General features: G+C 41.1%; 1 long non-coding RNA gene across 1 annotated transcript, besides 6 other annotated features; it reads right to left on the bottom strand.

Moving 5' to 3' along the window:
* Positions 8317-8366: an enhancer, noted in NCBI's record as "active region_13535". NCBI's record gives its function as "activates an Ori minimal core promoter by ATAC-STARR-seq in GM12878 lymphoblastoid cells {active_cell/tissue: GM12878}" and the evidence as "EXISTENCE:reporter gene assay evidence [ECO:0000049][PMID:35858748]".
* Positions 41134-41635: an enhancer, noted in NCBI's record as "H3K4me1 hESC enhancer chr18:75300889-75301390 (GRCh37/hg19 assembly coordinates)". NCBI's record gives its function as "activates a minimal SCP1, AML or CMV promoter by ChIP-STARR-seq in naive H9 embryonic stem cells {active_cell/tissue: H9 hESC(naive)}" and the evidence as "EXISTENCE:reporter gene assay evidence [ECO:0000049][PMID:30033119]".
* LOC107985172 (uncharacterized) lies at positions 41495-118312 on the bottom strand. The gene is made up of 3 exons (XR_001753512.2): positions 117926-118312; positions 107646-107736; positions 41495-41927 (listed from the first exon to the last, which is right to left on the bottom strand). It is a non-coding gene; the product is annotated as an uncharacterized LOC107985172 (long non-coding RNA).
* Positions 85431-85626: a silencer, noted in NCBI's record as "fragment chr18:75256898-75257093 (GRCh37/hg19 assembly coordinates)". NCBI's record gives its function as "represses an EF-1alpha promoter that drives an FKBP-Casp9 reporter gene in an ReSE screen in phorbol 12-myristate 13-acetate-treated (for megakaryocytic differentiation) K562 erythroleukemia cells {active_cell/tissue: K562(+PMA)}" and the evidence as "EXISTENCE:reporter gene assay evidence [ECO:0000049][PMID:32094911]".
* Positions 99065-99588: an enhancer, noted in NCBI's record as "H3K27ac-H3K4me1 hESC enhancer chr18:75242936-75243459 (GRCh37/hg19 assembly coordinates)". NCBI's record gives its function as "activates a minimal SCP1, AML or CMV promoter by ChIP-STARR-seq in naive H9 embryonic stem cells {active_cell/tissue: H9 hESC(naive)}" and the evidence as "EXISTENCE:reporter gene assay evidence [ECO:0000049][PMID:30033119]".
* Positions 99589-100113: an enhancer, noted in NCBI's record as "H3K27ac-H3K4me1 hESC enhancer chr18:75242411-75242935 (GRCh37/hg19 assembly coordinates)". NCBI's record gives its function as "activates a minimal SCP1, AML or CMV promoter by ChIP-STARR-seq in naive H9 embryonic stem cells {active_cell/tissue: H9 hESC(naive)}" and the evidence as "EXISTENCE:reporter gene assay evidence [ECO:0000049][PMID:30033119]".
* Positions 103354-104115: an enhancer, noted in NCBI's record as "H3K27ac-H3K4me1 hESC enhancer chr18:75238409-75239170 (GRCh37/hg19 assembly coordinates)". NCBI's record gives its function as "activates a minimal SCP1, AML or CMV promoter by ChIP-STARR-seq in naive H9 embryonic stem cells {active_cell/tissue: H9 hESC(naive)}" and the evidence as "EXISTENCE:reporter gene assay evidence [ECO:0000049][PMID:30033119]".
* Positions 118313-144179: the final 25867 nt, after the last annotated feature.

Raw genomic sequence — 144179 nt, 5'->3', positions numbered from 1 at the left:
GTTTTGAAATGTGAGGACATAAGGTTTGGGAGGGCCCAGGGGTGGAATGATATGGTTTGGCTGTGTCCCCATCCAAATCTCATCTTGAATTTTAGCCCCCATAATTCCCATGACATGTGGGAATGCTTGGAGACATTCAGGGCCTCTCCCAAAGGCAAAGTCCAACCCCAGAAGGTGACTCCAGAAACCCAGCTCTGTGTTGGGTGCGTTTTCACCCCCAGATGCTTATGTCTGACTGTATCACTGAGAATGGGCGGCCGGGGTGCGGGGTATCTGCAGAAATGGCTCTCAACACCACCCCTGGCAAAGACAGTAGGGCAGGAGAGAGAACCTCTTCCACCTGGATTGGTGCCTTCTAGGTTGACACCTGCAGAAGCATGGGGTTGAGTATTTCCTTGGTGTAGCCTGGCTCCTCCTCTTCTCATTTTTAAAGAAAGCCACATAAATAGGAGCATCACACGAACCTCTTATCTTAAGAAAGATAGAAGTTGAGAAGGTGAGAAAAAAAGGGAGAGAAAGAAGGGAAGGGATTGAGGGTGGGAGGAAAGGAGGGAAGGAGGGGGAGAGGAAGAAAGGCACTTTCAATTTAAAAGAGATTTTGATTTGTGAAAGGCCTTCATGCTCATAAATAATGGAATGCCCAAACCTTGCATATTTCAAGTTTGATTCCATGCCTTTCTATGCATTTTATTATGCTTGCATTTTTTTGTTTTAGTTTGGGGAGCAGTCCATTCTGAGGATCTCAAGTTGTTTTAATGCACAAAGGAGAAAGGACGAGTTGGAGATGGGGATGCTCTTTGGCATGGAAGGAAGCAGCAGCTGAACTGCAAGGGAGAGAATAGCCCAGTGGAGTTGGGGAGGAAGCTCCAGGGCATCTGTGTGCCTTGGTCAATCTCAGAGTTTGTTTTAAAAAGAAGACTTTTTTTTTTAATAGGAAACAAATATTTGAGTTTTCGTGAATAATTTGAATTGAGCTTCCAAACAATCCAAAAGATGGCAGGAGGCAGGAGGACACCTGGATCACAGTGCTGTGGTCCACACAGGCTCAGCCTGGAGCTGGGGGTCCATGGGGCTTGTGTTATGCCATCTCCATATCCTCTTCTCCACCAGCCACATCACCTCTTCGTTTACCAATATTCGGTTCCCCCGGGATTCCAGAGGGACCTGTACTGTTACTACAGCAATCCCTGGGCACCAGGACAAGAAAGAAGGAGGGACGATGAGGACGGCCGAGGTATACCCTCACCTTCCTCCAGCTGCATTGTGTGACAGCCCCTCTAGACCACCACGACATCTTGCCAGAGGTGCTTGCAAAATTGGCTCACAGTTTTTTTAAGCTCTCACTGGCTCACTATGTATCTTCATAGATCAGGGAAAGCAACTCAGTCAATAAGGTGAGGCCACCACATCTAGGGCCATGGTGCTGGAGGCGAAGCCTTGGCTGCAAGTCAGCTTCATCCTGTACCGGTGACATAACTTCTCTGAGCTTCATTTTACTTCTCTTATTAAGTGGGGATAACAAAAGTATCTCAGGGAACACAGTATGCCTTACATGGTATAGTTAGAATAAATAGAACATTATGAACAAATAGAAATGACCACATTATCATGATACTCTGGGTTACATAAATGCATATGATTTGTACAAAGCCACTGGGACCAGTTATACAACAACTGACTGGTTCTAATTTACCAAAGGCCAGATGCTGGAACAAGCACTTTGCATGTGGACGGCTTTGGCTCCCATTTGTTTCTCAATATTAACAACTCTGAGATGTTTTTATTACCCCACTGCTCTTTGTCACTTTATAATCAAGAGATACTGGTATGCATGGACTAAATATAAAATATGCTACACGCAGAGGAAAACTACCACCTCTTATTTGAAGGCTCGGAGATTTCTGAGCTTCCTGCTTAGGGCAGAGACACACTGAACATTAAGGATGGATGGGAATAGCAATGTTTCTACAGCTTTGTAACTGCATCTGTGTTTCCAAACATTTCATAGTTTAAGAGATGCAATATCAAAACTTGCTTTAGCCATGGATATTAAGAGGTCTTTTTTAAAACAATCAGAGATTAGAATACACTTTGAAAATAAAGGTGACATGGTTTGGGCTATATTCCCATCCAAATCTCATCTTGAATTGTAGTTCCCATAATCCCCATGTGTGTACAAGGGACTCAGTGGGAGGTAACTGAATCGTGGGGGCAGTTACCCCAAGCTGTTCTCATGATAGTGGGTGAGTTCTCGTGAGATCTGAGGGTTTTATAGGGGGCTTTTCCCCCTTTTGCTCTGCACTTCTCTCTTGCCTGCTGCCATGTAAGGCATGCCTTTGCTCCTCCTGCACCTTCCGCCATGATTGTGAGGCCTCCCCAGCCATGTGGAGCTGTGAGTCCATTAAACCTCTTTCCTTTATAAATTACCCAATCTCGGGTATGTCTCTATTAGCAGCATGAGAATGGACTAACACAGTAGCTTAAATAGTTGATAATTAAATCTGATTCAGATGGCCACACATAGATTCCTATCATTAAATATTTTCTATTTTAAGATTATGGCATGTGCATTCTTTTATCAGCATTGGAGCCCATCTAATCAAGAAGTAAAGGTCCTATTTAAATGGCTTTTAGACAAGTCACCTGGTAAAGAGGATTTAAGAGCAAATGGGGAAGAGAAACCAGAATTTAACTGTTTTCTACTTGATTCCCACCGAAATGACCAAATATTTCATAATGAAAAAGATGCAATAGCCCCGAGATCTACGATGGAGTCTTCCCACTCCAGAAATTTCCAGGCATTTCTCCTGGTCCTAAGGCAGACAGAACCCAGGCGCAAACAGTCCAGCCTGGTCCACACGACAGGAATAGCCCTCCTGAAGGTGGACGTGAAAGCTTGGACAAAGCTGTTTGTGTCCAAGGAGAGGAAAGGCTAAAGGTAAGTCGACCACAGGCCAGCGAGGGGCACACCTGGATCCCACCAGCCCCTGTGGGGGGTGCTTCAGGATTCTGACCACAGGATTCTGACCGCAGGAGCACCCATCCCGAGGCACTCACCACTTTCCACCATGACCGCCACAAACCTGGCACAGCAGCACTCGGCTTCAGCGAAGGTGCTCTGAAGTCCAAGTCTGCTCCGCGCATCCGGGCTGCTCTCTGTCCCAGCCTGCGCTGCAGCGGCATCACCCCCACGCTGCGGGGCAATCCCAACTTTCCCGGCGATTTTCAGAGAGCTGGAAAGATGTGAATGGGGACACACATGTTATGGGATGTAACGGACCTCAACTCACAGGACAGGAAAACTACAAGTGTCCCCGAGCACACAGAAGAATTGCAGGGGAGATGAGAAGATACGGCAGCCAGCAGGAGAATCTGGACTGAGAAGTCAGAACAATATTTTTTCTGTGATGTGATCACTGTAGTCAGAACAATATTTTTTCTGTGAATGTGATCACTGTAAGAACACGAGGTACATTTTGGAAATTTCAAATCTGTGCTTTCAGCAACATTCAATTGGAGACAACATTGATGAAACAAAGTCAAGGGCTCATGGAAAGGGAGTTGGTGATGTATAAAGGGGTTATTAAAATCTACCCAAGAGTGAAAAACATGACTATCAAATGACAAATTTCAAAAGACACATTAAACATAAAATTAAAGCCAAATATTGAATGGAATAGAACCTACAAAAAAGAAACAATAGTCATGGAAAACATAGAGTAAAATCCACCTAAATGAAGAAAATGTTGAGATTGTAAATTCAAAGAAGTCACAGAGAACCAGAAATAAATTAATGAACAAAGAAACTCACAGTGGCATATCTTGATGAAATTCTTGAACTTAATATTATAATGATAGAAAAACAATATCAAAATATCACATTGTACCCCATAAATGCCATAAATTATTTGTCACCTAATATTAATTTATAAATAAATAACTAAAATAATAAGTATTTTGTGTTTTTCTTCATAAATAGGTTTGTAATTCGTCTGAAATTAGCTTTTATGAATTCCATAAAGTAGAATCCAGCTTTAACCCATAGAGGCTGCCAATTACTTCTGTAATTTCATTGAGTGCTTATCTTTCCTCAAATGCTGAATCTATTATATTAAAGGTTTTTTAATATAGAAAAAATAAGGTAAACTACAAAGTAAAAAGTTACATCAAAACAACCAGGCTGATCTGAGATTTCACATTTGCAGTGCTACATTTATTTTAGTATTTTTTGTCAGTGTTTTCAAAGTGGTATATTTATAAGGATAATTTTTAGAACCAAGAATTCTATGTCCTGAAATTTCTGATGCATTTATGAGTGGGGAAATAATAAGAAAAAACAAAAAAATTCAATTTGAAAGCATTAAAAGTATGGCAAACATGCAGGATTTGTGTTGATTAATAAAGGAAATGATTAATAATATTGTAAAATGTATAATGCTTATGTACCAAAGAAAAGAGTATGGCATTATCTAAAAAGTCATCCAAGTAAATAAAAACTTGAGAAAAATCACAATTGCATATATAGGTTTGTTGATGTTTCTTTTTATTCTACTGAAAGTGGGAAACTGGCATGTAGTGAGACAGAGAAATGGAACATTGTAAAACACACATTAACAGATTCCTGCTAGACAATTATCTATACTTTTCTGTATACTTAAAATATTTCTTAATAAAAATTAAATAACTACATAGAAAGATAAATTACAGACTGGGATAAGATAGTTATAAACTCCATTCTAATAAAGATCTTAAGTCCAAATTATGCAAAGAATTGTTATAATCCAAAAATATGACCAACAACACAACATAAATGGACAAAATATTTGAACAGACATTTTAACAGAGAAGATCTAGGAATAGCCAACAAAGACAGAAAAAGGGGCCCAACAGCACCAGTGAACAAAGGGAGGTCATCTAAAGTCACAAGGCAGGCATGTGAGTGTGAGAACGGGAGGCGGCTGGAGAGCCCAGCCCCTTTTCCTGGCAATGTGGAAAGGAAAAGGAAAAGATGAGCAGTTCTTTATCAAGTTAAACATGTGTTTAGAGTATGATCCAGCCATCTCAAGGCTCAGCATTCATCTAAGAAAAATGAAAACATGTGTCCACATAATTATTATATAGCAGCTTCGCTTATATGGTCAAAAACCCAGTGCAACCAGAACAGGTGACTGGATAAACAACCTGTGATAACCCATGCCATGGACCTGATCTGCAGCAATACGGATGGTTCTCAAGGTCATAGAGCTAAGTGAAGGAAGACAAAGACCAAATAGAATTATTCTTCCCATAGAGTATTCTAGGTAAGACAACAACATCGGACAGCAAGCAGACCAGTGAGTGTCAGGCTTGTGGGTGGGCAGTGGTGGGGTCTGAGGGGACTTGGGGGTAACGGACATGGTCAGGATCTTGGTTGCAAGACTGCATGCCCGCCACACGCATGTGCAAAGTCCTTCAGCTTTTATCAACTTAAAAAGGGTGAATTCTGTCTCTAAATTCTATCTCAATAAATTTGACAAAAATATTATACATATTTTATAAACCATATATCATAGATTGATATATTGAATATTTCACTTCATACCTTTTTAAATTATTATTTTCCGGAAAAATAACACATTTTTTTATTTGGGGCACACCAGTGCACTACAGAACATAGTTTCCAACATACTACATGACATATATTCCCATCAATGTCAAGAAAAACATGCAAATTTCATAAATGGCAAATATTTAGTAATATTACTCTGGAAATTCAAACAAATATAGACAGATTATGGAAACATAAGTCAGAGCTTACAGTCGCTGGAAAGAGACAATTATTATTCACAGCCACCATGATTCTCCACTTAAAAATCTAAGAGGATCGAATAAGAAATTATTACAACAATGAAGAGTTCAGAAGTACACCCGTTTGCATAATGGAAACTAAACATGCAATCACAATTGTAAATAGAGAGGACTGAAAAATAAGAAGTAGGGCCCAGCTACCTCATGTCTTAGATTTATCTGAATTTAAGAAAGGAGGTGTTCAGGTTTCAGAACTTGGGAATACCTGCCAGACCCCACAGGAGCACAGCTGAGAGGTCCTGAAGGGCCAGCTCCCATGGAGGAAACCAGGGCTTTGACGGGAGCACAATGGTGAGGCTTCAGTGTGTACTTGGCGAGTGGGGCCTGGGAAGGAGAGTGGGGAAGAAAAGAGAGAGGGAAGGAACCAATGAGTGACCTAATTATAATCAGGCTCCTCCTGGTTATCTTTTTTTTTTTTTTTTTTTTTTTTTTTTTTTTTTTTTAAGATGGCATTTTGTTCTTGTCGCCCAGGCTGGAATGCAGTGGCACGATCTCGGCTCACTGCAACCTCCGCCTCCCTGATTCAAGCGATTCTCCTGCCTCGGCCTCCGAGTAGCTGGGATTACAGCTGCTTGCCACCACATCCAACTAATTTTTGTATTTTTAGTAGAGAGGGGATTTCGCCATGTTGGCCAGGCTGGTCTCGCACTCCTGACCTCAAGTGATCCGCCTGCCTTGGCCTACCAAAGTGCTGGGATTACACGCATGAGCCACCGAGCCTGGCCTCATCTTTTTAACCCTCACGATAAACAAGTGGGCCAATATGAGCAGCTCCCCCAGCCCCGGTTTTCTCGGTGGGTGCAGCCCCTCTCGTGGAAGGGGGAAGGGGGAAGGGGTAGGGGGTGCAGCACCTGCGAAGGTGAATGGTTCTGTACGATTTTGTGGAAAATGCAAAACACAGAGTGCAGAGCTCGGTTTCCTCGTGGCATGATTCTTCCTGTCCCTTCCTTCCTGGAGTGACTGCATCCACCAAGGACCCTTCTCACCTGCACACCCACCTCCGCAAGAGGAATATTCTCTTCCTCAACCGATGTTCAAGTTTGAAAACATGATTCTAAGAGGCAAAGTGCTGAGTTTCCTCTAGTGAAATAGCACTTAGGCTAGTTAATCCACCCACCCGCTGTAACATTCGGTTTCCTCACCTGTAAAACAGTCAACAACATACATAAAGGTCCCCATAAATGGCCATGCTAACTCTTGATGTTTTATTAGGAAAGCTGGTTCTCAGCACAAGATGGTTTTATTTTGAATTAACTTCAGCTCCTTGGCGTTGGCAGTCATACTGATGTCCTACCTTGAACTAGATTAAGAATGAAGCTGGATTTACAGCTATTTATTGGCTAATACTTTGGGTTACATGACTAAGCTTTGCAGAGAAATATCATCTTCCCAACCCAATGATTAGAAAACATCTGAAAATCTCAAATGCACATATGGATGTATCCGTGCCGGTGTTAAAGAAATTGCAGTGATAAAATGAGAAAACACGGTTTCCTTGATCTGAAGTATTGATTTTTAATTATTTTCGGCCCAGAGCTGAAGGTGGCAGAAGAGTAGCCCAGGAGCCGAGGGCTCGGTGCTGGCGCGGACGCCTTCCCAGCCTGCGGGGTGTGCACAGGGCGCTTACCCACTCAGAGTAGAACCTGGGAGAAAACACGACTGGATGTTATTTTCGCCGCAGCTGCTGAATTGGAGCAGGTTGAATCCGGACGTCCCTATGGCCATCTAGTTTGTGGGACCCAGGCGCCTCAGACCCTAACTGGACCCAACAGAAAGCTCCTGCTGGCCAGGGAGGAATGAGACTGAGTATCCAAGTGTGAGCAGAGCCGTGGACTCGGCCCTACATATCCAGAGGACCCTTTACTGTTTAGAGGGCACAACCAACATAAACTCCGCTTTCCTAGAACTTAAAAACTCCTGACTTTTTGCCCTCAGCACAGTACCCAGTGAATTTCTTCACCCACCCGTGTGGGCTCGCAAGGCAAACTACCAGATGCACCTTTGGCCTTTTCTGCAGTCTTCCTCTAACCCCTAATGGCTCCTGGCTGCTGGGCTTGGCTTGGGAAGGGATTGGGGGAAGTGGAGAGGGGCTTCCCCTGGGACAGTCCAGGGCCACGTGCCCAGGATGGCCTCACAGCCTTGTCGGGAGCTGAGACCCCGCCCAGCCCCACTCTTCCCCATCTCAGGGAGGAGAAAAGCTTTCTCCTCCCCTCTTCTAGGTGTACTCTTTCTTCTCCCGGAGGCTGAGCATGATCAGCCACCCACTGCTGAGCTCTGGCAGCTGCTCAGCCTGGGAGTTGCCCTCTCTGTGAGGCAGGAGAATAGGGTCTGGAGGCGGCGAACCTGAGGCTGATTTACGATTCACACTGACTTCCTAGAACTAAATCAAAACGAAAACCCCAACTTTCCATCCCCAAGTGGAAAGGACCAGAGGCTACTCCCTTTACAATGCCCCCCTCCCCTTTTCTGTGTGGCAGATGTAAAAATGAAAGTACCTCTGATTGGTCCCCTCCTGCAATCAATCAGGCTGGTCCCAGGCCAAGTCTTCATTTGCATAGGAGTATAACTTTGTAACTTCACTTCAGCCTCTGATTGGTCCCCTCCCACAACCAATCAGACTGATTGTAGGCCACTACTTCATTTACATAGGGTGTAAACCAAGTAACCAATGGGCAACCTCTAGAGGGTTTTCAAACCCCAGAAAATTCTGTAACTTGGCTTTTAATCTGCTTGCTTGGGTCAACTTCCACACTGTGGAGTGTACTTTCATTTTCAGTAAATCTCTGCTTTGTTGCTTTATTCTTTTCTTTCTTTCTTTGTGCGTTTTGTCCAACTCTTGTCCAAGACTCCAAGAACCTGAACACCCCCCACCGGTAACACCTGTACCCTTGGAGCCAGCCTTCAAACCAAACCAGAGAGACATCCCAGCATGTTCCACCCCACCGCATCTCCTGATGGGAAAAGCGGCGCTAAATTGGGCTGGGAAAGCCCAATTTAACCCAGCGCTTTCCAATACTGGCTGCAAATTGGAATCATCTGAGGAACTTTAAAATAAATACTGATGCCTGGCTCTTGCCCCCACAGATTCTGATGCAATTGGTGTGCTGTGTGACCTTGGGAATTTCAAGGATCTGCAGGTGGCTCGAATGAGCAGCCAAAGTTGAGAGCGCTGATTGAACTTGATGTTCACTGTTGACTTTTCAGTCTTTACCCTGCTTAGACGAGCTTCAGCTGCTCCTGTTTTATCTAGCGTTTGTATTAGAAATGAAAGGCTGAATAGTAGCCTATGCTTTTTGGCCACTGATAGGTATATAGTAACTATAATATTTTCCCCTTTAATTTTCCAATGCAATGATCTATAGCATTGTTTTATCTAATAACAAATTATTCTTGCATTCCAGTCAAATTTGCTATAGGGGTGTCGAAGGTGGATTAGAATTTGGTGCCTCTCCTTTCTGTTTCAGTAAAACCTCTCCCTTAGGATGTTCTCTCTCAGTCAGGGCCTCATAGTGAAATCAGACAACTTGAATTTGGATTTCAGCTTGATGGGATGAGAATAGCTCTTACTTCAAAAGCCCATGGAAGAGACAAAATGATATAATGTGTGTGAAGGACTCAGGTCAGTGCCTAGCACGTGACAAAACCACAGTAAATGGTCGCATCAAGGCAGAAAGAAGATATTTGATATTATGTCTTGTTCCTCTGGCCCACAGAGGGCCGGCTCCTTCTCTCCTGCTCCACCCAATGCTCCACCCATCCCTCACTGCAGCTTGCAGGTGGAAGTAGATTCACTCCCTGAGCTCCAGCACAAACCTCCAGCTGGCCCTGTGGGAAATGTCAGGCAGGTCGATGAGAATAGCCAGGACCCAGGTACCCTCCACGGTGAGTGCAGTGCAGAATTCTGCTCACTGCAAGCAGAGATTTGCTGCAAATGGAGATGAAAGTTGAAAATGCTCCGGGGTAGATAAGATGTGGGAGAAACTTCAATTCCTTAGGTGAATTGCAAGAAGTAATGATTTTCTGCTTACTGACGGCCTCGTTCTTAATCTGCAGTGGGAAACTAGATTGTGCAATTTCTGATAATTTGAAGCATTTTTGTTTTCTGCATTTTTACTGCAGTTGCTAAAAATTTATTTTCCTCTGACAGTTTCTGAAGATTGCACAAACAATTGGGGAGAGGAAATTTTCAGCATTTCTGTTAACTCTACCATTTTAACTCAAAGTAATCTGTATAGAAGCTTAGAAAAATATAAAAAAGAAACCAATTTGATCCTATCGCCTTTACCATAGCTTGTTTGCTTCATTTGCACTGGATTTTCATTAGCACTGAGGGTTGAACCCACAGGTGACAAGTGCATTTTATGAAGTAGAGGTAGGTGTGTAGGGTAATATCTCCCTAGAATTCCAGTGATGTGCACCCTAGATGGAAATGATTAAACCTGCATTTTTTTTTGAGACAGTCTCGATCTCAGCTCACTGCAACCTCTGCCTCCCAGGTTCGAGTGATTCTCGTGCCTCAGCCTCTCAAGTAGCTGGAATTACAGACATGCACCACCACGCCTGGCTAATTTTTGTATTTTTAGTAGAGATGGGGTTATGTCATGTTGGCCAGGCTGGTCTCAAACTCCTAACCTCAAGTGATCCACCCGCCTTGGCCTCCCAAAGTGCTGGGATCACAGGTGTGAGCCCCTTTGTCCAGCCTAAACCTGCATTTTCTGTGCTAATTATGATGGGACTTTCATGTAGTCAATAGGTCGTATGCTCATTTTTTGTTAATTAAGTGCCGCATCCACATATAACCAGTCAGAAATTCAAGGACTCAAAGGCCTAATTTCTATTTGTCCAGAAAACCAGAAATTTCACATGAATCTTTTAATACATTTTTCTAAATATTTCAAAATATTCTTGGCCCACATTGAAGTTCACTGAAAAACACAATGCATTAGTGTCCATGAAGGCCAGATGTTATTTGGTGAAACAGTTTTCCAAGTAATTATTTTTCTGGCAAAAGTGAGTTGACTGACCTTATGGTAACTGAAAGAGCTTTCCCATGAAGCTCAAACACAATGACTGTTTACTGTAGGTCAGAGCTTGTTCTTTGTCAGAATTAAATTAGTTACCAATTGTTTGGGTGCTTGAAAATGGAAATTTCAGACTCATAGCAGGAAGCTTTATTTGGAGGCACTTTGGATATCCTACCAGTGTTTATTTTCTTCTGCATGCCAAGAAATGAGTTTCTCAGTGTACAGCAGATGCACCTGACAGCAATAACTTAAGAAATGGGGGTTGCCACATGGAGGTTGCTGGGAGGAGAGTGCTAAGTGAAAGTGCTGTATAAATTACATGCTTTTTACAAAGGATCATAGTTTTCCTGTCCATTCCACTACCACTGGCTCGCCCTGTATGAAAGTCCCCTCAAATAAACCCTGTGTCTCGTTTGCTGGCTCCAAGTCTCTTCTGTGGCCTCTCAAACATGGCGCCATCGCTATTAAAGTCAATAGGAAACTAGCATGACACTTGGTTTCACCACAGAAAAAACAGTTCCATCCTATTCGGAGCCTGGCTGATGGCCCTTTGCCTGATAAAGTTTCTGTTTCCACATGTTCTGGGTATGTCTGAATTGTGGCTCCCAGTTAACCTTGTCACATCATCATGAATGCAGAAAGTGCTAAGTGGCCCATGCCTATGGAGAGGGATGCAAGAACTTACTGCTCACCTCCCCAGTGGCGGAAAGTCACTCCCCTTTTGGATCTGACTTCAGGTTTCTCCCTTGAGCATCATCCTTTGGATTCACTAATCATGAAACTGCTTAGCCCTCCTGCTCCACGTCTCTGGGAAGTTAGAAGTATTCATCACAAGAGTTTTTCTCACTTTTCTGCATGCAAAATGTCAGTTATTTCATATGAAATTTAAGACCTACTTTTCCTAAAAAGTGTTTAAGTAAATAGACTAGTACCTCAAAGTGAATTTTTAGCAATTTTAATAGTTGGAATTTTTTAATATGCTTATTTTTAGAAAATAACCAATTGATTCTTTAAAAATGGGTGACTGATCTAGTGTCCTAGAAACAAAAGCTAAGATTGACAAAGGCAAGATCGTTTTGTGAAAGATCGAGGAAGCCTGCTTTTTGCTTTAATGATTGTAGGGATATTATAGTGCAGTCCTTAGAAAGAAACCAAGATGTCAATGGAGTGTAAATGGTATGCCCAAGAATTTAGAGGCTATCTGCCTGCCTTTAGTTTCTTTGTACTTTCACGTCTTTCAAAAATATGTCCCACTATGGTCAAACCTGAGATGTTGTATTAGTCTGTTCTCATACTGCTAATAAAGACATACCCAAGACTGCGTAATGTATAAAGAAAGGAGGTTTAATTGACTCACAGTTCCGCATGGCTGGGGAGGCCTCACAATCATGGTGGGAGGCAAAGGAGGAGCAAAGTCATGCCTTACATGGCGGCAGGCAAGAGGGCATGTGCAGGGGAACTGCCCTTTATAAAACCATCAGATCTCTTGAGACATATTCACTATCACAAGAACACCAATGGAAAGACCTGCCCTCGTGATTCAATTACCTCCCACCAGGTCCCTCCCATGACACACGGGGATTATAGGAGCTACAGATCAAGATAAGATTTGAGTGGGGACACAGCCAAACCACATCAGAAGTGCTCCTCCCTGTGTCTTCTGTTTCAATCCTGGGAAAATTCCCCAGGAGCCCAGTGTAGTTTCATTCTGTGGAATCCAAGTCAACAAATATTTAAAATGCCTGTGAGACAGACAGAGGGTAATGCAATCAGCCTGAAACCCAAGGGCTGCCCAGAAAAACAGCAGACATACAGAGTAAAGCTCCTCACCGCCTCTGCACTGCTGAATAATGTAAAAGCCTGGTCACCGAGCCGCTGGGTCCAGCTCAGCCTCCTGCTAACACTGGGTGAAACAGAGAGAGTGGGTTAGGATTTCTGCTTTCCTCAAGCTTGACTCCTTTCCATTATCCCAAATTGCTGCTTTTCCATATTTAACAGTCATTTTCTCAACATGAGTTCCAACAGATCTCACGTGCTTCAAATACTGTGACTGCAGAACATCAAATCAAGGCTCTACTTGTCAATATCCTCTTCAAGAAAAGATTAGTATGTATCATTCTAATTATTGGAAAGGTTTGCCTCTGAAAATTCAGATGTGGCTATTCTCAAATATTTCCAGCTCCATTGATTGACCTCACATCACTCACATCTAGCAGGACTCCAGTACTGGACTAAAGCATCAGAATGTTCTTTGCTAAAATGCCTGGTGGGACAAAATGTTCCCGCAAAGCGTGGGGTCTTAGATCACCTGTGGTCCTCAGGTTCAGCTGACCCCCTGTCCTGGTATCCTGCAATTCTCTGGTCAGCTCACCTTCTTCCCCTCCCCACAGTAGAGGGTATTTCAGGGGAACCTGTGACCCTTCTGTCTCCTCTCTGGCCTTTGTCCTTGCTGATCCTGTCTCCCCTTAATTTAAAATCCATAGAAGAAACTTGCAGTTCCACCAAAGGTGAGTAGCCCCATTCTTCCCAGGGCCCCCATTTACATGGAGAATTCCTGCACACAGCCACACTGAGGGACACTCTGAAAAGTGGGAAGAAGGCAGGAGGCCAGGGGCCTTGGTACTCAAGGCCAGACGTGCCCTTGATTTCTAGCTTCCCCATGGCCTCCTGCACACCCCAGGCAGGGCACTGCAGAGCCCACAAGCCAGGGCCACCAGCAGAGCCAGACACAAAGCTCCACACAGCCTGCCCCTGACCAAAGTACCACGAAAACAGCTTCCAGCTGCAGGAAAATTTGTTGGCAAGTCCCATCCTACTCCAGTAAAACACCAAAGAAACAAGTGCTCCCCACATCCGTGATTTCAGCGGCGGGGGGACTCATCGCCGTGAGTGTAAGTTTGTGGGTGGCTACTCTGATTCCTTGCAGTAGGATTGGCAGGATGGGGCAGAGAGTTGAACTTCCAGCCTCTGCTGAGAGCTTGAATTAGCCTTGCTGGGGAACAGACACCAGGAAAACTACAAACACGGCTTCTCTCCAGCCCCACAAAGCTGGTTATCAAACAGGAGCACACCAGGCCTACCCTCATGTCAGTCCACATCAGTCCTCTGGATTTGGCCACTTTCTGAAGCTCTTGACTGTGGGGCTTCTCCAGCCTGTGCCACTGCCCCAGGGCTGTCTCTGCACCCACAGCTGATAGCCAGCACAGACTGCTGAGGAGCTCCTCTTACACCATTCTTGCTCTCGTTTCATGCATTAGCCATGCTGCAGTATCAAGAATGACATTTCTAAGATCTAAATCTATCTCTCTGCTGAAATCCCTTCCTTGGCTGCTCATTGCCCTCATGTTAAGAGCCAACCATCATGAAGAGCTGGCCTTTGAGCCCTGTCACCAGGTTTTACCTGTCTCTCCTGACCGTAGCTCCCCACTGGCACCTGTCATCCCCCTGCACCCCGGTGCTGTGCCTGATGCAGCCCCTCTAGGCTCCTGGCACCTGGCTTGGGCTTTACTCCTCCAGGGAGGCTGCACCCTGCCCAAGCTCAGCCTAACACCCTGCCCTAGCCTAACACTTTGTAATAGGAGCTTGCCTCATGACATTTTAGCTTCTCTAGCTTGGTCAGTGTCTTCCATTATCTAAGATTTCAAGAGGAAGTGACAGTCCTATCCACAGCCCCATTGATCTGCGAAGAAATGAATAATTAAAAAGAATAAGGAAGCATATTGCAGCCCCTCTAATTCTATTAATAGGGTCTATTATCAGGACCCCTAGCATCCATCACATTCGCTCTTGTTAACATCTTTATAATATTACACATTTTCCCTTATACAATTCACATTTTTGATTTCCTAAACTTCTTTTTTCTTTGCCTCTTCTCTTGCTTCCCCCAGCTTCTCCACTTACATTTTTCATAGGTTCCCCTTATGTCCTTGAAATTGCTCAATTACTCAGTCTATTCTAACACTCCAAAGATATGATTTTTTTCTTCTCAGCCCTAATGAAGAGGTTAATTTCATGAGGTCTTGGTTGCTTTCTGGTAAGTGGGTAAGATTACGGATGAGGACAAATATCTTTTAAGAGTGTTTGTATAGAACACAAAAAGAATTGATTATTCCCCCGCTAACTGGTAGTTAGCTGCAGAAGATGTTTTATATAATTTGGATGCCCTTTTTTTATAACCCTCTTGATTTGAATTTCTTCTGCCAAGAATTTTTTTTTGTCAGTGAAAACCTATGAAGTTTATTAAAAGCAATCATCAGTGGAATGACTCTATTAATTTTGCTCAAAGGTGGTAAAATGTCTCCCTAAGACATTTTTTGAAAACATTTTTATAATTTGCATACAGTGCCATATGTATAAAAGTTTTCCTAAGAACATCATTTTTAGCTGGAAATCAATCTAAATGTTTCATATTAGAAGAATGGTTAAATTAATTCCATTTATTATTATTGCAGCCTCTAAGAATAATTGTTTTGAAGATAATGTATTAACATTGGAACTTGCTAGTGGTGTCGTTCAGAAGGTGAGCTGCAATCCATGTTACCACTACAATTATATAAAAAAAGCAGAGGTGTGGACAACACTGGATATCATACCACATATTATTGTACTAACCCTATTACTTCACTGTGTGAAGCCCTTTCTCACTATTGTTGGACTTCCAGCTCTATGCTAGATCCTCTTCTGCAGATGTTTCTTGAATTTCCCAAGTAATGTCTCCTGAATGCTAAAGCACCAATCTTTAAAAGACGTATGTTAGCTGTGTCTTCTGGCCTATCTCTTTTTGCTGATATGGGTTACCAAGAAACTAGATTATGGCTAAACGTTATCAGTTATCAAACCATTAAGATTACAATGGAGTGTCACCAATGAAGAGAAAGGGGCTTCCCCTGGCTCCCATATCCCGAGCCAGAGGGGCTATTTCCAACCACTGCTGGTATAAAAAACCCATGATGCCAATGTGGCAAAGGATGCTGACCACAGTCCCAGATTACCTGCAGCTACGCTAACAAAGCTGAGCTCTAGTACTGGAAATACCGATGAGTCCTCCACCTTTTTATAACATGACCTCCCTGAAAGTTCTGCTGAAGCTTATTTACCTCGTGTATGAATAATGTTTATATATACATATAACAAAACCCACAGGCTTACAAAAGAAGCCAACCATAGTGAAATCCAGGTAGGTAAATACAAAGAACAAATATTTTATAGTGGTACCCATGCATCTTTATTAACACATTATAGGAGATCTTTCTTTGAGTGTCATATCTACCATAACTTTAAAGTAACAATGAACGCAAATATTTTGAAGTATCTATAACTGTTGTAATGTGATAGAGATGCACCTGTGTTTTCAATTAGGAATAAAACCATAAAGATAAATAGATAGATAGAGAGATACAGATAGATAGATAGATATAGATGATAGATAGATATAGATGATAGATAGATATAGATGAATGGATTGATGGATGGATGGATTGAGATAGATATAGAAAGATGATAGATAGATTAGAGAGATAGAAGGATAGATAGCTAGATATAGATGATAGATAGATATAGATGATAGATATAGATGAATGGATGGATGGATGGATGGATTGAGATAGATATAGAAAGATGATAGATAGATTAGAGAGATAGATGGATAGATAGCTACATGATGGGAATAGATAGATAATTGATTGATTGATAGACATATAGGTAAATAGATAGATGTAAATGGATGGATAGATAGGTAAATGATAGATTAGAAAGATAGATGGATAGACAAATACATGATGAGAATAGACAGATAATTGATAGATATAAATGGATGGATGGATATAGATAGAAAATATAGATAGATGAATGATAGAGATGATAGATTAGATTAGATTAGATGATAGATTAGAGATAGATGATAAATACATGATAGATGGTAAACTAGATTAGAGATAGATATATAGATAGATGATAATTAGATAGAGATGGATAGATACATGATAGGTGATAGATAGATAGATAGATAAATAGATACTGCATATAATACTGAGATTTGTTTCCCATGTCACAATAGAATGAAATGCAAATTTAAGGCTGCAATTAGTAAAAATATGAATATAATTTTTCCCATCTAAGTTTGCAGACCTCCGAAATTCTACTCACAGACTTCAGGTGCAAGTGCTCTGTAGCTGCCGGGGTGGGCTTCCCTGCAGCCTTTGGGTTTCTCTTTTCTGTTGGTCATAGAGCAAGGTTGCCTTGTGCTCCCAATCCTGAAGGAGACCTTGAGTGAAAGCCTTTCAACTTGCAGTCCTGGCTCTACCTAGCACCTGGACGTCAAAGCCCTTACCCTGATGGCATGACAGTGGTGTTCCTGGACCAAGTTCTTAACAGGCTGGTTTGCTGGGGGACACGTCGTCCCCAGACACTGTGGAGCCACTTTCCCAACAGATCGTGGCTCATCCATCATTCTGATCCTCCATACATGCCCAGACATCTTGTTCCCAGCAGTAGATAGCAAGTTCAAGTTGGGAGCCTGGAATAAAGTTTAAAATAAAGTTTAAATCGCAAAGGAAAAATGATGAGAAAAGACAGGAAGCCAGCCTCAGGAAATTAAATCCCTAGTGATCTAGCACAGGAGGTGGGGAACACAACTTGCTGTGTGTAGAAAAGATGTTTTAATCTTGAATATGTATCACTGTAACTCCACGGCACACAGCTCCGTGGGAGTCTAGGTGGTGGGGTACTTTATTCTAAGAAATTATCTGCAACTCACAGCAAGCTACAGATCCACAAAAGTACAGATTTTAATAGTTTGACTGGAGTATGCACCTACATGTAAAAACAAATTATTATTTGATTTTACAATAAGGGTACAATAAGAAAGAGTACAAGTTCAAAAATAATCTCCACTTTATTTCTAAAATAATTCTTCAAAAGAAGACCACTTTAAGACCGAATCTGTTACTTAAGGTTAAATGCATCAGCTGACAAACAGTGGTAAATTGCAATACGTAGAATAGTCAGTCAAGTAGAAATTTTAAAGAATAAAATCAATATGTGTCATTACAAGTGGTATTTTAGTTATAAGAAATGACCTATTTTTCTATACATAATTCATTTCATAAAAAATGTAATTCAAGAACATCACCTCCTTGTTTTCTAATCAATCACACGGCTCGGTACCCTGGATTAATATTTCAAGCTGTCACACATGTTTTCCCAACAGTCACGCTCAATTTGTTTTACACTATTATATGAAATGCAGCATTACAATGAGTTATCCTCGTCAAATACTTTGTTTATAAAATTCAGTAATTAAGAGGGTTCGATAGCATACTCTGAAATAGTTTATCATTGTGAAACAGCTTGACATTGACTGATTGATGTACTTTTATGCCTATAATCATGGCATACCTACAAATGATGCCAAAGATTTGTTTTCTTGAGAAACAGACTACAGGATACCGATGATTTCACTATTGAAATAGAACAATGTGCATGAGCATATTTAAAGTTGGTCAAAACTGAATGTCTGATGGCTATCTAGACACACATACAGTCTAGCTGCACACAGAATTTCATGGAAAATTTGCAATTAGTAGAGGCCATTGTGAAAAGGACAGGAAGGAGAAGGGTGAACTTACTTAGACTCTGTGTCTGTCTTTTTTGTATTTTTCAAAATGTTACTTAATTCTCAGTAAAATTCATATGTATACAAGTATTTTGATTAGCATGGGCCAATATCCAATGGCCAAGTGAGTTAACGTCAAGTGGCTAAAAAGAGAACTGAAAGAACACAAATAAAATTAAATTTGGAAAAAGAAATGACTGGTGCATCCTATGCTATTTCCCCATACTTTGCAGGTAAGAAATGATACCTAGAGTGCTGGTTATTAAAATCCTAACATTCCTCATCATAATTAAATTACCTTTGCTAAAACATAATTGAAGAAAGATGGTAAAGGATCTCTCCTTGATTGATTTCATGCTAGTTTCTTACTAATAGAATGTCCTAAAGTATTTAAAAATGCATTAAACAGGATTTGGTATTCTATTACTACACATGTCAAAACAATCACTTCCCTTAGAAAGAGAGCCACAGAATAGATGAGTAGACAGAAATCTTAGCAGCCACCTCAGGCAACGTGAAATAGAAAGAGTTAGTGGAATTCCCTCAGAATATTACATCAAATGTATCTCTGTGCAGTTCTGAATAGAAGACTACGTATTAACCTACTAACTACAGGTTAATACCATTATTGTAGGTTTTAACAAAAATTGTTTCCCTTTGTGTAAAATGTGTTATCTTTCCAATAATAACTCTTATTTTGTAAAATAAAAAAAGACAAATGTACAGTCACAATAGTCACATCATTTAGTGACTATTCAACTCAGGGATTTATTGTTACACATTACAGTAAATAATGAAAATGCCTTGATATCACATAGTGAAGAAAAAGATTTCACCCTGCAAAGCCTTTATGAATACTTATATTAAGAGAACAAACAATCCACGTCATTGCCTTAGTTTTATTACTAAGCCAAAAAATGTATGGGTAAGTGAAACTAATAATTTAGAGATAACTCTTTCTCTCATTCAGGAGAAAAATGTCTCACATCTTGCTTGAAAATTTTCTCAGAGATAAAGTGGCATACTATATTTTGCTTTCTTGCAGGCCTGAGGGGAATACCTCCAATCCAATGGTGCTTGTTGGGTGCAGTTCACTCATTCTGAAGTCGGTTCCTCTGCAGGATACAGTTCAGTAGACGGAGTTGAAGGTAAAGACCTAGGTGTGCAGGTTTCCAAAGGAGGCACTGTAGACCCTCCAAAGAGCCTCTGTCTGGACTGACAAAACTTAAACTGTGCAAATACATTCAAGACTTAACTGTCTTGATACGAGGCCCAGGCGGGTGGATCACCTGAGGTCAGGAGTTCAAGACCAGCCTGACCAACATGGAGACACCTCATCTCTACTAAAAATACAAAATTAGCCGGGCATAGTGGCACATCCCTGTAATCCCAGCTGCTCGAGAGGCAGGAGAATTGCTTGAATCCAGGAAGCAGAGGTTGCAGTGAGCCAAGGTTCACCATTGCACTCTAGCCTGGATGACAAGAGCAAAACTCGGTCTCAAAAAAATAAAAAAAATAATAATAATAATAAATAAAAGAACAAATAACCAAGAGGAGCTTCTGGAATTCACATATACAGGAAATTTTTTTTCACATTTCTAGGTGTCAAATACAGCTAACGAAAGAAGAAATCAGCTTCCCACATTTCTTTTACATTTCAGTTCATTCTAACTATCCCATATTTTATAGATAAAATCTTAAACAGACCTAAAATAAGTGTAGCATACCTCATTCATTATAAGAAACAAAAGATAACAACCCAGTTAAAAACTGAGCAAAGGACATAAATAGATATTTCTCCAAAGAACACATAGAAATGGCCAATGGGAATATGAAAAGATGTTTAATTTCACTAATCATCAGGGAGATGCAAATAAAAAAACCACAATGAGATTTCCCCTCACACATGTCAAGATGATCATTATAAAAAAAAAAAAGAGATGACAAGTGTTGCTGAGGCTGTGGAGAACCTTGCACACTGGAACCTTGCACACTTTCAGTGGTGTTCAGGGATCTCTGGGGTGTCGATTTTCCTGGCTGGAAACCCCGGAGGTCGTGGTGCCTTTGCCTGAGTTCTTGTCCTGCGTCCAGGAAGAATGAGGTATGCAGACAAGTGAAGGGTGAAGAAGAGGTGTTCTGTTTAGTGTTAGAACAGCTCAGAGGAGTGGGTAGCTCCCCTCTGTAGGCAGGTCGTCCGGTGGAATGTTCGGCTCTCTGGAGTGGCTCTGCAGAGGATAGCTCCTCTCTGCTGGCAGGTCATTTGGACACCTCTGCAGGTCTCTGAAGCTCTCAGCAGAAAGAGTAACTTCTCTCTGCCAGCAGGTTGTCTCTGCAGCTCTCAGTGGAGAAGGCATTCCTCTCTGCAGCTGGCCGTCCCATCATCTCCAGCTGTCAGCAGAGAGAGTACTCCTCTCTGCAGCTGGTCATCCAGTCCTCTCTCTGCCCTCCTCATCTTCTGGTCATCCTCTGCCCTGGGCTCTGAGCCCGGGGATTTTGTGGACCTCAGAGGGGAGGAAGGGCCTGCCAGTTGGTCCATGGGCAGCCATGGGCAGACCTGGAAGAGGCACCACGAATCCCCACTCCAGTCTGCAGGACTGGCAGCCCGGCCCTCCCTGGCCTGAAGGTGGGACCTTACTGGGGACCCGCCCCCTTCTGCCCAGAAATTAATCTGACTGCTACTGTCATTCTTGGCCCCAGGGCTCGGCCCCCACCCCACTCTGAGATTGGAGCCGGCACCGGGATCAGAGAGAGGCCAGGCAGCGGGAGCAGACACCTCTGAGCCTGCATGGATGCTGTAAAGGGGGTAGGGCCTTCCCAGCCCCCGAGGGTGCAGGCTGCAGAGACGGTCAGGTCCTGAGCCTGGGCGGGCTGCCACAGTAGAGCTCCCCCCTGCCCTGCCAACTCAGAAGGGCGGGGTTCCTTCTTGTCCCTGGTGCCTGCTTGCTCCATGGAGTAGGAGGCCTAGGTCTGCAGCCACATGTTGGGTGATTGCAGCTGCACTCACCCAGGAGGGCAGATCCTACCTGCTCCTGGCCCGCTGGAAGAGCACAAGGAGGCTTGGATCCACAGCCGCAGTCTGCGTAGTAGCCCCGCCCAGGAGGCTGGGTCTTCTGGAGTCTGTAATCCCAGCCATGCCTCCCTGCTGCAGCCGGCATGATGACGGCAGCCACTGCCAGCAGGAATGGGAAAATGATGTCGCCGCTATAGGAAACAGTATGAGGGTCTCTCAAAAAGTAAAAGTGGAACTACCCTATGATCCGACAATCCCACTTATGGGAATAAACCCAAAATAATTGAAATCAGGGTCTCAAAGAGACGTCTGCACTGCCATGTGTATTGCAGCATCGTGCACAACAGCCAAGATAAGGAAGCTGTCCAAATGTTTGCTGACAGATAGATGGATAAAGAAAACGTGGTATATCCATACCATGGGATATTATTCCGTCTTGAAAAATAAGAAATCCTGCATTTTCAACAAGGCTAGGCCTGAAATACATGATGCTGAAGTAAATGACAGTCACAGAAGGACAAACACTGCCTGATTCTTCTATAGGAGGCTTCTGGAATAGTCAGGGGAGGGGACAATAGGTTGGTGTTCAGCGGGGCTGGGGAAGAGGGGTGTGGGGAGTTAGTGTCCGATGGGCATAAAGTTACAGTTAAGCGAGATGAGTCGGTTCCAAAGACCTGCCGTACAGCATAGTGCCCAGAGCTAATACTTACAATTTGTGTTAACAGGGTGGATCTCACATTAAACAAGCAAAAAAACAATGAGACACAAGAAAACTCTTGGAGGCATAAGTATGTTTATTGCGTGATTGTGGTGACAGTGCAGAAGTGTATACATAGGTCCAGACTGGCCAAATTGTATACATTAATGATGTGCGGTTGTTATGTACTAACTATATCTCACTAAAGCTGAGATTTAAAAAAAAAAACAGACTAAAGATATATTATGTTTTTACTTCAAATCCCAGGATTGAGACTTACATGTTTGATATCACACAGTGAAGAAAAAGATTTAGCCCTGCAAAGCCTTTATCAACACAACTACTAAGAGAGCAAATGATCCAGGTCATTTCCTTAGTTTTATTACTAAGCCAAAAAATATGTAATTAAGTGAAACTAATAATTTAGAGGTAACTCTTTCTCTAATTCAGGAGAAAAATGCCTCACACTTTGCTTAAAAGATTTCTCAGAAATAAAAATTGGCATATGGCATTTTGCTTTGGCTGATGGTGGTTGGTGTCCTCGACGTTAGGGCTTCCTGTTTTCCATTGTGTCGCTTAAAATGAACACATCAGCCCTTAATTGTAGTTTCTGTTTTATTGTACAATTTAAATGTGGGAGGGGGGCCAATATTGGAACTTCACTTGTGCCAAGGGTGTGCTGTGCTCTGTATGGCACCAGGAAAGCTACAAGGGGAGGGGCCGACCTATGAAACCACCAGCATGAAGCACCTTAAGTGTATTGATATCCAATCCCCTGAAATTCATTTTGAATTTCATTTTTAATTTCCCTGCCAGGAAGCGGAGGCACAAGTGAGTGAGGCAACCTGTCCAAGGATACACCCCTGGGAAACAGACCAGAGATCCACGGCCGTGTCCTCACTCTCTAGGCACACCAAAGGCGGAAGCAAAGCTGGACCCTCGTTAAGGTCGTGCGCCTGTCTGGAGGCACGGCCAGCTTCTAGGAGAGCTTCCCTGAATGGATCCGACGCAGCTACACGCGCGCTGCTGTGAGCTCAGTGACTGAGGACCCTGCCCTCAATCACGCGGGGCAGCCTGGAGGAAAAGCCCAACCCTTGGGCTGCTCCGCCGCCTGGGCTCCATTCCCCACGCAGTCCCCTCCACCTAACTTTTCCTCCCCCAGGACCCGCGCCCCACACTGCCTAAACCCAGCGCAGGCTTCCAGTCCCAACCCAGCGCCCTCTCCGCGAGCTCAATACCACGTGCTACTTCTCTGGTGGCTTTGGTTACATCACTCTTGTTTTGTTTGTTGTTTGTTTTCCTTTTAACCACGATTCTGTTTGTTTCTCTGCTGGCTCTCCCCTGCCACCCAGATGGGAAGGATGAGAGGTTTTCAGGTTTCTGTCCTAGGCTTTCTTCCATGCTCCTTTGCACATCTTCCCTGGACAATTAGACCCTTTGCCATGTGTTCATCTACCTCAGGCCCTCAGCTTCCCATCACACCTCAGTTCCCAATGCTCTTTAGTGCAGCTGACCCCCACGCCCATGGACTCCACTCCCTCTCCACGTGGACCAGCCACTGACATTTCTAAAGCTGGGTTCAGAGATTTCCCACCCATGCCTCCTCCAGCTTTAGTATTCCCAGCTTTTTATAAACCATCACGTGTCCCCAGTAGCTCAAGCTAGACCCTGAGCAATGACCTTGACCATCTGTCCTTCTCCAGGTCTCCTGGATGCTGCCCCACCCCACTAGATGGGGCTCTGGGCTCCATCCCCCCTAAGATGTGCTTCCCCTCTCACCTGCCTGGATTAGGGGTTTCCTTCATCCACATCGGTTCTCCTTCAGTCTGTTCATCAGTCAGAACGACTTTTCATAAAAAGTAAGTGAATCTGATCCTTTAACTCACAAGCATCCAGCCCTCAGCAGCTTCCTCTTTCAAGCAGAGTAAAGCTCAAAATGCTGAATGGAAGGTGGCCCCTAGGCCCTCAGACTCCTGTGCTCACCTCCTCAACAGCAGTTATTCCACCTGACACAGGTTCTGTCCCTGCAAGGCTGTCAAAAGCCTCGATTCCTCCCCCTGGAAGCCTTCGTCTCCCCTTGTGGAGTTGTGACTCTGAAACCCCATCCAATGCTGTTCTCGGAGCAGGCCTCACAAGCATCCCAGCCTCCTTCCTCCCAAGGATTATCTGTAGCGTCCCCCACGCACCCTGTGGTTCCCAGTGAGGTGGTTTCCACACCTACAACTATTTAGCTATTTGTAATCACCTGGCTGGTGCTTGCCTGCGTTGAAAGGTTGCAGACCAGGTGCACCTTCTCAGCTCACAGCCCCATGCCTGGCACACGGCGGGCACACTCACCACGTGTTTGCTGAACGGCTGATTCAAATCCAGCACATTCTCAGTAGCATAGACTTAAGTTAAAGCAATTTGAACGTCAAATGAAATGTAACAAGAATGTTCTTAGATGATGACAGAGCAGAAGCACCATCATCTTGAACAAACATCACCATTTTAAATTCCAGCTCCCTTTCTAACCTCATGCATTTCAAGGAAATTACTTCTCTTCTAACAACAAGCAGCCAGAAAAAGCAGACAGCAAAACACACATAAAACAGCTCGGGCACAGAAGAAGGGGAGAAGTCTCCTTGGTAATCACCAAACTTCATATTTACACAGTGGGCCCCAGTGAAACAGTGGGCCATAATAAGCACATTCCTTTCCTTTTAGGTGAATGAAGATAGGGAAGTTAAGGCCGACTGGGGAGTATCCCTGAAGCTGCAGGAAGATGTGTGGGAACAAACACAAAAACTCTTTCTCCCTGATAAGCAAGACAAAGAGATACAGACTAAAAGTTGGCCTATGTGGTCTGGGAATGGGGTGAGAGCTGATAAATACTCTGCTCTATATAAATAGCACACCTGGTCCTAACTGAACCATCAGGCCCTAGGAGGATAAGGCACCCCCTCCTCATGAGCCCCTGATCCCTTAAATACCCCTAGTCTGTAAGAGAAAAAGCTCCTGACCTAACTCAGCCAGAAGCCCCCGTCAGGTTTATTCTCTAAAATAAACCTGTCTTTGACTGTTGAGCCACCTTTCATGCTCCTTTCTTCCTTCCTCAACTCTTACAGATGAGAAAGGTAATTAATCAGAAACAATTGTGTCTTTCAAGGATCAGTGAGGCAGAACTAAAGCCAATATTAAAAGCCAAGAAGCACATTTCTGACACTTAAAACATAGCAAAAGATAATTAATGCACAGAAAAAATGAAAAGAGACAAGAGAGGCCAAAGCACGTGAAATACAAATGAGTGCCACAGGGAAAAAATTAAAACCAAATTGCAAATGTTCTGCTTACACACTGAAATGAGGCTTCTATTAGGGACACTGAAAAAGAGCTTTTGAAAAAGTGTATTCTGGGATGGCTGCTCATTGTATGACCTTTTTAAGAAATAAATCCAAAAACACCAAGTTCCCCAGCAACCCATTAAATTACAGAGGCAAAATAGGTACAATTGTTTCAGAGAACAAGACAAGTTTATCCAATATAAGATTGCTATGAATATGTGTGTTTGTGGATGTCACAGATATGCCTATATAATAGATAATACTGAGAAGTTTGTCTCTTGTATGATCAATTTAATCATTTTAAACTGCATGTATTTCTGTTCCTGGTTTAATTTAGTGTGCAAATATCTAGGTATATAATATAAAGATTTAATATTTTGATATTAAAATAATTTTTAAATTTCATAGCATCATTCCTCTGAATAACTCAAATAACTTAAAAACGTGCACCTGATTTAACAAAATATTTGTGAAATGAGTAACTGAAATCTGAAAATTAATATCTAGCTAAATCAACTTTGAGGTCTGACAGAATTACCTGATTAATGTCTGATGATCAAGTAACTTTATTCTGTCTTCATTCATTCTTCAATACATGTACACAAAATCATGCTATGCATCTATAACAGAGCATTTCTAAAATCTCATTTTGTTTTCCATAGGGAGGCTGATATGGTTAGGCTGTGTCCCCACCCAAATCTGATCTTAAATTGTAACTCCCATAATTCCCAGGTGTTGTGGGAGGGACCCAGTGGGAGATAATTGAATCATGGGGGCAGTTCCCCCATACTGTTCTCATGGTAGTGAATAAGTCTCAGGAGAGCTGATGGTTTTATAAGAGGAAACCCCTTTTGCTTGGCTGTCATTCTCTCTTGCCTGCCACCATTTAAGACGTCCCTTGCTCTTCTGCCATGATTGTCAGGCCTCCCCAGCCAAGTGGGACTCTGAGTTCATTAAACCTCTTTTTCTTTATAAATCACCCAGTCTCAGATATGCCTTTATCAGCAGCCTGAGAGTGGACTAATACAGAGGCAGAGAAAATATTCAAGATATGGGTTGGTCAGGGCCAGTTGTAGGAGAGAGGACACCCAGGGGCATTTTGTTTGGAAAATAGTCTTAGACAAATTTGAAGTTCAAGGTAAAAAAAAAAAAAATTAGCAGAGGCACGTTCCATTCTTTTTGGATAATGTGAGGATTTGTAGATGCCAGGTGAGCAGCTTCAGTCACATGGTCACATGGTGGCTCTGGGCTACCCAGAGGGCTGCTTTTGAGGGTGTGCGATTCTCTACTCCAAGCTGCTTGGCTTCTCCCTGGGCACTTTCCCCAAGCTCCACTGGCACGTTTTCCACCAGTGAGACGCGGAGACAGCAGTGTGTGGGGGTCATGCGGCCCAGGTGGCAGGGCCCTCTCCACTTGGGACCCGCTCATGCTGCTCAAAAGACCATAGTTCCCACTGTGGCTTCCACTCCTGGGACTGAGGAATGAAAAACATGTGTCTCTGTGACACAGCGGTACTATCAAGCTCCTGTATCAGAAACGCATTAGACACAGAACCTAAGATTGTGATATTATACATTTTTAAAATACAGAGATTGTTGATGCATCATTAGAATGAATTTTGATCTTGTACTCACAGCCATTTATAAGTACTGTTGTATATCCTGAAATGTATGAAGGCAAGCTGTATAGGGCATATATATATGTAAAAGTCCTACAGCCTTCAGGTTTTATTTATTTAAAAAAGGCTCATATTAGACAGCGCAGCTATCATGTTCAACCTTGGACTTGCATGCTGTAGGTTTTTTTAGGAGCTGACCCCCTCCCCTTGCTTGCAGAGTTTGCCTTTGATCCTCTTGAATCCCTTCACTAGGGCAAGCTTGCTCTTGCTGTGGTTTGGATATTTGTCCCCACCATATCTCATGTTGAACTGTAATCCCCAGAGCCGGAGGTAGGGCCTGGTGGGAGGCATTTAGATCATGGGGGTGGATCCCTCATGGCTTGGCACTGTCTTCATGATAGTGAGTTCTCTTGAGATCTGGTCATTTAAATGTGTGTGTCACCCCCTCACCGTCCCTGGAGTTCCTGAGGCCTCCCCGGCCATACGGAACCGTGAGTCAATTAAACTTCCTTTCTTTATAAATCTCCCAGTCTTGTGCAGTTCATATGGCAGTGTGAGAATGGACTGATACAACCTGCTCCTGCCATGTGACTTGTCTGCTTCCACTTCACCTTCCACCATGATTGGATGCTTCCTGCAGCCTCCTAGAAGCCAAGCAGATGCCAGCACCAAGCTTCCTTTACAGCCTGGAGAATCATGAGCCAATGAAATCTCTTTTCTTTATAAATTACCCAGTCTCAGATGTTTCTTTATAGTGATGCAAGAACGGCCTAATACAAAGCTTCTTCCTCACAACAGGCCTTGGTTTTTCAGAACATTTTGTAGATGATGAAGATGATGTCTTAAGCTATGCTCCAGTGATTTTATTGAGGAAAGAATACTTCTCACTGGAAGTTTTTTGTTTGTTTGTTTGTTTTTCCTAGATGTGTTCTAATGTCTGAGTAAAGACACTGAATTGTCATAAACATAAAAATGGGTTCCTTAAAGAGTATCAGTATGTGTTTCAGTATGAATGTGATGTGTGTGACTGCAGGCTACATCAACTAAGACACCTACAAAACAACAACACTGAGCAAGGCTTTAGCAAAACACCCTCACTAGACCTCCATTTTCATCAAAGAAGGATGAATGGTTTGATTAAATTTTTGCCTTCTGCATAATTTTAAAGTGTTTTAATAATCTTGATTGCTAAATTAATCAAATGAAGTAGAGGTAATAAGATCTTTATTCTAGCATAGATATAGGATGTAGAATTTTAGAAGAGCTTGGAAACTTTACTTTTCTGGCATCAAGATAGAGTTTAAAAGTTTCTTGGCGTATGTATCTTATGCAATGAGAGCCCTCAGACCAAATTATTCTGTTCTAATAAAAAAAAAAGTCATTTTAACCCCCAGATATTTTGAGTCTCCATAATGAAGGTGTTCTATTTGTAATTGTTAATCAACTTAATTCTGCCCAGAAATTATGAGACTGCTTTGCAATTTTCTGCTACTCATGCATCTCCACTGTCTTGTGATCGTGAAGGAAAGGGCTCACCTTCTGCCTTTGTGTCCCCAGCACACCATGCTCCACAGACGCTGCTTTAATGAATTATCCACTGAATGATCACAACATCTTTTATTTTGACAGATTCTTAACCCCATTGCCAGAAACTTTGTTGCACAGAAGGAAGATAAATGAGGCCTTGAAGAATCCTTTTCCAGGAAAGCAAGTGGCTTGGGCCAAGCACTATGTAAATCAACCTTCACCTTAAGGACTTTTGAAGAATGATTCTGAATTCTTAAGCAATCCAGCATGGTTTGCAGAAAACAAATACAAACCCAGAATCTCACCAGAATTTAATTTTCTATGCTGTATTTTCATTTAAGAAATCTTAACAGTAAACTGTGAGGCAATGATATGCCCACGGATTGTTAGGTATGCATTATAAAATGAGCATCCACTTATGATGTGGATACATTTTCAACCAACAAAATTGATTCAATTACTAAAGTTTGCATCCCCTTTAAAGAGCTTTTAATGACAATTTCATCTAAGTCTGTACACTTGATTATTTATTGGGCAGACAGGAATTAAATCTTGTGAAAAATCTACCTGCCAGACTATGGGAATAAGCTTACAGGATGTAACATGTTCCATGCCCCAAAGAAGCCATGGTGGATGCAGAAGGAGATCACTGCAGTAGGGATGCTGTAGGTGCAGTAGAAAAGGTGGTGGATGGAGCACAGGGGAAAGCTCCCACCCAGCCCGGCAGGTGAGGGCCTAGGGGGTGGTCAGGGAAGGATTCTTAGAAGGGACAACTACGTTGAATACTAAAGAATGGGTCTGAGTGGAGGGTGAGGAATACAGGTGTTCTGAGGAGGGTCCACAGGGTGAGATGTACATGGGAAGCTCTGGGCGCCATGACCCTGTCAAGTGTATGACAGGTTAGGCAGCCAGGGAAGGAGGCATGAGGCAGTGGCCCCAGTGTGGAGCCTGGATGAGCCCTGTTAGAGAGCACAGCCCACACCCTGTGGCAGCACAGAGAGGGGAAGGACTCCACAGCAGGTCACCCTGCCTCTGTGAGTCAGAGCATCTGTGGATGTTAGCTTGTTCCACAGTGTGCCTTAGTGTGGCTGTGGGAAGTCTGAGCTTCACTGGCTTACTTCCTCCATACAAATGACTTGTTTAACCAGAAGTCCTTAGACTGTCTCTACTACATTTAAAATTCAGTCGATTGACTAGGATAGCTCAGTGGTAATTGATCCAAATCATTTTTTCCACTTAAAGCAGTCTCTGTACTTTAAACCTACTGATCCAATCTTCCATTTTTGAGGAATGTCGTTCAGCTAATTTTGAACGTTTCTGTGAAAACTTACTTTGTTCTTTTTCAAGAATATTTGCTTCAATGGGTGATATGGTTTAGCTATGTCCCCACCCAAATCTCATCTTGAATTGTAGTTCCCATAATCCCCACGTGTCATTGGAGATACCCAGTGGAAGGTAATTGAATCATAGGGGCAGTTTCCCCCATGCTATTCTCATGATAGTGAGTGAGTTCTCAGGAGATCTGATGGTTTTATAAGTGTCTGGCATTTTCCTTGCTGGCACTCATTCTCTCTTCTGCTGCCCTGTGAAGAGATGACTTCCGCCGTGATTGTAAGTTTCCTGAGGCCTCCCCGGCCATACGGAACTGTGAGTCAATTAAACTTCCTTTCTTTACAAATCTCCCAGTCTTGTGCAGTTCTTTATAGCAGTGTGAGAATGGACTGATACAACCTGCTTCATTCTCACATCTAACATCCTTTCTCTAATTAGTTTAAACACATTGTTCTTTTCCATTTAATTTTTCTCAATTTTCTCAAAACCTCTCTCATGTCCTGATTGCATTTTCAGCAGTGTCTAAGACCAAGTCTTCTGCTTCCAACAGGATTTTCATTTTGTTGGGCTTTTCTCTCCTGTGTCTTTCTTGAGTTTTGCAGCTCATTTTGCACCTCGTTCTTTCCCCTTACAGTGATTTTCACAATGCCAGCGGGAGGCAGTCACCAAGGCTGCCCCTCTCTATTCTGGGCCTAGTGCAGAACACAGAGACAGTGGCATTCTGAGTGTTTCCAGCCCAGGCATTAGGGAGGCCTGGCAGCTCTGCTTCCCTCCTGGAAAACACATTCCCATCTATGTTACTGTCTAAGCTCGAATTCCCTGAAATGAAGTGTCGTAAGAGCAGAGGTTAAAAGATTCAGCTCTTCTTGTAGTGTTTTAAACTGTTTTCAAAAGGAAGAAAAAATGCATTTACCTATGATAAGTTTTTGCCTCTTGAGTTCATTTCAAATTATAAAATATCAGAGTCAAAGATGGTAAGAAAATTTGCATGTATTTACACCAACAATTGCAAGTCCCAGAAAGAATTTTATACCAGATTAGGTCTTCACCACAGATCATTTTAAACTATTTTCTTTCCCCTAACACCTGAGGAATTTGGACTTTTACCAGCGATTTTGACTCACTCTTGCAGAAATGCTTAGAGGCAGAGTAGGGGCAGTGTCGGTAGGGAGTGGGACACGGTCACCTCTGAGAGTGTGTAGGGTCTCTGGGATGCTGGCACCCCTCCTCCCTTATCTACCTGACAAGCCACATTAATTTCACTCAATTCAGACTCAGAAATCCAAACAAAGTCCTAGGCCAGGTTCTTTCAGTCACCATCCTCTCTGTGTTGATTATGTGTGAAATAAGTCACTCTATGGAATTTCCACTGTGTCAGAGGTCACAGGAGAAGAACCATCACCCCCTCAGGTCAAGAATAGGTTAACTGTTCCAGGATCCTGATGACTTCCATTTAATTCTTATTTAATCAGAGATTTGCAAAACAGAAACAGGAAGTATTCTAAATTAATTTACGAAGAGCTCTGGTTCTCAGCAGCAGCAGAAGGACACTATAACCTATGTGAATTCAAAATAGCTGAGGCAGGTCTCAGTCAATTCAGGAAGTTAAGGATGCTCCTGTGACATAGCCTTGGGAGGTCCTGAGGACAGATGCCCATGGCTCTGGGGGTACAGCTTGCTTTCTACATTTTAGGGAGACATGAGACTTACTAATGAACAATAATAAGATGGTGTTGGCACCATGTCATCATTTGCCCTTTTCTCCTCCTTGGCATTTTTTTAAAAAGGCACTTCCAGCTGAAAAGAAGTTGCAGGAGAAACATCAAGAGTGAAAGAGGGGAATGATGGCAGCCAGGAGGCGAGCAGGGCCACACAGGCAGCCCCTCCTTCAGCCCAGGAGACACCTGTGCCAGACCCCATGCTTTGAAGGGCCCTTACCCTCTGATGGTGCAATGCTGGGAGGTAGATGGTTAGGGGAAGTGGGGAAAGATCCCTGAGACCATAACCATGCAAAAAAAAAAAAAAAAAAAAAAAGGCTTTTTCCCACATCAATTGACTTAAAATCAAGCCCAGCCTCGGAATCATCCCTAACGATTTGATTGCATTAAGCATGTGTGAAATTGCACTGTGGAGTGCTACAGGAATTCTAATCTTAATAGAAAGAGTGAATAATACAAGTGCTGAGTAATAGTCAAAATTGCTCTTGGGGATATTTTATGTCATGCGTGGCTTGACATGGGCACTCTGAAATAAATGTTTTTGAATAAATGTTTATTGGCAAATTTTCTGTCTCTTCCATTAGAATGTGAGCTCCGTGAAGTCAAGGATTAAGCTTCATTCTCTGATTCACTTCCACATGTGAACATGCAGTGATCCCGCTGTGGGGCGCGGGGGCTGCAGTCTGCGTTTTCACAATCCCTGGGTAGCCGCCATGCATGATGATGTTCGGGGTCACCAAGCCCTTGCATCTTCCTCGCATTCTTGCCAGCCCTGAAACCCCCCTGTCCATTTCTGTGTGTGCTCTGGTCTTGGGCTACTAGAAATGTGAGCCCTTGGAGAGCTTCAGCTCACCTAAGATTTTTATTTTAGAATCGCAGATACATGGGCACTGCCTGACGTAAGGTTGGTGATCAGTTAACACCGGTTACGGCACCCACAGCAAGTGTCTTCCCATCAACTCGGTTTCAACACAAGAAATGAGTGATTCATGCTGTGAAACTGACTCATGCGTCTTACTATTTCTCCTTAAAAAAATTAGGGGATTAAAATAGAATACTAAGAGGGAAAAAGTTAGATGGTTGAAAGAACAATATCAATGATGATATAAGTCAAACAGAAGGATAAATAATGGGTGAGTGAGAAATGATACAAGATATAAATAGAAACAGGAAAGGCACAGGCACATTTAGCAGTAGGAAAACATAGCTATAAAGTTTCAAACATTAAGTGGTCTTTTGGACTCTGACATGTTCACTGTGGCCGATCTGTGGAGGGCTTAACTGATCATATGGGAAACATATTACTGAAGATTATAATCTATGAACTGCCTGGAAGTCTTTTTTTCTCTTTTCTTCTTTTTTCCTTTCCTCCCTTTTGTTGTTCTTTCTCAATTCATATGTCAAAGATTATTCTTGTTGTGAAGTTCATATTTAAAAAATATCTTAGCTCTTTGTTTAGAACACAAATGCCTACTACTTTATGAGCTACATGGGAGAGACTCATGCTGCATATGATAATTGCATTATCCATGTTCAAGATTACTGTAAATGGAAGGTTCATATTCTAAATTGCCCATTAAAATCTCTGCTGAACCTTCAAAGAAGTTAAAAAAAAAAAGGAAAAGTATTTTGTGTTTCCTTTATTACTAGGAAATCAGGTTTTCAGTTTTTTATGGGGCAGAAATTTTCAACATGAAATGTAACTTGAACTCCGTGAGATCCATCAAAGACTATTTTGTTTGTGATTAGTACACATTACTCCAACACAACATCGTGGGAAACCGTGGGTCTCGGTAAACCTCATCCACAGATTTGTAATAGAGTGGTCCATGCCAGTGAATAACCTGCACCGTATTAAGAAGATGTGCAAAGGCATATTTGCTTCCCAAAAATACAGATGGTTCCATACAGTGCAGATCAGGTTCTGATTAAGTCAGGCCCCATAGGGGGAACGCTTGGCCCCTAAATTCTCTATAACAAATGCACTTCTTGTTGTATTTTTAAGACTTCAAACCTGAGGCACAATTTATTTAATTTGATAAGAATGGTAGGGATTCAGAATATTATAATCAAGTGTCCTCCAAGCAGTATGGCCAAAATCAGGAATCCATTTATTCTGGTTGCCATAGTCTAACTAAACTATTGTTTTTGAGGTACTGAATTTTTTTGAAGAACTATGCATTTGTGTTGTGTGTGTGTGTGTGTGTGTGTGTTTAGTATATATAAATATAAAAGAGACAGATGGCATTCTAATCAAAATTAATACTCTGTAGTCCTCATCATCGAAATGTAATACAAATTAAACTCTTTCTTTAGAATTGCTTTTTAGCAATCAAATATTAAATATCAAGCCAAAACGGAAACACCTCTCCCATTCTCTCTTCCTTCTTACAGGACACTGCTTTCTTAAAGTGGTTGGGTATTTTTTCTCTGCATCTTTATTGGAAAATAAAATTGTATTACACATGTCAGTATGTAACAGTATGTTTTAAAGTTGTATGTAAAGAACATACACACACACACACACACATTCTAAAACCCATAGCAATGTAGTAACCTACATTTATATAAGAGATAACACCGCATTACTCTAAAAGACCATTTTTATGGGTTTTGCGTCTCAGACTTCTGCACATCCTTTAGTGGGACACCCCTCCCTCTGTTTCAGACTATCTTTTCCAGATGCCTGTGTCATGAGCAGCCTTGGAAGAAAGGAATAGCATCTTCCTGATGTGCAAAGGTTGGGTTTGTCTGCAGCTCTGGAAGACAGAGATAGTATCTACCTTAGCAGCTAAGGCAAGCATGCTGACTGCCCAATATAGCAGAGCCTCCCTCTGGAGCAAGGGTCGGCAGATCACTGCCCTTTACGAAAGATTCAGGTCCCTAAAGCTTAGGTTCCCCTTCCCGTAACTGAGCCCACTGCATATGCAGCTGTCACCGAGGTCTGCTCATACTGCTCTGTGGCAGTGTTTTGCTCAAGGCACTGGCACAAAGGTGATGGCATTCTGGCTGCCACTGTTGGAGCTCGTGATAAACCACCTGTGTCTCTAAGCCAGGAGTCTTGTGTCTCCTCCAGCATCCCTGAAACTGTGGCAGGCTAACAGGTTGGTGTCCAAGCAGGGAAACTCTGAGACCTGTCACAGTTCTGCATATAAGGCACGTCTTTACACATCTGCTTATTCGTATGGGAGAGCTTTTCCGGAACACACACCTAGGAGTGAAACGCTGTGTGTACATGGCTTAAACTGTGTTTATATTGCCAAATTGGCAAGAAAGTTTACATATCGACTTAATTACTGATTGGTACTGATTAGAGGTTATTTTTCCAACATCCTCCCTATCCTTGTTATTTATAAAGTTTAAATTGTTATTTCTCTGTAAGCGTATTCTTTATAGATATAGATATATCCATTAGAAGACACTGAATAATATTCAAATATTAACCCATTCCTTGGCCTTCTGCTGATGAATTTCTTACTTTTATTTTAAAGGTTTGAGATATGAGCCTCCTTCCCTTGAAGAAGACAAAGTGAGGCGTGTTCCGCGTTTTTCAGGGAAGCACCAAGCATGCCCCTTAGTGACGGTTTTCTGGTGTGGGAGGCTGTCCTCACTATCTGCTATCAGAACTAGGCATTCTTTTTCAGGAAATAATTTTATCCACTTTTCAAGTCAGCCAAGCTACCCCTATACTGAAAATCCTTTGATAGTTACTTCAGTCGCTCTATGTGTTTACAGACATAATGGAACATTTATAAAGAACAAGATACAATTCTTGTATTTTTAGCAATTTGATGAAACTATCTTTAGTTATTTTGTTTGTTTGTTTGTTTGTTTATTTTAGAGATGGAGTCTTGCTCTGTCACCCAGGCTGGAGTGCAGTAGTATAATCACAGCTCACTGCAGCCTTGAACACCTAGGCTTAAGAGATCCTCTCACCTCAGCCTCCTGAGTAGTTAGGACTACAGGTACACATCTCCATGCTTGGCTAATTTTTAAAAAACTATTTTGTTGAGATGGGGTCTGCTATGTTGCCCAGGCTGGTCTTGAACTCCTAGCCTCAAGTCATCCTCCTGCACTGACCCCTCCAAGTGCTGGAATTATAAGCATGAGCCACGATGCCTGGCCAGTTATTATTTTAAATATATAATTTTTTACAATACTTTGGATAAGATTCACAATTTTTATAAATAGGGCAATTTTATGAAAACCAGAGGAATTTTTAAATGAACTTTAAACTTTTTAAATCCCGAGGCTGAGAAAAACAAGTTAAAACCCTGTCTTTAATGATCTGTAATAACTATCATCAGCTTATAAAGAATTATATGATACTTATTTCACTAAACAAGAAGACTATAAAAATTTGACCTGGGTTCTGTCCCCGTAGTGAACTCCTGTCCAGGGACAGTGGCCACGGCATTGCACCTGCTGGGCGTGCAGCCAGTGTGCCCTCAGGAAGTGAGTGCGTCTGCTGACCAGGATGCCCACGCAGCTGGGTGGAGGTGCTCACATTCCTGCTGCAGCTTTGCTGAATTGGATCGAGGGGAATATGACAGCTTCTCGGCCACCCCGGAAGCAAGGAGAAATCAATGATAAAATGCACATTAAACAGAAAAATAGTAATGTTTATGGCACACCATGTATGAAGAGCCTTTATGTTTCCCTGCTGCCCTGTTCTAAAGAACTAGACACATTTCTGCCTGTAATCCCAGCACTTGGGGAGGCCGAGGCCGGCGGATCACGAGGTCAGGAGATCGAGACCATCCTGGCTAACACGGTGAAACCCCGTCTCTACTAAAAAACACAAAAAAATTAGCCGGGCGTGGTGATGGGCGCCTGTGGTCCCAGCTACTCCGGAGGCTGAGGCAGGAAAATGGCATGAACCCGGGAGGCGGAGCTTGCAGTGAGCCGAGATCGCACCACTGCACTCCAGCCTGGGCGACAGAGCGAGACTACGTCTCAAAAAAAAAAAAAAAAAGAAAAAGAAAAAAAGAACTAGACACACTTCCCACTCAGCCAGTGTGCTTATCACATTCCTAAAATAAAGACATGCTTCTTTTAAAATAGAAATATTGTTATAGAGAATAGAGGTTAGGTGATAACGCATGCCCACACTTAGTAAGGCCTTGCTGGACCTCTTGGGAAACCTTCACACCACGTAGAGTGTACTTCTTCTAAAAGAAACATTTATCATGGATACAATACCAAAATAAATGAGAGTTTTTATAAAATAGACCAAACAGGATGATTGGCTACAAGTATCTCACAGTGATCTTGCTGTCCCAACATTAATCTTTGGTTGTAGAATAAGAGACACTTTCTTTTCTGTTGTGGGTTTATTTTTCCTCCTAACCTTGATCTCTCCAAGACAATTTCCTTTACCACTGTGTTTACCTATAGTTCTTACCTATATTTAATTTAAAGTATACAACATTTGGAGTCCTTTATATAATGTTTGAACCTGTGACATCAACAGAGAAATTTTCAAAGTCTATTTTTACTGGGTTCATTCAATCAGAGAAAATGGAAAGTTGGAGGCTGTCATTACTGCAAGGTTTAAAGTCATGTTTATCATCTCAGTTGGCTGAAAAGTATTTAATGCTGGAAATGTAATTGAGTTTGCTGCAAAAGGCCATGAAGTTACTGTGAATTAAGGATTCTCTAGGAGGGCATCAAAGCCAAAAATTTTAAAAGCACATTTCTAATACTGAAATCTCAAACACGCCATGAAGAACATTCATTTTATAAACTGAGAATATATTGTCTTTCATAGAATTTTCCAGGCATGAACATCAACTGCTGCTTCTTTTTTTAAGAAAAGGGTCATCTGGAAAATTTTATGCAATTAACAAAAATGCCTTACTTTATTATTATGTTCCTAAAGAATCAATGATCAGTTATGCTGCTTTTAAGAAACCAATGCATGGAGATACACTTGACAGGATATAAAATTAAATAAAGTTGTTGCATCTTTACCAGACCAGCTTCAGTCTCCTTTTTGTGTATTTTTTAGTATATTTCAAAAACAATTATTAAATAATTTTTCAAAGCCCAAAGTAAAATGAGAAAAACTATTCAATTTATAAGTTTGGAAGAACTTCTACACAGTAACTTTAAATATTTCTAGAGCTTTTCTGGTCAACTGCTTTGATTGTAATAACCTGAAACGAGACAGTTTTCCAGGCAAGGAAGCTATTGGGACAAATCAGTCTTCAAGGTTTAAAACAGGATTGGCCATTCTGCAGTACAAAAATCACCTCTCCACAATCCCCCATCAGATTGCTCCCCCGGGTTCAATTCTGCTTTAACCCAATAAAGAACCTATTTTTCCTACCAAATCTCACTTGAATGTGTGAATCTTGAATGTGGTTCTCGGATGTTCTCTTTACTTTTCTCTTCTTTTCTTTCTTTGCAGAATTCTATTGTTTGTATGGTTACATTGGAGTGAAATTGATAGTTGTTTCATGTAAGTGAAGAAGAGAATGTGAATAAACCTAAAATTGTCATTTGGTTAGATGATATTTCTATTGTTTGCAAATGCATTTCAAATGTAAAGCTGTTAAGTTTCTAACAAACATCTCATTCACATATTTTTAAATGGCAATAAACTATATAATTTTAAGAAATATTATGTAAAATGTATAGCTTGCACATTTGGGCACACTCTAGAAATGTTCATATCTTCCATTTGAAAATAAATATGCCCTTCACACATTGCACTGAGTGTGGAATTCAGCTGAAGTCTCTCCCACTTCAAATTTCAGTGGCAGAAAGACGTGATCCATTTCCTCACTCAGCCTAAGGGCCATGACCAACACCACTATAGCCAAAAACAGGCTAACAAGAGAAAAGCAGAACACATTTATGTAATCATAATTTTATGTGACACAGAAGCTTTCGGATCAAAGACCCAAAGATATGGAGGAAGTGGTCTGATTTTATGCTTAGGTTCAATGAAGCAGAGCCAGCTGTGTAGAAGTGGGCTGGGACAAAAGCGGTATAATCTAATAAATCATAGACTACCAGCATCTAGGAGTAATAGGCTGTAGGGGGAAACCCATCAAAACCGCCACTGCAAAATTATAACCGAGGCGGGGAAAGAGATCTGACCTAACCAACTCCATCTTGCTTCTGACCTGCAAGCTGTCCTTGTTCATTTCTGGGTGTAGGCTGAACTAACTTTGGGAGGAACTTAGCTTTTAGTTTAAAACAAAGACAGTAACAGCCTTTTTCCAAAATAAACCCCCTTCTTGCCTGGGAACTAGACTGCCTTTGTAAGACTAACAAATTAACCAAAAGATTAGAAATTATGGCTTAGGGGTCATGCAATTGGAGGCTTCAAGATTCTGACCCTCCCCAAATTGCTTTTGGGGCTTTTGGATCAGCGCTTGAGGCTTTTTGCAGACCCTGCACTCGATGGAAAAGCTGGCATCACCCAGATCCATAAACTGCCTCATCTGATCTTGCGGCCTCTACCCAGGAACTGACTCAGTGCAAGACAGCTTTGATTCCCTATCATTTCATCTCTGACCCAGCCAATCAGCATTCCTGACTCACTGGCTGCCCCCTATCCATGAAATTATCCTTAAAACCTCTGATCCCCGAATACTCAGGGAGGCTGATTTAAATAATAGTGGAACTCCTATCTCCTGCACAGCCAGCTCTGCATGAATTACTCTTGATTGCAATTCCCCTGTCTCGATAAATCAGCTCTGTCTAGGCAGCAGGCCAGGTGAACCCACACAGCAGCTACACCCGCAAGGCCTGTCTGCTCAGAGTCTTCTAGGCCCCTCTGTGCAGTTTCCTTCATCCCAAGCAAGGTGAACCCTTGGGGCAGCTACACCCACAAGGCCTGTCTGCTCAGTCTTCTAGGCCCGTCTGTGTAGTTTTCTTCATCCCAAGCATGGGGCAGGACCCTCTCTGGAATGAGCGTCTTAGAACCTACAGTCAAGCAAATTAGGTCAGATAGTTTATTTAAGGCCAACTCTTACCCAGAAAGGCAGGGAGACATTAGAGTAATTATTGTAGGTTTTATGACTGGCTTTGAGAAAAGAGGTTCTGTTTTCTATGACCCACTTTGGAAAAGATGGATTCTAGTTTCTATGGTGGCCTTGGGGGAGAATGAGGATCCGAGACAGGAGGGCAGGAGAATGTCAGAGGGAGACTTTGCTTCTGAGGTTTCCACTTTAGGGCATCATTTTCTCCCCAATACAGCTATAAAAACAGGTTCAATCTACACTCAGGAAAACTCTGTTGAACGAACAATCACCTTCTCCTCCCAAATATCTATTTTTGAAGGCTGGGCAAGTACAAGTTAGCATTATGAGACAGGATATCAACCATGTCCTCCTGGTAAATTCTTTCTCCGAGCTCTCTGTTATGCAAAGGCATTCACAGTAAAGAAATAAAACCTTAAGCATCTGCAGGCTCTGATAAGCTGGATCGCAACTTTCCTGAGGTCTCCTTATTTCCGTCATGCTGCCTGTGTTCCCTCATCTTTTCCTGTATATTTTCCCATAATTTGTAACTGCCCAGTGGGTTCACCTCGCATGCTTTCTAGACAGAGCTGATTTCTCAAGACACAGGGATTGCAATGAGGAGTAATTCACGCAGAGCTGGCTGCATGGGAGACTAGAGTTTTATTTTTATTTTTATTTTTTTGAGATGAAGTCTCACTCTGTCGCCTAGGCTGGAGTGCAGTGGTGCGATCTCGGCTCACTGCAAGCTCCGTCTCCCAGGTTCACACCATTCTCCTGCCTCAGCCTCCCGAGTAGCTGGGACTACAGGCTCCCGCCACCACACCCAGCGGCTAATTTTTTGTATTTTTAGTAGAGACGGGGTTTCATCATGTTGGCCAGGCTGGTCTCAAACTCCTGACCTCGGGTGATCTGCCTGCCTCGGCCTCCCAAAGTGCTGGGATTACAGGCGTGAGCCAACATGCCCGGCCGTTGAGGGATATTTTTAAGGGCAAGGTCTTGAAGTCCACTGGCCTTAACTCACTGACACTGAGCCCTGATATAACTACAGGGAGACTGGAGAGTGTGGGCTTCTTGCGTCCCCAGGGACAGACAGTACCCACCACCCCAGGTGTATCCGGGTAGGTGGGCGTCTTTTTAAGTTGAACATATCCGGATACGTCTATTTTTTTTCCCTTTTGCTGCATAACAAATGACTGCAAATTTAGTGTTTACAACAACACACTGATCAGTTCCCAGCTTCCCTGGGTCAGGAGGCTGAGTGTGAGCTGCTAGGTCCTCCTGGGTCTCACCGGGCTGAAGTCAAGGGGCTGGCTCGAGTGTCCCTCCCATCTGAGGCTCAGGGTCCTCTTCCAGGCTCATTGGCATCAGCAGAGCCATTGCCTGTGGCCGTAGGGCTGAGTTTCCATGTCCTCGACAGCTGTAGGCTGCCTACCGCCCTCAGCTCCTGGAGGACAACCTCGAGTCCCTGCCCTGTGGCCTCCACAGCAGGTCCCTGTAAGGCCGGTGGTCTCTTCAAGCCCAGCAAAGAATTCTTACTGCAGCCCGCAGTGTAACCATGGGAGCCATGCACCGTCACGGTCACAGCCCCCACCTGCACTCAGGGCGGGCACCACACAGGGCGTTTAATTCAGGGCTGGGGCGCCTTGGGGGCCCTCTCAGAATTCCACCTACCATGCTTACCTTCACAAATATCAGCTGCACCTCGAGGGCCAACAAGAGGTCTACAGAAAAGCCATGAGCCAAACAAAACTCCTTGGAACTTCTCTGCTCCTGACAAAGTCCTTAAGCGGATTCGATAAAAACCCCATTGGCCACTAAAGACTCTTTGTGCTTTTGATATCTTTCTGTGGAGTCATCCATTCATTCAATGGAATGCTTGCCATGTGCCGATGCTGTTATAGATACTGAGATGACAGCAGGGAACACGGCTGGTCAAGTCTCTTGGGCAAATTCTCCATTCACACCCCACTCAACGCGCAAACTTCCCATTCGCCTATGCTGACACACGGTGCACGGGACTGTGTGTGAACAATCGAATGAACTAGACCTGCGTGTTCTCTTACAATATCCAGGAATCCTTCCAGTTAAATGACATTTTATCTTAATAATTCAGGTGATAGGAATATTACATGTTTAAACTCCTTTTGTTTGTGTTATTGCAATACGTGATCCCAGCCACACCCATTGAACTGGGCATCTTCACGGTGCGGATGATCTTCAAAGGAACAGGTCCTGTTTGGGAACTGAAATCCAAAGACACAATCATATTTTAAATAACACATTGGTGAAAAGACATATACCATGGGAAAAACATCTCAAGCTTAATCGCCTATATTTAATTTACAACAGAAATAGGACTGCTCTCACATAGTTTCTAAAGCTTATCAAGTCCCTCAGAGAAGTATTAAATTACAGAGAGACAATTAAGCCTCCCTGCCTTTGAAGTTCCATTTAGGTATTAACAGGGAATTAGAAATCTTATGAAGAGAGATTTGCAATCACTATGAGTGCTGCAATCTACAGCTACCAAGCTGTAGACCAATATCACACAGGGTTCAATTCTATGGAGTACTTCACTGAGAGTAAGTGCTACCTTTGACATTATTTTGCATCTTATTGAAATTCCAGATATAATATCAATCTACTGAGGCTCTTATACAAGAAGAGAAATTGAAGTTTGCAAGCATAATCTTTTCAGTGGAGCCCTGTAATGGATCTGTGGATCCGTTTTAAGCCAGAGCTTATTCTGTGCATAAACCATAAGATAATTGACCCATTAAATGTAACCATGTAAATATCCCCATTTCATTCCCACTACAAAGTAAAAAATGCTTATGTTGCTTCTGCCTCCCATGTTAATATTTATCAGCTTTCAGATTGGTGTGTCTTCTTTCTGGTTTCTTTCTTTGCTTGTTTAAATTCCGATTTTCATTCATTTATCTACTTAGGCGTATATAAGTTCTGAGTATATTTTATTTTGTGTTAGACTATGAATTTATAGAGGAAATTAATCATGTTTTACTAATGTTTATATCTAGTAGAATAACATATAAAGTGCCCCGCACATAGACCATTAATAAATACTTGCGAGTAAGTGAATACATTCATGGATGAGTACGTCAGTCTTGTAACATAAGTATCAAATATTCCTTAGCAGGAAAAGCCAACAGCACTCTCTCAACCATAAATTAACCCAGTCAAAGGAAGTAAATGTAATGTTTGGTCAGCAATGTGACTTGATACTTAAGGAGAGCATCTCTTAGGAGAAACAGCGGGTCCTGTGTCTAGATTCAGCTCTAATGGCAACAGATTGATGGCCCCCATCCATGCATATTTATCAATTTTTAAGGTTTTTTTCTTTTTGTAGACAGCAAATTGTTTTCTTAGATCTATAGTCTTGCATTTATATTCCTGGTTCTTGGGTGGAACTGTATTTGTGGTCATATAATGGATCCCATTAAGAGGAGGTTTCAGATTCCATTACCTTTCTTTAGCTCCGTTGAATTACCTATCTATCATTTTTTATTATTTATTGTATATTGTTTATGTTTGAATGTTAAATACTAATCTGCAAGAAGGAGAATTGAAAAGAAATTTCTCATTAAATTGAAAGCAGGCATTTAATTTCATCGTGCCCTAGTTTTATAAATATAGTTGCAAGATCCTTGTGAAGAACACAAGAAAATAAACAAATGTCACTATTCAATTGAACTCAAAGAAAATACAACATTTTATTCACAGAAGTGTCTTTACATATATAATTATCCAAAGGTCTACCTGAAGCTCTTTTTACCTTCACCCAAGCTCTTTCGCCCTAAACTCAACCTGCATCTGAATCATCTGGATATTAGCACAGAGGACCCTGGGCCCCACCCTGAGTGGCAGATTCTGTAAGTCTGCAGTGCGACCCTGGAGTCTGCTGCTCTACCACGTTCCTGGGAGATGGTGATGCTGCTGGTCCAGGGACCACACTTTGAAAACCACTGCCTGAAATTCATTTGAACTTCACAACTTGGCTCAATTTTCACATCTTCAAAAAAGACTAGTTTTATTCCCAGGTGTATTAGTCTATTTTCACACTGCTGATAAAGGCATACCTGAGACTGGGCAATTTACAAAAGAAAGAGGTTTAATGGACTCAGATTTTCACGTGGCTGGTGAGGCAATCATGACAGAAGGCAAAAGGCAAATCTCACATGGTGGCAGACAAGCAAAGAGAATGAGAGCCAAGCTAAAGGGGTTCCCCTTATAAAACCATCAAATCTCATGAGACTTATTAACTACCATCAGAACATATGAGGGAAACTGCCCTCATGATTCAATTATCTCCCATGGGGTCCCTCCCACAACATGAGGGAATTATGGGAGCTACAATTCAAGATGAGATTTGGGTGGGGACACAGCCAAATCATATGACCAGGGAAAGTCAGGATTACCTGAAGGATTCTCTCAAGGTCATTTTTTTTCCTCATAGTGCCATAATTTGCCAATACACATTTGAGGCAATGTCTTATGAACATCTATTTCTACTGCAATAAACTCTAAGATCAGCAGCTGGTCTGGAACTAGTTGGCTCAGAGTTGCAGCCTGATGCTTCACACACACACAATAATTGCTGTACATTTTAATTTTGACAAGTGTCTTAGTTCTTTTTTATTATTATTATACTTTAAGTTTTAGGGTACATGTGCACAACATGCAGGTTTGTTACATATGTATACATGTGCCATGTTGGTGTGCTGCACCCATTAACTCGTCATTTACATTAGGTATATCTCCTAATGCTATCCCTCCCCTCTCCCCCCACCCCATAACAGGCCCTGGGGTGTGATGTTCCCCTTCCTGTGTCCAAGTGTTCTCATTGTTCAATTCCCGCCTATGAGTGAGAACATGCGGTGTTTGGTTTTTTGTCCTTGTGATAGTTTGCTGAGAATGATGGTTTCCAGCTTCATCCATGTCCCTACAAAAGACATGAACTCATCATTTTTTATGGCTGCATAGTATTCCATGGTGTATATGTGCCACATTTTCTTAATCCAATCTATCATTGTTGGACATTTGGGTTGGTTCCAAGTCTTTGCTATTGTGAATAGTGCTGCAATAAACATACGTGTGCATGTGTCTTTAGAGCAGCATGATTTATAATCCTTTGGGTGTATACCCAGTAATGGGATTGCTGGGTCAAATGGTATTTCTAGTTCTAGATCCCTGAGGAATTGCCACACTGACTTCCACAATGGTTGAACTAGTTTACAGTCCCACCAACAGTGTAAAAGTGTTCCTATTTCTCCACATCCTCTCCAGCACCTGTTTTTTCCCGACTTTTTAATGTTCGCCATTCTAACTGGTGTGAGATGGTATCTAATTGTGGTTTTGATTTGCATTTCTCTGATGGCCAGTGATGATGAGCATTTTTCCATGTGTCTTTTGGCTGCATAAATGTCTTCTTTTGAGAAGTGTCTGTTCATATCCTTTGCCCACTTTTTGATGGGGTTGTTTGTTTTTTTCTTGTAAATTTGTTTGAGTTCTTTGTAGATTCTGGGTGTCTTAGTTCCATTCAGTTGTTTTTTTAAGTAAATAATCCTGCAATAAACATGTTTTCTTTGGATTTTAATTTTATTTTATGGTATTGAATCCCATTCTTTTTAAGTGAAATATTTTATTAAATGAAACATGATTCCTTCTAATCCCAATCCCAAACATTGGTAACAATGTGATTGATATATTACACTTTTATTTTACTGTGCATATTTTCAAACATATTTAGAAGTATCACCTCACATTTTAAAATCTGTTTCATCGGTGTCTTTTTCATTTAAAAGAGCTTGAATGTCTTTCCATATCAATGCCTACATATCTATTGTAGGCTGCATGACAAATAGATACCATGTGATCAGACGGCGTTCTTGTAAAGTATTTCTCAGTCACTTTAATAAAGATCGTATGTCTTTAATAAAGACAGTTGTGCTGTGATAAGTTAAACATTTTTCCATATGCTTGTTAGTTATTTACAATATTTTTTCTTTGAATTGCGCCCTTTCATTTTCAAGGTTTTTGTATTATTATACCACTATTTTATCATAAAAGTAGTTAACAATAATACATAGTTTTAAATAGAAGGAGGATATTGAATGTTCCCAATACAAAAAAACGATCAATGTTTGAGATGATAGATATTCTAATTACTCTGATCTGATTGCTTTATATGATATGTGTCACAACATCAGTACATACCCCATAAATATGTACAAGTATTATCTGCCATTTTTTAAAAGATAGTTTAAGAGGTCCATTATCCAGCTTCAATAGCTCATTTTGTTAACCTTGTTCCATTCATAACCTCATACACGTGACTCTGATGTGTATCAAAGCAGATCCCAGACATAGTACCCCTTTATAAAAACTACAGAATGTTTCTTAAATGGATTATAATATTTTAAATCATAACCATAATACATTTAAAAATTTTTAAGAAACATTTTAGAAAACATATTTACAGGAAAAAAATGTACAGATAGTACAGAGAGCTCTTGCTATCCCACATCCAATTTCCCCTTTTATTAAGTCTTGTTGATTTGAACACATTTTTGTTAAATCAAGTCCATTCTTTATTCAGGTTTCTTAGTTTTTGCCCAGTATCCTTTCTGTATTCCAGAATCCCACCCGGGACACGTTATGTTTAACATTCCTGTTCCATGGGGCTCCCTAGGTGTGGGAGTTTCACAGACATTCCTCGTTTTTGATGACCTTGACATCTTTGAGAACTGGTCAGAATGTCTGTCAATCTGGACTTGTCTGATGTAGTTCTCATGATTAGGTTGGGTTTCTGGGCTTCTCAGGAGGAAGATCACAGAGCATTCACCCCTGCAGGTCATAGCAAAGCTCCACACCATCAGCAGGACTGGTCACTGGTAATGTCAACCACCATCACCTCCATTTTTTCTCAAGTTTCAAAACAGTGAAGTACTCTTTTTTCCCTGTCCCACGCTGTACTCTTTATTATTATTATTATTATTATACTTCAAGTTCTAGGGTACATGTGCACAACGTGCAGGTTTGTTACATAGGTATACATGTGCCATGTTGGTTTGCTGCACCCATCAACTCGTCATTTACATTAGGTATTTCTCCTAATGCTATCCCTCCCCCAGCCCTCCAACCCCCAACAGGTCCCAGAGTGTGCTGTTCCTCGCCCTGTGTCCATGTGTTCTCATTGTTCAACTCCCACCTATGAGTAAGAACATGTGGTATTTGGTTTTCTGTCCTTGTGATAGTTTGCTGAGAATGATGGTTTCCAGCTTCATCCATGTCCCTGAAAAGAACATGAACTCATCTTTTTTTATGGCTGCATAGTATTCCATGGTGTATATGTGCCACATTTTCTTAATCCAGTCTATCAGTGATGGACATTTGGGTTGGTTCCAAGTCTTTGTTATTGTGAATAGTGCCTCAATAAACATGCACGTGCATGTGTCTTTATAGTAGCATGATTTATAATCCTTTGGGTATATACCCAGTAATGGGATTGCTGGGTCAAATGGTATTTCTAGTTCTAGATCCTTGAAGAATCACCACTCTGTCTTCCAAAATGGTTGAACTAATTTACACTCCCACCAACAGTGTAAAAGAGTTCCTATTTCTCCACATCCTCTCCAGCATCTGTTGTTTCCTGACTTTTTAATGATCACCATTCTAACTGGTGTGAGATGGTATCTCATGTGGTTTTGATTTGCATTTCACTGATGACCAGTGATGATGAGCATTTTTTCATGTGTCTGTTGGCTGCATAAATGTCTTCTTTTGAGAACTGTCTGTTCATATCCTTTGCCCACTTTTTGATGGGTTTTTTTCTTGTAAATTTGTTTAAGTTCTTTGTAGAATCTGGGTATTAGCCCTTTCTCAGATGGGTAGATTGCAAAAGTTTTCTCCCATTCTGTAGGTTGCCTGTTTACTCTGATGATAGCTTCTTTTGCTGTTCAGAAGCTCTTTAGTTTAATTAGATTCCATTTGTCAATTTTGGCTTTTGTTTCCATTGCTTTTGGTGTTTTAGTCACGAAGTCTTTGCACAAGTCTACGTCCTAAATGGTATTGTCTAGGTTTACTTCTACGGTTTTTAGGGTTTTAGGTCTTATATTTAAGTCTTTAATCCATCTTGAGTTAATTTTTGTATACAGTGTAAGGAAGGGATCCAGTTTCAGCTTTCTACATATGGCTAGCCAGTTTTCCCAGAACCATTTATTAAATAGGGAATCTTTTCCCCATTGCTTGTTTTTCTCAGGTTTGTCAAAAATCAGATGATTGTAGATGTGTGATGTTATTCCTGAGGCCTCTATTCTGTTCCATTGGTCTATATATCTGTTTTAGTACACGTGCCATGCTGATTTCATTACTGTAGCCTTGCAGTATAGTTTGAAGTCAGGTAGCGTGATGCCTCCAGCTTTGTTCTTTTTGCTTAGGATTGTCTCGGCAATATGGGCTCTTTTTTGGTTCCATATGAACTTTAAAGTAGTTTTTTCCAATTCTGTGAAGAAAGTCATTGGTAGCTTGATGGGGATACCACTGAATGTATGAATTACCTTTTCACAATATTGATTCTTCCTATCCATGAGCATGGAATGTTCTTCCATTTGTTTGTGTCCTCTTTTATTTCATTGAGCAGTGGTTTGTAGTTCTCCTTGAAGAGGTCCTTCACATCCCTTGTAAGTTGGATTCCTAGGTATTTTATTCTCTCTGCAGCAATTGTGAATGGGAATTCACTCATGATTTGGCTCTCTGTTTGTCTGTTTTTGGTGTATAGAAACGCTTGTGATTTTTGCACATCGATTTTGTATCCTGAGATTCCGCTGAAGTTGAGTATCAGATTAAGGAGATTTTGGGCTGAGAGGATGGGGCTTTCTAAATATACAATCATGTCATCCACAAACAGGGACAATTTGACTTCCTCTTTTCCTAACTGAATACGCTTTATCTCTTTCTCTTGCCTGATTGCCCTGGCCAGAACTTCCAACACTATGTTGAATAGGAGTGGTGAGAGAGGGCATCTTTGTCTTGTGCTGGTTTTCAAAAGGAATGCTTCCAGTTTTTGCCCATTCAGTATGATATTGGCTGTGGGTTTGTCATAAATAGCTCTTATTATTTTGAGATACATTCCATCAATACCTAGTTTACTGAGAGTTTTTAGCATGAAGGCTGTTGAATTTTGTTGAAGGCCTTTTCTGCATCTATTGAGATAATCATGTGGTTTTTGTCTTTGGTTTTGTTTATGTGATAGACTATGTTTATTGATTTGTGTCTGTCAAACCAGCCTTGCATCCCAGGGATGAAGCCCACTTGATCGTGGTAGATAAGCTTTTTGATGTGCTGCTGGATTCAGTTTGCCAGTATTTTATTGAGGATTTTCACATTGATGTTCATCAGGAATATTGGTCTAAAATTTTTTTTTTGTTGTGTCTCTGCCAGGCTTTGGTATCAGGATGATGCTGGCTTCATAAAATGAGTTAGGGAGGATTCCCTCTTTTTCTATTGATTGGAATAGTTTCAAAAGGAATGGTACCAGCTCCTCTTTGTACCTCTGGTAGAATTCTGCTGTGAATCCATCTGGTCCTGGACTTTTTAGTTGGTAAGCTGTTAATTATTGCCTCAATTTCAAAACCTGTTATTGGTCTATTCAGAGATTCAACTTCTTCCTGGTTTAGTCTCGGGAGGGTGTATGTGTCCAGGAATTTATCCATTTCTTCTAGATTTTCTAGATTATTTGCATAAAGATGTTTATAGTATTCTCTGATGGTAGTTTGTATTTCTGTGGGATCAGTGGTGATATCTCCTTTATCTTTTTTTATTGCATCTAGTTGATTCTTCTCTCTTTTCTTCTTTATTAGTCTTGCTAGCAGTCTATCTATTTTGTTGATCTCTTCAAAAAACCAGCTCCTGGATTCCCTGATTTTTTGAAGGGTTTTTTGTGTCTCTATCTCCTTCAGTTCTGCTCTGATCTTAGTTATTTCTTGCCTTCTGCTAGCTTTTGAATGTGTTTGCTCTTGCTTCTCTAGTTCTTTTAATTGTGATGTTAGGGTGTCAATTTTAGATCTTTCCTGTTTTCTCTTGTGGGCATTTAGTGCTATAAATTTCCCTCTATACACTGCTTTAAATGTGTCCCAGAGATATTGTGTCTTTGTTCTCATTGGTTTCAAAGAACATCTTTATTTCTGCCTTCATTTCGTTATTTACCCAGCAGTCATTCAGGAGCAGGTTGTTCAGTTTCCATGCAGTTGTGCAGTTTTGAGTGAGTTTCTTAATCCTGAGTTCTAATTTGATTGCACTGTGGTCTGAGAGACAGTTTTTTGTGATTTCCGTTCTTTTCCATTTGCTGAGGAGTGTTCTACTACCAATTACGTGGTCAGTTTTAGAATAACTGCAATGTGGTGTTGAGAAGAATGTATATTCTGTTGATTTGGTGTGGAGAGTTCTGTAGATGTCTATTAGATCTGCTTGGTGCAGAGCTGAGTTCAAGTGCTGGATATCCTTGTTAACATTCTGTCTCGTTGATCTGTCTAATATTGACAGTGGGGTGTTATGGCCTCCCATTATTATTGTTTGGGAGTCTAAGTATCTTTGTAGGTTTCTAAGGACTTGCTTTACGAATCTCAGTGCTCCTGTATTGGGTGCATATATATTTAGGATAGTTAGCTCTTCTTGTTGAATTGATCCCTTTACCATTATGTAATGGCCTTCTTTGTCTCTTTTGATCTTTGTTGGTTCAAAGTCTGTTTTATCAGAGACTAGTATTGCAACCCCTCCTTTTTTGTTTTTTTTTTTGCTTTCCATTGGTGGAGCTTCCTACATCCCTTTATTTTGAGCCTATGTGTGTCTCTGCACATGAGATGGGTCTCCTGAATACAGCACACTGATGGGTCTTGACTCTTTATTCAATTTGCCAGTCTGTGTGTTTTAATTGGGGCATTTAGTCCATTTACATTTAAGGTTAATATTGTTATGTGTGAATTTGATCCTGTCATTATGATATTAGCTGGTTATTTTGCCTGTTAATTGATGCAGTTTCTTCATAGCATTGATGGTCTTTATAATTTGGCATGTTTTTGCAGTGGCAGGTACCGGTTCTTCCTTTCCATGTTTAGTGCTTCCTTCAAGAGCTCTTGTAAGGCAGGTCTGGTGGTTACAAAATCTCTCAGCATTTGCTTGTCTGTAAAAGATTTTATTTCTCCTTCACTTATGAAGGCTTAGTTTGGCTGGAGATGAAATTCTGGGTTGAAAATTCTTTTCTTTAAGAATGTTGAATATTGGCCCCCACTCTCTTCTGGCTTGTAGGGTTTCTGCCGAGAGATGCACTGTTAGTCTGATGGGCTTGCCTTTGTGGGTAATCTGACCTTTCTCTCTGGCTGCCCTTAACATTTTTCCGTTTATTTCAACCTTGGTGAATCTGACAATTATGTGTCTTGGGGTTGCTCTTCTAGAGGAGTATCTTTGTGGTGTTCTCTGTATTTCCTGAATTTGAATGTTGGCCCGCCTTTCTAGGTTGGGAAGTTCTCCTGGATAATATCCTGAAGAGTGTTTTCTAACTTGGTTCCATTCTCACTGTCACTTTCAGGTACACCAATCAAACGGAGATTTGGTCTTTTTACAGAATTGCATATTTCATGGAAGCTTTGTTCGTTTCTTTTCACTCATTTTTCTCTAATTTTGTCTTCTCGCTTTATTTCATTAATTTGATCTTCAGTCACTGATATTCTTTCTTCCACTTGATCGAATTGGCTATTGAAGCTTGTGCATGCATCACGAAGTTCTCATGCTGCGGTTTTTAGCTCCATCAGGTCATTTAAGGTCTTCTCTACACTGTTTATTCTAGTTAGCCATTCGTCTAACCTTTTTTCAAGGTTTTTAGCTTCCTTGCCATGGGTTCAAACATCCTTCTTTTAGCTCCGAGAAGTTTGTTATTACCAACCTTCTGAAGCCTACTTCTGTCAACTCGTCAAGCTCATTCACCCTCCAGTTTTGTTCTGTTGCTGGTGAGAAGCTGCAGTCCTTTGGAGGAGAAAAGGCACTCTGGTTTTTGGAATTTTCAGCCTTTCTGCTCTGGTTTCTACCCATCTTTGTGGTTTATTCTACCTTTGGTCTTTGATGTTGGTGACCTACAGATGGGGTTTTGGTGTGGATGTCCTTTTTGTTGATGTTGATGCTATTCTTTTCTGTTTGTTAGTTTTCCTTCTAACAGTCAGGCCCCTCAGCAGCAGGTCCGTTGGAGTTTGCTGGAGGTCCACTCCAGACCCTCAGTCTTCCCCAGCAGAGGCTGCAGAACAGCAAATATTGCAGAACAGCAAATATTGCTGCCTGCTCCTACCTCTCGAAGCTTCGTCCCAGAGGCGCACCTGCCTGTATGAGGTGTCTGTCGGCCCCTTCTGGGAGGTGTCCCCTAGACAGGCTACATGGGGGTCAGAGGCCTGCTTGAGGAGGCAGTCTGTCTGTTCTCAGAGCTCAAATGCCATGCTGGGAGAAACACTACTCTCTTCAGAGCTGTCAGACAGGGACGTTTAAGTCTGCAGATGTTGTCTGCTGCCTTTTGTTCAGGTATGCCCTGCCCACAGAGGTAGATTCTTGAGAGGCAGTAGGCACTGCTGAGCTGCGGTGGGCTCTGCCCAGTTCAAGCTTCCCAGCCGCTTTGTTTAATACTCAAGCCTCAGCAATGGCAGATGCTCCTCCCCCTGTCAGGCTGCAGCCTAGCAGGTTGATCTCAGACTGCTGCGCTAACAGTGAGCAAGACTGTGGGCATGGGACACACTGAGCCAGGCACAGGAGGGAATCTCCTGGTCTGTCAGTTGCTAATACCATGGGAAAAGCACAGTATTTGGGCAAGAGTATACTGTTCCTCCAGGTACAGTCTCTCACGGCTTCCCTTGGCTAGAAAAGGGAAATCCCCTGAACCCTTGCACTTCCTAGGTGATGTGACACCCCACTCTGCTTCGTCTTGCTCTCTGTGGGCTGCACCTACAGTCCAACCAGTCAGTCCCAGTGAGATGAACCAGGTACCTCAGTTGGAAATGCAGAAATCACCTGTCTTCTGTGTTGATCTCCCTGGGAGCTGCAGACAAGAGCTGTTCCTATTTGGCCATCTTGGAAGCAACCATCCTTTTTTTTTTTTTTTTTTTTTTTTTTTTTGAGATGTAGTCTCATTCTGTTACCAGGCTGGAGTGCAGTGGTGTGATCTCGTCTCACTGCCCATGCTGTACTCTTAAGAAGGAAGTTCCTCTTCACAGCCCACGCTGAAGGGTGGGGAGTGATGACCCTCCTCCTGAGAATGGAATATTTGTATAAATTATTTTGAATTCTTCTACACAGGACAGTTGGCTATTCTGCTTTGTTTAGTTACTTGTTGATATCATTTTCATATCAGTATGGACCCATGGACATTTATTGTATACTTTGGGTTATAATCTAGGACCACATGGTTTGTTCTCTTGCTTTCATTGTTCCCTACTTGGCTATTCCGAGCCCTTCAGTTGACTCCTGTGTCTCTTGACATATGCTGTGTGAGTGTGCGTGTCTGAGTTTGCATGTGTGCATGTGTTGAGCACTTCCTTGCTTTCTGGCAACAATATGCACCAAGATTACCTTGGATATTTCCTGCCCTAGTCCTAGCATCAGCCATTTATCCAAGGCGCCCTGGCACCTTTTATGGGAGAATGGCCTTAGAAACCAAGATCTGCACACTAGGTTCATACGGCTGCTGGATGGCCACTGCCCCTAGGCCTCATCGTCTTCTCAGCTGACATGGCAGAGAATGCATGTCTGCACACTAATTCAATTGCATGCATATATCTGTAAACTCAGATGATTCTGCAGGCCTGCTAAAAGCAGAAATGTGTCTAGCACTTGGGTGTCAGAATACAGGGAGCCCTGGTACCTGTGGTCAACTACAACACACTCATCTTTTAAGTGTAGTGTTAATTGCTTAGCTTTTTATTTTTATCTTCTCTGGAATATAATATTGAATTGTTCATTCATCTTCCTACTTATTTTGTATTCATTTTACCACATTTACTCCCTAAGCCATTTAAAGTATGTTTTCTAAAGAAAGAGCAGTGTCACCCACACCAGAAATAGAAACCTGAAAACGTGAGCATTAGTAGCAGTGACAACAGTGTCCATGTGGTTAAAGCACAGAGAGTAAGCACGTGCTTCTCATTATTAACCCTTCAGCTTGTCTGTTCCTTTTTGCATGTTTTTAAAGATCTAATTTTATGGTTTGGGAGTCTTTAACAACTCACAGATGCTAGAAATACCTGTAAGCTAAACTTGGTTTTCTTGAGAGTTTCTCTGTGGCCTGAGAAGTCAAAGTTTTTAAAAAATATTTACTTGTCATGAAATATTCACCTAAAGTAGTAAAGTAAGACATACACTAGACCTCTCATTTCTTAATGTCAGAAATCAAGCCTTATTAGACCTTCTATCTTGGTTATTCAACATAATACACCAGATACAGCCAACAGTCATACCTCTTCATGGAACAAATTGGATAAATGATGAAGTACGGACAAATTAGCCCTGTGTCATTTTCACAAGTAATTGGAGCTCAGTAGGTACCCGTTACACTGATGACTGAATAAACATGTGCTATAAAATAGTTACATTAATATGCAAAATATCCTGTAAGGCTTACAGAAGGGATTAATATATTTAGCTGTATAAGAAATATGTTAAATTGTTCTTATATGAAAATTTTTGTATGATTCTATTTGTGTTTGTATCAACTTAAGATTTAAATAAAATGGTATAAGAGATATCAATGTATTTATGGAAATTTTCCTAGTACATTACTATTATTTGGTTTTTCTTCCTCTTAGAGAATAAGGACAAAGTTATATTGTTTATTTTCAAGCAAGAACTATGTTTTGGCTCCATGTGTATCATGAACCAAGAATAACTCTGTACTTATCACGATGACTCAGTCCAAAGAATGTTCTGATTTATTAAATTTTTCCCCCTAAATAAGTTAAAGTAGTTCATTCAGGAGCAATTAGAGTCTCACTTTTTAAATTGGATCTTAGGAGGACACAAGACAATAAGAGAGAAGCATTTTTCTTCTGGTATGACCTTCAGGGGAGAGAAAGCTGCAGGGCCTAGGAGAAGAAGGCATGGAGTTGGGGTCCTGGTCCCAGACCAGAGCAGCAATGTGCACATCGTGCTTAATCAAGAGGAATAAGCCTGGCAGCCGAAAGGGGGGCGCAGCAGCGGTCATGTTCCTGTCCAAGAACTTGATGTTACTGATTATCGATGAAGTTATTGATGTTCAATTTGTTTGTACAACACTTTCCCCAAGCATGCCCAGATTCTGAGAATCTCCAACCGAGGAATGGGAGAAGGGGTGTGTTAGGGACATAAGTGATTGGCTTCACTTCAAGCCCCTTTGTCCCTTACACCTCTCTACCACTCCAATAAATGCAATGAATCCTACAGTCCTTTTCCCTCTGGGTCTCTCCACCCCTCTCCATTCCTTCTGTTCTCATCTCTCCCTGGACTCCTGTCGAATCCCTCTGGGCTGTCCACACCCACTCTAACCTTTCCTCATGCCTTCTTCACACTTCATGCCGAATGATTTTTTTTAATCTTTGTATGCAAATCTAGTTGCATTATTTCTCTGCTCCAGATATTTCACTGGGTTCATGTCATGCTTAGAATGATGGTAAAAATCCTTAGCAGGTCTTGTAAGCTTCTGGCAGTCTGCTGCTTCTTTCTGATTCTCCAGTTGTTTCCCAACCTGTCCTCCTTCCTGGATTTTCTTGGCATTGCATGCTGGCCTTCTTTACATCTATCTAATAGAACTCTCTATTTCTTCTTTGGAGATTTCAACATGCCCCATTCCTCCAAATCTATCCCCCACCCAGGTTAACTAATATTCATAATAATACATTAAGGTGGTCTTCCTTGAGCACTCAATCAGGAGCTGTCTAAGTGTTGTACATCTTAATAACACTTGGAATGTTCCTCCATAGCCTGTTTCCATTAGCAGCTATTTATCAACGTGATTGCTTGTCTAATGCTTCTCATTCTCTTATTATAGAAGGACCCTGTATTTATCAGTTCTCATACTGCTATAAAGGAGACTGGATAATTTCTAAAGAAATGAGGTTGAAATGGCTCACGATTCTGCAGGCCATACAAAAAGCATGGCAGCACCTGCTTGGCTTTTGGGGAGACCTCTGGAAACTTACAATCATGGCGGAAGGCAATGGGGGAGCCAGCAATTTACATGGCTGGAGCAGGAGGAAGAGAGAGCAAGGAGGTGCTACACACTTTTACACAACCAGATCTCATGAGAACTCACTCACCAACACAAGAACAGCACTGAGGAGAAGGTGCTAAACTATTTATGAAGCAACCACCCCCATGATCCAATCACCTCCCACCAGGCCCCACCCCCAACACTGAGAATTATATTTTGACATGAGATTTGGGTGGGGACACAGCTCCAAACCATATCAGACCCAAGGTCCTGATGCTCCTCTGGTTCTCACACAGCATCCCACTCTCCAGCACAGCAATGGGCATCTTGAAGACATTCAGTGACTATTTGTTGAAGGAAGGAAGGAAATGAATACTTTCCCAGGCTTAATTGTCCAGATGAAAGTGTCCTTTTCCATCAGATATTGTAGATGTGGAAGGAAGGATCAGAATGGACTATGAAGAATTATGCAGGCCAGTGCGTCATTCACCCAGTAATAGCATCTGAGAACAATAAGCATCCAAACACGACATGAGGCTCGTGGAGCCTGCAGGTTCTTCTGATGAAAACGCAGTCTTTTCCTTCTGTTTTTAGGGGAAAACGCTTCATAATTCTAAGAACTTTCAGTTGTATATTTGACAAAGTCTTCATTCTAGTTAAGTACCAAAATTTAGGATTCATAATATTTGCCATTTATAGTTGCAATGACTGCTTTAGCAGGATTTACTGAAATGTCTTGCTAAGTACTTTTCTAAGAAATCTGGCTGCTATGCAACTCTTGGAAATATTGTCAAACTCTCACTGTGCATCTACGTAGACAGTTGGTATCCCCCAGCTGTGTTTTCAAAATAGGTTTTCCAAAAATCAGTTTATTATCACTGTTGTCATGAGGTGGTCTAGGAATTTTCAGTTGTTGTTACTCTTGCTTTTTACACATTTTGATTCATAACTAAATGAGTGTTTTGGCTCTAACATAACACACGCGTCACTGTTGGCATCACACACAGCCCTGCACTGTTCAATTGCTAAGGCAGAAGAAAAATCATCCAAATCTCCTTTGTATTTATTTATCAAGTGAGAATTCACTATTGTCACTAATTTATGTTCCAGCTTTAGAATGGATCAGCTGGAGTTGGTGGTCCTTAGTGTTTTCTATCCTGCTTTCAATGCAAATCTTCTAAAGAAATAAACAACGCTTGAAAACCACAACTCCTGTTTATCTCTGAGAGGTATTGCTTTCAGAATTATTTAAGGTCTGGCCACCGAGTCATCACTAAATCAGCATAACAGATAAACTAATCACATAGACAACATCTGCAGAATTCAATAAGCATGTTGGTGCCTACATTATATGCTGCTGTGCAAAGAAGTAGCTAGGGATGAGATCTTGCTCTCTGGGGAAAAGAAAGTAAGAAGGAAAGAAAACAAAACACCATTGAAATGCTGGATCTTATGTACCAAGAAATGTTTGCTACGGCTGGGTCTGGGGTACTGGTGGGTTATTATGAAGCTTGGAGTTGGCCATAGAGCAGCATTCAAGAGAGAAGGCCGCATATGTGTGTGTCTGCATTTGAATGGGAACTATTAAACTTGCCTGAATCCAACAGAGGCAATATTCTGGAACATAATTTAAAGCCAATTAATAACAGTAGCAGAAAGCCACAATTGTGACTAAAGACTTCTTAAAAAACAGTTGTTCAGCAACCTTGGCTGTATATGAAGAAAGAACACATGAACAATTATTTCAACATTTCAAAACCGCTAGGTCTGGGAACATGGGCACAGCAGAACTCAGGAGCGGGAGCTGCAGCCATGAGGACAGGCTGCCCCCGGCGTCAGTTCCCCTTGGCCCTGACCTTGGTGGTGTGGGCATCCGGCACAACTGAGGCCTTCATTCCATTGTGAAGTACAAGCACCTGGCCAGGAGCTAGAGCTGCTGAAGGGAGGTAACAGGGAAGTTGGGCAGTTTGAGGTTGCCCAACACAAAAGCAACAAAGTCTGTGGGCTCCAGAGAGCTGCTGCGCCACTTCCACCCTCCACCTCTTCCGGAAGAGTTGCTCTCACCCACAGGAAAGGGAGCGCTGGGAATTCCCAGCCCAGCCAAGTGGACGCATTACATAGCCCCACACCAAGGAATGGCCAAGGTCCCTTTGGGGAAGACTGGAAACCCTCTCCATATCTGCATGTCATGGGGCTGCAGGGCCCTTCCGCCTGGGGACCTGGCCACACCTCAGTCAGTGAGTCTAGATCTGTAAACTGACCCAGACCCAGAAACAATGCAATAGTGGTTGAGTTTTTGTGGGAGTGACTCCCCCACTCTCCCATCATCCATCTTTCCCACCTTTTTTTAGAGATTTGATGCCCCTCAGCTGTCTCCATCTCTCTGTGCGGGGCAAGGCATCTGGGTCCCACTGTGACCTGCCCCTGCTCACCCACCCAGCCTCCTGTGGCCAGGGTCCTGTCCTCCCCACTGCCACTAGCAAATCTCATCCCATAACAGTCTCTGCTACCGGCAGCCCTGCTTGACAGAGGAGAGCCACTACTGGAAAGCTTAAAGAGATAGGTGCCCATTGCACCAGCGCATCTCCTGGCTGTGAAATGGCATCCCCTCCATCCTTCTACATGCACATCAATCACTCATGCACATCAATGCAGCCACTTACACCATGATCACTGTAGCACACCCACAACCCTCCACCGCTGACCACAGAAACAGTGGTATTTCAATTTCACACAGCACGGAGCATCGCCTTTTCTGAACCTTGAGCTGCCATCCTAGCAGCAAATCTGCCTCCTGGGTTCTTGCCAGAGAATTATGTTCTGTATCTCACGACTGCAGGGACAAGCATCTGTAAACACTCCCGAACCTCCTGACCCTTCTATCAGGTGCTCCGAAAACCAGAGCCACTCACCTTCCCCATCTCAAGTTGGATATTCTGGCTGGGTCATGTGCCTTTGGGATGCTCCTGCACCTCCTTTTCCTTCTTTATCAGGCCCCCCATATTTCTGCTGGATAAGTAACATCATCCCCATCAGCCTAGTGGCCAAGAGAAGTGGAGGTTGAAGCTGAGGAAGACACATGGTTTATTGTAGCAAGAGGTACCACAGTGTCTCCAGGCAAGGTGCAAACATCATTCCTTCTCGGGAAGGGCAGCTCCTTTCTCCAGGCTCCAGGGCTTCCTAAGAGTCCAGGGGGTTCACAATTTTCAGGGGCATCTCAGTCCCCATACATGGGCACACAAATCCGCACATACACACAAGTACACACATACATGTACACACACACATCGATATACGTAAACATGTGTGTAAACATTTATTATTCTATATATTTGCAATTATTAAGTAATCTACATATTGTATGATCTTAAGCATAAACTTTATAAATTGTAGTTTGTTTGATTCTCTGGGCAGTTCGTCTTCTTAATAGAGTAGATTTACATCAGAAAAGTATTCTGAATCAAAAAAGGTAAAAACTACTTTCTGGCTACGTTTGTAAAGATAATAAACTTGTTTTTTGCCTGAATAATGTGTTTTGCCTTGTTTATTGATGTGGTACAGTGATGCAAACTGTTTTTCTTTTAATAGCAGCATGCATTTTACCTGTGAAGTATCATACCTCCCTCCCAAATAGGAGACAGATAAATGCAGCAGTAGTCTAGTGGAAGTAAAATTCAAGCCTGCAAACTTGATCTTTTCCTGAACTCAGGGGATGTTTTCGAGGCATTTAGAAAGTCACTATGTTATAAAATTCCCAATTCAATGGATATCTGCAAACTACATTTTTTTGCCTTTTAAACTTGGCTTTTGGAGCCTGGGCATGGCAGCTCATGCCTGTAATCCCAGCGTTTTGAGAGGGAGGTGGGAGGACTGCTTAAGCTCAGGAGTTCAGACCATCCTGGGCAACAAAGTGAGACCTTGTCTCTGCAATTTTTTTTTAATTAGCTGGACGTGGTGGCATGTACCTGGAGTTCCAGCTACTTGGGTGGCTGAAGTGGGAGGATAATAATAAGTAACTATTTATTATTGTTTCCTTAGCAAGGTCTCTGTCATCCAGGTTGGAGTGCAGTGGCCTGCTGGGGTTAAGCAATCCTCCCACCTCAGCCACCCAAGTAGCTGGAACTACAGGTACATGCCACCATGCCTAGCTAATTTAAAAAAAAAAAAATTGTAGAGACAAGGTCTCACTGTGTTGCCCAGGCTCTTCTGAACTCCTGAGCTCAAGCAGTCCTCCCACCTCCCTCTCAAAACGCTAGGATTACAGGTATGAGCTGCCATGCCCAGCCTCCAAAAGCCAAGTTTGATGGGTGCAGCAAACCAACATGGCACATGTATACCTATGTATAAAACCTGCACACTGTGCACATGTACCCTAGAACTTAAAGTATAATAAAAAAAAGCAAAATAAAAAAAAAACCCTTTATACAAAAGAAAATAATAGTAAGTATATAAATAAATTACCTCGGCTTTTGGTCTCTGTATGTATGCAACAAGCCTTCATTCATGTAATTGATATTTTGGTATTTTGGCAGGTCTAGGGAGCTGCTATCAAAGGTGGTCAAAAATAATAAAATCTCACTTTTGTATGACTCCATCTGGGGAGTCACATCTACTCCATTGCATAGAAAATGCCCTGGATTATTTACGGAAAGCATTGTCACTTTGTGACAATTGTCACTTTTTCAATTTGGGCCCCAAAAATGTGGAAGAAACATTTCAACCTGATAGATAGAGAGCCAGAGCAAGACCGAGCTACAGCATGAAGATAGGAGATAAGCAATTCAGAGAACTGATCAGTGGTGTGTATTCTATAGAGGTTGTTTGAGGAAACAAATGACTTTAGCAAAACCATTGAAAAAGACAACCTGTTCAAACGGAAGATGTTTTTGTGACTGACATATATTTTTTAGAAAATCATCTGATACAGTTTGGCTCTGTGTCCCCACCCAAATCTCAGGATGAGTTGTGATCCTCAGTGTTGGAGGAGGGGTCTGCTGGGAGATGATTGGATCATGGGGGCGGGTTCTAATGCTTTGGCACCATCTCCCTAATGCTGCTTGTTTAAAAATGTGTAGCACCTCCCCATGCCTCCTGCTCTGGCCGTGTGACAACCATGCCTGCTTCCCCTTCACCTTCTGCCATGATTGTAAGTTTCCTAAGTCCTCCCCAGCCATGCCTCCTTTATAGCCTGTGGAACTGTGAGTCAATTAAACCTCTTTCTTCATAAATCACCCAGTCTCAGGTATGTCTTTGTAGCAGTGTGAGATCAGACTAATACGATCTCCAAGTAGTAATAAAAGCCTAGTTTTAAAAAATAGAGTGCAGGACACAGAAAAGACAACCAGTGGGACCCAGAGGAGTGACACGAGCCAGACGTGGGCGGGCCATGCACCACAGGTGCTCTCACCAAGAAGGGACTGGCAATTTGTGTTTGAGCTCCTGGCACATAATATTCAGCCTCTGGTGCATGCTGAAGGTAACTGCGGGATGACAGGGCGTGGGGTTTCCTCGTAAAGGTGGCTGATTCTCACCTAATGCTCTACTTGTCTGCAGTTAAAGATCCCTCTAAATATTTTCATGGATAGATATGACTTTAACAGTTGTGTCCAGTAATAAGAGTAGAGCCTTATTTAAAGCTTATCTCATTTTAATGTGGACTTTAACAAGAATTCTGTTCAGAGGCCAAGTGAGGTCCCAGGAACCTGGTTTCCACTTGCCCGGTTTCCACTTCTAGTCCCAAGGATCTCAGATGCATTGTGAGCGAACGTTCTTCTCATCATTCCCACTAATACTTTAATAAACAACTCTTTAGAAAAAAATCCATCTGTGAATTGGCACCTGGGTCACTGTTGACATTTATCGGGTGAACCAGCCCCCAATATTTCAATGTACGTTCTTTTCTATTTTCCCTAAGTGTCAGCTGGTCTGAGAAATAAAGAGAAAGAGTACAAAAGAGAGAAATTTTACAGCTGGGCCTCCAGGGGTGACATCACCTATTGGTAGGTTCCGTGATGCCCCCTGAGCTGCAAAACCAGCAAGTTTGTATTAGGGATTTCTAAAGGGGAGTGGGGTATGAACAGGGAGTAAGTCACAAAGATCACATGCTTCAAAGGGCAATAAAAGATCACAAGGGCAGAAGGGCAGAGCAAGATCACAAGGCCAGGGCGAAATTAGAATTACTGATGAGGTTCCATGTCCCACTGGGCACGTATTGTCTTGATAAACATCTTATCAGGAAACAGGATTCAAAAGCAGACAACCGGTCTACTAGAATTCACCAGGCTGGAATTTCCCAATCCTGGTAAGCCTGAGGGCACTGCAGGAGACCAGGGTGTATTTCATCCCTTATCTTCAACTGCATAAGACAGACACTCCCAGAGCAGGCGTCGATAGGCCTACCCCTGGGAATGCATCCTTTCCCCAGGGTTATTGCTTGCTGAGAAAAGAATTCAGTGATATTTCTCTTATTCACTTTCTGCAAGAAGAAAATATGACTCTGTTCTGCCCGGCCCTGTGGGCAGTCAGACCTTGTGGTTATCTCCCTTGTTCCCTGAAAATCGCTGTTATCCTTTTCTTTTTCAGGATGACCAGAGTTCATATCGTTCAAACACACGTTTGATAAACAATTTGTACAGTTAAAGCAACCATCACAGGGTCCTGAGGTGGCAAACATCCTCAGCTTACAAAGATGGTGGGATTAAGAGATTAAAGTAAAGACAATCATAGGAAATTATAAGAGTATTGATTGGAGAAGTGATAAATGTCCATGAAATCTTCACAATTTATGTTCTTCTGCCACAGCTTCAGCCGGTACCTCCGTTCAGGGTCCCTGACTTCCCAGAACAGACATTGGCTCATTCAGCAGCCACCACATGCCCCTCTCCAGGGATCTACTTCATAACCACCCAGAAAAGGTCATTTTGCTACAGGAGCTAAAAAGAAGTTATTTAGGCAGATAGTGAGGGTAAAGGAGTCCTTGGCAAGGCTTGCCTTTTAACAAAAAGCAACCCCAAATAATTTCTTTTCTAACAAAGAGCAGCCTGTAAAATCGAGCTGCAGACACAGATAAGCAAGCTGGAAGCTTGCGCAGGGTGAATGTTGGCAGCTGTGCCAATAGGAAAAGCCTGCCGAGTACCAGTCGCTAAATGTACAGTAAAAGAAGCAGGCAACATGGCCCCGGCTGAGTAGAGAACCCTTCTGCATAATAAAAGATTGGGGGGTGTGGCCAGCCTCTTTGCGGGCTATGCAAACAGCACACCCAGGCCTGACCAGTTCTTCTGGTGCTATGCAAATGGCACATCTGGTCCTGCCAATCTTTCATGCCCTATGTAAATCATAGGCTGTCTCCTCCAGCTCATCTATAAAACCTCCTGCTCTTTTCCGCAGACTGGAAGATCCGCTGGGGACCCCCTCTGTCTGCAAGAGAGAGCACTTTTGTCTTTCTTTCATCTATTAAACCTCTGCTCTTAACCTCACTCCTTAGCTTGGGTGTCCTTGATTTCCTTGTTGGAGGCAACGAACCTCAGGTATTACCCCAGATGAACGACATGGCTTCAATGTCCCATCCATCCCACATAGCTTAATTCTTAGAACTGGATATAGTAAGCAGGAGGTAAGAGTGAATACTCCAAGGTAAATATGACATTGGTTTCGGGTAGTCTGCAACATGCCTGCCTTAGCACTAAGCTATCACCCATCACAGGTGCTACCTGGGGAAGTGGCTCAAGCACAAAGGCAGAACTCAGTCAAATTGTGGACTGCAGCGGAGCTGGGGGTCCTGAGACAGCCAGGTCCCGCCCTCCACACCAGGGATCTCTCAGACCCCAAACTCGGATTGCCACGTGGGCACCCACTTGTTCACCCATCCAGCATCCGGCACGCTCTGTGGTCCAAGGTGTTGTAGGCACACAGCAGGCGAAGATCGTGAACCCCAGCAGTCCTGGGCTCTGAAGGGGATCATTCTTTCATTCACGAGATGAGGGGCTTGGCATGGAAAAGCTAATGCAGGCATTGATGGAATCTGATTTGTGACAATTGCAAAGAATAGAACAGGCCCAAGTGAACTGTCTCATGGACAGATCTGAGCTCCAGCCCCAGTCTCTGGCTGTTTCAGTCCTCCTGTGCCATCAAAGCCATTTATCAAGCACCCTCCATACACACGCTGAGGTGAACACAGCACAAAATTCAAAGCATTATGCTCCCCAAATCCTAGAAGCATGATCTTTCTGAAAGGAAAGAGTATTATAACTTATGAAAATTACAACTAATATGATTTTTTATTTTGTTTGGATTTTTATTGTATTTTATAAAGAGATGTTAGAAAATACAACCAATTGGGCCAGATAGTTTTAATACAGTATTATAACTATACAGGTAACTAGGCTCTATAAATATGTGCTATCCATTTACAATAAATGGAACATAATTTTTAGGAACTGGGCAAAGGAGATAGAACGTGTTCAAGGTGTGTTTCTGTGTGTGCACTTGTGTGCATGTGTGTGCCTGTGTGAATAATGTGCACTGTGTGTATATGTGTGTTTGTGTGTGTGTGTCTGTGTGTGCATGTGTGTGTGTTTGCATGTGTGTGTGTGTGTGTGTGTGTGTGTGTGTGTCTGTGTTGAATGAATGGCTTTTACTCAAAGAGCTTATGTGTTCAAAGGACAATGTGAACACCATGGACCACTTTTCCATACTCAAAATAGCATATTTTATTATGTTAAAATATGTGGATCCATTGTGAGGGCTAATGCCTAGAATCCCAGCACTTTGGAGGCCGAAGCAGGAGTATCACTTTAGGCCAGGAATTCAAGACCACCCAGGGCAACACAGTAAGACCCCATCTTTACAAAAATAGAAAAAATTTGCAGTGCATGGTGGCACATGCCTGTAGCCCCAGCTACTTGTGAAGCTGAGGTAGGAGGATCACTTGAGCCCAAGAGGTCATCACTGCAGTGAGCCATGATCGTGCCACTGCACTCCAGCCTGGGCACAGAGTGAGACCTGTCTCTAAAAAGATAGAAATAAAAAATAAAAATAAATATGTGAGGAAGAGTAAAGAAGACAAAATTCTTTTTCTCAGAAAAATAGTGGCAAGATGAATTTCTCTGAAGTTCTTTTTTGTTCTAGTCTCAACTCAGGCTTAAATAAAAACAAAAGATAAAGAGCGTCTTTCCCTTCAAGCTTAAAGAAAGGTCTCTACAGCAGTGTTTATCAATAATGAAATGATAAATCAAAAGTCATTTTGTTTTCTCCAAAATTCAAATATTAAATATTAAATTACTTTGAAGAGTATCTGAATGCTGACACTCACATAATTTTACTAAGTGCTTTGTTTACATCTTATTTCAGATGGGTATTTAGGAAAAATTTCCAACAGAGGCAGCAGTGACTAGTGAGTGATAACCAATATGGCAATTACCAAAACTATAATAAACTCTTTTAGTGTATTTGCTTCATTATCAGAGAGTGGGTAAGAAAACACAGAATGGTTCAGGATGAATTATCTGGGGGGATGACAGTCCATCTGATGACTCACCTAAATTCTGTCCCAACAGAGCTCGGTGGTCTCTGACCCTGGGTTTCCTTCTGTGCTTTTCCCAATGCACAATAGTTTTCAGCCAGGGTCAACATTTCATGACACATTTGCTCATGGTCTGTCTTTGTTATGACAGAGAAACAATGAGGTGTTTCCTGAGTAGTGTCTAGGTGAAGATTTAAGTCACTCATCTTGCACAAAAATCTTGTAAGTTGGGGCAAATCAAAGCTAAGAACTTAATATACCATGTGGTTGCTGTAGACATAACCCCTCTCTTTGTTATAGGGGACTGGAGTTGGGATGCGCCCTGTACCCAGAAGATGGATCTCCCCTTTGCTGAAGGAATGCATCCTCGCTGCTTCATTGCAGGCTCAAAATGCTTGATAATCACAGAGAAATGCCAGCTGCCTCACAGAGGGCTGGCCTGGAGAGGGATGTCACAGCCCAAGGCTGGCAGAAGAGTGTCCCAAGCATGAGGGGATGAGCATCTGCAAATGTAAAGTCAGAGCTCAAGCAGGGAAGCGAGGCATGCAAGTAGGGTGTGGGCCTGTGCTGGTGCAGTGACAGCACTGGGGGCTGGCTGCATGCAAGAGGATTGGGCATACTGGTAAATATCTTCTGTTAAAAAGAGCGGGTTTCTCAGTGCTGGAAAAGGGAACTGCAAATATAGAAAGGAAAAGACCAGAAAAACGTACTGTGGCATTGAATGGAAATTGAAGTTATTGGTGTGAATTTATTAACTTCAATATAGATAAACAGACTAGATGATTAGATAGATAGAATGGATGTATAGATAGGTAGGTAGATAGATTAGATATAGATAGATAAATGGATGGATTGATAGAGATGATAAATAGACGGAGATAGATAGATAGATAGATAGATAGATAGATAGATAGATAGATTCGTGTACATATCTTTACATATTATACTCATATGTATATTCCCTAGTTCTGTCTACTGAAAGTGAAACCCCAATAGCCTTAAGCTCACCAAATCATGGCTTCTAAATTATATTCTCCACGACAATAAACCAAACTTCCTTGCAGAAATGGCTAATTTTGAGGTTGTAACAGAAAGTGCAAGATGTGTGGGATAAGCCTAGAACATCTTGTGCCAGAAAGCAGAAAAGCGCTTAAAGAATGATGGAAACATGTCACAGGGACACAGAAGCCAACTGGAAGGGCTCCCAGTGGCCAAATATAAGACAAATTGAGCATCAGAATGAAAAACGGCAGTGGGGAATTTTGATCTATTAAATAAAATAGAAAACTCTGAGTTCATTTTCATATAAGTAAATGAAAGATTAAAAATTGATGAGAAATGGGACATTTAAATAGGTTATAATTATATATAAATATTTATTAATTACAAAAGTTAAAGAAAGGAATTTTAGCCTGAAAACTGGAAGATACCACCTTGACTAAGTGATCAAGGTGAATGTTATGAGTAATGGACCAATATCAAAATCATGTTCCTCCTGATAGGATAGAGAGAATAGAAAATCACTTCTGAGATATTCCTGTCAAGGATGTACACCATGAGTCCAGCTACAAGCAAATACTAAAGAAACCCATATTGTGGGACTTTCTACAAAATCACTCTTCTCTGACTTCACAAAGGTCAAAGAAAAGCTGAGGAGGTACTCCAGACTACAGGAAACTAAAGAGACACAACAGCTAAATCAACCTTGTGACTCTGAACGGCATCCTTTGCCATCATGAGACAGAGGACCCAACTTGAACATGGCCCGAGGCTCAAAAGGTGGTGATGCAACCACACTAATTTCTTGATTCTAACAGTTACATGTGGGCCTGTTCTTGTTTTAAGAAAATGCAAACTGATGCATCAGGGAGGAGAGGGTATCTATCGTGTTGCCAACTTACTCTCAAGTGATTTGAGGAAAAGTTGTTCAGATTATATGTATAAGTTTTTATACATTTAACATTGTTCTCAAAGTGCAAAAGCAATTTATATTACTGAAAAAGAAGAGAACTACAACAAAAAAAAATCTTCCAATCATAAAATTCTGTGAGTTTATCAAAAGATCCTCAGAAAAGAAATTTCTAAAAGACTCACTTCAGGAGACAATAGAAAATAAAAAGAATTTCTCAGGAATGCTCTGAGTTGCAAGAAGGAAATGTAAAAAAAAAAAATCAACTGGTAAGCATGTGAGTAAATCTATACTTAGGAAGACTGTATAAAGCTATACAGAATGCATCTCATTTGGTGGTTAAAATAAAAGAAGTTACAGCTAAAATTCTGGACAAAATTAACATATAAAGTAGAAGGAGTGTGATTGGATTTAAGCTGCCTAAAGCCCTTGTAATGCACAAGAGAAGCTAGCCATATTAAATTTGAATCTCTTTAAGTATGTATGTTAAATTTTTTATAACTAACAAAAGTAGGAAAACCACTAGTGGGTCTTTTCCATTAAACTGGTGTTTATTAAACTGCTGCTCATAAATGAAATCTAAGAGTTCCACGAATATCTGAGTAATATGGATGGAATATATGTATGATTATATTTACATTTTTGAGTAACAGTGTCCATTAATCATAAAAATTTTGATGAGGTGAGTGACAGCTGCCGTAACTATGAATCATTAAACTAGACTAAATTCTACAAGAGAAGGGTCATTGTCAATTTTATTATGCCTCTCATACTGTTACCTATTCTTGAGAGCCTGATAGAACAAATGCATTCTAGGTATTAGGCACCCGTGATAATATTTATACATTTTTACTTGTTAAATTTGTTAGCCTATCTCTGATAATGAGGAAGTGACACGAGAGATTTTCACACAGTAGAGAGAATGGAGAATGTCCTTGTCACACAGCCCCTTGTCAGTCTGGGAGCAAGACCAAAGTCTGTCAAAGCAATACCTTTGCCTCTGTGGAACTTATCTATGGCTAACCTTGGACTCTTCCTATAGAAACTGTTTGCCCCTGGCCTTTAGCTCCTTTCCTTAAGCCATTTTCATGGCATCTTGTTTGGATATTTGCGGCTCATTTTGTTCTATCCTTGTTTCTTTCTTTCCGTCACCTTTTTCTTACTGTTTTCCAGGAAGCCATGCTGTGTCTCCGTAACGTTGCCACCAGCAGCACTGGAGCACTCGGGTTCTAATCGAGTTTCTATGTCTGTCCCCATCCAATCACTTACAGGCACGGCCCATTTGCTTGCTGAAAGTGCCTACTGTTTTGTCCTAGATTAGCTTCAATTGCCCTCTCTTACACGATATAACATGCAGATTACATTTGTTTTATAATGAATAAAGGTCCCTTGTAATCACTGTATGAAAAAAAAAACAAACAATTTGTCCCAGAGTATTGCTCCTTTTATAGTTTGCCACTTAAAGGAGTATTCAGAAATTCGAGGCATCCTAGCATTCGAGTGGGCTCAGTATTTTGACTACCCAGTGAGGGAAATGAAACACTGGTATCTATTAGCCACTCCATGACCCTTCAGCATAAAAACATGAAATTGTCATGAAGCCCATTTCTCTTTCCCGTTTCTTTTTTAATGTATGAATTTAAAGGATAAAATGATGGATTCTACCTTCTCTGAAGTGTGTGTTGTATCTCTCTTAAAACTGAATAGTCTAGGAACCATGAGTACAAAACAGTATGAGTTGAGCTATAATACATACTTCAATTATCATGATATTTCATCTAGCATTATCGTTGGTAGTATTATGAATTCATCCTATCCTTGTGTTCCCTTTTCTTTTTCTACTTATTTACTATCTGCACTTTTTTCCCCTTAGGTACCCAATCAAAAATGACACAAAACAGAAAAAATAAAAGCTCATTAGTTTTCATTGTTCCCACTGGTAGTATATAGAAGTTTCAGTGCCATGTTCACTGACAGCCATGACAAGGCCTGATACAAAGACTACAATTTACACACGCCCTTCATCTGATTTCCCATTTTCTTAGGTCTACTGATTCACTGCATCGTTTTGCAACACCCGTCTCCTGCAGTTATTCTTATTTGATCTCATTCTCTGTTTTCCAAATTAATGTAACCTGAAAATCAAATAAATCTAATAGATACATGGCTAAGTAAAATCTTTTTTGTTAACGTCCTAAGAGTTTTTTGTTTGTTCTTCCACATCTGGTATTGGTAGTAATTATCCTCTATTCCCTAGTTAAATTCATGTAACATGTTTTTAAGAAACTAATTCAAAATGCATATTTGGCTGGATGAATTCTCATTGCTTTTCCCACATGGGTGTTTGCTGACATCATAGCAGTCTGTACTGTATGTTTGAACAGTCTGTACATGTGCACACTTCCTATGGTGATGGACTCACTGCCTCTTGCGCTGGGAGGCCCCTTGAGAGTAAGGGAGGTCTCCATGACAAAGACTTGAGTCATCCAATTGCAAACATCACAAACATCTTTCATGCAATAAAACTGTAAGAAATCAGAAAGAAAAACACAGGGAACCTGAATAAATATGACTGAATTTGAGCATCTTTCATATGTAACTAGAGAAATGAATATCAAAACAGCAGAAGCTTATTTTTCACACATCAGACTGTGAAAATTAAAATATGACCACGTTGTCACAGTAAAACTGAAACAGACACTCATACTGCTTGTTGGAATGCAAATTAGCACAACCTTTGAAAAGGAATTTGACAATATCTAACAAAACCACATATGCACTTACCTTTTAACCCTGCCTTCCCCTTCTAGGAATCTACCCTGAAATATTTAACAATCCTAAATACATGTCCACAAGGTTAATTATCGCACAATTGCTTGTAAGTGCAAAATAGTAGAAACAATATAAATGCCTGTATGCAGGAGAAAAGAAAACTAAAATATAATGTATTAATGCAATGAAACACTGTGCAGCTCTAAATAAATTATGATGATTCCTATGAACAAGTATGGAGTTATTTCCAGAACATGTTGTCACACACACACACATACACACACACACTTATTAATCAGAAACTATTAAGGAAGTAGAAAAATGGGGAAGGAATGAAAACAGGGTAGAAAAAGGAAAGGGCAGTAGCATTTCTATGAAGATACATTTTTGAATGGTCCTGACATTTAGAGCCATATTAATATTTCATATAGTCCAAACATAAATAATTAAAATCAACCAGGGCATGTGGGGAATGAAAAGTTAAATCCAAACACAACTAATTTTGTAGTTTAATTATATAATTGTTAGTTTAACCCTGAGGAGGGGGGGTGTTATGGGTAAAATTGTGTCCCCTAAAAAGATGCTTGAGACCCACTCCCCAGTACCTGTGAATGTGACTTAGAGAGAGTCTCTGCAGAGGTGGCCAAGTTCAGATGGAGTCATCCTGTCTTAGGGTGGGCCTTAAATCCAATGGGACTCATGTCCTTCTAGGGAGAGGAACATTTGGACACCGAGACACAGACACACAGGGAGAACACGTGGCCGTGTGGGTGGAAATGGGAGTGACACATCTAAAAACCAGGCAGTGTGAGGATCGCCGGCCATCACCAGAAGCTGGAAGAACAAAGATGGACTCTGCCCAGTCTCTGAGGGAGCCCAGCTCTGCTGACACCTTGATTTCAGACTTTGGAACTCCAGAACTGTGAAACCATACATTTCTGTTGGCTAAAGTCCCAGCTTGTGTTTCTTTGTTAAGGCAGCAACAGGAAACCTAATACAGTAGGGAGACAAAGAGCTAGCCTGAGTAACTCTGGAAACAATGTCTTCACCTACAGCCAAAGGCAAAAGACACAAAGAACTGCACACAAATACTGCCTCCTAATTAGCAAATTTTTACAGGGTTACGGATTTGCAAATCTAAAACTACCTTGTACAAATTCAATGACTAAAGAAACATATAATCTATTATGGTTAGTAAGTGCTAGGTATTTAACTGTCGAGAAAGACTAGCAAATAAGAGAAAGAAAAAACTTTTCTTCTCAGAGAAAACTCTGAGAACATGGATTGGAACTGGAGGTGCCGCATGGAAGTCATGGATATATATGCACGTATGTGTACGCACATACAGAGAGCTAGGGAAGCAGGAAGTGGCTGAACATGTGCCTGTGTGCACCTGTGTTTATGTGCACATATGTCTGAGCCTGTCTCCTGAGATGGCGCAGAGACAATGAAAACCCAGTAGTGATAAATACACCTGGCACCAGGACTAGCCTCAGCATTTGCAACCCTGAAGCCACACAGCAGCCTGCATTCAGAAGGGCCTGGGCTTGGCTTGCCTCTCTGCATCCACCACCCTTACCTTTGTAATATTTTTTAAACAATGGACTCTGCCTTTTCTTTGAACTGGGCCCTAAATATTCTGTAGCCCATTTTGCTTAACACCCAGATCTTGGTCTTTAAATACTATTATCCAGTGAAGAAACCATGCTTCCTTGGAGAATTTGGTCATCCAGGTTAAGAGCAAGGAGAAAACAAGAGGAGTGTGGGTGATCTAGGGGTGCCTGTAAGTAAATAACTTCCCAAAAAATGCGAGGTTGTTTGAAGGAAGCAGAAGGCAACTCAGAGGAGTATACAATGGCCAAGTCTGGGGCAGTTTTAGCAATAGAATAAATAGTGATAATAAATAGAATAAAACAGCCATAGGTCCACACAGGTATGAAAAAAAAATCATATAATAGGCCAGGCGAGGTGGCTCACACCTGTAATCCCAGTGCTTGGGAGGCAGAGGTGGAGGTAGGGGGATCGCTTGAGTCCGGGAGTTCAAGACCAGCCTGGGCAACATAGGGAGACTCCATCTCTATAAAAAATACAAAAATTAGGGTGTTGTGGTGCTTGCTTGTAGTCCCAACTACTCAGGAAGCTGAGGTGGGAGGATCGCTTCTGCCCCGTAGTTCCAGGCTGCAGTGAGCTGAGACTGTGACACTGCTCTCCAGCCTCGGTGACAGAGCCAGATGCTAAGTCCAAAAAAATCTCATAATGGATAGATAGATAGATAGGTACATAGACAGACAGCTACAAAAGGAAAGTTCTCTCTTATGGTAGAATCCCAATTAAATGCAGAAGAAATGATGAAAATTATAAAATAAATGATGAAAACAGAAAATCGCTCTTTTGCAAATATTATAGTAAGAATTGTTTCTGGCAAAAAATCATCAATGGATACTAAAATTGATAAGCAAATTATGATATTGATGAGAAGCAGAATATTTACATATTCTCAAAATATCTCCCTAAAAGATGGCTACTAATTAAAAATGTGAAAAGTAGCATTACAAGAGAGAAACTGGGAAGTAGCATTAACCTAATGATCAAAGTAAATAATAGCAGGAATGCAACAAAGCAACATTATGCCAGCTGCCATGGCAAAGATATGACAAGTCAATGTGATGTCTGACCTTGACTGGATACTTACCTGAGAAAAAGGCTTTGGTGGAACAATTCATGCTATTTGAATAAGGTCTACAGGTAGTTAGTAGTACTGTATCAACATTAATTTACTGATTTTAATAATTGTACTGTGACTATGTAACATTAACATTAAGGGAAGCTGGGTAAAGAGTATACAGAATTCTGTGTATTGTTTTTTCAACATTTTTTGCAGGATGTGACTTTTTCTTAAAGTAAACAATGCTTCGAAGCTTTATATACACATACCCACATATGCATATATGTATATGTGCATATATGTACATATACATGTATAAAACTTGTATATATGTACATACGTATTAAATATAAACACATGAACAGATGTGCGTGTCTATGTTCCTATACCCTATACCACAGAATCAGAGCACTTAAACCAGAAATACTCCTCGTCATGAAAAACAACACCCTCTGGATGACGAGATTAATCCAAGCAGCTGCCTGGAAAGCTATTTGGAGATGGGGTGAACAGTGTTTTGCAGAAGTCCAGCAACTTTTTCAGTGGGCGCATGCAAGGTGCTAGCCGTGGTCCTGAACCTCAGTTGGTTTTGGCTGATGGATTTTGTCTGCCCAGCTCATTACTTACAATTGGACAAGCTTACCCACTTGAATTAGCTTGAATGAGCTATCCACTTGCATTAGTTTTCTGGGGTTAGTATAACAAAGTGCTACAGATTGAGTAGTACAACAAAACTTTATTTCTTATAGTTCTGGATGCTATATATTCTCCTATATTCTGGAGAAACCTTAGATCAAGGTGTTGGCAGAGTTGGTTTCCTCTAAGGCCCCTCTCCTTGGCTTGCAGACAACTGCATTCTCCCAGTGTCTTCCCTCGGTGTGTCTGTGTCCTAATCTCCTCTTAGAAAGACACAAGTCGTGTGGAATTAGGGTCCACCGTAATGACCTCATTTTAACTTAATTACATTCTCAATCACATTCTGAGATACTGCAAGTTATGACTTCAAAATAAGAATTTTGAGGAGCCACATTTGACCCATAACATTCTTCCCCAGGCTCCCTCCAAAATTTATGTCCTTGTCACATACAAAATATATTCATTCCATCTCAAAGTCTTAACCCACTTCAGCACCAACTCTAAGTCCAAAATATCGTCTCAATATCATCTAAATCAGGTATGGGTGGGACTCAAGGTAAGATTCCTCCTGGGGCAAATTCCTCTCCTGCTATGACCTGTGAAATAAGACAAGTTATGTGCTTCCAAAATACAATAGTGGGACAAGTATGGGATAGACATTCCTGTTGTTTCAAAAGGAAGAAATAAGAAAGAAGGGGGAATCATACTCAGTGCCCACAATAGGCACTGGTGTCACCATCAGGCAAATCAGTGTGCCAAGTCAGCCTGCTTCCTCACCAGTGAGTAAATTGTCCTCCTGGAAAACAGGGAAGTGCAGAATGAAAATAATCTACATCAACTAATTAGAATGTTACTAAAGTTGATTGTTTTGAGATCCCTAAATCCGTCAGAGTTAAGATTATTGCCAATATAGTTTATCTACATAAATGAAATGAAGTAATTATTTAGATAATTCAGAGTAAACAGAAACAAAATCTTCATAAAAGCTTAGTACTTTAGGTATAGAATTATACCTTTGCTGCTAAAAATCATGATGATATAAATCAAACTATGTTCAACTTTACATATATATATATTTGGATCTCATAATCTTTGGATCATGAGTGATTTTAATCATTGGGCCATTAATGAACCATATAGACCATATCCTCTATCTGTCTATCTATCTCTCTGTATCTATCTATCTATCTATCATCTAAAATCCAATTTTGGTGAATTAATTTTTTTAGAAATGATGTTTAAATATGTAAAGATGTATGCACAAAGTTGTTTACTGTGTCTTGGTGGAAATAAATATTCAATAAATAAATGTTAAAAATTATTATACATCTACACAATGCAATTTTATGTAGCTATCAACATAATAACATAGATAAAAATACAGTTATACTCATAGATTATACAGTCATCCCTTGGTGTCCATGTGGGATTGGTTCCAGGACCTCCCAATGGTACCAAAATCCATGGATGCTCAAGTATCTGATATAAAATGGTGTAATATTTGCATATAAGCTATGCACACCATTCCACCTCTTTGAATCATTTCTAGATTGCTTATGATATCTAATTAAATGTAAATGTATAAATAGTTGTTATACTGTATCGTTTATGGAATAATGACAAGGTAAAAAAGCCTGTACATGTTCAGTACAGATGCAATTTTTTTTCGAATAGTTTTTATCCAAGGTTGCTTGAATTCACAGATGTGAATCCCAAGGATATGAAAGTCTGACTGTATACTTATGTAGACATATATGTGCACACACACACACACACACACACACAATTTAGTTTTACCTATAACTATCAGCAAAACATCTCCAAGTATGTGCTCCAGTGTATTACTAGTGGTTATATTTTGAGCACTGGGTCTTCACGTGATGTCATTTGACCTTGATTACAGCTCTGGAGTTCATCTACAGGTCCTCTGGATTACATGAGTGTAGAGAAATATGTATTTATATTATAAACTGTGGGCCTAGCAGAAACCTTCTCACCAGAGAATAGAGCCAGAGCCTATGCATATTAGAACTTACAAAACTTCTGGGGTTTTTTTGTTCATTTTTCTCCCCAATGATTTGTTTCACCATGAATGACTAAGGATATAAACTGTGAAACAATGGTTCTCATTGGTGCTGTTCCAGAGAAGAAAAGCACCTTCCTTTCTTTCTGCTCAAAATAGCTTGCACTCTCCATTAAAGAGAAAGCCCTGGAGTGTGAGGTGGGGGTGATCCATGCACTAAGAGAGGGAAGGCCTGTGATTGTATCAGTGCCTTGGGAACAGCAGTAGCTGCCTTGTGGTGTCAGGGAAGGAGGGTTGTAAACACAAGGCAGGCCTGCTGAGAAGGCGCACAAGCCCAGCGTGGGCCGGAAGATGTGAGCTCCAGAGACAGAGCTGAGACTAGGAGGCATCCTAGAGGAAAGCCTGACTCTGATGGAGCTCACAGCCGAACTTGCACAATTGCTTAGTTGAATGATTGTAATTTATCATTGACATAACAGGTTTGTCAGGGTAAACTGAGTCATCTTCATGGAGTCCAGAATGGAGACCCAAAAAGGAAGGAGAGGTCAGTGTTTCATGAGCTCTGTTCAGAAGAAAACCTGAGCGGTGATATGAGTGGTCAGATTTTCTTGATATCCATGGCTGGCTTGTACAGTGAATGCTGGGAGTCCTGCTATTTTAACCCAATGGCACTAATTTTATTTTGGAGAAGTTAACAAGGATTTCTTTGAATTCTGTTTGTAAGGAAAACACATAGGAACACTCATGAAGCATGGGATTTGACAGACATAAGAGGATCCGATGATGTCCACCCTGGCTGGTTGCCAGAGCTTATACTTTAAAATGCAAGCGACTTCTTGCATATGCACCTGGCTGTGACAAGGCCCACAGTGACAGGCAGTGGGATGTGGGGGGGAGCACATTCGTTCAGAGATTAACATTCACCTTGCAGAGCACAAGTATTTAAATGACAGGGCATATAGGCTGCGAAAAAGTTTAAGAAGCAAGTGGCATTCACACAATTAATGTGATTAGTGAAAAGAATATCAAAGGATGGGGCTGGGCATGGTGGCTGATGCTTGTAATCGCAGCAGTTCGGGAGGCTGAGGCAGGCAAATTGCTTGAGGTCAGGAATTGGAGACCAGCCTGGCCAACATAGCAAGACCTCATCTCTACTAAAAATACAAAAAATTAGCTGGGCATGGTGGTGGGCGCCTGTAGTCCCAGCTACTCAGGAGGATGAGGCAGGAGAATCGCTTGAACCCGGGAGATGGAAGTTGCAGTGAGCTGAGACTGTGCCACTGCACTCCAGCCTGGGCCACAGAGCGAGACTCTGTCTCAAACAAACAAACAAAGAATATCAGAGGATGAAACAGGTATCAGAAAAACGTCTTCCTACAGCTAACTTCCAAATCATGAGGCTCTGTTGGTTGTGTCTGGAGTTGTTCCATGAGGATAGAGTTGTCAAAGTCTTACCTTCTCAAAGAAGACTCTTTTTTTCCACATAAGCCCACATTTTCAGAAAGCAAAAAGACAACTTGAGTGTATTCATTTTGGAAAAAAAATAGTAAAATGGTATCTAGAAGTTTCTATAAATCAAATTTGGCCAGGTGCAGTGGCTCACGCCTGTAATCCCAGAATTTTGGGAGGCTAAGGTGGGTGGATCACCTGAGGCCAGGAGTTCGAGACCAGCCTGGCCAACATGGTGAAAGCCTGCCTCTACTAAAAATACAAAAAAATTAGTTGGGCATGGTGGCGGGCGCCTGTAATCCCAGCTACTCAGGAGGCTGAGGCAGGAGAATCACTTGAACACAGGAGGGGAGATTGCAGTGAGCCAAAATTATGCCATTGCACTCCAGCCTGGGCAACAAGAGCAAAACTCCGTCTCAAAAAAAAATTCAAATTTATGCTTCAGTATAATTGGTCACCAATAAGCTGTCAAAGCTGACCACTGTAGTAAGTTTTGAGTCAGCTTCATCAAGATCGAAAGGACTATTAAAATCTTCTGTTAAAATCACAAGTGTTAATGTAATGTTACTCAGAACTTTCATTACTATTGAGAGGCATGCAATGATAGCAACACATTAACTTAAAAATATACAGGATATGATTTTGACCAAATGTAATATTTAATATAAGTTTAATTGCTTGAAAGATGTACTTTTATAACGCATTTTCTCTTAAGAATACTTCTGTGTTTGCTTTGACTTATCACAATTTTGTGATTTATTCATCACAGTTCATTGAATTTTTGTAGCTTAGTCAATAAAAGCAGCTTTTAGACTAGATGACACTCTGAGGCATTAATGTTTCCTCATGAAGTTTAAAGTTTCACTGATGAGAATAACCAAGAGGGCTATAATGTAAAAGTTTAGCAAAAGACAATCATGAATTATTCACTGATTACTCAAATCTTTGAATTTCAGAATTGCCCCAAATGAATACGACTATTTACTCCCTCAGAAGACATACTTCTTATTTGCAATGGTCTCATTATTTTTTACTGTGAGCTTCATCAAAGACAAGGTAATTAAAAATAATCACTAACTATTCTACTCAAATAGAAAATCTTGCACTGAGAAATAACATTTTCACAGCAACAACAAAAACTGAACTAAAATTATCTTTAGTTTTAAGAAGAGAGTGACATTTTGTAGATTTTTAGAGGTCATAATTTAATTACCCTTTTACATTACTAGAATACATTAATACAAATTGGATACATTAATTAGATAAATTAGATACATTAGTTAGACAAATTAGATACATTAATACAAATTAGCATTTGTTTCCTTTTGCAAATGTAACAAATATATAGAGAAATATTATCATATCAAGATCATTTTCCTGAAGTCTTCATTGAAAGTAAGCAATGTGTTACAGTCTCTCAAATCCTACGCAGATTTAAGCTGACCGAATATGCAATAAACATTACATCAGCTCTCAATATTTAGTTTTTGGGGATTAAAAGGCAAATAAGAGATGGTTTCAAGGCTGGGCGCCGTGGCTCATGCCTGTAATTCCAGCACTTTGCAAGGTTGAGGCTGGCAGATCACTTGAGCCCAGGAGTTCGAGACCAGCCTAGGCAACATAGTGAGATCCTTTCTGTACAAGAAATACAAAAATTCACCTGATATGGTGGTTTACACCTGTAGTTCCAGCTGCTCAGGAGGCTGGGGCGGGAGGATTGCTTAAGCCTGGGAGGTCTGCAGTGAAGCATGATGGCGCCACTGCACTCCAGCCTGGGCAACAGAGGGAGCCCGGGCCAAAAAGAGAGAGAGACAGAGAGAGAGAGAAGTTGGGGGAGACAGAAAGAGAGACATGATTTCAGGCGGGACAAACAAATGAATTCCAATACAATCAGTAGAGTTACAAATGAAGGGCTGTGACAACACAAATTATAAGTCAGCCAAAACATAAATATTTGTTGAATCACAACTAATATGTACTAATGTGCTAACCAAGAAAATGTCCCTGACATCAAGAAGCTGACATTTAAATTGGATGAGACCAAAAAAATGCCTATGAACAAACAAAGTAGTAAATTTTAAAAATAAACAAGAGAGAATTAGAGAGATGAGAGTACCTGCTTTTGTTGGGATGGTAACAGATATTATATATGAAGAAGTGGTATTATCATGTATTAATTATGAGAAGACATTTGCATCCATAATTAGAGAAAATATCCTAGAATCACCACAAGAACAAGAGGCCTGAGAGGTGGATACATTGTGTGTTTGAGGAATATGAACATCATTTATGTGGCTTCTGTGATGTCCAAGTGGAGGACTGGAAACAGCAGGGAAGGAGCTCAGAGAACCAGGCCAGATTACACAGGAACACTTTTTCTCCACCCCTCCTGTTTCCCTGTGGAGGACCCTTTACTATGGTGACGCCTAAGTGCCTCCAGGCTAGATGGGACAATGTACCCTACTATCCTAAGTGCTTCCGGGTTAGATGGGATGCTGTATCCTACTGTCACACCTGCTCCTCTCTCGCCAAGATAAGCTCAGAGGCACAGGGCTTGTATTTAAATGGAGAATATGAGGAAACTCATTTGGCCAGGACCTAAGCTACATTTCCAGTCTAGTTTTACATAATTATCTTTGTTGAGTTCCGTCTCTCTCCCCTTTGTCTATCTCTCGATTGGTTCAGAATTTGGACAGGGATGAGAGTGGGGGAGTGGATTAGCTCCTTCGAGCCTTCACTTCTGGCATCTATCCCAGTAACCTTGGGAGACAAAGAGTGGCCTTTGGGAAACAGAGTTCAATGGCAGCTTTAGGAACAGGGCTTTGCTAAGCCCCTTGACGATGGTGAGGACATCTACTGAGCCATGTGGTTGGGTTCCCATTTGTGAAATCTGGCTTCTAAATTGTGTCGTCTGGGACAGAAGAACATGCCTTGAGTAAGTGTGGGTCCAGTGGGACTGAGACTCAGGGGCCTTGTGTTTACAGCTGCAGAACATTTATTTTTAAAAGAGGTCCTGGGATTTAGTAACAGGTGCAGTCACGGCTAGAATGTGTGTAAAGGGAAATATTAGACTTTCCATATATAGGCCTTACATCATTAGGAAGAATATTTATTTGCTTCTTTTACTGTGTTACTTAGATGGGTCTCCTGGTGGCAAAGACTTAGGTTTTGTAATGTAGTTTGAAACTTTAAATAGCAAAGACCTCTGAGTTCAATATGGGTAGAAAGCACAGGTGAAGTTCTGTCTTTGAAGATTTGGTGCCAGTAGTGTTAGGGCAACTCATTAAATTTTACTCCCCCTTTGAATTTCCTTCAGAGGCCAGGAATGAAACCACAAGGGATTCAGATTGGAATCTGTGAGGCTATCCCAGCGGCTCAAAAGCCAGCCCCAGCATGTTGTTTAAATGAGTTCTGGATATGTTACTTATATGCACTGTGACCATGGATGGCTTTATATTTCTGAAATACAGATTCTACATAACTCTCCTGAAGAAGAACTGTAAATTTTTCTGAAAGTGGCTGGCCTCAGTTGCTCATGCCTGTAATCCCAGCAATTTGGAAGGCCAAGACAGGAGAATCATTTGAGCCCAGAAGTTCAAGACCAGCCTGGGCAACATGGCTAAATCCTGTCTCTACAAAAAAAAAAAAATAGCTAGGTGTGGTGGCATGCACTTGTAGTTTCAGATGCTTAGGAGGCCAAGGTGGGAGGATGGCTAGAATCTGGGAGGTTGAGCTTGGGCAAAAGAGCAAGACCCTGTCACACACACACACACACACACACACACACACACACAATTCTTTTACTGAAAATAGTGACATTAATAGGAAAAGAAAAATGTATGCCAACTTGTTGAGTTATACAGTGTAGTAGATTCCATGATGTCTCCCCAAATTTATTTTATCGAGAACCCCAGAATGTTATTGTATTTGGAAATGGAGCCTATGCAGATATAATTAATTAAGAATCTCAGGGGGAAAAAATCTTATATTCAGGATGGTCTTCAATCCAATGATGGGTGTCCTCATAAGAAGAAGAGAAGACACAGAGAAACAGACATTCAAGGGGAACTCCATGTGAGACACAGGCAGAGACTGGGGTTGTGTGGTCACAGCCAGGAAGGCTGGGTGAGACACAGTCAGAGACTGGGGTTGTCTGCTCACAGCCAGGAACGCTAAGTGAGACACAGGCAGAGACTGGGGTTGTCTGGTCACAGCCAGGAACACTGAGTGAGACACAGGCCGAGACTGGGGTTGCCTGGTCACAGCCAGGAATGCTCAGTGAGACACAGGCAGAGACTGGGGTTGTCTGGTCACAGCCAGGAACGCTGAGTGAGACATAGGCGGAGACTGGGGTTGTCTGGTCACAGCCAGGAACACTGAGTGAGACACAGGCCGAGACTGGGGTTGTCTGGTCACAGCCAGGAATGCTCAGTGAGACACAGGCAGAGACTAGGGTTGTCTGGTCACAGCCAGGAAGGCCGGGTGAGACACGGTTGGAGACTGGGGTTGTCTGGTCACAGCCAGGAACACTGAGTGAGACACAGGCAGAGACTAGGGTTGTCTGGTCACAGCCAGGAAGGCTGGGTGAGACACGGTCAGAGACTGGGGTTGTCTGGTCACAGCCAGGAATGCTGAGTGAGACACAGGCAGAGACTGGGGTCAGGAACGCTGGGTGAGACATGGGTGGAGACTGGGGTTGTGAACTCAGAGCCAAGAACGCTGGGTGACACTGAGGCTGGAAGAGGTGGGGAAGAGTCCCTCCACAGAGGCTTTGGAGAGGTCATGGCCACTGTGACACCTTGATTTTAAACTCTGGCTTCTAGAACTCTAAGAAAATAAATCACTATGGTTTTAAGCCATCAAATTGAAGGCAATTTGTTTTGGCAGATTCACGGTGGAATCTCGGGAGTGGTCTGAAAAATAAGTTTCAATCTCACCAGCAGAACAAGAGCAGGGTGAGAATGAAAAGAAATAAAGAAACATCCTGATTCCAGTAGAAAAAGAGGAGGATTGTTGGAGAGAAAGAATAACCCATTCGAAAACAGCTGCAGAGATATGATGGGGAAATTCAGATCTTTAAGGCCAGAATAAGATGATAGCAAGGGGAAAATGAGGCACGCCTGGGCCCGTTTCTCTCTGTGAAAGTGGCACAGAAGAGGATGCGTTTTCACTGCTGCACAGTGATGGAGGCCCAGAACCTCTGGCAGAATAAGAAGGAACAAACCCAGGGACTAGGCAGCATGACTATCAGAAGGATCTGAGATCCAGGAAAGTACTGATTGGTGAAGCTATTGATTTGTACCTTCTTATGATTGAAAAGGGAAGGTTCTTGGAAAAATCTTGAGGGGCAGGGCTTTCCCAGTGTGATAGCAAGACAAAGTGGATTCACAAGTATGGACAGTTTAGAGGGTTTCACCAGGGAAGTCAGCGGAAAACACTGAAAATGTGACTGGTTGTCAGGAGACCTGGGAAGAGCTAGGATTTTCCCCATCTGCCCCACTTTTCCAGCTACTCATTCCTCAGGTGGCAGTCAACCTCTTCGACGGGTTAAGCACTGACTGGACCTTTGAAATCAGAGTAATAAAACCCTATTAGGTTGCTCCAAAAAACAACTCCATGGAACTGGGTGTTTGTTTCATTCTGCCTATTTTGAGACTGAGGCTAGTGCTGGATGAAGCAGAGACTCTCTGCTCTCTGAGGCACTGAGGACAGGCACGGCTGTTGAGGGGCTGGAGGGAGAATAGCCATCCCAGGAAAGAGGCCAACCTGCAGCTGCTGGAAGAACACGCCTCTCCCAGCCCCAGCTGAGAGCGATAAGAAACAGAGTAATGTTTGCACTTTAATTTCCTCAGACACTCAACTCATAAACTAAGATAATTCCACTTGGAACTTTAACTTTCAAAGGCCCTGACCTTTTTTCCAGGGCTTCTCACCGGGACTTTTGCAATGGGAATTTAGATTCAAAGTTAAGACATTTCATGCTGGAACTTTACTATTGGAGTCAGTGAATGCACTTGTTATTCATATACGTATAAGTTCTTATATAATTTTTGGAGAACCTCTTACGAGCCTTCTTGGGCAATGTTCCGGAACATAATTTGAAACAGGAAAGAGAATAGATGATAGAGTGGCATTTTTTGTGCCTTGGGTACAGCATGGCTTTGCAGTTAAAATGCCATCTTAATCCAGTTCAGTCACCCGAGGACAAAAACTAAACCGGCCCCAGGGGCAGGGGTTGGTGTTGGGGTTGCCACCCCTAGAAGTTCAGAAGCACAAACAGATGGGCAGCACTGGGGGCCACGTGAGTTTCTCATTTCTCTGGTTCCGTGTGGATCCATCTGGAAAGAAACACATGGACCAACACCCTGGGCCTCGCCTTGCTGTGGCTCACTTCGGCCCAGTAAAGCAGAAGTGACTAAAATGGCTGAGTGTGGGAAAGGAGCTTGGTCAGAATGGCTCTGCCACACCCTCGGTCTTCTCCCCAGCTCCTCTTTGCTGGCACAGAAGAGATCATCATCCTCCTGCCACATCCACTACCCACAGAGAGGAGACGCCACCCCATGAAGACCAGCCTGCGGTTTGGGTGATTAGATTCCCTCCGCAGTTATATTAGGAAGGCCACTGGCTGTTGTGAAGCCACGTATTTCAACCGATGCTTATCAGAAATAAAAGGCACGTTGTGGTTCCCATCAGCACAACTCCTTTCCCTGTGGCTGAACTGGCTCAGAACTCAGGCAGAGAAAAATGAGGGAGTTAAGGAAAACCTCCGTCCACCCTAAGGAACAGTCAGTAGAAGAAACAGAAGAGGGAGGGGCGGCGAGTGGAGAGAAGCCTGTGGTGTTCCATGACCCGCATGAAGAAGGAGGGTATGCGTTAGGGTTAGGGTGTTAATTAGCTGAGCTAAGAGCCACCACGGACTCTCAACGTGGATCACAGGTGGCATCCGGATGCTTGGGTTGGGCGGCCTGGCTGCAGTTGATGAGAAAATAGAAAGCAGAGAAAAAGAGAGGCAATCAGTACAGGCAGTTCATTCAGTGAGTTTACTGTGGGCATATTAGGGCATATTTTTATGTGGTAGTAACAATCGAGAGAGGAAAAGGGAGGCCTGGTACAGTGGCTCACGCCTGTAATCCCAGCACTTTGGGAAGGCAAAGCTGGTGGATCACTTGAGGTCAGGAGTTCAAGACCAGCCTGGCCAACATGATGAAACCCCATCTCTAATAAAAATACAAAAATTAGCTGGGCGTGGTGGCAGGCACCTATAATCCCAGCTGCTCGGGAGGCTGAGGCAGGAGAATTGCCTGAACCTGGGAGGCAGAGGTTGCAGTGAGCCGAGATCACCCCATTGCACTCCAGCCTGGGCAACAGAGAAAGATACAGTGTCAAAAAAAAAAAAAAAAAAAGCAAAAGGGAAAAAGGATCATGTAATCATGAAGGAGAAGGGACATAGTTGTGCAGTAACATCCTTGAATTGGCAAGTGGAAAAATGGAGAGGCTGGTTTCAGATGGGAGGCTGGCTTCAGATGGGGCAGGAATATGTCTCTTCTGGGCACATGTGAAAAAGTAGAGAATCTGGGAGCAGATGCAGACAGGCCAATAAAGCTGGCATTGGGAACTTGGAGAAGTTCTCCTTTAGGAAGCCTGAAACACTTTCTTCCTGCAGGAGTGATGTAGGGGTTCACATAGTCCTAAGGTGTTCCATCTGAAGTACTCAAGGATCAATTGATTAGCAGAGGCTTGCCAGGTAAAAAATATGGGAAGTAGTTTAGGTAGACAAACAGTGTTCAGAGTTGGTAAGTGGCACTTAAGAAATAATCTCCCAAAGTCCATTGTGTGGAGTGGTTCTGATATGCAATACTAACAAATGTCACAGCAATATATATATATATTAAAATAAATATAAAATATATATTTTATATATATTATAAATATAAAATATATATTTTACATATATTATAAATATAAAATATATTTTACATATATTATAAATATAAAATATATATATATTTTATATATAATAACTATAAAATATATATATTATATATATTATAAATATAAAATATATATTATATATATATTTTATATATTATAAATATAAAATATATATTATATATATATTATATATATTATAAATATAAAATATATATTATATATATATTATATATATTATAAATATAAAATATATATATTATATAATATATATATTAGCCATGGAGGAGGCAGGTGTATTGAGATGAATATATGTATTTTATCATATCTATATATATGAGAAACAGTTAAGCAACTTTAAGAGGCCACTGACTCTGGGCATTAATAGGTTTGATGACTGTGAAAGAGGAGATGCTGTGTTTCTCAAAATCAGTAGGTTCTAGAAGCCCTTATTCACCAACTGGAGAATGCTCTATTCAGCACATTTGAGGAGACAAACGATAAGGTTGCTCAAGGGACACTGATTCGGGTGATGATGGAGATGTAAATTCAGATTCTGAAGGGCCTTTTGGAGAGGAGTGTACTGGGATTAGCCACGGAGGAGGCAGGTGTATTGAGATGAACTCCTGCATCCTCACAAGAACCCACAGAGGCCCCCACGGACTGGCTGGCTTCCTGCGTTGTGGACAGGCCCAGCCACTTTCCAAGGATTTAATTTCCCTGACAATGAACCGGGAGCTATGCCTTGGACTAGCACTCTGGACCACTCAAGGGTACTCGGTCACAGCACTTCACCTCCTTGAAAGCATGAGAGCTACACTCATGAAGGTGAGTCCTTTGAATGAAGAACCAAGTACTCTCAGTTCTTCCTAAAAGGAAACATGGTGCCATCAATTTCCAGTGACCACACTACCCGTTAACTGGCCCACAGATCTTTGTTGAAATCTATGTACTTGTGATCAAGATGCAAATAAAGCATTACTTTAAATGCCCCTAACTCCTGGGCTCAAAGATCCTCCCACCTTAGCCTCCCAAAATGCTGTAATTACAGGTCTGTGCCACTGCATCTGGGCATCTGATATTTTCTTTATAGAGATCTACATTCAAAATGAATGTGGTGGACAGAAAAATAAAGTGCCAAAAGATGTCCACATCATAATGCCTGAAAACTGTGGATGCATTACTTTACCCAGCAAAGGAGGTAACTTAAGGTTGCCGATGCCATTCACTGATCAGCTGACCATAAAATAGGGATGGTATCTTGGATTATCCAAGTGGCACCAAGGAAACCATCGCAAGCCTTTAAAAGTGGAAGAGCAAGTCAGAATAGGAGGTCGGAGTGATGCAATGTGAGAAAGACTCAACCAGCTATAACTGGCTTTGAAGATGGGAAGGGACCAGAACCTCTATATGCTGAAAAATTAGAGGAACTGATTCTCTTCTAGAGCTTCTAGAATTGAACACAGACCTGCTGCCATCTTAATTTTAGCCCAGTGAGTCCCATGTCAGATTTTTAACCTCTAGCACCATAGAATCATAAGTTGGTGTTGTTTTAAGCCATGGAATTTGTGGTAGTTTGTCCCAGCAGCAATCTAAAACCCATATAATGATTTGTCACCCTATGAGTGTTTTATTTTCCTTTATACCCAAAGGCATATTGTTTCCTTTGACAACCATAAAACCTGCCTGCTTTTTAATCTTTCTCCTTGATTTATTTGTGAAGTAAAACAGAGTTGTATTATGAGAAATGCTGATGAAATTCTCCTCAAGTTCAGTATTTTGAGGAAATTATTTAGTCTTAAGAATATTTCAACTCTGATTTACCTTATTCTCTCACTGTTCTTCAGCAGACCTGCTTTGAAACTCCTGGCACTGAAAGTTAAATGTGTAAAGTAAATCAGTTCCCATCAGTCATTACTAATGAACATTTCTTTTTTTTTTTTTTTTTTTTTTTTTTTTTTTTGAGACGGAGTCTCGCTCTGTCGCCCAGGCTGGAGTGCAGTGGCGGGATCTCGGCTCACTGCAAGCTCCGCCTCCCGGGTTCATGCCATTCTCCTGCCTCAGCCTCCCAAGTAGCTGGGACTACAGGTGCCCACCACCACGCCCGGCTAATTTTTTGTATTTTTAGTAGAGACGAGGTTTCACCGTTTTAGCCGGGATGGTCTCGATCTCCTGACCTCGTGATCCGCCCGCCTCGGCCTCCCAAAGTGCTGGGATTACAGGCGTGAGCCACCGCACCCGGCCACTAATGAACATTTCTTATAAGCCCAAGCCCCCAGAAAAAAAAAATGGCTTAAGAAATCTACAGCTTACATTGGGAAGACAGAATTATCATAAATGAAACTGTTAGGAAACAAGTGTTAAAACACACGTAGACTAAAAATATAATATGAGGGAAAGAGTTATAACTTCAGAAATCCTCATTAAAAATATTGTACTTGAGGGACCTCAATGATGGCTAAGAATGCAGTTGATATACAAGTAAATAATTGCTGTCATTTGTTAAGAACTCTTGAAAAATTTGCCAAGCTAAGGACTGAAATTATTACAAAAATCGCAATCCTCCAAACTCTTACCAATTGACATTTTGCTGTAGAGCTTTCCTTAAAGTTTTAAGTATTAATTTTTCAGTGCAAATCTATTTTAAAATGAGATGAAATATACATAAACTTTTGAAATACATGGAAGGGAAGATATCCAACTTCTAGTACAACTCACTTCTGGAATAAATTCTCCAGGTGACTTCAAACTCTAGTATCCATAGGCCAGTTACTGGGGCCAAGCACCATATTACCCTATAAATTAGTGATATAACACAGCCGTCTCTTTCTTTTTAATTTTAAATACTTTTTCTGTTGCTCATAGATTCTAGGGGTCAGGAATTTGATCAGAGTATAGTGAAGATAACCCGATTCTATTCCTCAAATCCTGGGGCTTCAACTCAAAGACAAATTTCCGGAGTCTGGAATCGTCTAAAGGTTTGCCCACTACACTGGATGGAGCCTCCAGCCTCTCAGATTCTCTCCACTGGGCCCCTCCAGAGGGCTACCTAGGGAGCTAGTTCAAGCTTTCTCATAATTTGGATGCTGGGATTGACAGGACAGGGACTATAGACCCTAGTAGTGGGAAGAATGTTAAGTCAGAGTAGAAGAAAAACATACGTGCGAGAGATGTATCTGTCTGCACTCTGCTGTGTGTGTATGTCTCTCTCTCTCTCTCTCTGTCTGTGTGTGTGTCTGTGTTATTCTCCAACTATGGAAACCATAATCTACTAAGAAACCAAGGAGGTTGGCTTTCAGCCCCCTGGCGATGGAATAAACATAACCTTACATGAAAGGTATTAATGATTAAGGATATAGATCACTTAGATTTTTTAATTGACTGGCTTGGATTTCTTTTCAGCTCAGGAAAGCCATGACTCCTACAGAAAAAGTTCTTGGACCTAAAATATTGTTGGCATTTTCACATATTCATCTCTAGGATAAAAAGTCCACTCCATGGTAACAAATTACTTTTTTTTATTTTTACTGTTATTTTATTTTATTTATTTATTTTTTTGAGATGGAGTCTCACTCTGTCACCTAGGTTGGAGTGTAGTGGCGTGATCTCGGCTCACTGCAACCTTTGCCTCCCAGGCTCAAGCAATTCTCCTGCCTCAGCCTCCTGAGTAGCTGGGATTACATGCACGTGCCACCATGCCTGGCTAATTTTTGTAGTTTTAGAAGAGACAGGGTTTCATCATATTGGCCAGGCTGGTCTCGAACTCCTGACCTCAAGTGATCTGCCCGCCTCGGCCTCCCAAAGTGCTGGTATTACAGGTGTGAACCACCGCACCTGGCCACACATCACATTTCTAACTGAAGGCTATGTCAATGTGAATACATTTTCACCTTACAGTGGACCACTCTGTCATCACCAGGAATGAGAAATCAGGAAGTCTTCTTGAGTCTTCCAGTTATATCAATAGCATTGTTTTGAGGATGGATCCAGTTTTGTTATTATGAAGATTTCTAAAAGGAACCAATGATATTATACCAAACAGATCCCACATTCTAGGATGTAACATCAAAACATATAGTTACAAATGAGACATTACAGAGACTAGAAGAGAGAAGTTTTTCTCAGTAAAGTTAGTGCAACACTAAATTATTAGGGCATTTCATATGAATCAAAAGTAGAAATAGAATTGGAATCAGGCCAGTTGATAAAAAATTAACCCGAACTGTCATTTTATTTGCAAATTTAGTATTATTTAATTCATCATAAAATAGCATTGTATGAACATTAAATCCGAGGGATCCGAAATACCACAGCAGACTGACATTTTGCTCATATTATGAAAAGAAGCACTAGAGAAAACCGGGCTGTTAATGGGCTTTGGGGCATCTCCAAAGGGACACGATAGCAATTATGTGAACAAAGAGGTAATGCCCACCATTAAAATGTACTTTCAGAAAGTTACTGAAATCTATGAACTGACTAAATTCCATCTGATTTTCATCTGTTTCAGTGAAAGGCAGGATTATTACAAAGCAAAAGATAAAGAGTAATTTTGACCTCACAGAATATCCCAGTTATTTAACCTGAGTTTTTACAGACCTGTTCTGATGTGGCTTTTCTTAGCATGAAAGGAAGGCTATTTGTAAAGAAAAAGGAAGGAAGAAGTAAGTCACTGAATTCCGTAATGAGGCTAGAGAGCAACGCTAATCACAACGAGACAGCTGAGACTTTCACCACACCATGGCTAGGTGGAGATTGACAAGAAATTATAAAAAATCTTATTCATATTTTAATAACTTCCTGCTTCAGAAACGTTTGTAAAGAATCAGGAGTCGGCCAGGCACAGTGGCTCATGCCTGTAATCCCAGCACTTTGGGAGGCCAAGGCGGAAGGATCACCTAAGGTCAGGAGTTCAAGACCAGCCTGGCCAACATGGTGAAACCACATCTCTACTAAAAATACAAAATGAAGCCAGGCATGGTGCTGCACATCTGTAGTCCCAGCTACTCGGGAGGCTGAGGCAGGAGAATCACTTGAACCCGGGAGTCAGAGGTTGCAGTGAGCCAAGATGGTGCCACTGCACTCCAGCCTGGGCAACAGAGCAAGACACTGTCTCTAAAACAACAAAAATGAATCAAGAGTCAGAAGACAAGGCTCACTTTGGTTGTATTTTACCCCTTTCAGGAGTAAACCTCTGGTCTATTTTTAAATTTGCTTCTGTATTTTCACTTCTGATAACAGCACTTTAAATTTGTATATTGAGTAGAGTGAACAAGTTGCTTTCTCTCTCACCTGATTGTTATGAAGTTCAAGAACGAAGCTTGAGAAAGAAAACCTAACTCAGGCCAGTCTTTCTTTGCAGTAAGGGGCAAAACTCAGACTTGGACACTGGGCTTCTGGATTGGGGCGGTGGTAGTCCTGCTGCACCACTGCCCTCAGAGCCCTGTGTCAACGCTAGCACCCCATCAACTCACACACGAGCCTGAGGAACAGGGATGCGCTGGTGCCATGGAGGATGCAGAGACACAGAACAAGGGCTTCACCTTGAAGGAGGATTGAGACAATGGGAAGGTTACAGAACTAATTAATTAATCCATTGAATAATTACCGACAATCGACTGTGTCAGGAAATATTCTAGACTCCAGGATACAAGAAAGACTAGGTCCCTCATGTCATCTGGAGAGACAGAAGACAACACACAGTGGCAGATGATGTCATCACCGCGTTGGTAAGATGGGTTCAGATACTGACCAGCCTCCTGTGGCTGTGAGTGGGAGACTGGGAGGTTGTTCCTCAGGAAAAAACTAACCTGACAATGAGCCAGTGGCAGGAGGAGAAAGCAGAGAGGGCAGGGAGCCTTGGGGAGGATGGGAGAAGCGGGGGCTTTTAGAATGGATGGAATTTCCAGGAGGTTTTGAAGAAAGCATTCAATTTGCTTAATTGGAGGGGGTTAGGAAAACTGTAACAAACAACACAACCTCCCTCTGAAGTGTGGGTGTTTTTTGGCTACAGCGAGTTGTAGAGAATGCTTCTTTAGAGACAGAGACATGGCGAGCATGGAATAGAGGATGTCTTTATCTAGAAATAAAAGAAGAGAGGGAGAATTTCTTTCATCACTGGGAAGAAAATTGCATCATTCCAGAACAATCGGAGGAGGTCATAATCAAAATGGTAACTCGTGGGACAGATGATTCCTCTTTTAACCCACATAACCCCTTTGAGATGAATAGAACCATAGTTGGTGGGACGAACTTGAAGTTTTACTTGGGCCAACATTTTAAAGTTATATAGTCTTCCTCTAAAATTTACCATCTTATCATTTTTAGAAACTTATGATCACACCATTGGCATTCATCTATGCTATGACAAATTTCAGCTCTTTACTTTAACAGTGGGCAATTCAGTTTATCATTGAGTCGCTTGCATCTAATTTACATTAAATTGATATTTTCTCTCAATTTGTAGAAAAAGGACACTGGCCTTGAAGTTGTAAACTCTGAGTTCAAATCTTGGTTCCACAATTAGTTATATATCAAAGCCTATCTAATGCCAGTTTTCTTACACTGGAAATGGGGCTAGTGATGTCTGACTGGCCTGTCTGATGAGGCTTTTGTAAACATAAAACATGAGAAAATACTTTTTGAAACAGCAAAGGTCTGTAAGGGTCTATAAAGCCAAAGCTTTCTAACCTCTAATAATTACCATATTAAAATCTTATTTATTCTTTTCTTTTGAGTACTATTTCCAGATGCTTGTAGAGAGCTATCAGGAAATAAGCAGCACGAAACCACACAGGATAAAAAGAAGACAAAATCCTAGTGCTGTTTAAGAGTAAAAGTTACTCCTAACTTTTAAGTAGAAATAAGAGGCCTTGAAAACATGAATATACACAAATGTCATGTTTCTAAGTACTTAGAAGAAGCTTGACTAATTGGCATAAATATTAACCAAGACTTTTAAAAAATTAATGTAGAACTCTTCCTTTTCTTTCCACTTTGCTTCTCTGCAGTGGCTTACATGTGTAAATGGAGGGAATGCTAAAGCCTACATGTCGGGCCTTAGTATCACGATTGGTATCTTTCGGCTGCTAAATCTGCTATCTTGTTTAGAACCATGAAAACACTGAATGCCCATCTATGTTTTTGTAGCTATAAATACACACTTTTATTAGTATAGTTAACTACCAAGTTATAAAAATGTAAAATATGGGATTGACCACTGTACAGTCTCTCTAAAGAGAAAACAACTGAGTAATAATAATAATAACAAAGATCTTAAAATTGATGCCCTACGATTGTGTTCAAATGAATGTAAAGGTTTTGGAAAAGGTTTCATGGAATTATTAAGTTATCATTATTTTGTTGAAAGTCAACTCAAAGTTAGAGAAGTTAAAAATGATCCCACAGACCTCAGGCAAATTAACAATAGAGTCATGAAGAAATCAGAGTGGGGGGCAGTTCCAAGATGGCCAAATAGGAACAGCTCCAGTCTATAGCTCCCAGCATGAGCGGCGCAGAAGACAGGTGATTTCTGCATTTCCAACTGAGGTACTGGGTTCATCTCACTGGGGCTTGTCAGATAGTGGGTGCAGGACAGTGGGTGCAGCGCACTGAGCATAAGCCGAAGCAGGGCGAGGCATCTCCTCACCAGGGAAGCACAAGGGGTCAGGGAATTCCCTTTCATAGCCAAGCAAAGCTGTGACAGACGGCAACTGGAAAATCGGGTCACTCCCACCCTAATACTGCGCTTTTCCAAGGGTCTTAGCAAACGGCACACCAGGAGATTATATCCTGCACCTGGCTCAGAGGGTCCCACACCCACAGAGCCTCGCTCATTGCTAGCACAGCAGTCTGAGATCAAACTGCAAGGCAGCAGCAAGGCTGGGGGAGGGGTGTGTGCCATTGCTGAGGCTTGAGTAGATAAACAAAGCAGCCAGGAAGCTTGAACTGGGTGGAGCACATCGCAGCTCAAGGAGGCCTGCCTGCCTCTGTAGACTCCACCTCTGGGGGCAGGGCATAGCCAAACAAATGGCAGCAGAAACCTCTGCAGACTTAAATGTCACTGTCTGACAGCTTTGAAGAGAGTAGTGGTTCTCCCAGCATGGAGTTTGAGATCTGAGAATGGACAGACTGCCCCCTCAAGTGGGTCCCTGACCCCCGAGTAGCCTAACTGGGAGACACCCCCCAGTAGGGGCAGACTGACACCTCACACGGCCGGGTAACCCTCTGAGATGAAGCTTCCAGAGGAACAATCAGGCAGCAACATTGCTGTTCAGCAATATTCGCTGTTCTGCAGGCTCCGCTGGTGATACCCAGGCAAATAGGGTCTGGAGCGGACCTCCAGCAAACTCCAACAGACCTGCAGCTGAGGGTCCTGACTGTTAGAAGGAAAACTAACACACAGAAAGGACATCCACACCAAAAACCCATCTGTACGTCACCATCATCAAAGACCAAAGGTAGATGATGGGGAACCACAAAGATGGGGAAAAAACAGAGCAGAAGAACGGAAAATTCTAAAAATCAGAGAGCCTCTCCTCCTAAAAAGGAACGCAGCTCCTCACCAGCAATGGAACAAAGCTGGATGGAGAATGACTCTGACGAGCTGAGAGAAGAAGGCTTCAGATGATCAAACTTCTCCGAGCTAAAGGATGACGTTCGAACCCATCACAAAGAAGTTAAAAACCTTGAAAAAAGATTAGATGAATGGCTAACTAGAATAACCAATGTAGAGAAGTCCTTAAATGACCTGATGGAGCTGAAAACCATGGCACGAGAAATACTTGATGAATGCACAAGCTTCAGTAGCCTATTTGATCAACTGGAAGAAAGGGTATCAGTGAGTGAAGATCAAATTAATGAAATAAAGTGAGAAGAGAAGTTTAGAGAAAAAAGAATAAAAAGAAATCAACGAAGCCTCCAAGAAATATGGGACTATGTGAAAAGACCAAATCTATGTCTGATTGGTGTACCTGAAAGTGACAGGAAGAATGGAACCAAGTTGGAAAACACTCTACAGGATATTATCCAGGAGAACTTCCCCAACCTAGCAAGGCAGGCCAACATTCAAATTCAGGAAATACAGAGAACACCACAAAGATACTCCTCGAGAAGAGCAACTCCAAGACACGTAATTGTCAGATTCACCAAAGTTGAAATGGAGGAAAAAATGTTAAGGGCAGCCAGAGAGAAAAGTCGGGTTACCCACAAAGGGAAGCCCAACAGACTAACAGCGGATCTCTCAGTAGAAACCCTACAAGCCAAAAGAGAGTGGGGGCCAATATTCAACATTCTTAAAGAAAAGAATTTTCAACCCAAAATTTCATATCCAGCCAAACTAAGCTTCATAAGTGAAGGGGAAATAAAATCCTTTACAGACAAGCAAATGCTGAGAGATTTTGTCACCACCAGGCCTGCCCTACAAGAGCTCCTGAAGGAAGCACTGAACATGGAAAGGAACAACCGGTACCAGCCACTGAAAAAACAGGCCAAATTGTAAAGACCACTGAGGCTAGGAAGAAACTGCATCAACTAACGAGCAAAATAACCAGCTAATATCATAATGACAGGATCAAATTCACACATAACAATATTAACCTTAAATGTAAATGGACTAAATGCTCCCATTAAAAGACACAGACTGGCAAATTGGGTAAACAGTCAAGACCCATCAGTGTGCTGTATTCAGGAAACCCATCTGACATGCAGAGACACACATAGGCTCAAAATAAAGGGATGGAGGAAGATCTACCAAGCAAATGGAAAACAAAGAAAGGCAGGGGTTGCAATCCCAGTGTCTGATAAAACAGACTTTAAACCAGCAAAGATCAAAAGAGACAAAGAAGGCCATTACATAATGGTAAAGGGATCAATTCAACAAGAAGCGCTAACTATCCTAAATATATATGCACCCAATACAGGAGCACCCAGATTCATAAAGCAAGTCCTTAGAGACCTACAAAGAGACTTAGACTCCCACACAATAATAATGGGAGACTTTAACACCCCACTGTCAACATCGGACAGATCAATGAGACAGAAAGTTAACAAGGATATCCAGGAATTGTACTCAGCACTGCACCAAGCAGACCTAATAGACATCTACAGAACTCTCCACCCCAAATCAACAGAATATACATTCTTCTCAGCACCACATAGCACTTATTCCAAAATTGACCACATAGTTGGAAGTAAAGCACTCCTCAGCAAATGTAAAACAACAGAAACGATAACAAACTGTCTCTCAGACTACAGTGCAATCAAACTAGAACTCAGGATTAAGAAACTCATTCAAAACCGCTCAACTACATGGAAACTGAACAACCTGCTCCTGAATGACTACTGGGTACAGAACGAAATGAAGGCAGAAATAAAGATGTTCTTTGAAACCAACGAGAACAAAGACACAACATACCAGAATCTCTGGGACACATTTAAAGCAGTGTGTAGAGGGAAATTTATAGCACTAAATGCCCACAAGAGAAAGCAGGAAAGATCTAAAATTGACACCATAACATGACAATTAAAAGAACTAGAGAAGCAAGAGCAAACACATTCAAAAGCTGGCAGAAGGCAAGAAAGAACTAAGATCAGAGCAGAACTGAAGGAGATAGAGATGCAAAAAACCCTTAAAAAAATCAATGAATCCAGGAGCTGGTTTTTTGAAAAGATCAACAAAATCGATAGACCGCTAGGAAGGCTAATAAAGAAGAAAAGAGAGAAGAATCAAATAGACGCAATAAAAAATGATAAAGGGGATATCACCACTGATCCCACAGAAATACAAACTACCATCAGAGAATACTATAAACACCTCTACGCAAATAAACTAGGAAATCTAGAAGAAATGGATAAATTCCTGGACACATACACTCTCCCAAGACTAAACCAGGAAGAAGTTGAATCTCTGAATAGACCAATAACAGGCTCTGAAATTGAGGCAATAATTAATAGCTTACCAACCAAAAAAAGTCCAGGACCAGACAGATTCACAGCAGAATTCTACCAGAGGTACAAGAAGAGCTGGTACCATTCCTTCTGAAACTATTCCAATCAACAGAAAAAGAGGGAATCCTCCCTAACTCATTTTATGAGGCCAGCATCATCCTGATACCAAAGCCTGGCAGAGACACAACAAAGAAAGAGAATTTTAGACCAATATCCCTGACAAACATCAATGTGAAAATCCTCAGTTAAATACTGGCAAACCGAATCCAGCAGCACATCAAAAAGCTTATCCACCATGATCAAGTGGGCTTCATCCCTGGGATGCAAGGCTGGTTCAACATATGCAAATCGATAAATGTAATCCAGCATACAAACAGAACCAAAGACAAAAACCACATGATTATCTCAATAGATGCAGAAAAGGCCTTTGACAAAATTCAGTAGCCCTTCATGCTAAAAACTCTCAATAAATTAGGTATTGATGGGACCTATCTCAAAATAATAAGAGCTATCTATGACAAACCCACAGCCAATATCATACTGAATGGGCAAAAACTGGAAGCATTCCCTTTGAAAACTGGCACAAGACAGGGATGCCCTCTCTCACCACTCCTATTCAACATAGTGTTGGAAGTTCTGGCCAGGGCAATTAGGCAGAAGAAAGAAATAAAGGGTATTCAATTAGGAAAAGAGGAAGTCAAATTGCCCCTGTTTGCAGATGACATGATTGTATATCTAGAAAACCCCATCGTCTCATCCCAAAATCTCCTTAAGCTCATAAGCAACTTCAGCAAAGTCTCAGGATACAAAATCAATGTGCAAAAATCACAAGCATTCTTATACACCAATAACAGACAAACAGAGAGCCAAATCATGAGTGAACTCCCATTCACAATTGCTTCAAAGAGAATAAAATACCTAGGAATCCAACTTACAAGGGATGTGAAGGACCTGTTCAAGGAGAACTACAAACCACTGCTCAACAAAATAAAAGAGGATACAAACAAATGGAAGAACATTCCAAGCTCGTGGATAGGAAAAATCAGTATTGTGAAAATGGCCATACTGCCCAAGGTAATTTATAGATTCAATGCCATCCCCATCAAGCTACCACTGACTTTCTTCACAGAATTGGAAAAAACTACTTTAAAGTTCATATGGAACCAAAAAAGAACCCACATTGCCAAGTCAATCCTAAGCCAAAAGAACAAAGCTGGAGGCATCATGCTACCTGACTTCAAACTATACTACAAGGCTACAGTAACCAAAACAGCATGGTACTGGTACCAAAACAGAGATATAGACCAGTGGAACAGAACAGAGCCCTCAGAAATAATACCACACATCTACAACTATCTGATCTTTGACAAACCTGACCAAAATAAGAAATGTGGAAAGGATTCCCTGTTTAACAAATGGTGCTGGGAAAACTGGCTAGCCATATGTAGAAAGCTGAAACTGGATCCCTTTCTTACACCTTATACAAAAATTAATTCAAGATGGATTTAAGATTTAAATGTTAGACCTAAAACCATAAAAACCCTAGAAGAAAACCTAGGCAGTACCATTCAGGACATAGGCATGGGCAAGGACTTCATGTCTAAAACACCAAAAGCAATGGCAACAAAAGCCAAAATAGACAAATGGGATCTAATTAAACTAAAGAGCTTCTGAACAGCAAAAGAAACTACCATCAGAGTGAACAGGCAACCTACAGAATGGGAGAAAATTTTTGCAATCTACTCATCTGACAAAGGGCTAATATCCAGAACCTACAAAGAACTCAAACAAATTTACAAGAAAAAAACAGACAACCCCATCAAAAAGTGGGTGAAGAATATGAACAGACACTTCTCAAAAGAAGACATTTATGCAGCCAACAGACACATGAAAAAATGCTCATCATCACTGGCCATCAGAGAAATGCAAATCAAAACCATAATGAGATACCATCTCACACCAGTTAGAATGGCGATCATTAAAAAGTCAGGAAACAACAGGTGCTGGAGAGGATGTGGAAAAACAGGAACACTTTTACACTGTTGGTGGGACTGTAAACTAGTTCAACCATTGTGGAAGACAGTGTGGCGATTTCTCAAGGATCTAGAACTAGAAATACCATTTGACCCAGCCATCCCATTACTGGGTATATATACCAAAAGGATTATAAATCATGCTGCTCTAAAGACACATGCACACGTATGTTTATTGCGGCACTATTCACAATAGCAAAAACTTGGAACCAACCCACATGTCCATCAATGAGAGACTGCATTAAGAAAATGTGGCACATATACACCATGGAATACTATGCAGCCATAAAAAACGATGAGTTCATGTCCTTTGTAGGGACATGGATGAAGCTGGAAACCATCATTCTCAGCAAACTATCTCAAGGACAAAAAAACAAACACCACACGTTCTCACTTATAGGTGGGAATTGAACAATGAGAACACCTGGACACAGGAAGGGGAACAGCACACACCGGGGCCTGTTGTGGGGTCGGGGAATGGGGGAGGGATAGCGTCAGGAGATATACCTAATGTAAATGACGAGTTACTGGGTGCAGCACACCAACATGGCACACGTATACATATGTAACAAAACTGCACGTTATGCACATGTACCCTAGAACTTAAAGTATAATAAAAATAAATAAATAAAAGAAGAAGGGTCTGCTTTGCCAACACTAACTGTAGTTTAAAGCTTCAAATTTACACTGGTGTTAGTCTAAAAATAGGCAGATTTGTGGAACAGAACAGAAAGCTAAGAAACATATTGTAAATTTTAAAATATATATAACTCCAGTATATGGCAAAGGTGACATTTCAAATTAATGAGAAAAGGGTTCATAATTCAATGTTATTTCCGAATAATGTATTATTTAATACATATCTCCCTGTTTTACATTAGATACCAAAATGAATTTTTGATGTATTAACAACTAGATGTAAAAATATGAAACTATTAAAAATATATAAAAATATTAAAGCCTCTGAGTGAAGTGCATTTTTGTTATTGGTATAAGAAATAACATGAACAAAAAAAGGAAACTCTTCAATTATTTTCCTAAATTATAAACCATGTTTTATTTCCCTTTTCTATGCATAATTTCATAATGAAAACCTCACGTATGTTAATTCTAGTGTTGCTTCTACCAGAAGAGCTACATGGCTTTGGTTAGCACCTTAAAATATCCAAATTCAAATATTTTAATTGCTAACATGGTTATAAAAGTATTTCAACTGTCTCTGAGTCTTAGACTTTTTTATCTCTAAGGAAAAAGATAAGAAAAAAAAAGTGAATTGGGAGTAATGCTTACTGTCTGGGAAAATTCCTTAAGAAGTTTCCAATTATTGTCTTGCCCAGAGGTAAGGAAAAGTGTAGAAAAGTGAGTCAGTTTTTAAATTCCAAATCTTATGGGAAAACAAAGAGCGAAGAATCACATTAGCTAGTCAGCAAGACAACAGCAATCGTGTGAAAAATTCTTTGAATACTAAACTTTGTTTCCTTAACTGAAATACATCAATTGAGCAGAAATTATTATGCTCAGCAATTACAAATAACTTGAATGAGTTTTAGAAGTAAAATAAATCAACACGGAGCCTTTCAACGTTTCCTGGAATGGTCTCCTGAAGACGGGTCGGGGGGTCCATGGTGCCCGGGAGAACTCAGAGAAGATCGAGCCCTGGTCTGAGGTGGAAGCTGGGGCGGTTGCACACCCACTGGAGAGGTGACCCTGAGACACTGCCCCAAGCCTCGAGTTTTCATCCACAGTCAGGGAGTCATCTCAGAGGGACCATGCGTGTGACAGCTGGTCTAGCCACTTCCATGCAGCGGGCATGCCTGGACGGACATCACCTTCCCCTGGAGGAGGCCTGGCCTGGGACGGCTGGGAAGAGTGAGTGGAGTTGGAGCAACGCTGGCTCCACAGCCTCCTGCCCCTCCTTCTTTTCCCAGGACACCAATAAACCTATTTTCCTTCTTCTTAATATTGTGTGTTAAGTGCTTAAGTCAATCCTTCCACAAGGCGAGACAAGAAAGATTTAGATAAGCCTTTTTGCTTTAATTCAAGGTAACAGCTAGAGTCATCAAAGAGAAATCAATAGCAACAGGGTGCCCAGGAAATGGGGATTTTTACGGATTCTAAGCAGTGTGAAGTTGTGAGTGAAGACAAACCTGGAAGCTTGACTCAAGGCTGCAGGACATAGAGTGCAACAAAGATTTGATTGTAAAGAAGCTAAAGATCAAGTTTCCTCCAGCTGCACACCTCAGACCAGAGAGGCATGCTCTTGTTTCACATTGAAGACAGAGGGATTCCAATGAATGGTGAAAAATTCAGCCAGTCATGGGGCATTTTCCTTAAGCACTACGGAAAATGTATTCATTTGGAAAACACAATTCTAGATTTTTCAGACGTTCAGGATCGTGAAGACAGGAATAACTATCACAAGACATTTCAATATGTGGGTTTTCAATATTCTTACCAATCACATGCAATTCAAAATTAGAAAGAAGCTCATGGAAGTAGGTTGTAATCTAAGAATTTCTCAGGGAATGGGAAGATTCTTATAAACTCACCTATTTAGGTTCATGCTTCTTGCACATGGGCATACCTTCGTGGTTTGGTCAAACTATTGTTTATCAACAAGGAGTCTCAAATTGAAAAGAGGGAGGCAAACATAAACACTGTCTGTAAATACCAGAAGTCGTCACCAAAAGCAAAGCTTCTGTTACAGCTAATGTCAGACCTATGCAGTGCTAATTGGAGATGGAGCTATAACTTAATAACTAAGACAGGCTTTCAGCACGGATTCCATGGCAACAAAGTCATACCTAGAAACCAGGCTTTACTTCCTTAGTGATAAGTGAATAAAATATGTTTTATTTTTATGGCATGGTCAGTTTAGTAGAGGAAGTCACATTGCTTTTACAAGAGAAAAGGAATTATATCTGAGGGGGAAGCTCTAATATATAATCTGCTTTCATACTAACACAATTAGAAGTGTACACGGTTCGCCTGCTGGAGTTATCAAATAGGCAGTGGCTCTTGCTAGGATCAGTTGCATCAACACATTTAGACATCACTCTTTACAGCATTTCTGCCACTGAAGTATGTGGAAATTCAATACAGTAATAATACGCATGTTCTTAGCATTATGACAATACCTAACGCTTGTGGGGCTTGAAACCTAAATGACGAGTTGACAGGTGCAGCAAACCACCATGGCTCATGTATACCTATGTAGCAAACCTGCATGTTCAGCAAATGTATCCCAGAACTTAAAGTAAAAGAAAAAAAAAAGAAAAAAATAATAATATGCACATTCTTATTTCTCATTCTCTGGAGGCTACTAAAATGCCTACCTAAATTTCAAAAAGCCTCAACACTTCAGTAAAGAAGGAAAAAGAAAAAATAGATTCGATGCAAACTTTTATTTTAAGCAAAAATATTTCTCTTTTTCTAAGGTCATCTTAGAGTTCATTTAGAAAGTGTCCTTTTACTTAAGATAAACTTGTACATTTTTGTTCTTTTTTGGAGCAAAGATACATCTTATTTAATCTCTTCTCCTCAGGGTGTGATATTTATTTAGAGGGCCTTTCTAAATTTTGATATAGCTCACAAAGTTAAATTTACTTTGAGACTCTCAATAACTTTTCAGAGTAAAAGGGGATCCTGAAACCAAAAAGCTTGAGAAACACTGCCATGGGTCATCACCTGATTTCACAACACGAGGCTTCTGGGCTTAAAGAGTGAGACATGGTATTGACAATGGATTCAAATCCCAGTGCATTTTCTGCCATTAGAGGAACAAGTTATTCCTCTCCAGCCCTGGAATAGGAAATCGCTACAGGCCAGACTGATGCTCATTTGGAATCCTCCTAATTTGCATGTACATTTAACAATAATAACGTCAGTGTCAGTCTTTCCCAGCCTCTCCTTTTCTTCAGTATCTGATTCCTGCTACTAATTAAGTAGAGCTCTGCCTTTTGAGATAAGTGAGTTTGCCAGAATATTCCATTTGGTCTTGATTTCTTCTTAATTTTAAGTTCCTTCAACTTTAAATAATAAAATAAAAGAACAGATGCACCACACTGTATTAGTAAAGGATGCTGGCAGCTCTTTTGGTCCTACAGCAACAATACACGGCCCTCAGATCCAGGATTCTGCAAGGGCCGGCCTGAGCTTTTCGTTGCATTCTCAGTTCCACGTGATTGATTGAGTAAACATCTTAGGGGCACCTGTAGGTTCACTATACCAGATGCTGGGATAAGGACATCAATGGTTAACACTTAAATTACCATTACTGTGCAGCAAGTCATTCATAGCCCGGTTTGTTGAAGCCTCATGGCAGTTTAGAGGGCAAATCCTATTATTAACTCCATTTACAGATCAGAAAACTGGGGCTCAAAGTGTTTTATTAATCTATCCAATGATATAAACTCTCCTTGCAATTCAGCCTCTCAGATACCTAAGCTCTTAACCACAGTACTCTACTGCCACTAAAATAATGCTAATGATAACAATAAGAGTAATAGAAAGTTGAATTCGTTTCTGCCCAGGAGAGGCTCACACCCACCTAGAAGGGAGAGAAAAAATAACAATGCAAACTAGAAAATGCTACCGTCAAGGTTTCCTATATGCATTTAATAAATATTTTATGAATGCTTGAATAAATTAAGGATCGTGTTAAAAAGCTATCACAGTATGGCAAGCAGTTTAATTGGTTCAACCCAGACGACTTGGGGAGGGCTGTAACTAGATGGTGACATGCAAACCAAACCTTAATTCTTATGAGGAGTTTACTTCAGAAAAATGTGGGGACTTTCCAAGGAGCAGAAGGAGAGCCCAGGAATGGTTTTATCCTGAACAAAGCTATAAGATGGTGAAAAGTCTGAAAAAAAGTAAGGAAAACTGTACCCAGGAGCCCAGTGGGCACCCATTGGGACAGGAGAGGGGGCTGGCGCAGCAGGTTATGATTGACAGGGAAGAGCCGGGTGGCTGTCCGAGGATGCCCTTGACTTTCTCTAGACAGGAAGAAGCCAGGGCAGGAGAGCCACGAAGAGACCTGACTCGGTGTTTCAGAAGCTCCAGTAAGGGTGCAAGGCGGATGTGTGAAAGAGAGCTGAGTAAGCGGAGCATTTAGTGGGCTGCGTGGGGCCCTGGTGGTCCTTTCATGCTCAGAGTGAAGGGCTAGGACGCTTGGTTTCCATTGCTATGTTGAGTCGCTGTGGTAGCTACGAAGATTCCTCAAAGTTGTCTCAGGTATGAGGGTTGACCCTAATCTCCCGATGGACCTTAAGGACCTTAAGCTCTGGATGCAGGGGGAGGGTGGATGCATGCACACATGCACACACACACAGAGACACATGTACAGATGCACACGCACAGACACATGCACACACACACAGACACATGCACACACACAGACACATGAATATGTGCATGTGCACACACAGAGACACTTGCACATGTGCACACTCACACATACACACGTGCACACAGACACATGCACAGATGCACACGCAGACACATGCACACACACAGACACATGTACAGATGCACACGTACACATGCACACACACAGACACATGAACATGTGCATGTTCACACACAGAGACACTTGCACATGTGCACAGACAATACACACGTGCACATGCACACAGGCACATGCACACACACACATGCACACACAGAGACATGCACACATGCACACGTGCACACAGAGACACACGCACACATGCACACACGCACACATGCACACACACACAGAGACACACACATGCACAGGCACAGACACATGCACACATGCACATGCACAGACACGCACATGTGCACAGAGTCACATGCACAGACACACACACGTGCAGAGACATGCACACATGCACACGCAGACACATGCACACGTGCACAGAGACACACGCACACATGCACACACATGCACATGCACAGACATGCACACATGCACACAAGACACATGCACACATTCATAGATGCACACACAGACATGCGCACATGCACACACAGACACATGCACACGTGCACACACATATTCACAGATACACACGCACAGACACATGCACACATGCACACTCACAAATGCATACGTGCACACACAGAGACACATGCACACGCACAGAGACACATGCACACGTGCACACACACAGACACATTCACGATGCACACGCACAGACACATACACACGTGCACACACACAGATGTCTGTTTCCACAAGAAGGAGGCTGTGTCTGGGCTATGGCCTTTAGTGTATTCTGCTTTTCAATGAAGTTTCATTTCTTGTTGCCACTTCTTTCTAAGCCAGTGTATTAGTCTGTTTTCATGCTGCTGATAAAGACATACCCGAGACTGGGAAGAAAAAGAGGTTTAACTGGACTTACAGCTCCACATGATTGGGGAGGCCTCAGAATCACGGCGGGAGGAGAAAGGCGCTTCTTACATGGCAGCAGCAAGACAGAATGAAGCAGCAGCAAAAGAGGAAACCCCTGATAAACCCAGGAGATCTCGTGAGACGTATTCACTATCATGAGAATAGCACGGGAAAGACTGGTTCCCGTGAATCAATTATCTCCCCCTGGGTCCCTCCCACAACACGTGAGAATTCCGGGAGATACGATTCAAGTTGCGATTTGAATGGGGACATAGCCAAACCATATCAGCCAGCAATCTGGATTTACCAAGGGCTGTGTTCTCTTTCCTGAATCACGATTCTCACACTGTTGACCCAACATAGGGAAACATTCTATCCCATTTGCAGTACAATTTCATGGCTCCAGATAAGTTCAACTCCTGTTGCTCCTGGTTAGTCGGAGTGTGGATCCAGGGAACTGCTGGAAATTCCACATCGCTTACTATATTTCCAGTAGCCAATAACATAAAAATAAAATGGCGATTTAAAAACATAGAATAAGGCATCTTGGGCCTCACACAATTTCCTGAATCAGAGTCTGCATCTTGGTAAACCCTGTGGCAATGCGGAGACCCAGCCAGGTACTGCTTTTACAAGTAAAGAATACTGTGAAAACCTACAGTGTCGTGCGCTAGGATTGCTTTTCTTGTGTTTTTAAATACTTTCCAATTTCCCACAGAGTATTTCAGAACTGATGGTAATTGCCGAACAGCGTCCCGAATCTAAGGCCAAACTCCTTTTCCATCCCTGTCTCTCAGTCTACGCTTCTTGGTGACATTTTTGGATCAGATGGGACTACTGGCTCTCTCTTGAAATACGGTGGTAATGTCTCTCCGCATTAACTTACTAAAGTCTTTTGTTTATTTCACAGCTTTATTGCAGTATAACTGGTACACAAACACTCTGCACATCTTTAATGCATATGATGTGATGGGTTTGGGCATAGCTTACACCCATGAAACCATCACCATATCGAGGTGATGAATATACCCATTCCATCCAAAAGTTTCTTTGTGTTTCTGTGTATTTTTTATTTTTTTTGGTAAGGGAAGACAAAGACAAGGCCAAGAGTAGCACCAGAAAATATAAGAGGGTCGATCTCGTGTCAAGTGAGATTTACATTTCAAGTGCACAATGCAGTATTTACATTTTCAAGTGTGCAATGCAGCATTTTCAAGGACACTTCAGTGCAGTGTTGTTAGCTATAGGCACTGTGCTGTACTGCCGATGTCTACAGCTATCCACCCTGCACCACTGAAACTCTACCCACTGAACAGAAACCCTTCCCCCTCGCCCTAGTAATCACAATTTTACTGTCTGCTTCCATATGTTTGACTAATTTAGAGAACTCATGTAAATGAAATCATTCAGTATTCGTCTTTCTGTGGCTGACTTCTTTCTGTTAACATAATGTCCTCAAGGTACATCTACGTTGTTGCACATGGCAGGATCGCTTTCTTGGTTAAGGATGAATAATATCCCACTATAGGAATATACCACATTTTCCTTATCCATTCCTCTGATGATAGACGTTTGGGTTGTTTCCATATCTTAGCTATTGAGAATAATACTGCAATGAACACAGGAGTGAAGATATCTTTTTGACATACGCATTTCACTTCTCTTGGATTTTATGTTGAAAAATGGAATTGCTGAATCATGTTGAATCAATCTATTTTGATTTTTTCATGAACCTCTATACTGCTCTCCATAATGGCTGCACTAATTTACAATCCTATCAACAGTGTACAAGGTTTCTAATTTCTCTGCAATATCATCAACACTTCTTTTTTTAAATAATAACTATTCTCACAGGTATGATGTAATATCTCATTATGGTTTTGATTTGCATTTCCCTGATAATTAGTGATGTTGAGCATTTTCTCATAGATCCTATTGGTCAATTGTATGTCTTCCTTGAAAAAAATGGCTATTTAAGACTTTCATTCATTTTTAAAATCATATTATTAGACTATTATTGTTTTACTACTGAGTTGTAAGAGCTTTTTTTTATATAGTTGGGTGTAAGCCTTTTATCATCTGAGGCTGATAATGATTTGCAAATAGTTTTCCCCAATCCATAGGCTGCCAGTCAACAAGATGAAAAGTTCACCTATGGGTTCTGTTGATTGCTTCATTTGCTGTGCAGAGATTTTTAGTTTGATGTAGTACAATTGTCTCTTTCTGCTTTTATTGCTTGTGCTTTTGATGTCCTAGCCAAGAAATCATTGCCAAGACCAATATAAAGAAGGTTTTCCCCTATGTTTTCTTTCAGGAGCTCAATCATTTCAGGTCTTACATTTAAGAGTTTGACCCAGTTTGAGTTGATTTTTGTGTATGATATAAGATAAGGCTTCAATTTTAATTTTTTGCATGTGGATATCCAGTTTTTCTAGCACCATTGTTGAAGAGACAGTTCTTTCCCCAATGTGTGCTCTTAGGAACTTGTCCAATATCAGTTAACCATTGTGGTTTGAATTTATTACTAGGCTCTCTCTTCTGTTTCATTTATCTATGTGTCTTTATGCCACTGCCAGACCTTTTTCAATTACTGTTGGTTTGTGATATATTTTGGAATCAAGAAGTGTTATGACTACAGTTTTCGGAAAGATGTGATGTTCATGGATTGGAAGAGTCAATATTGTTAAAACGTCCGTGCTACTCAAAGTGACCTGCAGATTCAGTGCAGTCCCCATCAAAACCCCAGTGACATTTTTTACATAAATAAAAAAAAATCCTAAAATTCATATGGAACCACTGAAGCTTTTTCTGTACCTGATATACCCCTAGCCAGTCTCTCTATCTAGTCAACTCTTACTCATTCCTTAAAAAGCACATTGACTATTTTCTTAACTCATTGACTATATTAAAATCCAGAGTTTTTTTTTTATTTTCTGAATTGGCCCCTTGTTTATGATTTTGCTCATACAATGTCTCAATAAATTAAATGTATTTTAAAAGAAAATTGTTTATAAGCCTTATGAATTGGAAAGTGATCCTCAAGGCATAGACCACACAGTGCTCGAAGCCCAGTAGGTGAAGAGCAAGTATCTGTTAAGTAAGAAGGCAACCCAGTGGATGAAAGTCTCTGAGTGATTGGTCACTTCAGGTGTTAACGAGTTCCTCTCACCACCCCCAGCCCCATGGCTCAGCCTGGTGGTCCAAGAACTCTCCTTTCTTGACTACAACTCTGCTTCCAGCAGTGCCCTTCTCTCCTGAGGCTGACTCTAAAATGGTCAGCTATAAGCTTTTTGAGAACAGAAGCCATAAGTCAAATTTTTCTATTTTCTACAATATTTGAAAGTTGGTCTTGCACAGAACAAGTTCCAAAATCTGTTCTTGCACAGAACAAGTTCCAAATACAACACTATTGACTGATTGAAAAACATGTACTATGTGATAAGTGTGATACAGGTAATACATTTTATATTGATGAAGTACTGTTCTGACCTCTGCAATGAGTTTTCGTGTTCAGTGGTGTCAGGGCACTTTGTGGCGTCGTAAGACTGGAGGCCCATCTTCAGTTATTTTTGTGTGGAACCTAGAATAATCACAAAACACATATTCAAACACTTGATAAATGCTTTGAATCACGACAGTGGACCGTCCACCACTTCTAAGGGTCAGTGTTTAAGATAATTGCCTCTAATATCATTATTATTTATACTTTTACCTTTTGTGGTAGAAATTGAAACTTCAAAGGTTGAAGGCAACTTACTTAACCTCCTAGAAAATTCAAAAGAGGCACTGACTTCATGAGTTGCTATGACTCAAACTGATGAACAAAACCCAAAGTCCTTTCAGAAGAAAAGTTCCCTGAAAAGAACGTAGGAGGTTCTCATCACTTGGCCAAATACCACTGTGCTTAACCTCTTCACAAAGAGGAAGAAAGCCTTCCCTTCTGGCTAATCAGTTTCTCTCACTCACGTCATCATTTGGCCACTTTTTGGAATAAAAGATTACAGTGATGTTACACTATGTTCATTGTCAGGGCGGTCACTAAAGATGACTGTCTTAACTTTAGTTTCTGTGCCAGAATCTTGACTCACTTTTCTCACACAACGAAGTGGGAAGAAGCAATCACTTGTTCAGGGCTGGAACAGAATGAATGACTTGGTGGTCATGGGCATCTGTTCCTCACAACCAGCCTCTTTCTTTAAACGACATGGATGGCATCAACATGCAGGCTGCCCGGAAGAAGGGGCAATGTCTGTCACCATGGAGACCAAGAGCAGCTAGCCACGCTGCTGGCTCCAACCTCTTCTCAGTGGCGGTGGGAACTGGATTTTGAGGATGGGGTTTCGCAACTAACAGGATAAACCAATGACTTCCAGAAGTGCTGTCATTAGGAAACATCTCAGAATCTGTTGTGCTGAACTTAAATTTTAAGTAATTCTGAAGAGCGTTGACACCTTTAGAAACCAAGTTTTGTCAGGCAAGAGATCCACACTGGTTCAAAGCCAAGCAGGTTTTGTCTTCTGGGTGCAAAGGAGCATTGCTTGCATATCCTGGGGAGGGGAGATTCTGAGCTGGAAATGTTGGATTTCATTCCTGGCTGCAGAACTTCATTGCTGCAGGGCTTTTGACAATTCATTTACCTTCTCCCTGCTTCCACTTTCTCTATATTTCTATCAAATATGTGCTAACTCAGGATTGAGTTCAGCTGGATATAGAATCAGAGGATAATTTAGTGTGAGAGACAACTGCAAATCCACCATATATTTTTTTAATCCGGGTGTCAGTTAACTTTTTTGGCAAATAGAGCTTTTTACTGCGATTGTTGTCGCTGATTGTTGGAGGGTGGAGGAGGGAAGTATTGTGGTGTGAGTGACAGGGCAGTTATCTGTTGATGCAGAGCTGGGACAAGGATAGTCCCCCTCGTCCCCACACAGGCCGGCTGCTCCCGTTTTGTTAACCAACAAATGGAAATTCCGCCCTCTTGAAGAAATGATTTCAGGAGGAATATACACCTTATTTTGCAAATAATCACATAAATTAGTGGAAAATCTGTGTCTGATATTTGTGAGAGAAGGCTGTGCACAAGTAACCACCCAGCAGAAGGTGCAGGAACTGCCAAGTTGTTAGAACCACTGGACCTCCTGTTTCAGGGACGGTTTGATCAGGCAGGTGTAAGAGGAAGAATGGATGGATTCTAGCAACCCTGAGTTAGTGCGGGTAATAAATGACAAGATTAAAAGGAGCTATTGTAAATAAATCAGAGAGAGAGATAGCCATCAAGAGGTTATTTGTTTCTGTGGAATGGGTTCTCAAAGTCACTAAGTTTTTGGTGGAGAAAGGCATGTTAATATTTACACTAATCTTGGAATGAGTGAGGTAACTGTATGTAGCAGCAGCTAGCTCAGAAGTAGGTCTGTGTGTGAAGCCTGTGGTAGGTGAGCTGGAGGGGGAGTCCCGGCCGTCAGCACTCGCCTCTGGGAGCCCTACTCGGAGTCTATGAAAATCCCTAGAAGATGCATCCCGTTTCAGTAACCAAAGCTCACCACCAAAATTATCAGTCTTATTAAGGTTTTCTTTCATTGACTTATGCTAATTAAAATAAATGTAATGCAAACATTAAAAATGTGTTGTACAAAGAGGGCCTCATTTTTAATACAGAAACTTCCTATAACACAGATCACCCTAAGACTAGCAACGGTAACCAAAATGTGCATTGTTTTAAGTGACCACCATGGACATAGCAAATATTTATGCAACTTCTGTGTATTCAGAACACAAAACAGTCATTTTATTCCAAATAACCTCACTGAAAAACTTCACAAACGACATTATAATTGCTCTCTTCAGGTGATTTTATTTTTATATTGGTGTCATCTTATCCTAGAATCTCCCCGTGGGATGTACCACATAATACAAGGAGAAGGTTACAGAAAGGCAAAGCCACTGCAGGCTGCCTGGCTTTTAAGCTATGAGAGATTTCCCAATATATGATTTAGTTATGACTGTGTTATAACTCAAATCATGTGATATAGAGGAGTGATGCAATTGCTTAGAAACGCCATGAAATTATTTTTATTGAGCCTAACAATAACAGTGTCAACAAAAACAGACAATAAACATTTCAGTTGAAACTTTACAAATTTTATAAAAATTAAATGACTGCCTTTTAAATTCACTAAGCTAGATCATTGAATTATTTCTATATGAATGATACTTAAAAATTAGTTCAGAAAAACATTGTGTTGACAGTTTTTTGTGTTAATATTAATACATAAAGCATTGAGATAGGGATTATTTTAAAAATGAATGCAGTCTAGGTTTAAATCCCTTATGTGTGTGAGTGGGTGTGACAGTGTGGTTGTGTGTAAGTATATGGTTGTGATTGTGTAGTTGTGTGAGTATACGGTTGTGTAATTGCGTAGTTGTATGTGCATATGTGAGCATGTGGTTGTGTGTATGCTTGTGCAGTTGTGAGTTTATGATTGTGTGTGTGATTGCACAGTTGTATGTGCATGTGTGAGTATATGGTCATGTGTGAGTGTGTATGATTGTGTAATTGTGTGTGTAAGTATAGAGTTGTATGTGTGATTGGGTAGTCCTATGTGCATGTGTGAGCATGTTATTATGTGTATGTGATTGTGTTGTGTGTAATTGTGTATTTGAGTGTGTGAGTATATGGCTGTGTGTAATTATGCAGTCATATGTGCATGTGAGAGCATGTGACCGTGTAGGAAAGTGTGTGATTGCAGTTGTGAGTTTGAGTATATGGTTGTGTGTGTAGTTATGCGTGCATGTGTGAGCATGTGGTTGTGTGAGTACACAGTTGTGTGTGTGACTATGTAGTTGAATGTACATGTGAGAGTATGTGACCATGTATGAATGTGTGTGCCTGAAGTTGTGAGTTTGAGTATATGGTTGTGTGTGTGATTGTGCAGTTATGCGTGCATGTGTGAGCATGTGGTTGTGTGTGTGTGTGTGTAGTTGTGTGCATGAGTACAGGGTTATGTGTGTGACTGTGTAGTCGTACGTTCATGTGTGACCATGTGGTTGTGTATGTGTGTTTGTGAGGATAGGGTTGTGTGTGTGATTGTGTAGTCATGTGTGTATGTGTGAGCCTGTGGCTGTGCATATGTGAGTGTGTAGTTGTGTGAGTATAGGGTTGTGTGTGTGACTGTGTAGTCGTTTGTGCATGTGTGAGCACATGGCCGTGTGTATGTGTGATTGTAGTTGTGAGCTTGAGTATAGGGTTGTGTGTGTGATTGTGTAGTTATGGGTGCATGTGTGAGCATGTGGTTGTGTGTGTCTGAGCTATTGTGTGTATAGGAGAGGAGAATGGGGAGGGAGTAAACGCTGCCCGTTATTAAATATTAATGTTCTGCAAATCCCAAGTTTATGAAGCCCTGCGTTCACTTGAGAAGCTTCTCTGAACCATGTAGACATCTAACAGAGATTCTTTACAAAGATTTGTATCCCTCTTTAATTCGATCATTAGGACCAAGATTAAAGGAGCACAGGCCAGGCGTGGGGGACAGTGCGATGTCCCTGCGTCCTCCTGGGCCCGAGCAGAGCTTGGCTTCGGACACCAGGTTCCCCAGCTCGGCGCCTCCAAAGTGTGGCCAGTTCTTCCCTCTCAAGCTTGAATTATTTATGCGTCATTTCAGAAGCACGAGCTAGACTTCAGTTTTAAACACAGGAGTAAATTTCCTTTCGGAGTCCTTTGATTTCACAATAATAAAGGACATAAAGAAGGAAAGTGGATTCGCTTCTGACGTAAAAGTTAAGGAATCTATGAATATGTGTGATATGGACCTGATAAGCCTGAGACTTTCTTCAGTCAAACGTATTCGAAAGGACGACGCCCTCTTTTTCGTGCTAACTCATCTGCCTCGGCGAGCCCTTCTTCCCTCCACGGAAAGGAAAATCCATCTTGTCTCTTCAAAGCGTTCTGGTTGCTTTGGGTTAATGGTCTCTTTCCAGTAAATATTCATTCGCATTCTGGAAGGGTCCTTGAGGCCACCACTCAGCTCCGAGCCTCGTGGTTCCCCGCTCGCCCTCCTTCCCTTGGGTCATTCACTGCAAAGAATTTAAGGACCGCCGAAGGGCCCACTCTGCAGAGCGGAACCCCTGCAGGGGCTGTCCGGGCCCTGGTCCCAAGACCCTGGCTCTCTCGGCGGGGATGGCGTCGGGGGATGGGCCCTGGCATGGCAGCTCTTCCCAGCACCGTGTCCCCTGCACCACTGCACAGCCTCGGTGGGACGGGCCAGCGGACCCCCGTGCTCACTCACCTTCTTGGCCACACACTCTCAGGTTGCAGCACTCGGGCAGACCCGTGGAGCTCAGTTCCCACAAGGAACGAGCGGCTCTTCTCTGCCCTGCAGCCTCTTGGGGGGACCTTCCACCTGTGCCTCGGTGCGCCCCGTCTCCAGGTCCTGCCCGTTGAAGACCAGCCCTGGGTGGAGGCGCACATGTGCAGTCCGAGGTCAAAACGCGCACGCGACACACCTCAAGAAATGGACATTTCTAGCCCCGAAACATTCCACGTCTCCTCCTGTCTTCTCTCCGAAGTTTCTCACTGGGAAGCAGCATCATGCATGTGCCTGTGGGAGGGTCTCTTTGTGGACACAGAAAAGCCGCCGCAGACGGTGTATGATCATTTGGTGTCACTTCTTTCGTGCATCAACACGTTTGGCGATTCACTAGTATTGTTTTACAGAGCTGTAATTCCTTCATTTATAGTACTGTATAGTTTTCTCTAAATGAATCATTCATTCTACTTTTTTCTTTTACGGTTTGTTTATTTTTAGACAGGGTCTTGCTTTGTGGCCAGGGCTGGAGTGCAGTGGCACGATCTAGGCTCACTGCAATCTCGACGTCCGAGGCTCAAGTGATCCTGCCACCTCAGCCTCCTGAGTAGCTGGGACTACAGGTGCACACCACTATGCTCAGCCAATTTTTTAAACCGTTTTTTGTAGAGACAAGGTCTCACTACATTTCTCAGACTCATCCATTTGACTCTTGACGGCCACTGGGTTGATGTTGCCCTGGGGTTATTTTGAACAGTGCTGCTGTGAGTGGGTTTTGTATGTCTCCTGGTGCATGTGTGTATGCATTTCTGCAGCATTTCACATTTTTGGTGCTATTGTAAATGGCATATTTTTAAATGCTTACTTTTAAATCATTGTTCTCAGTAATGTCATATACTAATTTGTATCCAGCAACCTTGCAAAACTCACATATTATTTATAATATTTTATATAAAACTTTATTTTATTTTTCTAAGTATATAATCTTATATGAAAATGGTGAGTATTTTTCCCTTACTGATATTTTTTTTTTCCGTATTACACTGGCCTGATTTCCCATAAAAGGTTGAATGAAATTGTTGAGAATAGCTCACCTTGTTTTTATTATCAAAGGGAAAGCTACTGCATTTCACCATTATGTATGATGTTTAACATAGTTTTATGGCAGCTAGCCTATATAAAATAAAGAAAGCTTCCGTTTCTTTCTAGAAATTAATGAAATATGTACAAAATTTATACACTGACTATATCAAACATTACTGAAGAGAATTTTAAAATTCTTACATTAAAGGTAAAATACACATTGCTCATGAATTGAGGGTAGTACGTAGGTCAATGTCTTCAAAATTGATTTGGGTATTCAATCCAATCCCAATCAACATTTGAAGAGAAAGGAAGAAAACTAGAGATGGTAAGACTGCTCAATTCTGGTTTTAGCAGGAATTGTTTAAGACATTTGTGTATTTTATAAGAGTAATTTGATTGAATCAGAAAAAAAGTCTTTAAGTCTACTTAAACAGTAGAGTAAAACCAGCCACAAATGACAAGACAATGAAGAGAACAAGCAGGCAGGGAGTCCCTGTCAGCCTCCTACTACAAGGGCTGATGTCAATCCACATGCATTTGTGAGGTGCTATTTATGTCTTACTTGCAGATAAATATTAAATACATACACAATTGTCGTGTTGTTATTTTTTCACACAAAATAATTACTTGCCTATTCTCTGGGTTTATATTCTACAACAGTGCCTGCTGAAGATTGCACGCAACTTTATTAGAGTGTGTTCATGGTATCGTGTGATGAGAAATAATAAACCAAAGCCTAGCTTTTACACAGGAAAATGCACCGTACATAGAGTCTTTCTCACCATTTAATTCCCTTTTTAAAATATTCTTTTTCAATTGCCATTGGTTTAAAAGTGGTTAATGCAAAATAATATATATAATATATATAAATAATATAATATATATAAATTATATATATATATATAAGGGAGAGAGAGAAATGTCCTTTTAAAAATATTTTTAGTATTAAAAAAGCTTTAGTATTAAAAATCATGCCTAAGGCATTTCTAAAGAGCGGTTTCAGTACAAGACAAGCTGATGACAGTGGTTTGTTTAACTCTATGTTTTTCTATTCATAAGTGATATTTGGAGGGTCTTTTTTTTCAGCCAGAGTGGTAGAGGGGGAGGATTCACTTTAAATTCCGTATTAACCTGAAGGATCAATACAGATTGCATAGTGTGCTCTGTAGCTTCCACTAATAAAGCAAATAGATGCAAAGTCATTAGGAGAGGGGTTAATTTTAAATATATAAGTTTCTTTAAAAAGTATGTGTTTAAAAGGCTGAGCATTTAGGAAAGTGTGATTTGAAATGAGCAAGTGCCATAATCCCACCAGTGCCAATATGTTCATTAATCATTTATTTGAATCACCTTTTAGTTGACGCCCTTCTCCCAAGACCCAAAATGTTATTGTAAAAGATGAGAATTATTTCAAGTTGAACTAAATGAGGCTGACATGAATTGGTGCCTGGTGATCTGAAGTGGAGGCTCTCAGTCCTGATTTGCAGTGGCACTGAAGGAAAGGAGCTGGACAGGGGAGGGTGGAATTTATATTTTCAAAGGCCACCTATTTAAAAGGGGACAAATCTATCTGTAGCTAAATGCAATTAATTGGTAGAAAATCAGAAAATCTAGAAATTTAGAATTTATCAACCTTTGAAACCAATAAAATATTTAAAATCATGTTGTTTCGCAAACTGTAAAAGATGGGCCATTGTTCTTGTTAGATTCCCTTTTCCATTTTATTTCTGGGGGGGGGAATAAAGAATTTAAATCAAATTTGAATCACCTGAAATAAAATTTTAGTGCAGCAAAGCACCTCAATTGTGTTTACTTCCATAAAATATTGATTTAATAAAATAATTGAAATATAATAATATAAAACCTATAGAGAAAAGGGGTTGAGAAATAATCTTTATCTAAAATTAATTCAAATAATTTATTTTGCTACTAGACATGGTGATGTATGTTACCTGTTAGAATTAGAGGTAGCAGTTTGATGAGGGAAAGAATAACATAAAAGAAAAAAATGACTGAGTCTTAGAAAAGATTTTGGATACAGCCACCAAAGTTGCCATTACACTTTAATTCCCTGAACTATTTGTTTTCAAAGCAAACTTTTCCTAATTTTCTTGTGTGTAAAGACAATGACAAATGTAGATGAAAACTATATTATAGAAATTTTAAAATGTAATGTACATCTTTTTCAAGGGTTACAGAGAAAAAGTATTTAGAAACAACAATTTGATGCCCAGCTAAACTGTCATTCAGGACAAATAAGTCAGTTTCAGATATGAGAGAGCCAAGATCACTTACATCAGAGTACATACTCAAGTATTTAAAAAAAAAATCCAAGAAGCAGACATGAGATCCAAGAGATAGAGCTTTAAACCAAAAACACACTGGGATAAATAAGAAACAACTCTGAACTACAGTTGAGTAAAATTGTTCCAAGTCAAACCTTTCAAACAGTAGAATCACTTTCAAAAGAGTGGATAATCTTATTTACATTTGTTTTCGCAATTATATTGAAAGGTGATTAGAAAATGACAGGAAAATGCCCAATAATTTTTGTATGAAAATTTTGGTCCACAGATAAATAAAACAATATGAATGTCTTAATTTGGAGCAATTGATGAAAGGTTAGGGATAGAAGGAAAAATAAATTGAGGCTGAAGTTGAAAATATTTTACTTTCTGTTTCATATCATTCTATAATTTTTGAGTTATTCACCCATGTTTATGTATTACAGGTACACAGTCCCTTTACTAAAACTCTTGGTGCCTTATGTGCTTCAGAATTAAGATTTTTTTCATATTATATAACATTTCAGGAGGTTCCGGGATAGCGCCTTGTTATCCAACATTCCACATGGGATATAGATTATAACTAGCCTCACATTAGTTCAGAACAGATTTAATAGTAAAAAAATGTATTTTAAAATGTATTTAGCTCACACCTGTAATCCCAGCACTTTGAGAGGCCAAAGCGGGCATTGAGGCCAGAAATTCGAGAGCAGTCTGACCAACACTGTGAAACTTCGTCTCTACCAAAAAGTACAAAAATTAACCGGGTGTAGTGGCACATGCCTGTAGTCCCAGCTACTCCAGAGGCTGAGGCAGGAGAATCACTTGAATCCGGGAGGAGACGATTGCAGTGTGCCAAGAATGCACCATTGCACTCCAACCTGGGTGACAGAGCAAGACTCTGTCTCAAAAATTAATAAATAAATAAATAAATAAATAAAATAAAAAATAAAAATACTCTTTATTTCCCAAAACTTTTGGGATTTTGTAATTACAGATAAGAAATTGTGGACCAGTACTTAGCCAATAAAATTAAACATACACGCATAGCTTCTAAGGCAGAGTCAAAGTAAAACTCACATATTCCATTTTCCTTTTTAGTTGCAGTGCACACTGTGCAAAGTGAAAGATAAGACATTTTGACCAAAGGCATCTTCCCTTTGACATAACAAAATAGAGTACTCAGGTCGCAAGAACTACGGTGATGAAATGGGAAAGCAATATTTCAAAGAACATCTGGTGAAAAGCATGATGAAGTCTCTGGGTGGATTTTGATGAAAGTGTTTCCATTAGTTGGCTAAAAACATAGTACAGCAAGAGCACGCCAATTTGCAAGTTAAGCAGCAAGGATTTCATGTTCTTTGCAATTCACAAATCTTTTTACTCTGCCTTTTTTTATATCATTACTAATTTTATTCTTCTACTAAGAATTATAATTTTTGTTTCCAGGCAAGAAAAGAAAAACTCCCATCTCAGATGAACAAAGTAGCAGATCACAATTTTAGGTGGTACCACTCATCCAAAAACCAGAGGACTTGGTTTATACATTTGCAGATAAAGGACTAGAGAACAGACTAGCCACCACATATACTAAGGTAACACACTCTTGCTACAATAAAGCTCAGAGATGCAAAATTAATAAACTACCCATAATTTCAAAATTATTTGATCAGGAAGTGTTCGTCGGGTGCGTAATGGAGAAAGGGAAGTATGACCGCCCTGCAAAGAAGGAACCACAGAGAAACGTCCTCGAGTGCTTACAGCAGCAAGGTGAGGAGAGAATTCGGTCACTGAGAACTGACTTCAAAAGGTAAATCACCTGTGCTCAGAAACTGGTGCAACAAATACTAATCAGAGAATAAAGGGCTGACTACAAAGATGATTCATAGAATTAATACTTATTTAAAAGTTAGGACTTGGTTTGAGCCTTAAAAAGGTAAGGTTGAGACTTGGTTTCACTAAGTTTCATCCAATATCATGACCTTTCATAAATCACACTTGGGACTGGTTGAGAGACTTGAGACTTCAGTAAAGGTGTACTTGACTGTGAAAGGTTTTCCTTGAGGACAGCATGGCGATGGGGCCCCAGGCTACTCACCTGTCTCAGGTTAGTGTTCTGCCTTTCTCCAGCCTTGGCGGGGGACATGGAGGAGTCAGCAGATCTGGGGTTCTGGATAATCCTGGCTTCTTGGGTCTTTCCTAGGTCCCAGGGCAGGACTTGTCACTGGCTCTCTTTATGAAGACGGTGATGGCCCTTGTCAGAGAGGAGAGGAGGATGGGTTTGCAGAAGGCAAGAGGTTAAAGGCAGGCACAGTAAACCAAGCAGGAGTGGGCAGCACAACGCTTCCTGCCCATGTGGCTTGGAAGGCTGGGCAGAGGGCTGGGTCAGGTGGAGAGTACTGAAAGCAAAAGTGAAAGGTGGGGTTTAGAACAGCTGTGACAAGATCGTGGGGGCTTTGCAGGTCAGGATAAGGAGCCTGAAAGTTGTTTCATGAGAAATAAATATTCACCGATGCTGTGGGGAACAGAGAGGAAACTCAACGAAAAGCAGATTTTGAGAAAGTGAATGAGATTACAATGTATAAATTTGATTAGTGGAATAAAAACTCTATGGGCAGAAATAATAGGTTTAATAATCTCTATGGGCAGAAAAAAACTCTATGGGCAGAAATAACAGGTCTAGTAATCTCAGTTTCAAGGAATCACAAATTGAACTAGAACGGTGCATTTGGAAGATACGTGGCAATGAATGCAAAAGACGTTTTCTAAGTAAATCCAAGATGATGTGATGGCTGTTAGGAAAGAAGGAAGGATCTCAGGTGTTTCCACGTTTTGAGGCTTGGAGATAGAGTGTTCTTGGCAAACAAGAGGTGTAAAGGAGAAAAAAATCAATTTGGATTTCAAGAATTAGGCATGTACGGTATGTTCAAGTGGGAACATTTAATAGGTAATGAGAGAACAGCAGTAGAATCTGAATGGAAGTATTGATTCAGGATCTGGGTATAGATTATTGAAACTATAACAGCTGATATAATCACCAAGAAAAAGAGATCTGCAAAGAAGCTTAACAAACTGAGTTCTGTGGCACATTTAGGTTACAGTAGAGGAAATGGGACTAACTAGAAGAGAAAGTAAACATCAGAAAATGAAATTACAAAGATAATATTCAAACAGTGTGGAATCACAGTAGCTAAGGAAAGAGAATTTCAATGAGACAGTGTTAAATGCTTCAGAGAAGTCCAGGAAACAGTGAATGGCTAAACTGGACCAGGACAAATTCATCATCACTCCCGCGAGAAAGAGGCACCACTCTCAATAAGAATGGGTCAGCAGGATGAGGAGAGACAGTTAGATAGATAGATAGATAGATAGATAGATAGATAGATAGATAGATAGATAGATAGGCAGACAGATACTTTTATTTATTTATATTTATTTTTTATTTTTTATTTTTTTGAGATGGAGTCTCGCTCTGTTGCCCAGGCAGGAGTGCAGTGGTGCGATCTTGGGTCACTGCAACCTCCACCTCTTGGGTTCAAGCAATTATCCTGCCTCAGCCTCCCAAGTAGCTGGGATTACAGGCACCCGCCACCACACCCGGCTAATTTTTGTATTTTTAGTAGAAATAGGGTTTCACCATGTTGGCCAGGCTGGTCTCAAACTCCTGACCTTAGGTAATACGCCTGCCTCAGCCTCCCAAAGTGCTGGGATTACAGGCATGAGCCATGGCTCCTGGCCTCATATATTTTTATATATAGGCTTTCATATAAGAAACTTTCATATAAGAGACTTTCATATATGTTTATATGTGGGCTTTCGTATAAGTTTCTTTTGATAAACCCTAGCAGAATTTTTTTCAGCTTTTATTTTAGGTTTGGTGGTATGAGTGCAGGTTTTTTCCTTTGTTTGGAAATTAAGTATATGTTTAATAGTTTGTATGATTTCTTTAATTTTATTTTATTTTTATTATACTTTAAGTTCTAGGGTACATGTGCACAACTTGCAGGTTTGTTGCATATGTATACATGTGTCATGTTGGTTTGCTGCACCCATCAACTCATCATTTACATTAGGTATTTCTCCTAATGCTATCCCTCCCACAGCCTCCCACCTCCCCGTCAAGCCCCAGTGTATGATGTTCCCTGCCCTGTGTCCATGTGTTCTCGTTCAATTCCCACCTACGATTGAGAACATGCAGTGTTTGGTTTCCTGTCCTTGTGAGAGTTTGCTGAGAATGATAGTTTCCACCTTCATCCATGTCCCTGCGAAGGACATGAACTCACACTGGAAGACAGTGTGGTGATTCCTCAAGGATCTAGAACTAGAAATATCATCTGACCCAGAGATCCCATTACTGGGTATATACCCAAAGGATTATCAATCATGCTACTATAAAGACACATGCGCACGGATGTTTATTGAGGCACTATTCACAATAGCAAAGACTTGGAACCAACCCAAATGTCCATCAATGATAGACTGGATTAAGAAAATGTGGCACATACACACCATGGAATACTATGCAGCCATAAAAAAGAGTGCAGGTGTTTTTAAATGGGTATATTGTGTGATGCTGAGGTTTGGTGTAGAAATGATCTCATTACCAAGGTAGTGAGCATAGCACCCAATAGTCAGTTTTTCAGCTCTTGCCCCACCTTCTCCTTCCCCTTCTTTTTGTCCCTATTGTGTATTGTTGCCATCTTTGTGTCCATGAGTACCCAGTGTTCAGCTCCAACTTATAAGTGAGAACATGTGTATTTGGTTTTCTATCTTGTGTTAATTTGCTTAGAATAACACTTTCACCTCCATCATGTTGCCACAAAGGACACAGTTTCATTCTTTTCCATGGCTGCATAGTATTCCATGATGTATATGTACCACATCTTCTTTATCCAATAATATGCCCCAATACATTTATTTTTTGGGTTAAATCATCTTTTATTTCATTTTTTCATCTCTTTGAAATCCAAAAAACCAAAACAAAAAGCAAACAAAACAACTACGTAACTGAAACAATGAGCTCACTACTTACAGTAAGTCTCATTCAATTAGACTTACTTCTGAAGGATAAATATCTCATGACTTTTTTCTTAGAATCCACAATACCTTGTGGAAGAAGGTCACCCCCACCATGTGTGTTTGTACCTTTATTACTTCCCGTTGATCTAAGGACCAGAAACTCTCAACAATCCCAGAGCTCATTATTGCACTCTTGTCATGTGTTACTGTTTGTATAAATCATCCACATTTAAGTGGATGTTTAAGTGATTTTTAAGTAATATTTTTTTATGACAGGGTCTCACTTTGTCACCCAGGCTAGAGTGCAGTGGCATGATCATGGCTCACTGCAGCCTTGACCTCCTGGGTTCAGGTGATCCTCCCACTTCAGCCTCTCCGGTAGCTGGGACCACAGATGCAAACCACCATGCCCAGCTAATGTTTTGTACTTTTTTGTAGAAATGGGGTTTTGCCATGTTGCACAGGCTGGTCTCAAACTCCTGGGCTCAAGCAATCTGCCTGCCTCAGCCTCCCAATAAATTGGATCCCTTGAATAATTGGATTGTTAAAAGTTAGAGTCCTCACAGGCCAGAGCCTCCATGTTTCCTAAGACTCAGGCCAGAGTTAGAAGTATAACTCATTTGTGTATGTACATAGTTACAGTTTCACTTGGAAGTCACTGCCCCTGAGTGGGCTGACCACACAACCTAGCCTGGCCTGAGCAGTCCTAAACTCCTTCAGTAGGGGTAATTATAAATCATCTTTCATGTCACTCTCAAATCTGTCCTTGTCTTGATGATAAATTACATGTTTACCCCACCTTTGAAGTTTACAAGGCATCTCTATCACTTCATATTATTCTATATATTACTACATCCATATTATTATACATTAATGTATAAAAACTTGCAAATTGCACACAAGAAATCCATATGCTGAGGATTCTTCCGTAAAAATCCAGCATATCTCAAGTACCCTACCCACGTAATTACTCAGATGGTTAACAGGGATGTTTCTAAATACGTTATCCCTTTAAACATATAGACAGACACTGTCAATCCTTTTTCCTCTTCCAGTTCCCTTAAGTTTACAACATATTATCAGGGCATTCATTTATAAAAAATAAAAATGAATAATATAATCAGGATATGAATTTATAATCAGGGCATTCATTTATAAATGCCCTCATTATATTATTCATATAATAAATATATATGGGCTCAATTTAGTGGTTAATAGATGTTCTTTGGACAGATAATCTTTTGCATTTTCTGATTGTGTTTATTTTGAAAATTTTAGTAACAGTGTTATAATTTAATATTAATAATTTTTTTCAAAAAAATTATTTGCATTAATGCTTGGCTCTGATAAACATTTTATTTATGCAGACTTCCCGACGTGCTGATTAAGGTCTTCTAAGTAAAAACTCAAGAAACTGAGTAAAACAAAGGAGATTTGGGGTTCACTGAAACACAACTACGAATCCTAAATATTCAGACAAAAACCTGGCATGTTGTCTTGCTTCAGAGGAGGATGTCAGATACTACCACATCTGAAGACATTTTGAAAACAAATGTTGAATTTTTGGTATGCGAAGTGTTTTACTTGTGGCTCAGATTTCTTCCTCTTATAGAAAATCATTTCACTCTGCATTAATTTTAATAAGGTAAGACGAGCAAAGAAGAGGTCACCACGGCTTACCCAGGTTCCACACAGTGCAGATTTTCATGAACCCTGACACGAGGCAGAAGCAGAGGCAGGCATTTGTGTTCTCTTACTGATACTTCACCTGGTTTCTCTTAGTCTTATCAGGAATCTGTAGGAAATTGAGTGTGTTTTCATTTGCTGCAGTTTGAAACACTGCTCTACAAAATGTCTTGCTGCTGTCAGTCTTCACATCCATACGACGTACTGCAAGAGTCTAAGTTTACCTTCAAGCCAGCCCCTTCTGCTGTCAGTCTTCACATCCATATGACGTACTGCAAGAGTCTAAGTTTGTCTTCAAGACAGCCCCTTCTGCTGTCGTTCTTCACATCCATACGACGTACTGCAAGAGTCTAAGGTTACCTTCAAGCCAGCCCCTTCTGCTGTCGTTCTTCACATCCATACAACGTACTGCAAGAGTCTAAGTTTACCTTCAAGCCAGCCCCTTCTGCTGTCGGTCTTCACATCCATATGACGTACTGCAAGAGTCTAAGTTTATCTTCAAGCCGGCCCCTTCTGTGAGGTCAACATTTATTCTCTCAGTGTTTTGTACATATTCATGTGGGTTTTTTTTAGCTTTTTAAAATTGTATTTCATTTTATTTATTTATTTTTTGAGACAGAGTTACACTCTTTCACCCAGGCTGCAGCGCAGTGGCTCAATCTCAGCTCACTACAACCTCCGCCTTCCTGTTTCAAGCAGTTCTCCTGCCTCAGCCTTCCGAGTAGCTGGGATTACAGGCACCCACCACGATGCCCGGCTAATTTTTGTATTTTTAGTAGAGACAGGATTGGCCATCTCTACTAAAAGACCATGTTGGCCAGGCTGGTCTCGAACTCCTGACCTTGTGATCTGCCCACCTTGGCCCCCTAAAGTGCTGGGATTACAGGCATGAGCCACCATGCCTGGCCCAGTCTTTATTTTTATTGACACATAATAATCATACATATTTATGGGATACATCTGATAGTTTGATACATGCATACAATGTGCAGTGATCAAGTCGGGATAACTAGGATATCCATCATCTCAGACATTTTTCATGTATTTGTGGTGGAAACATTCCCTGGCATTCATTCACTTGCATAGATAAAAAATGCTAAATGAATGAGGGCAAGAAAACCATGAAGAGTTCTAATGGTGCTGAAATTGCCTTGGGTCCAGGGTCCTGTGAACCTCAAAACTGAAAACCAGACACCTTCCAGAACAAAAGTCTGCACATCAGGAAGATCCAGATAAAAGGAACAAGGAGAACAGAGAAAACAACCTCAGAAATTGCGAGTTCATGTCTTTTATCACACCCTGAAGCCCACATAATTTTTTTTTAAGGGACAGGGAAAACTCTGAAGCTGTGAGACTAGAAAGCTGTCCTGATTCAATCATCCCTCCAAAAAGTAAAGGAAAAGCATTTCACTTAAAAATCAGCAAAAACAAAGAATCCCAGTCAATTCTCACATAAAATTATAAGAAAAAGAATTAAGTACAAAATAATTTATCTAAAAAGAAGTACATCATGGGCAATGACATTTATTCTAAAAATTCAAGAGTGGTTCAGTATTAGAAAGTACATTGATATGGTTTGGCTGTATCCCCACCCAAATTTCATCTTTAATTATGATCCCCACATGTCATGGGAGGGGCTGGAGGGAGGTAATTGAATCATGGGGCCCGTTTTTCCCATACTGTTCTCGTGATAGTGGGTGAGTTCTCATGAGATATGATGGTTTTATAAGCGTCTAACATTTCCTCTGCTGGCACTCATTCTCTCTCCTGCCACCCTGTGAAGAGGTCCTTCCACCATGCTTGTAAGTTTCCTGAGGCCTCCTCGGTCATGTGGAACTGTGAGTCCATTTAACTTTTCTTTATAAATTACCCAGTCTCAGGTATTTCTTCATAGCAGCATGAGAATGGACTAATACACACATTAACGAAACATTAAAGGTAAGAAAAGAGCATGATTTTCATATATATATGTGACATTTGACATAATTCATCACTCATTAATGTTAAAAACAAATAAATAGAAATTTGTGACATTTCTTGTTTGCCTCAGCCCAAATGCATCATCTCCCTTACTGAAGAAAAACAAGGTTTCCACTAAAGTTAGGAGCAAGGTGTTAGGAATAAAATCAGAAACAAACAACTAAAAAGGAGGAAATGAGCCAACAGGAATTTATGATGTGAGCATTAACACAAAAATAAGATAATTTAATAAGGTAGCAGATTGTAAAATTGATATCGAGAAATAGCTCATATGTATATATTATACACACAATATCTATTTCTACATATATATGATGGATTAGAAGATATATGTGTGTGTATTAGAATTTGTAACAAAAGAGATGACCTCATTAATAACAACAAGAAAAAAGAAACAAAAAGAAAAGAGAATATCTAACTGAATTTAGTAACAAGAAAACTCTAAAATATTTACTTAATGAATAATTAGAATTTTAAAAATTTAGAAAAGCCATTTGCAACAGCACCAAAAATGAAGCACTTATGTATAAAGCTAACAAAATATGTGTAGGATCTTTTTATGGAAAACTGTAGAATTCTAATGGAAGAAATCAAAGATTGAAATAAATGGAGTGATATTCTATTATTATAAATTGGAAGGTTCAATATTGCTAAAATATCAATTATTCCCAATTGGAACTACAGACTCAATTCCAAGAAAAATCCCAGCAAAATATTTGTAGGTATTGAAAAACTGATTCTAAAATGTATATGGAAAGAGAAAGAATCTAAGATAGCTAAAACATTACTGAAGAAGAACAAAGATGGAAGACACACTACGTGGTTTCAATACTTACTATAAAGCTACAATAATCAAGGCAATGTGCTATTGCTGAAATTGTAGACAGATAGATCAATAGAAGAGAATAGAAAGCCCACACAAAAATAGTCAACTGATTGTTAAAAGACCTGAAGGAAATTCAACAGAGAAAGGATACTTTTTTCAACAAACGATGCTGCAAATGTTGAATGTTCTTATGCAAATAATCATAATTATGATTAAAAAAATAAACATAGACACAGATCTTACTTACATCTTATACAGAAATTAATGCAAAATGGATCACAGGCACAAGTGCAAAATGCAAAACTATAAAACTTTTTAAAGAAAACTTGGAAAAAATTATGACTTAGTATTGATTTTTTAATAAACTTTATTATGTATATTTAAGGTATACAATATGATGTTATAGAATACATATGGTTTGCTAGGCCATTCTTGTGTTGCTCTAAAGGAATACCTAAGACTGGGTAATTTATAAGAAAAGAGGTTGAATTGGATCCTGGTTGTTCAGGCTGTTCAAGCGTGGCGCCAGCATCTACTTGGCTTCTGGGGAGGCTTCAGGAAGGTTTTACTCATGGTGGAAGGTGAAGCAGGAGCAAGTATTAAGTGTTGCATACCAAATGGTGGCTGGATGTGGGGAACCGTGAACTCTCATCCACTCCTAATGGCAGGTCATGTTTTGTGAACACATTGGAGAACTAGTTTTCAGCACTTTATAAAGTTGACAATGGGTAGATCTCAGGACTAAGCATTTCTGTGCCTAGGTATATTGCCTTAAAGTATTTTCAAAAACAAGCATCTCCATCGAGACCTTCCTGGCTAACACGGTGAAACCCCATCTCTACTAAAAAAAATACAAAAAATTAGCCGGGCGTGGTGGCGGGTGCCTGTAGTCCCAGCTACTCCGGAGGCTGAGGCAGGAGAATGGCGTGAACCCGGGAGGCGGAGCTTGCAGTGAGCCGAGATCCACTGCCCTCCAACCAAGGCAAAAGAGCAAGACTCCGTCTCAAAAAAAAAACAAAAAAACAAAAAAAAAAAAACAAGCATCTCCAAAATAAGAAAATGTGTCAAAGGAATGGTTAATGCAACAGTGGTTTAAAAAAACTAATAAGAACCTAATTGTTAAAGTCATAGGTAACTGAAAAGCACGTGGTAGAATCAAAGGCTAAGCACTGCATCTCTGTTCCCCTCACTGACGACCTATAGAACATATCAGAATCATAACTTCAAATAAACCAGGCATCTGTGTATGTTTTCTAAAATCACACTGAACTACCCTATTTGTTAATGGCTTTGTAACTAGGAAAAGAATAAAAATTGTGCAGAACTATAGTTAATAATATTGCATTGTATATTGAAAATTTCCTAAATATAAAGAATAGATTTTAGGTACTCTGACCACACACACACACACACACACACACACACACACACACAGTAACTAAGATTATAAGTATCTTAATTTACTTGTAGTGATCATTTCACTATGTGTGTGTGCGTGTGTGTGTGTTTGTGTATATATATATATGTATAAATTTTTTTTTTTTTTTTTTGAGATGGAGTCTCACTCTCGCCCAGGCTAGAGTGCAGTGGTGCAATCTCTGCTCACTGCAAGCTCCGCCTCCCGGGTTCAGGCCATTCTCCTGCCTCAGCCTCCCAAGTAGCTAGGACTACAGGTGCCCTTCGCCAGGCCCGGCTAATTTTTTGTATTTTAGTAGAGGCGGGGTTTCACCGTGTTAACCAGGATGGTCTCAATCTCCTGACCTCGTGATCTGCCCACCTTGGCCTCCCAAAGTGCTGGGATTACAGGCGTGAGCCACCGTGCCCAGCCTATGTGTGTATATTAAAAGAGCATAGTGTACACATTAAATATTACATATATAATAAAAATATAAAATAAAATGAGAATACAAATGTGGACTGAAGGTTGTTCCAAGTGAAATAGTTACTCATTAGAAACACAGAGGAGAATAAGAGCTGGGCGGGGCTCAGGGAGCATTTCACCTGTGTGTGTAACACTTTTAGTTCTCTAAAAAAAATCTAAAATATGTATGCCACAATATATTGACATTTGTGCGTTCAGTGGCAGTCATGTGGGCATTTGTGTTCTCCTCTTTGTACCTATGTATAGATTTAATACATTTTATTTAAAAAGTTAATTTCCCTAAACTAATTCTTTCTTCATATCTCTTTACCCTTGTCAGTGGCACCTTCACCTTGAACACACAGCAATAAAAGAAACCTTTTAGTGTGATGTCTTTTCCTTCCCTTACTCTCTTGCATCCAAATAATTACCAACTCCAGCTAATTCTCTGTAGAGTTTCTTATATCCAAATGTGGTTCCCTCTTTCTTCTGCCATTCTACTTCCCATTGACCCAGCCCCACATCTCACCTTGTGAAGACGCATAACTGGGCCTACAGAGACAGGGAATGGGCCACACCCCATGCAGGTGGGTGGGTGTGGACAGGGATGGGCCAGAGATGGGGCAGGGTCTCTGTCTCCCAGGAACCAAAAAGGGACGTGGCTATGGCGATGTAGTAGCAAGGGTACCATCAACGACTGTGCTAAAAGAAACAACGCAGATGGCTAAGTGCTAGAATGTGGAAAATTAGCCGGGAGAGTCCACACGAGGTTGCCCATGAAGCGAGCAACAAAAGCACGCAAGCCCAGCATTAGCAGGATCTGTTCCACGTGTGGGACACTGTGTTTGCTGCTTTCATGCATGGTCCTTCACTTGGCCCTTCCAGAAACTCTTGAAGAGAGATGATAATTTGTTGAAACTCAGGGAGTTTAAACATCTAGTCTACCTCGAAAAGTTCTTATGAAGGTTATTAACACCATGCACTCACAGATATATGTAATGCAATCTCTACCTATCAAATATGATCATAGCTACTAATTCTAGAACCATTAGGAAATTTAAAATTGAAATAGTTACAATGGCAATTTCTAAGTTTTAAACCGTAAGACGTTTGAGAAATGTAAAAGTCTCAAAAGAAGGATATAGTCTTACAACTTCAATAAGAATTTTCTTGTCACAAAAAGGATATCTTTCCCTTGCCTAGGGTAGACTCCTATTTATGCTGGGTTCAGTGTAGTTCAACATTAACTTGGTTGAATTCTTTTGAATTTCAGAATTCCTGTGCTGCAGTATAACAGATAATAGAGTGCAGGTGTTGGCAACCTATAGCCTGAGGCCAAAACATGCAGAGTCTACACCAACAACACTGTCTACACCATGTTCACCCTTCTACCTTGCCATTAGTATTCAATGCTGGACAAGGCAGACTGACACCTTGTGAGGACATTCTCCCTTCACAGGTGGAATCAACAGCCTTGTGAAAGGGTTATAACTTTGATTGCAAGTACGCATCATCTCTCTCTATACTACAATGGGGTGATCTTCTTAAATGGCATGGTTTGAATTTGCATTACAAGAGAAAACTTAAGGAAGTTTCTAACAGCACTAAAATAATGAACTGAAAATAATCTTTTTATTTATAATCACTCTAAGAAAGTTCCTGATTGATGAATCTCAATCGCTGCATTTTCCATATGTTAAAAATGCTGGTGACTGAAAGAGCTGATGAGTACCATAGTTTCCAAGACATCTTTTCTACCTCATTGACCATGTAGCCAAAACCCCACTGTGCAGCCTGGTAAATGGGGTGCAGGCCCTCAAACCATGCGTGCCCAATTGTGTAGAGCGGCTGGTGCAGGCTGTGCAGTCACCTCACTTCAGCCAAGGTTCAGAGCTGGGATAAGCTCAGAGCTCAGTGGAGCAGCCACAGGCTCACCCTCTCCCTACAGAATGCCATCTGTAATCCTTTGCTATGCAGCCTGCACTTCCCCAAAATGTGTGTCCCTGACATAAGGATAAGGAATATTTGATCCAGAAGTTCAGAGGGTCAGAGTTCTTGAGGCACAGAAGAAGATTTTAGTGTATTTACAAATGATTCTAAACTCTAATGCAAGGCATTCATCATAAATAATAATTTAAGTGCAAGAATAATCAATTTGGTGTATAATGTATCAGACAATTAATAGAAAGGTGCCAACTGAATTATTTTCTCCTAAGACCTTCCTAGTACCCTCACCATGTCAGGTGACTAATAGGCCATAAGTAATATTTGTTGAATGAAGAAATGTGCTGAGAATTCAAGATTTTATAAAAATTTAGGAGAAAGAGTTTGTAAACTCCATTGGGCTAAAAAATTTATTAGAATTATCATTTGTGATTCATACTATTAGAATCATATACTATACTATTATTAATTTATAAGAAAGATATTTTATATGATTATACTTATAGTATTATAAATATACCAAATTAAATCACCTCCCAATAACGTGGGCTTACATTGCCAAAGGGGTAGAAAAGGAGAACTACCTGGTTTTCCCTTAAGGATTGTAACATTCTATGCTTTCTCCAAAATTGTCAAGTTTAGCCTCGTGCATCAAAGAAGCAATTGATCTTAAATTTACAGACCAATAGTATATGATTTGATTTGGGAAACTGGAAGGGGCGATGGCAATTTAAAACAATTATTTGGGGCAATTTTTCTTATCAATAATAAGAAAAAAATAATAATGCAGATTCCAACTGTTCAAGTTATTTAGCTTAAGCTCTTGAGTAAGTTTTGGGAATAAATAGTTGATGCATATACTGTGCGCAAGTTGTTACTTTCTTATTAATATCATATCCCTGTATTACTAATAATATCAATCTAATTAATATACGTAGAAGAAGCTGAATTAGGAGGAAGATGTTTAATTCAATTTCTATCAGCTTTGTTATCTTTGTCATTATCAAAATGGAGAGGCCTGGAAAGCATTTAAAGATTTTGAGTTAAATCTTGCTTAACAACCTAAGCTGGAGATACGTATTTGAGGTTAATCATCATACGGATAATAATCGGCATCTCAGAAGGACATGAAGCCAAGCGAGTGTCTAACTTCTATCTCCCTCTCTCCTCAATCTAGAAGGAAAATGATTTCCAGCTGAAAACAAAGGATTTGTCAAAGGCAGTCTCAGACAACAGTAACCAAGTTTTCCCGATTCTGATTTTTGACAAAACACAGAGAGCTCGACAGAGCTACAAATTTGATAGTACCTTAAGATTTGCTTCAAATATTTTCACTTAGGTATATGAAAGATGGCAATCTAGGGAGAATATGCTCTGGGTAAGGTCTTGCCTGCATTCCACATTGGTTGATATTGATCACAAGAATTTATAAATATTAAGGTTTTTTTTTTCTATTCTCTCTACCACTCACAATGACCAACTCATTCCTTCTCTTCCAAGATGGCTGTTTGGGTAAGAAGAATGGCGGTTCCTGGTGTAGTCTGAACTTTAGGCAATGGCCAGTATGGAGTATTACCGGGTTCCCACATTCACATCTGGCATCTGACATCACCCTCACACACAGAGACTATTCAGTACTCACTTTCACCTGGACATCATCCCCTCAAAACACAAACGTTACTTGGTGTCACTGTCACCCTTCTTTTCCTCACTAACCTTTTTAAAATCAAAATCTCTAGCCAAGCCCCCACCAGCATCTTGAAATTGTGTCCCCAGAACAACAATGTTCAAACCTAACCCCCAGTACCTGTGAATGTGGCCTCACTTCAAAATAGGGTTTTTGAAATGTAACCAAGGTAATATGGGGTCCTACTGTATATGGGTGGGCCCTAATACAAGGACTGGTATCCTTATAAGGAGAGGGGTTTATGAAGCCACACAGACAAGGGGAAGGATTCCATGAGAAGGAGGAGGCAAAAACTGAGTGATGCAGGCACAAGCCAAGGAACTGAGGGGCCACCAGAACCCAGAACCACAAGAACATGGAAACACCAGAGCCAGGAACCACCAGGACCAGGAACCACCAGTAAATGAAACTACTAGAATCAGGAAACACCAAAACAAGGGACCATCAGAACCCAGAACTATCAGAACCTAGAACACCAGAACCAGGAATCATCAGTACCTGACACCACCAGAACCCGGAACCCCCAAACATAGAAACACCAGAACCAGGAACCACCAGGAACAGGAACCACCAGTAAACGAAACTACCAGAATCAGGAACCACCAGAACAAGGACAACGAATCATCAGAACCCAGAACTATCAGCACCTGGAACATCAGAGCCTGGAACCATCAGTACCTGACACCACCAGAACCTGGAACCATCAGTACCTGGAACCACAAGAACTAGAAACCATCAGTACCTGGCAGCACCAAAACGTGGAACTGCCAGTACCAGAACCAGAACCAGGAACCATCAACACCTGGCACCACCAGAACCTGGAACTATCAGCACATGGAACCCCCAGTACCTAGAACCACCAGTACCTGGAAACGCCAGTACCTGGAACCATCAGAACCAGAAACCATCAGTACCTGGCACCACCAGAACCTGGAATAGGGAAGGAAAGATTCTTCCTAAAGTCTGCAGAGGGAGCATGGCCGTAACGACACCCTGATTTTGAACTTCTGGCCTCCAGAACTGTGAGAGAATAAACTTTATTTGTTATAAGGCCCAATTGTGGTAATGTGTTACAATATCCACTACACATCGTAACAACCCCTAATGGTTCTCCTGCCCCAACCATCACAGATAAAGTTTCTTTTTTGTTTTGTTTTTCTTTTTGAGATGGAGTCTCACTCTGTCGCCCAGCCTGGAGTGCAGTGGCGCAATCACGGCTCACTGTAAGCTCCGCCTCCCGGGTTCACGCCATTCTCCTGCTTCAGCCTCCCGGGTAGCTGGGACTACAGGCACCCGCCACCACGCCTGGCTAATTTTTGTATTTTTAGTAGAGACGAGATTTCACCATGTTAGCCAGATGGTCTCGATCTCCTGACCTCGTGATCTGCCCGCCTCGGCCTCCCAAAGTGCTGGGGTTACAGGCGTGAGCCACCACGCCCTGCCCATCATAGCTAAAGTTTCTAAGAAGCTTAATCTCTTCCTCTGAAGTTCTGTAAGAGATAAGAGACCAGTCTCTCTGCTACATTCTGGCAACTGTGGAAGCAGTAAGTGGTCAGAACAAGCTTTGTATTAAGTGCTCTTTGTTTCATAATCCCAGAGATAATTGTGCAGACCCCTTGTCCTCTCACCTGCTGTGGGGCCCTGTCCATATACAGGGAGCAATTCCATTCGCCACATAATGAACATATGCAAGACCTATATGGTCCCAGGAGAAATAATGCATTAGTAAAATTAAACTGCCATGTAAACCGCTGAAAAAGCCTCCCCAGGAAGCAAGAAAGGGCTTAATGCAATGGGAATAGTGGCATCCCAGAGGCCTTTGGGAGGAAGTTGCGTAAAAATTAAACATGGGACATTTAACTCCCACGAAGTCACTTCCTTAGCCATTTTGACTTTGTTCAGTTTTAGTTTTCCCTCCAAGATCAGACTCACTACTCCCTGTAGATGCTACAAAACTGTAAATCCATTTAGCTGAAAATTCTTGGAACAATTTTTTGAATACTCTTGGTTTGTTATTTCTTACGTAAACAATGCAATAAATATTCCACAATACTATGGGAGGCGCAAACTAGTATTTGGAATAATTATTTTTCCTTGTGTGCTTTTTTTTCTCTTTGCCTTCCTTTCTGCTTTAAAAAAAAAAATCACTGTTCCTATGGAAACAATAATGGTACTACTATTCCGTGAGTGTAATGCCTAAGACAAAAATGATTGTGTAGAGATATGCCTTCTAGGTATGGTCTTTTATGCCCAAAATGTCTATTAATATTGATCCCTTGCTATAATATCAAAAACTTGGAAAAGTAAAATTCAAACTAAGACTATTCTTTAAATAAGACTAAATTGACTTTCAAAATTCTTAGACAGAAATTTTTATCCTTATCTCATTTGTTGGTTCATTCATCTGTTCAACAAATATTTACTAAATGCCTAGGCTTTGGTAGTGAATTTATCATAGTGAATTTATTTTCTGCTAATATGATGAAGAGTTTGAAAACAAGCATTAAATGTGTGACTTACAATTCCATAATCCTTAAGGACTTAGAATGACAAAAGTATCTTTTAAATTTTTACATTTTTAGGATTGAGAAGATTCATTATTTTTTAAAAAAGAAATTCCTGTAATAAAGCAATTGCTCAGTTTTGTCAATTGTGGTAGCATCTCATTACACGTTTGTTAGTTATCTTTTAATCTTCATGATTGAAACTTAAGCAATCTTAAAGTAGTTAATAAACAAAGACATTAATTCTGAGATGCTCAAAACAGGCTCATTATTGGTCATTTATGAGGAATGGGGCAATGTATATGTTTCATTGTTAAAATAGTCTAAATCCTAAACCAGTAAAATTTAACTGGAATTCACACAACGCTTTATAGGCAAGTGAAAACGACCCCTTAGCTTGCTTAACTTTACAACTCTAGTTGTTCTGTTTGCTCATTTAATTTGTATTTGTTTTCATAAAAAAGCTATAATCTAGAGCCAGTGAAAGACCCTCATGTTCATGATAAGCTTTCTTCAGTCTGATATGCATTAATTTTAATTGGCCATTAGAGGATTCATTCCTTGCCCTCAGCCAATGGTTCACTAGGGGATGACATTTAATTTGCAGAGGAAGTAGGAAGGAGCTGGGGAAAGCAGCTGAAATACAAGCTTTAGTATTAATCCTCTTGTTGAATAAAACATACATGCAACACAAGAGTTGACTATAATGTGGTACAATTGAACTGAACTGGACAGAAACTCTGACTGTATAGAATATGTGACAAAACCCTGGTGAGGAATGACATTTTCATAGTATCACATCCTTTTAAGAAAATTTACCCAGAAACCAGGAATTTTCCCATACTATTTAGTCTTCTGCATTTCATATAATAGGTGTCCAATTAACATTTATTGCATAAAGGGTGATCTTTTATTAGTAACCATCCAATATGGATCAAAAAGCAACTAAGAGCTGAAAACAGGCAACTCTCCGGCTAGTTAATTTAGCAGAGAGAGCAGGAAATGCTGATTCAGAACTATGACAGGCTGTGAATAGTCAGTTTCTGCAATGCTTGTTGTTTCTCTTTCTCTTGGCCCTGGGTTGAGAGGGGACAAGGAAGAAGGCAGCATGGAACTAACCAAGAATATGAGAAAGAGAAAACTAGGCAGCCTAAAAAGGCAGCACCATGTGGGGAAAGACAAATGGGCTTTGGGGTGAGACTGAATGGGCTTCAGATCCCAGCCTCACTTTTCATAAGTTTGGGGACATGCAAGTTATCATCTGTTTAGATTGCTTGTTTTCTGATATGTAAAATGGGATGACAACCATATTTACTTTATAGGGTGTTTTGGGGATAAAATGCAAAGATGCATGTCAAATCCCTAGCACAGATGTGGCCTTTAAAGAAGAAAAAAATACCGGTATATACCTCGTTCAGTTTCTAAGAGCAAAATTTACACCCTCCTATCTAGACAGAAAGGTTTTTAAATGACAAGGAGAGGGAAATTGCTTGCAAATATTTTGGGTGCAAAATTTGTGTGAGGTAATGGTGTTGTATACAGATACACAGACTTCAGAAAAGACAGTTCGGTGTACAGGAGGCCCTCTACCCATACATAGCTCCCAGAAGGACATTTAGAAGGCCACTGGTATACGACTTCAATGTGAGTAGGCAGCGTTGATGCACAGTCCTTGGATTAATTGTCACAAAGTGTCACGAAGTAGAAGTCTTAGCTTGTCCTTTGAAATCTTTCTTGCGGACACATACTCTCTCAGGTGACTGTTCCCAGTTTCATTACCTTGAAAATCTTTTCAGGCAAAACCCCCTCTGGATTAGTCCGTCCTCACACTGCTATGAAGAACTTCCCTGAGATTGGGTAATTTATCAAGAAAAGAGGTTTAACTGACTCACAGTTCCACATGGCTTGGGAGGCCTCAGGAAACTTATAATCACAGCGGAAGGGGAAGCAGGAACCTTCCTCACAAGGCAACAGAAGAGAGAAGAGCAAGGGAAACCACCACTTATAAAACCATCAGATCTCTTGAGAACTCGCTATGACAAGAACAGCATGGGGAAACCGCCCCCGTGATTCAGTTACCTCCCACCAGGTCCCTCCCTTGACACATGGGGATTATAATACAAGATGAGATTTGAGTGCAGACACAGAGCCAAACCATATCACCCTCCGCACCTGATTAGCTCAACCAGACCAAAGGGTGCGGGTGCTTCTCCACACAAAGCCCCAGTCGTGTTCTCTTCTCTCTCACGCATTGTGCTCGATTGCCTGGGCTGGGACTTTCCTTTGGCTTTAGAACTCGTGCTTAATCTTTCAAAGTTAATCCTACCCTTGAAATGTCTATTACATAAGCCTGTGCAACGTTCGCCATGTTCTTACCCTTTTAATCACTTTTGTCTCCGTCACTAACTCATAAGCGTCCTCTTACTGTGCTTTCATGCTCTCTGTATTTGCATATTTTGGATTTAAAGAGATTAATAGGCCGAGCTCTGTGGTTCCCGCCTGTAATCCCAGCAATTTCGAAGGCCAAGGTGGGCAGATCACTTGAGGTCAGGAGTTCGAGACCAACCTGGCCAACATGGTAAAACCCCATCTCTACTAAAAATACAAAAATTAGCTGGGAGTGGTGGCGAGCACCTGTAATCCCAGCTACTCAGGAGGCTGAGGCAGGAGAATTTCTTGAACCTGGGAGGCAGAGGTTGCTGTGAGCTGAGATCGCACCACTGCACTCCAGCCTGGGTGACAAAGTTAGACTCCATCTTAAAAAATAAATAAATAAATAAACAAATAAATGGATTAATAACATTAATCACAGACTCAGTGAGGAAAGATGCCATAGATTAATGAGCACATGGGTTAACAAGAAGGGACCAGTTTCATACTAACAGCTATAAATCTGTTGCTGTCGGAGACAGTGGACCCCTTCTTCCCTAGAGGAGCTGCTGCTGTCTTTAAATCTTCTCATGCAAAGGCATAACTAGAGCAGAGATCTCCAATTTCTTGCCTCTGTGGTTTTCTCAAGCAATTTCCTCTCCCTGGGATGCCAAACCATCATCCTTCTTCACTCACTTGGCCAATCCTACTCAACTTTGACATTCATCTCAAGTATCTTCTACATCAGCGGTCCCCAACCTTTTTGGCACCAGGGACTGATTTGGTCAAAAATGATTTTTCCACAGATGAGATTGGGGGATGGTTTCAGGATGATTCAAGCCCATTACATTTATTGTGCACTTCATTTCTGTTATTACATTGTAATATGTAATGAAATAATTATAAAACTCACCATAATTTAGAATCAGTGGGAACCCTGAGCTTGTTTTCCTGCAACTAGATGGTCCCGTCTGGGGGTGATGGGAGACCGCAGCACCATCAGGATTAGATTCTCATAAAGAGCGTGCAACCTAGATTGCCCCCATGCACAGTTCACCATGGAGTTCGGGCTCCTGTGAGAATCTAACGCGGCCTCTGATCTGTAGGAGGCAGAGCTCAGGCGGTAATGTGAGCGATGGGGAGTGGCTGTAAATACAGATGAAGCTTCACTTGCCCCACCTGGGCAGCCCAGTTCCTAACAGGCCATGGACCAGTACCTGTTCCTAACAGGTACTGGTCCATGGCCCAGGATTGGGGACCTCTGATCTACATCATATTACCAAATGTTTATCTCCAGCCCCGACCTTTCAAAGGGATTTCAAACATGAATCTCCCAAAACAGACCCCCCGACTCCACTTGAGTCCCATGAATTGTAGATTTCTCTGCCCACATTCCCCTTTCCTTAGCCTGGGGCATTCAAGGGTTTGCTCTCCTCACTCAGTTGCTCACTTCCACTGCAGCTCAGGCCCCACCTCCACCTTCTCCCCTGTCATTCAATGTTCTTCCAGGAGTTACAGAGCTTAAAAATAAAGAAACACAGCCAGGTAACACCTCTGTGCCTGCAGCCTCCAGTGGCCTCCATCACACAGAAGAAAACCCAAGTTTCTTATCATGGGCTAAGAGGACACATTCTGGCCCAGTCTGACTTCTCACACCACCATCCCACTTGCTTGTTATACTATGTACTGTGCACCTTGTCTCCTGTTGCAACTTGTGTTTTTTGCACTGAAAATGATGGCTTCACAGAGTCACATTCTGGCATATAGAAAATAGTGTTTTCCACAGGTGACTGCAACACTATTGTATTTTTCAAAAGTAACTGCAACTAATCAGCAACCCTAGAAGCTCCTCCAGAACCTGCCTCTTTCTCATACTGAGTGACATCTATGCTCCCTCACCTTCAACCCAGGTGGACCTTGTGATGGACCCCGTGGGCCAAGTACACCCAAATGATGCTGTGTTGTGTACAAGATTAGGGTGGGAAATGCTGCATGTCTTCTGCTGAACTCTCTCCTGGGACACTTCCCCTGGGAACCCAGCTGTCATGTTTTGAGGAGGCACAGGCCATATGGAGAGTCCTGGAAAGGTCTCAGGAATAGGCACCATCAGCAGCCACAGTGCGAGTGAACCACTCTTCAGGTCATGCAAGGCGCCTGGGTGCAGTCAAGCCCAGACTGTAAGTTTCCCAGCTGAGGTCCCAGGCACAACGGATCCCACCAGCCACCCCTGCTGTGCTCCATTCAAGTTCCTGAACTTCCAAGTTACTTTCTGAGCAACTTTCTAAAAAGCAGATCTGAATAGGTTGCACTTCACCTTAAACAAAGCACTGGTTTTTGTGTGCTTCTTTTCCCCTGGTTCTGTGTAGGTTCCAGAGTGCGAGGAGCCTCTGAGGAACGTGCTTACAATCCATCTCCTGCTCCCGTTTCCCACGAGTTTCATTCTTCAGCCATGTGCGAGGGACACAGTCACGCCAATAAACGCCTCGTGCTGCTCCCTAATCTGGACTTGTTATCCCTCTGCCTGGAGGCCTTTTTCCCCCTGTCTTTTTTTTAGCCAACTAATCCCTGAATTCAGCCTCAGCAGGAACCTGGACTTTTTGCCCGATATTCCATTGGATTTAAGCAGACACTCTGCCCTCTGCTCCCACGCTTGTGCTACCACCTGTACAGCATCTGTCGCTATTTACTGAAATCTTGATGATTTATTTGCCTGTACACTGCCCCCTCCCTATTAAACTGTAACTTTCCGGGAGTAGGTCTCATTTATTTTTGTGTGTCCAGTAAACTGTCTTCCACACGGAGGCCACAAAATCAATACTTGCTAGTGGGACGTGAGTGAGACAGCTGCCCCTCAACTGGTAGGTTTGCTGTGGCACTCTTCCCAGATGGCTCTTTGTTTGAACCTAAACTTTACTGAAACTTAAGTCGTTTCCATTGTCCCCTCTGCCCACTCTGTCTGTGTTTGTCTCATTGGCAGCTTTCTCTATACCCTACTATTTACAAACAGAAAGTCATATATTTAACAAATGTAACAAATAGCGCAGGCCAGGAACATACACACATCAACCATATCTAGTTTAATCTCACTGATATCAACAAAACACATAGTTCTTGAGGGTTCTTACAGGTAATACCCAACTATATGCAATATATTTTATTTATCCTTCAAGATAAACACTACAGGAGGACAGATAACATAAACATTTCACAAAAGAACTGACAGAATAAACTGCTCCAACTAAAGTATAATCTATAGATTTAATCTCGATTTCTCTACTTTCTAAACCTTTAATATTTTTAATCAAAAAGTTTAAGTACCAGTGTTTCTCAAAAAGGCTGTTATATCAAAATTAATAGAAACAAGACTATAGTATTTTATTTTAACATTTTCAGGGTTTTTTAATAATAAAGTCTTTTTTTTCATGTGGGAGATTATAGAAAGCCTTGGAGACATTGTCACTTATAAAGTAAATCATTATCCTTCCAATGAGAAACATTGTAAAAATAAGCTTCGGATGTGAATCAGCTGATAACACGGTGAGGCATTTTCCCGTGAAATCATCCCTTGATGATGAGAGTTTTAAAATGATGCTAGATTATCTTCGTCACTGTTTGCCTCTGTAGTGATGCACTGATTTTAATAGGATCTAGGGATATTACGCATCAGGCAGCAACTAGAATAATTTCAGCACTCCTGAGTTCAACATCACACCTCTTTTGTGACACTTTCCTGTGTGTTTTAGGCACATTATTGCGTATACTCATAAAATCTGAAGTTAGATGGATCCTTGTTGAGCAGAAATAACAGCTTCTGATAAATTTCAATATACATAGCAATTTAAATGTTTCCTGCTAAAAGTCCTTAATAATGTCTATTGACTACATTTATTCATTTCAGGGAAAAAATAATGAAAACAATATTTTAGGAGCTCAGTGAAATTTATTAATTCATCATTTTAGTCCAAACAATCTGAAAACTCAAGTACATTCCAAGATTATCCTCTTTGTGGCTGCGAATACTTACTTAAGCCAGCTGCCCTTGGATTCTTCATCTGCAAAAACTGAGCCAGTTATTCAGTAGTGTTTTTGTGGAAGTCAAATAAGCTTAACAGTACTGTACAAACGTATGTCTCCATCAGGAGTGCTTAGAGTCTTATAACACAGCTATCAATTTGCTGTAAGTGACCCATTCCGACTACCTGTAACATCTAGCCCAGTACTGAGCCAATAATCCGCTCACTCACACTTTCCACTCCTAACACAATCACTCACACTTTCCACTCCTAACACACTCACACTTTCCACTCCTAACACAATCACTCACACTTTCCACTCCTAACACACTCACACTTTCCACTCCTAACACAATCACTCACACTTTCCACTCCTAACACAATCACTCACACTTTCCACCCCTAACGCAGTAGGTAAATGTGCGTACCATAGGCACTAGTCACATAACCTTCCCTCTCTGCCCTGATCCCCCAGGACCACAGGCATAAGGAAACACACCCCGTCACTCCCTTAATGACATCACGGCATGGCTACCCACAGGCCAAGCTCCAGTACTGTGCTGGTGACATGACACAAAGACAAATGAGACCACAAGGACCTCCACATCAACTCAGGGAGACTGGCTCTGAGCTTGGTTGAGACATTGATCTTTGTGATCAGCTTGTGACAACAGTGATAAGCATTTCTGAGATGTGAGGGCACTGAAGATTTCATACAGCACTAGAGATTTGTTTTTTGATGTTAAAAGAACCATCCTAGCAAATATGTTGACACCACGAAGAGCGGGAGAGGGCCCTGGATGCCAGGCAGGGGGGTCCGTGGCTGAGGATTCATGGGAAGGAGGTAAGGGGAGGAGAAAAGCAAAGGAACATCAGAATCCTTGTGGTAATTTCACCAAGGAGCAATTGCTTTTTAACTTTTATTTCAGGTCCGGGGAACATGTGCAGGCTTGTTATACAGGTAAATCGTGTGTCACAGGGATTTGGTGTACAGATTGTGTCGTCACCCAGGTGATAAGCATAGTCCCTGATAGGTAGCTTTCTGATCCTCTCCCTCCTCCCACCCTCCACCCTCCAGTAGGCCCTGGTGTCTGTTATTCCCTTTTTGTGTCCATATGTTCTCAATGTCTAGCTCCCACTTATAAGGGAGAACATGCAGTAATAGGTTTCTGTTTCCTTCATTAGTTCACTTAAAATAAGGTCCTCCAGCTCCACCCATGTCGCTGCAAAGGACATGATCTCATTCCTTTTTATGGCTGCATAGTATTCCACGGTGCATATGTACCACATTTTTTAATCTAATCTACCATTGATGAGCATCTAGGTTTATTCCTTGTCTTTGCTATTGTGAATAGTGCTGCAGTGAATATTTGCAAGTGTGTCTTTATGATAGAATAATTTATATTCCTTTAGGTATAATAATGGGATTTCTGGGTCGAATGTTTTAAGTTCTTTGAGAAATTACCAAACTGCTTTTCACAATGGCTGAACTAATCTACATTCCCACCAGCAGTGTATAAGGGCTCCCTTTTCTCCACAACCTCACCAGCATGTGATATTATTTGACTTTTTAATAATAGCTATTCTGACTGGTGTGAGATGGTATTTCACCATGGTTTTGATTTGCATTTCTCTAATGATTAGTGATGTGGAGCATTTTTGCATATGCTTGTTGGCCATCTGTATGTCTTCTTTTGAGAAGTGTCTGTTCATGACCTTTGCCCACTTTGTAATGGGGTTAGTTTTTGCTTGTAAATTTGTTTAAGTTCCTTATAGATTCTGGATATTAGACCTTTGTCATGTGCATAGTTTGCAAATATTTTCTACCATCCTCTAAGTCGTCTGTTTACTCTGTTGATAGTTTCTTTTGCTGTGCAGAAGCTCCTTAATTAGATCCCAGGTGTCAATTTTTTGTTGTTGCAATTGCTTTTTGCATCTTTGTCATAAAGTCTTTGCCAGGTCCTGTGATCAAGGAGTAATTCTGTTCAGGCTTTGCAATAACCTTCTCAAGAAATATGAAAGTCTTTCAAAGTCCCATGTGCAAATTTAAGAAATCCCATACAATTTTTATGCATTCAAATGGTTTATGTATTTATACCTACATATACTTTTCTAGGCAGTATTTGAGTTTTGAAGAGCGCTGTAAGAAAGGAAGGAAGGACTAATAGCCTAACATTGGTCAGGTTGTTTATCAGAATATAAATTTGCCTTCATGCAATACCCTGTTCTGTAGTTTAAATTTCATTTCCCATGTGTATGGTCACTTCCATCTGGCAACCAGCGGCTGAATGAAAGGAACTGAAAGTTACTGTCAAGTCTGTAAGCGCATATCACACAAAGACTGAGAAACCAGAAACCTACAAACGGCTGTGTGACCTTGTGAAGATCATCCAGTCTTTCTGAATATCAGGTTCTTCACCTGTAAAATGAAGTCAAGCTTCATTTGCTTCATGATGATGAGGTAAAAACCTATATAGTCTTTTATTTCACCCCCAAATAAAAGAGAATTATGAACAAAACATATAAACACCATCTTCAATGACACAAGGAGACGTTTGTAGCCCAGTACCAAATTTATGAAGCAAAAAAAGTTGAAACAGTAAATGAGTTAGCAGAACAAAGGAAGATGAAGCTTGAATGTCTCCGAAACCATTAGGAGGAAGCCAGCTCACCTGGAGAACAGGAAAATAGCCAAGTAACTAGAGCAGCCAGTTTCTGCTGAAGGGGTGGTTAGAACCACCCCTCCCCAACCCTCAGGAGACGAAAAGTATAGTTTCTAAAGGCACTCAATCAGAAATCCTCCATATCTAGACACTGAGGAAGGCAAAAGAACATTACAAACACACACCAAGAGGACATTACAAACACACACACAATCAGCAAGTGAAAAACCAAGCAGCTGGAGATGAAAGATTGGAACAGGGACCTCCCTGTCTCCCCAACCAAAGCTGCCAGGCTCTCCCCAAAGCAAGAAACTGGAAGCTCTTTCTCAGAGATACCCAACCACCACCAAAAGGCAAACATACCCAAGCATTTGGGTGACTCAAGTAAAAAGAGACACATGACATTGAAGGTTGCAGGCCACGTGCTCACCCCTGCAGACGGCGTTCCTAATGGCTTTGCATTGCTTCCTAAGGAAGAACACTCAGATGCCAGGGTCCAATAGCAGAGACAGAAGCCACACCAAATAGCCAGAAAAACGAAGGAACTACTAAGAAACAGAGAAAATAAAACATTTTCTCTAAAAGTTAAAGGCATTGTGAAGACAACAGCCATCAACAAAACAAGGGCTTCAGTTCTACAACCGCGTGGAACTGAATTCTGCCAGCATCCTGAGTGGATTCTTTCTCAGAACCTTTGGAGAGGAGCATCGCCCAGCATTCTGACCTGCAGAACTCTCAGGTGAACATAACCCTGTGTTTTTTAAGCTGTTCAGTTTGTGGTAATTTGTTCCTGTAGCAGTAGAAAACTAACATGATGCCCATTTAATAAGCAAAATTTGTTGTTCTTCACAATTCAAAATTTAGAGATTGAAAATTCTCTAAAATTGCTGCCTACTTGGCTGCGTTTTCTATCAAGAACACTTATTAGAATGAATGACTCAGGCTCATAGTCATTGGCAACGTTTATTTCCTAGCAGTGACACCAGGACATGTTTAGTGTATGCCCAGCATGATTGACTCATTACCCACATACTGCTGGTCTTCTCTTTTCAGCTGTTCATTGTTTTCCTGTTTTCACAGTTCTTAGCATCATGTCTCACTCTCAGCAAAGTGACTGGCACTGAGCCTGTTTTGCTATTAGGATAAATTGAAGGATGCAGGTTTCTAAAATTCATAACTTTGCGTTACACAAACTCAGTATTTTGCATAGCTCCTCCTTGACTTACATATCTCTCACTGCAGTGATTGAAGGCCGGTGTTGTCCTGAGGTTAAAATGATACCTGCCTTCATGGGCCTTCCCTCCAGCCAGTCAATATGAGCAATCTGTTCATTATTTATTTCAAAGCAATGTAACTGATGACATGGAACTGTCCCATCTTCATGTGCGGAATACTCTACAGCTGGTATTCATCACCAGAAATTCTTATCTTCCTTATGCAGGTCTTAGTTAAATCACACTTTAAAAGAAGCGTGGCTGATCTGAATTACTCTGAGATAAATCTTGAGCTGCTTTTTTCATGTGAATGTACAAATGAGTGAATGATGGAATGCACATGAAAAATCGCACCTGGAATTTAAGGATGTAGAGCTGCTAAATAAATTACTCTGAACTCAGTACTCTGAACTAAGCCACCGTTTTTCATGCTTTTTTCATGAATGTAAATTTTCCAACTTTCATTCATGTGTTTATCTGGATCTTCTGCTGTGGATCTTACAAGGCTGAAAGCATGGCATTGGCTGGGCTACATTATCATCTGAAGGCTCAGCTGGGGAAGAATCCATTTCTGAGCTCATTTAG

The sequence above is a fragment of the Homo sapiens genome, chromosome 18 (genome assembly GCF_000001405.40).
Source record: "Homo sapiens chromosome 18, GRCh38.p14 Primary Assembly".
NCBI lineage: Eukaryota > Metazoa > Chordata > Mammalia > Primates > Hominidae > Homo > Homo sapiens.
The sequence above is the reverse complement of the archived record's forward strand: the minus strand, read 5'-3'. Positions and strand labels throughout refer to the sequence as shown.